This window comes from Cupressus sempervirens, chromosome 6, assembly GCF_028749045.1.
Source record: "Cupressus sempervirens isolate cs-2001-9-10 chromosome 6, ASM2874904v1, whole genome shotgun sequence".
Taxonomy (NCBI): Eukaryota; Viridiplantae; Streptophyta; class Pinopsida; order Cupressales; family Cupressaceae; genus Cupressus; species Cupressus sempervirens.
In genome coordinates this window covers 409211890-409356068 of record NC_143123.1, presented here as the reverse complement: position 1 = coordinate 409356068, position 144179 = coordinate 409211890, and the positions used below count along the sequence as shown (strand labels likewise).

Here is a 144179-nt window from a genome sequence, read left to right as displayed (position 1 = left end):
AAGGTATGAATACTATTTCTAAATCTGAAAGTGAGTGTCCATTTCAGAATTGTGTAAATTAGTTTGAGATTGAAAGTTATGAAGAAAATGTGTCTACACAATGTGAAGACAAAGAGGTTATCTATAAGGACATATTACCTAATTGTGTGGAAAAATGTCTTGAAGATGTGTATGCTAATGATCAGTGTATGAGTGATCCTAAGATTAATGCATTAGCACCTATTAGTCAGATAAATGATGATTTTCTTGCAGGATATTTGAATCACCTACATGAAGACAATGAAAGTAACTTTGATTTATATTCTGCATGCTTCTTTGATGTAGTTGATGGTGTGTCCTCTTGTGATGATTCTATTTTTTCTTTTTCATATGCTGAAAGTGTCCATGATAGTGATGTTAGAGATGGTTTTAAAGTTTTTACTAATCTGTTATATGGTGAGGAGTTTGACATTGATCAACACATCACTTGTCCTAATGTCTACAAAGGCACTTTGCATGGAGTTATTAATTCTCTTTTTGAAGAACACGTGGAAGTTTTAGATTTAGAAGAGAATAAGTGTAATGATGATACTTTGTCTTACTGCTATAAGAGGTTAGACTATTCTTCTTCCAAATATGACAATAAATATGATCATGATATTGCATCTGATTATGATAACAAGGTGTTTGATAAGATGGTTATTGAAAATCTGCCTATACCTTGCAATGATTTTTATGATGAATATTATAATGTGGTGACCAATCCACTTTCTGATTTCAGCGAATCATTTGAAGATGCTAGATTAGTTTTAGATGTTGATATTGATGATATGTGTGAGTACAAATCAGATTATTCATTTGATTCCTATCCAATTATACAAAAGGATACACATTTTGAAGGTATGAGTGGTCTTTTTCCCCAAGTTGAATATGAGGCCTTCATATTCGAGAATGATAGCATGCATGATCCATTAAATGAAGAGATTTTTTAGTTTTAGTCTAATATGTTTAAGCATGCTGATCAGTATTTTCATAATGAGCTAATGGTTGAAGATGAAGTAAGTTTTTATATGCATTATGAATGTAAGAGTGATGATTTTGTTTTGCCAAGTGATTTGTTATATGATGATAATGTGATTGGTGAAATTGATAGGAGAAGAAAATTCAGTTTACCTCATGAAAGTTCAAATGAGAATCATGTTTATGACAGAGGTAAACTATTTTGCTAAAGTTCGGTGCCCCGGGCCATCGTATGTACATAATCTTGGTAGCAGTAGTTGTTCCCTTGCTTTCAATAAGCTGTTCATGAAAAGTTTTGAAATTTTTGGAGTGGTCTGCTTCTCCCAGAGATCTGAAATCTTGTCATGCCCACAAGGGGCATGAATCCCTAGAAAGAGCCACTTTTGGGACGAAAAATTATTAGATTTTGATAAATCAAGCCCCATAAATGCTTGTGTAATCGACTATGCCTTTAAAACCCTTAAGGTGTTCAATGTTTCTGACACCTTTTATTCAGTCTTCCTAAACATTCCATGATGATAATTTGTCATTCTGAGTTATCTGACAAAGTATTATTTTGAACCAATCCTAAATCTGCTTTCTACCCCAATTAATATGCAGAATCTAGTCAAGAACCTATTACTTTATGCAAATTTACCACATCTTTTGAAATCCTTTAGCCCCTTTTCAAATTCTTTCTCAGGGCATGCCTTCCAAACCTTAGGCAAGTATGAAATAATGTTTTGATTAAATCTATTTTAAGTTTAAGGTAATCATGGTTTATGTGGTTTTAAGTCTAGAAGAGTTTCATTTCAAACTTACCATGCAAGTCTCAACAACCATTGATCTTGTTCAGATCAACGAACCCTGCATTATCGTATTTTCAAGATGTGAGGCCATTACAAAATGTAGGGAAGTGCGAAGAGGGCACATAGCATAGTGTGATTACGTGGGTCCAAAATAATTCAAAGGTTTACACACCGATGATCTTGGGTAGATCAATGGATGTCGCTTGCCTACAAGATGAAGATGAGCGTGGTTTAAAAAAAGTGGGCAAGCGCATAAGTGACATATGTCCCTTGTGAAGACATAAGGGGTATTTGCACGAGTGAAGAGGACAAGTCATGAACATCATTGATGTGTAAGAGATCGACGGATGAAGCATACCCACATTTTCAAGATGCACAACAGATAAATATTGTGGGAATGCCACTTTGCAACACGTGGCATAGTGGGACCAAGCGTGGAGGTGAAGATGTCATGGGCGCAGAAGTTTTGAATGCTGCAGTCAGGTTTGTCAGAGCACGTGCATCAAAAGGTGATTTCTAATTTGTCAAGATTATTTTAGTGGGCTGCCAAATTTTGAAATCTTAAATCACCATCGATTTAAGCTAGCATCAAGGGCTAGCGATTGCCTGCATTGTTTAATCTCAATATGTTTTTAATAATACAGGTAAACAAGTTGTGGACAAGTATTGTGATTGACCAAGTCACGCCATTTTGAAATGCCACGTGTTTTGTGATAAAGGAATAGTGTAATAGTTATTGAAGAGTTTTCCATCAGCCGTTGATCTTCTTTAGATTGACAAAGGGCGCTGGCCCACTTTATCAACATGCAGGGAGATTAAGGAAAGTGGGAATGTGTCATAAAGACATGTGTCCTGAGTGATATCAAGCCCTACCTTATGAGCTTACATAGATCTTTCCTGACCATTGATCTTAGTCAAATTAACGGCTGGCGCATTTTTTCTTTTTGAAGATGCTCGCAAGATAAGAAATGCAGTAATGCACAAGCCTGACATGTGGGGCGGACTTAGGTCATTGATTCAATTTAGATCTATGGCTCTTACACGTTTGCATTTCTTAGAAGTAAGAAGCATGAACTAAAAGAGGAATTTCACACATGGCTAATTATGATTGGGTTATTTTAGACCAGCTTGTCTAGTGGATTTTGAAGTCATCATGTTCATAGCTTTGACTTGTAAGATCTTCAAGATCGAGAGTGCATATTTTACTATTGAAGGCGCTATCATTTTGCATAATAATGAGATTTGAAAACCTTCATGTGTGAAAGTGAAGAATGGAGTGTAATAGGTAAGATTTTCCCAATTTCAACTTGTGTGAGTAGAAATTCATGAGTCACCTCTGAACAGAAACAATTACTACTGGGATTGAGATAAATTTGGCACAAGTGTCAAGTAGTTGGCTCAAGGATAAAGTGCAAAGTTACAAAGATAAAAAGAAAAGGCTTTAGGTAAGTTTTTATACCATAGTCTCTGCACTTTTCAATCTTGGTGATTTATTCAATAGATGATTCTAAAGATTTCACTAAGTCTGAGGGTATGGATAGTCGAAGGATTGCTTGTTAAGAGTAATTGGTTATGGGGCACCGATAGTTTGAAATATGATTTATTTATTTTCAAAGGATGGTTCGCACGAGGAAAATGGTTAGCTTCATATGCCTATGTATGGTTTTTTGATAGAGGAAAGCTAGTAATTAGGTGTCATAGTCAAGTCACCAAGGTGGTAAGAAGAACAAGGAATCGACTTGGTAAGCTAACAACCTTTTCACCAGTAACATCATATTTTAAACAAATTTTCAAAACATCTTAGTTTAATGCCAGGGTAGCAAAAATATTTGAGACCCTGTGCATAGTTTTGGAAGAGGATGAAGAAGATTTTATACCCTTGGGTATAGTATTTTTCATTTTTTGTGCGCTAACCCCATATTTGTGTCAGTGGATGAAAAATTTTGATAGGAAGTTGGTTAAGGAAGTAGATGTGGCTGGGGATTAGAGGATCCCTATTTTGTTGTTTTTAATAGCCACATTGTTTTTCAGCTTCTATACTGCATGCTAAGTAATGATTCTATTATTTTTGAAGCCTGGCATGATCAGTAAAGAGTGGGAAGTAAAGATGATTCTCATTCAATAGTTATCTTGACAAAACCCATGGGCCTAGGTTGGTGCATATTTTTTAGAGTTGATGTTGTCATTGATGGGGCAATCTTAGTAGTTGCACACACAACAAATTAGTGGTAGAGCCAAGTCAGCAAAAAGTTGTAACAGAAAGGATCCTACAGGAGAATATTTGATCTACATGATGTTATATTAATCATTCTTCTTCTTTTTCTATTATAAACTTGTGATATCTTTTGTAAGGGACACTTGTTAGTTATCTATGCCTAAAGCTTGTTGCATCTCACAATATTTAAGTGAGATCCTAGGGCTAGAGAAAGGGTGGTTGGTTGGTTTTCAATTTCTAGTTCTTGGAGCTCTACTCAGGTTGTGAAAGCCACACACCCATCATATCTTGTATGAACAACATATGGATTTCATAGATAGTTTTGATATAGTAGTGTGATCTTGTATCTTGATTTATGCATTCCTAATGTACCTTTTTCAAGGAGATAAATATAATGTGCAGAAGGTTTTTAATTTCAATATAATTCTGTCTCCTTTCTTATTGAATTTGTAATTTTATATGTTCAAGAACAAAGAGCTTGAACCTATTTGCAATTTCCCGATTGTATGTTTGAAGTTTTCTTGCCTTTGACTCAAGAAGTCATATAATTTCTTGTGGTTTTAGACAAGGTTATAGATTTATTAAGAATGATGTGTGAAAATATGGAATTATATTGGATATTGTTGTCTAATTCATAAAGTGAATAGACTGAACATGAATTTCTCAACATATGCCATATGTTGATTAATGTTCAAGGATGTGTAATTCTATAGTATAAGATTTCCCTAATGGATAAAGCACTGGTCATTTGTAGGATCATTAATTTTTTGCTGCATATTGGACATGTTGTCTTTTCTCAATATAAGTCAATCATTTTCCCTTCATGTTGAAGTGGACATAAAAGTTTAAACCCTCACTCAGTTTATGAATAATATAGGTTTGCACCTAGCTATTGTAGAATCTATGTTGTTTCATAAGCCATTAGGAGATATTAGGGGTTTTATTTGCTATCATAGATCCTGATTATGTTTATTACACTGGTTCCATATGTCAGATCTAAAGAAGTTCACCCTCCTAGGTTTTGCAGAGCCTGAAGTAGAAGAAGGGTCATGCCTTATAGTTGGCCCTGTGTCTGAAATGATATGTTGATAATGGGAGTTAGCTGCCCCTAGGTGTGTCATATTCTCATGGGGATAATTGAAAACCCTCTAGCATTTTTAAACACCAATAGAAAGATTCAGTGTTTACCAAGTGAAGCAAGGTAAACTCAGTATATAGTATCTACCGAGTGACACTACATCTACTGAGTCACCAATGGTTACCGAGTTTAGAACTACATCAAGTTATTAGTATGGAATGAGCCTTCACTTCTACCGAGTGCATGATGATGTCGAGTAATGCAGTGGATGCCGAGTATCAGAAAGTCATCGAGTTAGTTTAGTGAACTCGAGTTATTTACTATTGGGTTGACTATGTAATGTATTTGTTTACTTGTATTTTTGGTTGACCTTGTAATTTTGTATGTTTGAAAGGTATATATGTAAGATATATTGTATGATATCAATCAATCAAGAGTGAATTAATGTATGATGCATGGAATGAGAAGGAATTGTGAAGTAATGTGAAGTATATGTGAAAGATCATCAGCAGCAGTTCAAGGTACACAACAAGGTCAATTTAGAGATTGAAAAGTTATATGCATCACATGAGGTGATCAGTGCATAAGGGATCATATCAAAAATTAGTTGCAAGTAGATCCACTACTTCATCCTAACAATAACCTATAATATCCTGAATATTTCCAATAGAACAAACAAATTCAGTTAGTGAAATTTGAGAACTTGATGAGGCATTTTTAAAAAAGATTAGATATTTCAAAGGAAAATTTAGATGATGCTAAGATAGAAAAATCAAAGTCAATAATCAAGTTTGATTCAACCAAGTTGAAGTAAGTTTGTTCATAACACCAAAATTGGAAACTTCATCTAGAGATCGAGCTACTCATAGCAAGGTCAAGAGAAGATGTATCTTGATGAGTTTGGACTATAGTTAAGATCGCTTGCAATTTGGAGCCTATTGAAACAAGTTATGAAGGAAATAAGAGTTACTGTTACAATAAAGAAAGTTTACTCTATGACAAAAGATAAAATCTATGTTTCTAAAGAAAATTTTGAGAAGAAATTTTTTGTGGAGCATTTTCATAATGAAAGGAAGCTATGATGAACCTTAGATAGCATTCAAAGATCATACAATTGATCTTGAGTACATATTTGATTTCAGAGTGAAATAAAAAGCTTTTTTTTATTTAGTGAAGTATGCAATTAATGTGAGTTCCAGATTAAGAAAATGTCTACAACACAATGGTAACTTGTGAGCCTCTCATTTAGGAGGTCTTGGGTTCAAATCTACCTTCACTTAACATGTAATAATAATTAATTCAATAAGTAATAATAATTAATCTAGTCTTCAACCATTTATCGATAGAAAAAAATGTGAGTTCTAGTTAAATAAATTGAGTACAAACTTGATTATCTATACATCACGATCATCTCATAAGCTAAGAGCACCCTGAAGAAATTTGGCAAAAGTGATTTCGAGAAAAACCCTACTTTGAAAAAGGTATTTTCTCATTCTCTGCATAGAAATTCTTTAATAAATTTTTATTCAATGTAATCATGGATATGTCACTTGTTTTGAATGTTGAAAATGTTGAGAGACCCAAATTAAAGGTTGTTCCTATGAAACCCTCAGAGGAAAACCCTGATTCATCTTTGTCAATTACTTTGGAAAATGTAGTTTTCTTGGAAGATGTAGGAAGCTACCTATGTAGTAAGTTTGAAATCAGTGGAAGCAAGTTTATGAACAAAGATATGGAAATTATTTTCAATCATGACATGACTACTAAGCTTGGATATGAGCATCTGAAAGACTTAGACTTAGTCAGATATCATTTCTATTGCGAACTTGATACAAAAGAATGGACACAAATCATATTGAGTAGAATTCATAATGGAAAGATTTTGATGGGAGACAATGTAGTCATCATCTCTACCAACCTTATTCGTGAGGTCATTGGTCTTAGAAAACAAGGTAGTGTACCTATTGGTAAGAAACTAGTTAAGAAAAAGGCTAAAAGTTATACTAAGGTGGTTTATAATGGTAAAGCAATGGTGATTAGCACCATCTCACAACATGATGTAGGATTCTTAAGCATAATCATTGCATATTCTCTTTTGCAAGTTCTAATAATGAAGAGTTTTCAAGAGGCTTTATTTATATAGCTTATAAGATATGTGTTGAGAAAGAACAAGTGAATTTAAGTGAGATTCTGAGAGCACAACTTGTTGTGAATTTGGAGAAAATTAAGAGAACTAAGAATGGTGTATTTAGACTCCAGTCTTTGATTAATCATATTTTCTTTCATGTACTTAAAATATTTCCATTTTTATTAGTTATTGATATTATGATTAATGAAAGATGTACTATGGACAAGATAAAAAATGTGTGTGGAAGGCATCTAGTAGAGAAAATATTGGACAACAAAAATTTGATTGTGAGAACATTTCAAAATGAAATGAAATAGAGATTTAGAATTGCTCGTGCAATTTTTGATAGATTTAAGAATGATATATGTTTTATGGTGGATACTGACTTAACCTATATTGAAGTAGTAGAACCTCAAGAAATATTTCTTGAGACCTTAGATTATGAATTGAGCGATGATATAGTTATCATTTATATTGATTTAATGTTGAAATCCAATATAGATCAAGCATCATATAGATTTGGAATGTATAAGGAGATAACATAGTTATCTTACTAGGCATCATTAGAAAAGGCATCTCATAAGAATATTGTATATGTAATGAAGAAAGCTCTACTTAAGGTTGGCATGTTAGAAGAAGAGTCACAAGAAGTTAGAAAAACTATCTTCGAACTAACACAAGCTAGTGAACAACATGTAATGTGTGTGATGCCTCTATTAGTTGGGCAAGCATCTAATGTATCTATTTAAAAAAATCCTATAGAACAAAGCATTCCATATGTTATTTTATCAATCAAACAACTAGGTGGATCTAAACGATAGTCAAAAAGAGTTAAGCAACAAGATACTGGACTAGAGAAGAGAAAGAAGACATTGTTGACAATTGAAGACTTTGGCAATGAAGAAGAAGAAGAGGAATAAGAAGAAAAATAAATAAGAGAAATTCATTGTTTCTAAGAAGCCAACAGGTAAAACAAGACAAACCTAGAAACCTAAGATAGAGAAGATTAAGAAAGCCATTGTTAATGAAGGATACTTTGTACAGATGAACAAGTTTTATGATTTGTACAGTGATATGGAGAAAGAATAGATTGATATCTCTACTATGAGATATATGATTATAAAAAACCTAGAACTTAAGAATATTAAAGGATTTGTAAATTAAAAAGTCTATGATAGACTTATAGAAAAGAAGGCACCAGTTTGGAAAGAGGATATGGAACTTTAGAAATCAATGATAAGAACTATGTGCAAGACTAATGATGATGAAGAAATAAAGAAATTAATGATTAAACTAGAAACCTATCTATAGAACAAAATGAGTCCTATTCTATTTATGGGAGGTGATAAGAATACAATAAGAAGTAAAACTATTGCAACTATCAATAAAATGTTAATGGAGGCAGAGACAACTCCTACCACTATAGCGAAAACTTTGGAAGTATCAATAAGTCATAAAACTATGCAAATTGATCAAACAAGTATGACAATTAACATTGATGATAATCCTTTCATAAATATGATCAGCCTAAGCCCCATTTTGAATACATTTAGGATCACTTGAGACTAATAGAAGAAGAGAAAAAGTTGGAAGGAGAAAAGAAAGAAAAATGAAAGGAAGAAAGAGAAAAGAAAGAAAGAGAAGAGAAGGAAGAATAAGAGAGAAAATCAAATGAGGTCGTAGAGAGAAACAAGTGGAAGATAAGGTGAAAAAATCTAGCTCATCCTCTTTTATATCTCTTGCTAACCTTATAGGTGATGATGATGATCAATCTAATTTGATTTCATCCTTGAAAAAAATATTTGAGAAAAATAAGAAGGTCAAAAGTCTACAAAGAGCATTAATGGAGGTGACTGATAGATTTGCAATACCCTCATAGCCAAACACATTGAAGCACACCCCAAACAGAGAGCACAAATAGTTGTAAAATTGTTTGATGATGCTAATCTTCTTAGCACCATTTGTTAGAATATTTAGGATAATTTGTTGAGTCTTAATACTTATATCGAGGAACTTTGAAGATGTCAACAAGTTCACAAGGTACTACACATAAAATGTAATTCATCTCACAATTTGACCAATATTTGGATAGAAAGATTCAAGGGAAGTTGAGTGAACCAAAAGCTATAATTAGTCAGGTACAACAACCCTCTTACAGAGTAGATGAATTGGAAGGAAAAGTTATTAGTGTTCACATAGACATTAGGAAATTGGAACTTGAAAAATAACTAACTTTGAGAAGACTAGCAAAATTTGGAGAGACTATTGCTCTGAAGATATCAGCCGATGAAAGATAGTTGGAAGAGTGTGTCAAAGAAAAAGACACTTATGCAAACTTCACCTACTCCAACCTTAATGTAGTTGAGATTACATCATATGCATTATGTAAAATGCTCACTACTTTTGAAGAAACAAAGGAAGCATGGGAGAAATGTATGAATAGTTTGAAGGCAAATTTTGATGATTGTATGAAGATTTTAATAGCTTCAAATAGTAAAATAGTGTTTTGACAATAGACAAATAACTTTTTTGATAGTTTTTGGACATTCCAACCTTTGCCATTTATGTCAAAGGAGGAGATATTGTAGAAGAAAATTGTGTAATAAGTTATGTATGTAGAAATCATATTGAAAGGGGGAACAATTTATAAATTAAGAAATATATGTAATAGATGATAAGTATTTTAAGTTTTTGTTAAGGTTTTGTCATTTAGCCAATTTTCCTTACTTTGCTGCCACCACTACCAAATGGGGAGATTGTTGGCAATTTACTTTGTGTAGTGATGTAATTGTTATCATTAACAGAAACAAATGATATACTTGTAGAAAACTTCAGTAATAAAGATACTTAGCTTTTGGTACTCATAAAATTGTCTAAGTATGAATTTGGTTTACAACAATACTTTATTTTATATGTAAAATATTTTTGATATCATATTATGACTATTGAAGATAGATGGAGATAGTATACAAGTTGATGATGGTGTGTATAACCTTGGACATTAGTATAGGCAATATGGAAATGTGATATTTATGATTTAGCAGTGAAATAGAACAATAGAATTAAAGGGAAATGAATTATTTTGTTTACAAAATAATTACTCGACCAATTAGGGGTGACATCCTAGAAGCTTACTCTAAGTTGGAAAAGTATATTGTGGTCTTAGTTGACCTAAATTTTTTTTTGAAAAGGCATGGTATTTATACAAATACATTTACAAAGTCATAAGTGATGTAAAGTTATGTGTAACTGTAATATGAGAAGTGATATGTGAAATTTGTGAAGCAATATATACAAAAAAATTTGTGAACCTAATTTTACAATTTGAGATTGAGCTGAAGTTAGATCAGCCAAGAAAGAAGGCATAACATCTATATACTTGAGGACTAATTACTTTTTTGGGAAGTGATCTCTTCTTGCATCCACTATACTACAACTCCTAATAGGGTTGGAATTTCCTAATAGCAATCCAACTCTCCTAATAGGGACTCTCTATACTAAATTTTCTCATTGACTCCTAACAAGGTTCATCCTCTACGTTTGTCTTTTAAAACTACTAATCAACAAAATGCTTAATACCAAAATGACAATACTCACACAATCTAAAGACTAGAAAATTCTTATTAACAATTGTATGTGCAAACCATTTGGGCCCAACTTCAACAAAACCAAGGGTGGTTTTATACTCTTTAGGCTTTGCAAAACCAGGGTGGGTATACCCAGGAATGATTCAAGACTATGAAACATTGTATGAGCATTATTTTAGTTTCAGTATGATTCTCATCTCAAATCCTCAAATACATGCATAATTCATGAAAATTTGCTAAACACGTCCCATACAATAGATTTGGCCAAAATTCTTCTATAGGTTTGTAGATATCCTCAGCAATAATGGCTAACTGAAGCTAAAACATTCCGTGCAAACAAGTACAAACCAAATTTGAAAATCTTCAGGAAATAAAAGTAACATTGATTATAATTCTGCATTTGAGAACCATTTATGACAAAATCTCTCTTTTAGCTAAATCAATTTGACCAGTGCCTAATCCATTGGGCTTCAGAGTCTACAACAAATTCTTAGATCTAATTTGTTGCCTTACAACAAATTTTATCAGCAATTCTTATCAAAATTCATCATTCAAAAATCCTTTCCCCTACTAAAGCAATCTTATCAAATTCATCAAAGCTTTTACTTAATCCATTGAATTAATAGCAATGATAAATAGATTTACAACCTAACTGGATTGCATTCAATTGCACAAGCCTTTACTTACACAATATCAAGATAACAAAGTAATCAAAAGGAGACAAGATTCAGAAAGAACTGATATCAGGACAGTTCATAATTTTAATTCATTTTTTTTGAAAATTGTATGCATTTATAGTAAACTCAGAATGACCTTTGGAAGAAACACAGGGATCATTCTATTATTCATGTATTCTTAGGAACAAACAGAGAAAATACATTACAAACTTGCTCCAAGAAATGGACCAAAAATAGACTAAGTATATCACTTATAAAAAATAGAATTTGGACCCTCACATTGCCTTGAAAACTCACTTATATAGGTGTGAGTTGCAACAAGAAAAGGATAAATGTGACTGGCAGGTGTCTTTTACAAGGAATACTTACATACACCTATCACAAAAGACAAAAATGTTGGTAATAGGAGATGTCCAAGTCAAGATATTCTTTTTGGTGGGTCAGCTTTTGTCACATGCTCTAATGTTACTAAGTTGGTTGCTATTCTGATCCTTCTTCATATGCAACAACCAAATTAACCAATGATGAAGTTTTTTCTTATGATGGCACATCAATCTCCACCTATGGGTCTTCACTACCTTTACCCTGTATGGTAGGAACAACATCTAACTTTTCCCTTTCTTTAGTTGTATCAGCATCCTATGGTCTTGAGTCTACAACTGAAAGTGACAAATTATTCTTGTCTTCTTCTTCTAGTTGGGCCTGAGTAGTAATGTTATCAATGATTTGGATTTCCTCACCTTGCACCTCATCACTGTCATTTTCACCTTCATCAAACTATAGGAGCCATTTCTACCATCCACTTGTGAAATAATGTGTCATCTAGCCAATTGAATTGCAAAATATCCCTCTATCTTTCCAGCACATATTCAGCTTCATTATGAATGGCAACAAATTCTTGTTTTAAAGAATCAAAGAATATTTGGGCCTTCACCATTTCCTCTATTGTGGTAGCCCACCATGCATGCCCTATTTCATTAATGACTTTATTCATTCTTAAATAGAATAAATCATCAAGTTCTTTTGCCCATTCCTCTTTACTTTTCAAATTATTTCTTTTATCCAGGACATGAGGAAAGAAACTGAATTTTTGGCTCTTGTACTTGTTCAGGTAGCATACTGTTATTTTTTGTAAATGAATCCTTTTATTATCAAAATCAGCAAGATTAGAAACAATATCAAATGTTTTTTCAATTTGATCAAAAGAATCATCTATAATAGAGGAACACAAAAATGTTATTTCTTTCTCCTTTCTTACCCATTTATTCGTAGTAGGCATTAGAGCCTCATCATTGGCTTTCAAATCCACCCAGATACTGATCACCCTGGCCAACTGATCATAAATTAGCAGCCATTCAACTTTGTCCCCCAGATATGTGAGAGCTTTTCTTAGTTTATCTTCATATTTGGATTCCAATTCTACATGTAAGGCCAATAGTTTACCTTTTCTTCTTCAAAATCCTCAGTAGTGTAGTACTATGGCTTTTGGGGTGTATTAGGTATTTCAATGAGGGGGGTGGTTTTGAAGGGTTCAACTAGGGGGCGAGGGTATGTTATTCTTGGCCTAGTGGATCTTCCCAATAGCTTGTTCTCAAGCTCAATTCTCTTTTTCACCTCTTTATTGTAGGCATCCACCATTGTTTCATACTTTCCCCGTAGCTTAGTGATTTCATTTTCTTCCATTTCTCTAGTAGCCAAGGAAAATTGAGAATAATCCACATTCATGTGGGCTTCCTATACATGTGAGGTATCAACAACTCTCCTCACAATGATACTCCATGTTAGTCCTGAATCATCAGGCTATGATGGAGTAGCCCTAGATCCTCTTCTTAATGAACACATAACAAGAGTAGCTTTTTCATTACTGAATTTAGTTCCCAAGAACTCCTTTTTATCAAGATCTTGCAATCCCAAATTATTTGACACAAAATTAAAAATCAAGGCATCAACAATGTCCCAATTGGGCAATAATAAAATATTTGCAGCCTTTACCATCTATCTCCCCCCTTCTGGGGTTATATCATGGAACTCTTGTATCATTTGTTCCTTTATTTGATCCTAAATGGAGGCTTCATCCATTTCTGGATGTCTTGCTTTCATATTTTTACATCTTTCCTCAAAATTGTGCAATTTTGCCCTCCAAGCAAACTGATGGAAAGCCCTAGATTTTACAAAACTATCATCAAACAAAAATTGATAACCGGCTTGTTCTAGAATAGGGTCTAATTCACTTCCCCTAAAAATTTCTATAGTTAACTCAAAACTTGGCACAGGAGGCTCCTCAGGGTTACCTTCATCAATCTCTACCTGGGTAACAAAGACTCCCACTTGTGATCCAATTTGTTCAATTTACTCATCAGTGAGTTGCTCCTCCCCAATTCTCATAGGGGTTTGGGAAGGTGAACAAATTTCATCATGTGATTCCTCTTCCCTTATTATCCTTCTTCTCTTAGGATAAGGTTGAGGTGGCCTTTCTTCAAAAATAGCACTAATAGATTCAACTATTTGTTTTCCTTTATTCACAATGGGCCTTTGATCTTGAATGATAGTATATCCTATCTTCCTTTGCACAACCAGTGAGCCTACCCCTATATTGGGAGTGAAACCCAATCTTCCCATCATTTCCTTGGCTTTTTATTTAAAAGAATCAATGAAATGTTGCTTCTTCTCATTCATTACCTCCATTATTTTAGGGAATGTACTCATAAGCTTATTTATTCCATTTGCAGTAGTCACAACATTATTAAAAGGGCTATAACCTTTATCAAAACAATTAATAAAATCCAAAACTTTTGAATAGACTCTCCATTTTTCTTTCTTGGTTTCTTGCTCCCACAGAGAGTACTCATTCCTTATTACATCTTTAGGGAAATAAAATTCATCCTGAACTGGATGAAGCTTGATTCTATGCCTAGGAGTAGAATTAAAGAAATCTTCTGCATCACAAAAATGAGAGTGAGATATTTCTATTTTATACTAATCCAAAAATTTGTAGAGGAAGACCCATCCTTCCTTGGTTATTACAAACTAGTGGGCTACTATGCAAGTGGGAAAAATTTATCTTGTTCCCCTTTTGTGCAAAAGGCTTCTTCCACTCCTCCCAACTGCCAAAAAAATTTAGCCACTCCTACCTTTAAGGGTACTTGGTAAGGTAGTACATGGAGTGTCGCTTTGAATCCATAAACTCTGGTGATAGTTGAAACTAAATATGGGATGATATCTCCCCAATTATGTGAAACTTTTAGAATATGGGGTTTTTCTATGGGCATAACAAGGTGCATTAGTGCTTTAGGAATTCTAGGATTGTCACTCAATATGAGGCATCTTAGTTTGGAGGCAAAGTGCCTATCAAATCTAACAAAACTAGCATTTTTTGCCTCTCCAGTCATATCTGCATTCCATAATTCAACTGGTAGTGCTTCCCCCTCTTGTTCTTTGTTTAGAACCATTTATTTACAAAAGTATGTAGCCCCCTTAAACAAAAACATGTGCATCAATAGGGAATATTGGCCCCAAACCTTTTCAACCTTACCCTTTGCAATCCCCACCAATCCACTGTGAATCTCATCGGCTAGATAATAAGAAAAATCAAAAAAAATTTCCATAGAAAATGAGGAGATTTGAGTGATCATATACATAAAACTCAAAAGGATAAAGTCTTCTTCACCGTCTCCAAAAACTCTACACAGGGTCCTATATATCTCTACTGCCCTGGCATTGAAGCATGATTTCTTGAAAGGTTCTTTAGAGGATAATGTTACTATTGGTAGGGTTCCAATTCTGCTAATGTGGGCCTTTAGTGCACCTTGTCTAACTACATCCTTCTTTGGAGGCATCTTTGATTATGCTTTATAGAACTAAAACACCTACAAAGATTACAATAGATTTACTTACTTGAATTCCATCCTCATTTTCCTCTGTATTTCTACAAAAAAAATTTGTGAACAAACTACTTCACAAGCTTGCCAAACTCTAGCATGATTTTCTTCATTAATTGCTTCTACTTAGGAATAGCTAGAAATCTTTGCTCATTTAAGGTGAAACAGATGAAATCTTTTGTATTATACTCTATTTTTCCTCACATGCAAAGATTTCATGTCTAATTAATTTATAGAGTGGCACCATATTCTGCATTTAAATCTATGTCATCAATCTTTAAAAGTCCTATGATCATGGGATATGGAGAAAGACAACTAGGCATTACACTTGACAAGTTGGTCAATCGATCCAATGAAAATTGCCCATGTACATAGCTCTTTCCTTGATGACGCTTCTTTCTAGACCCACTGGTGATTGAGGACACTTTTTAGTAGGTCACTACTTCACTATACATAAAGAATGAGCACCTTTCCATAGCGAAGCAGCAATAACCATCGATCTAATCTTGATCTTGTAGATGATATGTTACTGTACTACTTAGAAAGATAGTGGTGGGCCCTCATTTGCTACCTCACTATATGTATCCCCCTAGCAACTCTTCATGGAAAGATAGTGATGGTCATTGATCTGAGATTAAATCAAAGGTGGAGAAACTGCATGAAATTTCTTGAAAGGTGGTAGGCCCCATACTCGTATGTCACATAGCTTAAACAAATTTCAACTTTCCAAAGTGAGATAGCGAGGACTATTGATTCCACTTTGATCTAACAATCAGGATCTCTTGTACACTTGATCAATGTGGCATGAGTCTCAATTATTGATGACATAGGAGATTCTGCACTGCTGGCACCCAACAAGACTTTATTTCAGTCCTAGTCATCATCCATGTTACTTGATTTTATGGCGCCTTGCTACTTTGGTAATGGTGATATGTTAGAATTTTTTGATAATGAGGTTGAAAGATTTGACAACTTTAATGAATCTTGGTGCCATGAAATACAAGGACACATCAAATCATTATTGCTCCTACCAACTACTTTTGACAATAGCAGTTATTACTAGTCATGCCACTTGGGAAAATCATGGTTACTAATAAATTTTGAGGCCACCATGTCTTGTATTTTATGATGCCTCACTTCTTTGCTAATGGCAGGATGTTAAAATTTTCCAATAGTGACATAGCAAAGCATCAGGAAGACCCTCATTTTGGCACTAACTTCTGACTATTTCTAACTAGGTCCCTTTTTTGGCTCTGATAGTACTTGCAAGGTGTATGTGACTGAGAAAATGGCCAGAAAACAAATCTCTGACTATCATGTATTCATTTTGTAGCCCCATCTTATAAAATTTCTTGCACTTGCTACCTCGCTATACATAAAGAGTGCCCATGTTTTCATAGCAAGGTAATGACAATGCTGGATCTAATTAGATCGGACGATTGGGGAGTCTGAGAGTAAAAGTAGCTCAGGGCATGGAAGATATAAAGTGAATAGAATATTCACCCAATTTAAAAATTCAAACATTTCCCACCCAAAAAATTATGAATGGAATGAAATGTAGGGTTTTCACAAAAAAAATGTAGAGGCTAACAAAAGGATGACTTAGCTAGAAACCATACTTACCACTTATGGACACAATTTGAAAATTCTATTCCTAGACAAAGGACTTCTATCATGCAAAAATTCAGACTAACAATGGCTTTGTCTGGGGACATTGAATTCTCTAGATTCAAATGAGTACTCAGAATTTTTGGGAGAAGTAGACCACATATAGACTCTCAACAGATCAAACAATTACTAAGAGAACAACACACAAGAAAACTATGCACAAGAAACTACACACAAACAAAAGGATTTACAAATATGTACAAGAAAACCCTAAACTACTGTTCATGGAGAAAATAAGTATTTTTAAAGAAAAATACCTCTTCAAGAACTGTCCATGAACTGGTAATTCAAGAATATTGTTTGATAGATCTTTGAGTACATAATAATCCTCACCCCAAGTAGTTTTAATGAAATAAGGGCCTAACTATATAGGATCAAATTTGCCATGTTTTTCTTTATCCTCAATTCTGGAATTCCACATTAAGACTAGATCTACATCTTCAAACTTTTTGCTTACCATTCTTCTATCATAGAGTGTCTTAACTTGCAATTGCAACTTTTGGTTCTTAAGAGATGCTTCTCTTCTAGTTTCTATTAGTCCTACTAGTTCATCCAACCTTTCTTGCATATCATCAATGATATCCTCATCATACATTTGAATGTAATTTTACAAACCCACCAAGTTGTTCTGAGGCATTCTTGCTTGGATTCCATACACCGTATCAAATGGAGCTATACCAATGGCTTTCTTCACAGTTACCTTGTTAGCCCAAATTGCTAGTTGTAACTTGGAATCCCATGCTTTCTTGTTATCATCCAAAGTCCTCTTAATAACCTTTAATAGGCTCTTATTTGTGGTTTCAGCTTGTCCATTTCCATGTGGATGATAAGGAGAAGATGATGACCTTGTTATTCTATATTTATCACAAAATTTAATGAATTCCTTAGACCTAAAGCACATTGCATTGTCTATTACAATTTTCTAAGGGAAACCAAATCTGGAGATAATATTATTCAGTAGGAAATGATTGACAACTTTACTTGTTGCATTCCTCATGGGAATAGCCTCTACCCACTTTGTAAAGTAGTCAATAGCCACTAGAATCCAAGAATAGCCAGTGGTGGACTTGGGGGAAATATCTCCTATGAAATTCATACCCCATTGTTGAAAGGGTGCTTGAAACTCTACTAGCTTCAATGGAGTATTACTTGAGAACTTTAGTTTTTTAGAAATCCTTTGACAAGGGTCACATTTCCTAATCATAATTTGGGCATCCTTGAAAAGCGAGGGCCACCGAAATCCATCCCTCATCACTTTATGTGTAGTGGTCTTGGCCATATAGTGTCCTCCACACAATCCGGCATGCATTTCATTCAAGACTTCTCTTGCCTTTCCTTGAGCAACACATTTCACCAATACCCCTTCAAAGTTTCTCCACCATAAAATGCCTTAGACAATTATGTATCTAATGGCTTGTAATTTAGTACTCGTCCTTTCATTTTTAGGCAAATGGGGAGGAGCTTCCATGTGTTGAAGGTAATATATAACATTGGTGTGCCAATCACAATGATCCATGTCACATACGTCAAGTCTGAGGTCATCAACTACCACATTTATCTGATTGGCATCTAAATTAGATTCAGCCATGAGTTTAGCCAAACCTTGACCTCTTACCAACTTAGTTATCTATATTTCAATATTGAATTCTTGGATCCTATTGATCCATCTACACCCTCTACCTAATACTTCCTGTTGAGAAAATATATCTTTCACAGCACCACTAGGCACAAAGGCAATGACAATAGCACCTACTAGGTAGCATCTAAAAGCCTTTAAAACCTTCACTAAAGCATATGCCTATTTTTCATTTATCTCATATTTCAATTCAGTAGGCTGTAGTGACTTACTGAAAAAGGAAATGGGCTATTCATATCCTTCTTCATTTTTCCACAACAAAACTACAGCTATAGTGTGAAAGGATGCAAAATAAAAAATATGTATAGGCTTTTAACAATCTAGAGTTCTTAGTACTGGAGCATTTTTTATTACAATTTTAATATCATAGAATGCTTGTGAAGTTTCACCATTTCAATCTATAGTAGCTCCCTTCTTGAGCATCTTTGAGATAGGCCTATTGATTTTAGCAAAATTGGTAACAAACCTTCTAAGAAAATTAAGTTGGCCAAAGAAGGATTGAATTCCTTTTACACTCTTTGGCTTGGGGACTTTATCAATAGCTGCTACTCTCTCAGGGTCTATTTTCACCCCATCCTTGGACACTATATGTCCTAGTAATTTACCTTTTGCCACCCCAAATGTGCATTTCTTTGGGTTCAAGGATACTCCATATTCCAGATCTTTGATAAAAATTTTCTCCAAATGCTTGCAATGATCCTCAGCCTTCTTAGAATATGTTGTAAGATCATCCTAGTACACAACCATAAATTTTTCAATATAATCATGAAATACCACATCCATGGCTCTTTGGAAACTAGCTCCTGCATTAATTAGGCCAAATGACATCCTTACATATACATATGTTCCCCATGGGGTTGTGAAGGCTATCTTGAATTGTTCACTTTCCTTCAAAACTTGATTGTATCTAGAGAAACAGTCCATCATTGACATTAGCTCAGAACTAGTCACTTGCTGCAACATGGCTTCCATATTGGGTAATCCATAATTGTCCTTCAAAGATGGAATGTTCAAATTCCTAAAATCCATGCATAATCTTATATCTCCATTTTTCTTTCTAAGAGGTACCAAATTTGAAACCCAGGTGGAATGCCTAATTGGTTTGATTATCCCCCCATCCCTTAATTTCATCAACTCTTCTTGCATTTTTGTAGCTAGGGTAGGGTTTACTGGTCTTTGTTTCTATCTGAAAGGTTTTATATTATCTTTTAATGGTATGACATGCTCGAAAAATTCTTCCCTATAGGCCTTAAGGTCATCATATGACCATGCAAAAAGATGTATATACTTCCTAAGCAAGTCAACCAATGTTTTTCTAATCTTAGCATGCAGATTTTGGTCAATATAAAACTTTTTGGGAGCTTCATCAGTACCCAGGTTTATCTCTTCTAATTCTTGAGGCTTAGGGTCATTAACTCCTAGTTTTACTCTATCCTAGTTATCAAAAGCACTTTCTAAAACCACTAACCCCTAAGGCACCTTATTGGTTTTCAATTGCATAATCTCCTAGCCAAAAATTGTTTCCTTACCATCTATGGTTTCAATTAAATCACTGCAATCCATTTTTTGACCATGGTACCTGTCTTCCTTTAACAAAAAAATTATAATGTCTTTGTCATCTTCAAAGAATTTCCAATTTTCAATGTTATCAGGTATGGAAGGTCTATTTTGTACCTCAATTTGAGATATTCTTGCAAATGATATCTCCTTAGGCTTGATTGCTACATTTTCTAACAAATCAGCCATCTTATTTTGTGTCCTATCTCTCCATGAGATACCAAATGCATCAAAAGATTCTATCTGATCCCAAATTGCATTTCTATACTACTCTAATCTCCTATTCTTGGATGCATAAGTTTCTTTTATCTGGGAGATAACTAATTCAGAATCCCCTATGACATGTAACTTCTTAATCCCATGATGTGTGGAAACTTTCAATCTTAGCAACAAGGCCTCATACTTTGCTACGTTATTTGTGCAAGAAAACTTCAAAGTAAATGAATATCTAAAAGTATTTTTCTCAGGGGAGACAAAAACTACCCATACCCCTGAACCATCTTTTGAACTTACCCCATCAAAGAACATTGTCCATAATGTTGGTGAGTTTGTGCAATATTCCACTTCATGTTCAATTATAATAGGCAAATTCTCAACTTCTCGAATGATCAATTATGCTCTAAAAGAATTAACACTAGTATCTAAGAAGCAAGTGGCATCTTTGTCAATTTCTTCCCCTAAAATGTGACTGGCCCTAGGCTCTCTATTTACCTTGGTAGCTTTATCCTCAATGTGGAAAGTAGCATAGGTCAATCACATTGCAAACTACCGCCCATAGCAGCACTCCATTTGCAAGAGAGAAACATTCCATAGTGTGGAGGTATATCCACTACAAGGATAGACATGGTTAACTCCACTTTACGATATGCAACTAATTTGAATGGTAAAGCATTTATGGTACCTATGATGGATATTTCCCTAGCATCCATTCCTTTGCATCTACCCTGCTTGGTGTCTACTTTCAACCCTAAGGCCTCCATTACTTTGAAAGGCATTATGGTGTTAGAAGCTCTTGAGTCTATCATACAATTTTTTAGGGTCTTCCCTTTTATGATCAGGATGAGGAAAAAAGGGTCAATATATTCTATAAATGCCACTGAGGAATCATCTAAAAACATTTGGGGATTCTGAGATATGATACCACTATCCTCTACTACTAATGGGGTTTGTTGGGAAACAATTTGATCTACAATAGTATTATTGTTTCCTATCCCTCCCAACCATGATAAATCCTTGCTCTTATGTTCTTAAATTCTAAGAAGTTTAGACAAAGTTACTTTTACAGTTATTTGGTACAACATAGATATCATGTCAATAGGTTCAACAATAGTATTCCTTTGCAGGGGATCTAGGGTACCCTTATCCTTCACATTTTGTGTCTAGTTGGGGACTAGCTTACCTAATTTTGCATTCTAGGTTGCCTATTGAAATTGCTATTATTCATAGGAGTTCTCTCAACAACATTTGGCTTATTGAAATTAGTGTGATTCATCTTGTTGAGCAATTCCAAAACCTGGCCTATAGTAGGTTCTTCTTGCTTCTTTCCTATAGGAGTTTTATCACCCTCTTTTTTGTTATTGTTCTTAGGATTAAAAAGCTTTGGATCATCCCTCCTACCTAGTTTTCCTGATGCCTTCCTATTATTCTCTATATTTACAACAACTTTATAAGCATCCCTTAGGGTTTTGGGATCCTTATCCCTTAATTGATAAGCCATTTTAGTATCAAAGGCATTGAAATATGTTGTGAGACAAACATCCTCATTCAAACTCATAACTTGAAACAATTTGTACATACCTTTCTAGAATCTTACATTGAAGTCAAATGCGGAATCATTTGGCTTTTTCTTGATATTATTAAATTCATTCAACATGAACCATGCATTAGTGTTGTCTCCATATTGATCCTTAAATAATTTCTCCAAGTCACTGTATGAGGTGATACTGTCATATGATAGCCTCTTGAACCAACCCTTGCATCATTAGTTAGTGAATGCACAAACAATTTCATTACCATATCTTCATGTTAAACTTCATAATGATTTAACATATTAATAAAAATTCTCAAATGTTCTTCACCAGTAACAACATTATTCCCAGAAAACTTAACCACTTTGTCTCTTAAATCAAACGATATGGGATGTGGAGCACCAAGAATACCAGCAAATGATATTTGTCTATGCTTTTCTAGGTATACAAGTTTCTTCTGGAAACCATGAACATTTGAGGTACTTGCTATGTTAGCTTGGTTTAGAGGAGTAGCTTGGGATTTTTGAGGTTGGACAAAGGGGATTTGGGTGCTAATAGTGGATGATGAAGCAAGGGTAGATTGGGATATTCCCTGAGTTGAAATTATTGGGCCACTAGCTGGTGTAGGAGTTGTAGATGATATAGACAAATTTTGCCATGAAGCCAATGCAGAGTTAGATTTTATAAATTGGATTTTTCTCCTAGTTTCTATGGCTTGAGCTTCATTCTCAACCTTCTCAAGTTCTTTTGCAAGATCTTCCTTCTCCTTTCTAGCCTTTTCCAAGTCTAGATCTAATTTTGACATGGAGGGTTGTATGGGTTTTCTTAGTAGAGCTTGAGGTTCACTTATTTGGATTCCTATAGCTTTTGTGGTGGGCACTATAGGATCCACTTGAATAGGTTTATAGGATTGGACTTGAGCAATAATTAGTTCTTGCCTTTGATTTTAGACATGTTTCTTGTTCTTTAACTTTAGCTCTCAGATTGTCTACATCTCCAAATACATCAGTATGGAGAGTTATGGTATTTTCTTCTAGCTTTTTATTCTACTCCTTCAAGGAAATCATCCTTCTCAGCAAAGCATCTCTTTCTATTATGGCATCCAAGGTGGCTTGCTCCTTCTCCTTTTCAAGATGAATGTGGTTAGCCTCTTCTTTAGCAATCCATTTATTTAGAACCCCTATCTTAGAATGCACTTCTTTAGGATCTGCAGAAGTAGCCTTTGAATCAGTAGGGTCATCTAGATCTATAAGATTGGGCTCTACGTATGGGGCTGCTCTTGGATTAAAAGGTTCATTAAATGAACTCCTAAATCCTAGCCTATGATTCATGTCTACCATGAAATCTGGTCTTGATGAAGCACTTCCTATCATAGACACATCTGTTGGAGTTGATGAAAGCCAACTCCCAAGATGCCCAAGATCACCTACATGCAAAAACCTGTCAAAGAGAAGCTAAGGAGAGGAAGAGAATGGAGCAAGGGAAAAACCCTAAATAGACATGAGAGACACAAGTATGCAAACACAAGAAAAATATGTATTTAAAATGAGAAGTGATGATGTGATAAAAATACAATGAGGGAGCTCGCTTATAAAGAGCTCTAGGAATCTTCTAGAACAAGATCAAAAATTCTAGGAGATAGGGATGACAACCTAGCACACATCCACAAAAGGTGGAACATGCTAGAAGGGAAAAAACTCCTATGTTGTCAACAACTAACCACTACATGCATTAAATACAAAATATTAAATAAATGTATTTACCTAAGTAAGCTTAAGTAATAGAATAAATAATTAATTATTTACTCTAACACCCCCCTTTAAGTGCAACTTGGAAATTCCTTAAGCTCACAAAACTAAGATGAAATGCAGGATGGATCTCGACAATGAAGCCATGTTAGGTACCCATGTACAATGCAAAAAAATGCAACCTCTATAAAATAGGGAAAGAGAGAAAACCATGTGGAAAAAACCCTTCCCCAAAAAGAGGTAACCTAGTGAAGAACTGAAGAAGCCTCCAACTAGGGAAATGTCCCTTAAAATAGGAACAAGGAGTGATCATGAAGAGCATCACTCAAGGATGAAGAAGCCATAAATATTTCAACAAGAAATAAAACTATTGATTTGAAGAACCTTCATGGAAGAAGAAGGCACAAAATGAGCATGTCTATATGGTAGATGATCCATCTCACCGAAATGCATAGGTAGCCAGCCACTGCAATTGCCTTGTATATAAGATCAACTACTGAATACATAGTTCACACTATCAAACCATTAAACCATGGATGCATTAGAAAAAAAACATAACCCCCCCTTAATGTAGACAAGGTGTGATGATAGGCAACTGAGAAGGTGGGCCAAAGTCTCCTGCAAATGAAACAAGAACGATGAGAGAAGGAAAGAGGTACACACACCCATAAAGATAGGTCAAACTGACTCTACATGGGGCTAATGTCATGGAAGGGACACTCACTTGAAAAATGGAGAATGCCTAAAATAGCAAACAACTATCCCCCCCCATGGTGCTTTATGAAAATAGTGCATGTACAAATGACTCAAAACAATGTTCATGACCCCTGGAATGCAAGAGTGGCACTTTATCTCAGTGCAATACATAAAAGTGCTTCAAAATGATAGCTAAAATTATCAAAACTAAAAACAAGCTACAAAAAAAGAAAGTACAGCTGAAAACAAGAGAATCCATGCTAGGAAAATGATCCTTGGGCCTAAAACACTCAAAATATCCACCATATAGAAAAAATACCAAAACTATGATAGAAAGAATAGGGGCCAAAAACTCAAGAAAAGGACCACATTTTTGGAAAGGTGACAAAACTAGCTTTCTAAAAATATAAAGTTTTCAAAAAATAGGCATGGGACGTAAAAGATATACTTGTCGGAGTCAAAAATAAGAATTTGGACTTTGACTAAAAAAATAGGCAATAAAAAGCATCAAAACCTAAAAATACCTCCACCAATATCTTCGTCTCAGAACTAGCTTTTTGGCGCTTCTTTCAGATCGAAAAAATACCTCTGTATGCTCAAGTTATGGCCAAAAAACCAACAAGTAGCTCCAAAATAGAACTTGAAGGAGAGGTGCAAGAAGGATGCTGATGTAGGATGATGTCATGCTGATGTCAACAAGTTAGGGCATTAAAATTGATATCTTCCAGCCTGTCATAGCAAAAAAGAGCCATGTGGTAATGCCACGTGGATGCCACATGGCAAAGTGCTGAGTCAGTAGGGTGACATGGTAGGGTGACATGGCAAAGTGTCACATGGCACCCATGCCATGTGTCACCCCCTGGTTGGTGTTGACTGGGCTTGTGGACCAGTGACTGCCAATAGTGTAGAGGTGGTAGCACATGGAGGCAAACCAATGGTGATGTAGGAGGAGCGGCGCTTGATGGAGGAGCACCAGCAGAATAGAGGGTTTGTTGCCGACAGAGGTGGCAGAAGTTTGAAGCATCGCTAATGGAAAGTTGTAGGCGGGTGACGGTAGCTGGGTAGCTAGCTGCGGTGGCCCACAGGCTGAGTGTTGGTTGTGTGGTGGTGGCCCAACGGTGGCAGTGCATCACAATTTTGTTTTTTTTTTTTTCGCTCAAAAATTATCTGTATAGGTTCGTACGACCTTGCAACCAAAAAAAATTTGCCTCCCGGAGCTCTATCTCCAAAAATGAAAAGCTTTATATGAATCTTGACGTCAAATGGCCTTCCAGATCCAATGTTATGTTCATTTGGCCCCAATGTGCTCCAAAAATTTGTTGATCCCCTGATTTGAAGAAAAAATGCACAAAAAAACTAGGGTTTGTGACTTCAAATCATGGCTTCAAAATTTTCAACGAAGCAATAGCAGGAAAGCTCTGATACCATGTTGGAGTTGATGAAAGCCAACTCTGGAGATGCCCAAGATCACCTACATGCGAAAACCTATCAAAGAGAAGACAAGGAGAGGAAGAGCATGGAGCAAGGGAAAAACCCTAAATGGACATGAGAGACCACAAGTATGCAAACACAAGAAGAATATGTATTTACAATGAGAAGTGATGATGTGATAAAAATACAATGAGGGAGCTCACTTATAAAGAGCTCCAAGAATCTTCTAGAACTAGCTAGAAGATGCTAGGAGATAAGGATGACAACCTAGCACACATCCACAAAAGGTGGAACATGCTAGAAGGGAACAATCTGTCATGTTGTCAACAGCTAATCACTACATGCATTAAATACAAAATATTAAATAAGTTCATTTACTTAAGTAAGCTTAAGTAATAGAATAAATAAATAATAAATAATTAATTATTTACTCTAGCAACATCTTTGTCCTAAAAAACTCTCTCATCTGGTAATGATGTACTAAAAATGCCTCCTAAGAGTCTAGTAGTTTCAGATTCAGAACTAAGTGAAGAAGACTCTCTTCCTAATACTAGTTGATACTGGGAATTGATAGATGCATTACCTCTGGGTTTCTAGGTGGGATTTGTATCTATTCTTTTCTTATTTTGGTTCTTCCTACCACCTTGAGGTAAATTAGTATACATTGGTACATTAGGATTGGCTCTCATATAAGCTCTTGTGTTCTTACTCTTGTTAGGCATATTCACCTTTTGTTAGCACTAGCTTCAAAACCTTGACTAAGTCGCCACCCCATTCTTGGGAAAATACACAATGACAATTATTTCTGACTCAAAGGAAACAACACACAAATAGAAATAGAAATATTTGACATGGATAGACCAATCACTAAGATCATAAGATTGCAACTCTTGCTTGTTAGATAAGACACTTGGATAGGCTAGACACATCAGTGTGTAGCTATAGTACTTGGGATATTCTCTCTTTAAATTCTTAAGGTTCATCACTAAAATATTCCCTTATAACCATGGGAAAAACTTAAATAACCTGACACACATGTATACAATAGAACCAAAGAAACTACAGTACTTTTCACAGATGTGTTGGACAAATCCCCAGTAGAGTTGCCATTTTGTTGGTGTTTTAAAATTACTAAGCAACAAAATGCATAATACCAAGATGACAATACTTACACAATCTAAAGACTAGCCAATTCTTATTAACAATTGTATGTGCAAACCATTTGGGCCCAACTTCAACAAAACCAAGGGTGGTTTTCTACTCTTTAGGCTCTACAAAACTAGGGTGGGTATACCCAAGGATGATTCAAGACTGGGAAGTAATATATGGGGATTATTTTAGTTTCATTCTGATTCTCATCTCAAATCCTCAAATACTTGCCTAATTCATGACAATTTACTAAACACATCCCATACAACAGATCTGGCCAAAATTCTTCTATAGGTCTACAGATGTTCTCAGCAATAGTGGCTAATTGAAGCTAAAACATTCCATGCAAACAAGTACAGGACAACTTTGAAAATCTTTAAGAAATAAAAGTAAGATTGATTATAATTCTACATTTGAAAAGAATTTATGATAAATCTCTCTTTTAGCTGAATCAATTTGACCAGTGCCTAATCTATTGGGCTTTAGACTCTACAATAAATTCTTAGATCTAATTTGTTGCCTTATGACAAATTTTATCAGCAATTCTTATTAGAATTCATCATTCAAAAATCCTTTTCCCTACTACAACAATCTTATCAAATTCATCAAAGCTTTTACTTAATGCATTGAATTAATAGCAGTAATAAACAGATGTAAAACCTAACTGGATTGCATTCAATTGCACAAGCCTTTACTTATATAATATCAAGATAACCAAGTATTTGAAAGGAGACAAGATTCAGAAAGAACTGATATGGGGACAATTCATAATTTGTATTCATTTTCTTTGAAAATTGTATACATTTATAGTAAACTTAGAATGACCTTTGGATGAAACATAGGGATCATTTTATTATTCATGTATTCTCATGAACTAACAGAGAAAATACATCACAAACTTGCTCCAAACAATGGACCAAAAATAGACTAAGTATATCACTTAGAAAAAAAAAAATTTGGACCCTCACATTGCCTTGAAAACTCACTTTTATAGGTGTGAGTAGCAACAAGCAAAGGGAAAATGTGACTGACATGTGTCTTTTACAAGGAATACTTACATACACCTATCATAAAAGACAAAAATGTTGGCAATAGAAGATGTCCAATTCAAGACATTCTTTTTGGTGGGTCAACTTCTGTCACATGCTCTAATGTTGCTGAGTTGGCTGCTATTCTAATCCTTCTTTGTATGCAATAGCCAAATTAACCAGTGATGAAGTTTGTTCTAATGATGGCACATCAATCTCCACCTATGGGTCATCACCACCGTTATCCTATATGGTAGGAACAACATCTACCTTTTCCCTTTCTTTAGTTGTATTAGCATCTTGTGCTCTTGGGTCTACAACTAAAAGTGACAGATTATTCTTGTCTTCTTCTTCTAGTTGGGCCTCAGTACTGATGTTATCAATGATTTGGATTCCCTCACCATGCACCTCATCACTGTCATTTTTACCTTCATCAAACTATTCACCAAGAGCCATTTCTGCCATCGACTTGTCAAATAATGTGTCATCTAGCCAAGTGAATTGCAAAATCTCCCTCTATCTTTCTAGCACATATTCAACTTCATTATTAATGGCAACGAATTCTTGTTTTAAAGAATCAAAGAATATTTGGGCCTTCACCATTTCTTCTATTGTGGTAGCCCACTATGCATGCCCTATTTCATTAATGACTCTATTCATTCTTAAATAGAATAAATCATCAAGTTCTTTTGCCCATTCCTCTTTGCTTTTCAAATTATTATTTTTATCCAGAGCATGAGGAAATAAACTAAATTTCTAGCTCTTGTACTTGTTCAAGTAGCCTAGTATTATTTTTTGTAAATGAATCCTTTTATTATCAAAATCAACAAGATCAGAAACAATATCAAATATTTTTTCAATTTGATCAAAAGAATCATCTATAAAAGAGAAACGCAAAAATGTTATTGCTTTCTCCCTTCTTACCCATTTATTCACAATAGGCATTAGAGCCTCATCATTGGCTTTCAAATCCTCCCAGATACTGATCACCCTGGCCAACTGATCATAAATTAGTGGCCATTCAACTTTGTTCCCCAAATATGTGGAAGCTTTTCTTAGTTTATCTTCATATTTGGATTCCAATTCTACATGTAAGGTCCACAGTTTACCTTTTTCTTCTTCAAAATCCTCAGTAGTGTAGTACTGTGGCTTTTCGGGTGTATCTGGTATTTCTATGAGGGGGGTGGATTTGAAGGGTTCAACTGGTGGGCGAGGGTATGTTATTCTTGGCCTAATGGATTTTCTCAATAGCTTGCTCTCAAGCTCAATTCTCTTTTTCTCCTCTTTATTGTAGGCATCCACAACTATTTCATACTTGCCTTGTAGCAAAATTATTTCCTTTTCTTCCCTTTCTATAGTAGCCAAGGAAAATTGAGAATAATCCACATTCATGTGGGCTACCTGTACATGTGAGGTATCAGAAACTCTCCTCACAATGATACTCCCTATTAGTCCTGAATCATCAGGCTATGATGGAGTAGCCCTGGATCCTCTTCTTAATGACCACATAACAAGAGCAACTTGGTCATTACTGAATGCAATTCCCAAGAACTCCTTTTTATCTTGATCTTGCAATTCCAAATTATTTGAGACAAAATTAAAAATCAAGGCATCAACAATGTCCCAATTGGGTAATAATAAATTATTTGTAGCCTTCACCATCCATCTCCCTACTTTTAGGGTTATATCCTAGAACTCTTGTATCATTTGTTCCTTTATTTGATCCTAAATGGAGGCTTCATCCATTTTTGGATGTCCTGCTTTCATATTTTTACATCTTTCCTCAAAATTGTGCATGTTTGACCTCCAAGAAAACTGATGGAAAGCCCTAGATTTTACAAAACTACCATCAGACAAAAATTGATGACTAGCTTGTTCTAGAATAGGGTCTAATTCCCTTCCCTTGAAATCTACTATAGTTAACTCAAAACTTGGCATAGGAGGGTCCTGGGGGTTCCATTCATCAATCTCTACCTAGGTAACAAAGACTCCCCCTTGTGATCCAATTTGTTCAATTTTCTCACCAGTGAGCTGGTCCTCCCCAATTCTCATAGGGGTTTAGGAAGGTGAACAACTTTCATCATGTGATTCCTCTTCCCTTATTATCCTTCTTCTCTTAGGAGAAGGTTGAGGTGGCCTTTCTTCAAAAATAGCACTAGTAGATTCAACTATCTATTTTCCTTTATTCACAATGGGCCTTTGATCCTAAATGATAGTATATCCTGACATCCTTTGCACAACCAGTGGGCCTGCCCCTATATTGGGAGTGAAACCCAATCTTCTCATCATTTCCCTGGCTCTTTCTAGAAAATAGTCAATGAAATGTTGCTTCTTCTAATTCATTACCTCCATTATTTTAGGGAATGTACTCATAAGCTTACATATTCTATCTGTAGTAGTCACAACATTACTAAGAAGGTTGTAACCTTTACCAAAACAATTAATAAAATCCAAAACTTTTGAATACACTCCATTTTTCTTTCTTGGTTTCTTGCTCCTGCAAAGAGTACTCATTCCTTATTACATCTTCAGGGAAATAAAATTCATGTTGAACTAGACAAAGCTTGATTCTATGCCTAAGAGCAGAATTAAAGAAATTTTTTGCATCACAAAAATGAGAGTGAGATACTACCATTTTATACTGATCCAAAAATTTGTAGAGGAAGACCCATCCTTCCTTGGTTATTACAAACTACTGGGCTACTATGCAAGTGGGAAAAATTGATCATGTTCCCCTTTTGTCCAAAAAGGCTTCTTCCACTCCTCCCAACTGCCACAAAAATTCAGCCACTCCTACCTTTAAGGGCACTTGGTAAGGTAGTACATGGAGTGTCCCTTTGAATCCATAAACTCTAATGATAGTTGAAACTAAATATGGGATGATATCTCCCCAATTATGTGAAACTTTCAAACTATGGGGTTTGTCCATAGGCCTAACAAGGTGCACTAGTGCCTTAGGAATTTTGGGATTGTCACTCAATATGAGGCATCCTAGTTTGGAGGCAAAGTGCCTGTCAAATCTAATAAAACTAGCATTTTCTACCTCTCCAGTCATATGTGCACTCCATAATTGAACTGGCAGTGCTTCCCCCTCTTGTTCTTCGTTTAGAACCATTTCTTTACCAAAGTATGTAGCCCCCTTAAATAGAAACATGTGCATCAATAAAGAATATTGGCCCCAAACCTTTTCAACCTTACCCTTTGCAATCCCCACCAATCCACTATGAATCTCATCAGCCAGATAAGAAGAAAAATCACAAATTATTTCCACACCAAATGAGGAGATTTGAGTGATCATATACATAAAACTCACGAGGATAAAGTCTTCTTCATCCTCTCCAAAAACTCTACATAGGGTCCTATATATATCTACTACCCTGGCATTGAAGCATGATTTCTTGAAAGGTTCTTTAGAGGATGATGTTATTGCTGGTAGGGTTCCAATTCTGTTGATGTGGGCCTTCAGTGCACCTTGTCTAACTACATCCTTCTTCGGAGACATATTTGATTATGCTTTATAGAATTGAAACACCTACAAAGATTACAATAGATTTACTTACTTGAATTTCATCCTCATTTTCCTCTATATTCTTGCAGATTTTTTTCATGAACAAACTACTTTACAAGATTGCCAAAATCCAGCACGATTTTCTTTAGTAATTGCTTCTGCTCAGGAATAGCTAGAAATCTTTGCTTGCATAAGGTGAAACTAATGAAATCTTCTATATTATACTCTATTTTTCCTCACATGCAAAGCTTTCATGTCTAATAAATACACAGAGTGGCACCATATTTTGCGTTAAAACCTGCACCATCGATCTTTAGAAATCCTATGATCATGGGATATGGAGAAAGACAACTAGGAATTACACTTGACAAGTTGGTCAATCGATCTAATGAAAATTGCCCACATACATAGCTCTTTCCTTGATGGTGCTTCTATCTGGACCCACTGGCAACTTAGGACATTTTTCAGCAATTCACTACTTCACTATACATAAAGAAGGAGGACCTTGCCATAGCAAAGTAGCGATAGCCATCAATTTGATCTTGATCTTGCAAATGATATGTAACTGTACTGCTTAGAAAGACAATGGTGGGCCCTCATTCACTACCTCACTATATGTATCCCCCTAGCAACTCTTCATGGTGAGACAAGGATGGTCATTGATTTGAGATAAAATCAAAGGTGGAGAAACTACATGAAGTTTCTTGAAAGGTGGTGGGCCCCATACTCACTATGTCGCATAGTTTAAACAAATTTCAGCTTTCCAAAGCAAGATAGTGAGGACTATTGATTCCACTTTGATCTGATGATCAGGATCTCTTGTACACTTGATCAATGGGGCATGGGTCCAGAGTATTGATGACGTAGGAGATTCTGCACTGCTAGCACCCAACAAGACTTTACTTCATTCCTAGTCATCATCCATGTTACTTGAGGTCCCACTGGTTGTTGATTTTATAGTGCCTCACTACTTCACTAATGATGAGATGTTAGAATTTTCTAATAGTGAGGTAGCAAGATCTAACAACTTTAATAAATCTTAGTGCCATGAAATACAATGACCCATCAAATCATTATTGCTTCTGACAACAATAGTTATTACTAGTCATGCCATTTGGACAAATCATGGTTACCAATAAATTTTTAGGCCACCATGTCTTGCATTTTATGGTACCTTGCTACTTTGCTAACAGTGAGATGTTAAAAATTTTTGATAGCGAGGTAGAAAAGCAATGGGAAGACCCTCATTTTGTCACTGACTTTTGACTATTTCTAACTAGGTCCCTTTTCTAGCTCTGACAGTACTTGCAAGGTGTACGTGACTGAGAAAATGGCAAAAAAACAAATCTCTGACTGTCATGTCTTCATTTTGGGGACCCATCTTATAAACTTTCTGGCACTTTCTACCTTGCTATACATAAAGAGTGCCCATGTTTTCATAGCGAGGTAACGATAATGGTGGATCTAATTAGATCGGACAGTTGGGGAGTCTAAAAGGAAAAGTAGCTTGGGGCGTGGAAGATATAAAGGGAACAAAATATTGACCCAATTTGAAAATTCATACATTTCACACTTGAAAAATTATGAATGGAACGAAACGTAGGGTTTTCACAAAAAAAAATTTAGAGGCTAACAAAAGGATGACTTAGCTAGAAACCCTACTCACCACTTATGGACACAATCTAAAAATTCTATTCTTGGACAAAGGAATTCTATCATGCGAAAATTTAGACCAACACTCTAAATAGGAAATTATATATCATTATATTATCTATTAGTATCATCCCCACTAGGGTTTCCCTTGGCCAAGGTTTCCCTAGTTAACAAGATATGGTGTTATGAGTTTCTCAATGTAGATTTCCTCTTCTAAGATTCCATTCAATAATGTTGATTTCACATCCATCTGATATACTCTGAATCCTTTGTATGCTACATATGAAAGGAGTGTTATAATACCTTCATGTCTAGCAATAAGAGAAATGTTTTCTCCATAATCAACACCTTCCTCTTGAGAATAACCTTTGAAAACTAGCTTTGCCTTGTTTCTTGAAACTTCTCCATTTCATTCAATTTATTTTTGAATAACCATTATATGCTAATTGCATTCTTATCCTTGGGTCTAGGAACAAGAAACCAAATTTTGTTCCTTTCTATTTGATCAATTTATTCATTCATTGCTTCTATTTATCTTTCATTCTCTAATGCATCTTTGAAAAATCTAGGTTCAAATTCAGTAAGCATACATGTACCTTTTAATTTTTTCCTTGTCATTGTACCAAGTGACTGATCTCCAATGATTTTATTGGGTGCATTATGCCTTTTGACATATCCAAAAAGTATGGGCTCCTTCTTTTTGAATTTAGTAAGTTCACCATGATCTTTTGAATCATGCTCGGGCCCCATTTTCTATGACTTAGGTCCATCATATGATTCAATTTGCACTTATTGAAACTCGGTTCCTACTAACTACAACTCAAGTCCTTCAGACTATGACTCAGGCTAGACTAGCTCTAACTAGGTATTATGGGGAATTGGGTGGTGAAGACTATTGACTCCCACTTATTTGATTTTTAGGTACGTTATCATTCTCATAGTAAACAAAGTGTATGTAGTCTTCAGGTTCCTTAATGCTTTATTCTTCACTCTTTTCTGCAAACTCATCAATCTTCACATTTACACTCTCTATAACTTTATGAGTAGATAGATTCAAACATTTGTATGCTTTACTCTTATTGGAATATCCCAAGAATGCATCTTATCACTTTTAATATCAATTTTTTATTTTATTGACTCCTTCAAAATATAACATTTTCTTCCAAATACTTTGAAATAACACACATTGGATTTATAGCAATACCATAATTCAAAAGGTGTTTGATTTGAATCCTTCTTCAACTGAACTTGGTTCAAGATATGAACTATAGTGTTGATTGCTTCTTTCTAGTCTTTGATAGTGACCATCTTCTCTATCATTAGGGTCCTTGCATAATCCATGATTTGTCTATTCATTCATTCAACAATACCATTCTATTGAGGTACACTAGGTGAAGATACCTCTCTTTTAGTTCCTCTTTCGTTATAGATTTCATTGAATTCATTATAAATGAATTCTCCTCCTCTGTCTAATCTTAAACATTTTAGCTTATTTATTGTTTATTTATCCACTCTAGCTAGATACCATTTGAACTTTTGGAAAGCTTCTAATTTATCCTTCAAATACATAATTTTCATCATCATAGAAATGATCAACAAAAAAAATAAATTACTTATCTCTAGTGTAGCTTTATATGCTAATGAGACCAGAAAGATCTATATGAACCAACTCCAAGACTTCTTCTAAATGATAGTTTTTGTATTTAAAACTTGTCTTTCCCATCTTTCCAATTTGACAGTTCTTGCACATGCCTTTATTAGGTTTCTTCGGGCTTGGAATGCCTCTAACCCTTTTTTCTTTCTTATTTTGACCAGGTTATCAAAGTTTACATGATAACCTTTTATGTCATAACAAGCTTTCTTCTACTTGAGCTATGAAACATGAATTGATAGTTAGATCTAGGTAGAATAGATTACCTATAGTTTTCTTTCTAGTCCCAACTAGATATCCTTTCCTATCTAGCAGATTGGCCTTTCCATTCATAAATTCTACCTTGAATGCAATGCTATTCAATTGAGCCACACTAAGTATCTTATGCTTCAATCCTTGAACCCAATAAGCATTATCACATTTGTGATCATTGGTTAGTGCAATACAAACTTTACCTTTCACATAACATGGTTCATCATTGCCAAATCTAACACTTCCACCATCATAGTTTACCAAGTTCTCAAATTTAGATTTATCACCATTCATATGGTGAGAAAACCCACTATCAATAATATATGTATCATTTTTACTAGCATGTGAGATAAGGGCCATCTTATCATTTGATTCATTTGATTCATCTTTAATAGCAATGTACAACATTTCATCTTGTTCACTACTATTAGAACTTTTAGCAATGTAACAAGATTTCTAACCTTTGTCTTTGTAGCTGTTGAAATCCTTCTTTCCTTTGTACTTTTCATTATTTTTTCTTCTTTTCCTTCTTTTTTTGGACACCTTCCAGCAATGTGACCAACTTCTTCACAAGAAAAGATGATCAAAGGAATTTTGACTTTGTACTTTCCTTTTCCCTTGGTAAATCATCTTGTAAGAAATGATTTAATGGATTCAAGATCACTATCAGAACCATCTTCATCTTCACTATCATACTTCCATCTTTTATACTATGCAACTTTCTTGTTTAGTGATAGCTTGGAGTAGAATGTAGCATCAAGGTTTCTAGAGCTAGGGACATAATTATCAAAATTATCTAACTCAATAGAAGTCAACCTTCCCATTAATTCATCCAAGGTTATATCATTCTTAGGATCATGTCTCATTTATTGAATAATAGACACTCTAATTGTGTATATTGGAAGAAGGGTTCTAAGTACTTTGCTTACCACTATTACATCATTAATTTTCCCAATTGAGACACTGATGGCACACACATTGGCTTTGATTCTTTCATTGTACTATTGAATTTTCTCATCTTCTTTCATCTTAATTTGATCAAAATGATCTTTGAGACTTTCTACATTAGCTCTCCTAACATTATTATCACCTCCATATATATATTTCAGTTTGATCGACATCTCATGAGTAGTAGCACAATCTTTTACTTCATCAAATTTAGCATAGTTGAGAGTTGAAGCAATATCAATCATCATAATGTTATGATTCTTCTTTTTTGTAATTTCTTCCATAGTCATAGTTCAACTACGTACAACATACTAGGTGTTCATATACTTTAGACATGAGTCTTCAACTATTGCCAAATGAAACTTCATAAGTTCCTTTCATGCCTGGAAGTTATCTTTGTTTAGCTTAGGGATCTCCCTTCTATAAGACATCTTGAACTTTTAGCTTAGGTCCCTGAAACCTTTTCTACAAGCACCAAAATCTTTGATATTAATTGTTTGAAATATAAGATGAGTAAATAAAAGGGGAGGGGTGAATTAGTTAGCACAAAAATAAATCCTAGATCCCTTAAGATTTCAATACAAATCAAAACCAAACTATGCGAAAAGTGGAATACTACTGTAACCCAGTTAGCACAGAAATCACTTAGTTAACACTAAGATTTATTGCCACTCAAAAAACACTAAAATAATCTTTTCTTAAGATGTTAAATGTGTTAAAATAAATAATTATTTATTCTTTTACTTAAGTTTACTTAGAAAAATGCATTTAGATATTAGTTGTCATCTAGGAGTTGTTGATGAGTTGTTGACAACACTGGACTTTGTTCCTACCTAACCATACTTATCTCCTAGCACTTTCTAGCTTGTTCTAGAAGCTTTCTCGAGGCCTTTATATTCATTCCCTCTTGTTGTAATTTAACAACACATTCACATAGCATTTTCATTTTCTCATTATCAAATACATTTTCTCACTTTGTTGAATTGCTCCAAGCACTTGTTCTCTTCCTCCTTTGGTTTCTCCTCAACGGGTTATTTTCATACAACTGATCTTGGTGCACTATGAAGTTGGCTTTAATCAACTTCTACATGATATCATAGCCTCCTTGCTACTTCTCAATTGAAGGATTTTTGAAGCCATGATTCAGAGACACAAACCCTAATTTGTTTGTGAATTTTTTCATCAATCAGGAGGAAAAGAAATTTTTTGGAGCACTTTGGGCCTAAATTGATGCTAATATTGAGTTTAGAAGACTTGTTATAGTCAGGATTCATATAAAATTTTCTATTTTTGGTGACTATAATGTCTGGCAAAAAAAATTTCCCTTCTGGAGGCCATACGGATGCATTTTTGCACATTAATTGTGATTTTTAAATTTTTTTTTTTTAAAAATAGTAGGCACCACCATTGTGCCACCTCAACTCCACTATCACACAACCAACATACCACTCTAATACCACCACTATCAGCTAAAACATTGCGATGCCACCCACCCATGGTCGCTGCTCCAATGCCTCCACCCAAGTGCTAGCTTAGCTAGTGGCACCATTTCCTGTAACTAATCTCTCATCTAACATCACTCTACGACATGCTTACATCACCATTTTGGAAAGACACATCACCTTTCTAGCCACTTACATCAACTTGACATCATCACCACTAGACCCTCTGTTGATGTCACTTTCTAGCTAGATGATGTCTTTTTTGGTTGCTAATGTCAACAATCCAGTACCTAGATTTTTTTTTGGCAACATCCAGTTAATGGCTGTATGACTGTCAATTTTTTTGTAGTGACTATATTTTTCCAGTGAGCTAGTCTTTTGGAGAAACAGTTAGTTTTTGGCCATAACTTGAGCATACAAAGGTCTTTCTCTAATCTGAAATAAGCACTAGAAAGATGACTCCTAGATGGAGATAGTGATGCTAGTTTTGTCACATTCTAAGTTCATTGGGCTCCCATTTTTGGCATTGAAGTAGAACCTTTTGTTTCCTCCTTCTCTGCATCTAGAATCCAAGTTCTTTTCTCATTTTTTTCTTTCTATAGTTGTTTTTTTGGTACTTGAGGAATATCATTACACATTGTGGGGGGTATTTCCTTTTCTATAATTTTCTTTAGAATAAGACCCTTCTTCTTCCATCTTTTCCTCTCAATGTCATATACATCTGTGACCTAACTCATGCCACACAACTATCACACTTGGAAGGCACAAATGACTAAGCTTCTCATGTCAAGAGGCTTATGGTCATGTCTAGATGTGGACCAATGTATTCTACAATGCCCTTTTGAGTTTCTTTAGTATAAGAATAAAATGGATGAGGCCATGGGATTGATTGCACTGAATATCTCAGATAGTCTATTATTTCACTTGGATGGTTTGACCAATCTATAGGCTATTTGGACCAAATTCTAGACTTTGTTTGGAACAGTGAATAAGTTTTGGGCAATTCAGCTTGATGTAGAGTTGACCTCTTTAACACCAACCAAATTTCCCACTATTGAAGACTTCTTGATGAAGTTCAAATCTTCGCATACAATTTTTTAGGGATGTGGGAAATTTTTTTGATACTCTCACTAGTAAATTTGACCCCATTTTTAGACCAAAAATTTTGACCATCTAATAAAATGGGGTCAAATTGGTCAAAATATGAAAAGCAACATATATATATTTTAAATGCAAGCCTGTGTTGGTCAAAATTTTGACCAACACGAGCTTACACTATGTCAAAATAAAAAAAGCTCTATTTTCCAACCTAATTTCATTGTTATGTGACTAGAAGACATCTTGTGTGCTTAATCATTTTGTACACTGCATTTTGTGGCCAGGAGTACATGCCAAAAGGGTTTTACAGCTTTAGCACCAATAGGGTTTGACAACTTGTGTTCTTTGGTGCTTGATTGTAGTAGAGGAGAGCTTGCAAATGCTTCAAAGTTGACATTGAAAGATATTTTAGAAGTGAAGGCTCTTCTAGAATCAAAGAGCCATAGTGAAGCTAAAAGAAGGTGGCGTGAAAGGATTAATTCACACCTAGCAACATTGAAGAGCCTCCTTCCCAGTGTTACAAAGGTGAGTTGAATTTTTTTTTTTTTTTTGCAAAAAGAGGGGTAAAAATTTATTAAGACAAAAAGGAATACAACAAGGAGAGCTCAACAAGGAGCTCGATCCTGAGCAACAAGATCATCAAATTCTTGCACCATCTCAAAGGACAATTGCCCCCTATCCCTAATATTCCAACCCAGATCATGACTAGAAGCCCATCTGGCTAAACAATCAGCAGTTCTATTCTATTCACGATGAATATACATGAACCTAATGAACTGAAAAGAGGAAGAGAAGAAAAGAATCTACTTAACAACAGTGACCAGCTGCCAACTAACATCCTCAAGCTCTTGCGAAGAAAGCATGGTCACCACCACCTGGGAATCAGACTCACAAATAATCTTACTCCATCCCCGCAAGCAACACTGTTCCACAACATATAAAATAGCCTGAGCTTCCATGAGATTGTTAGTATAATCACCCTTATGAACTGAGAAGAAAAATTTAACATCCCCAGAACTACAATGAGCCACTCCACCAATACCAGTCGGACCAAGATTCCCACAGGAAGAACCATCAGTATTAATTTTCAGAACTCCACAGGGAGGAGGAGTCCAGTGCCCATCCTGGTTAACCTGACCCTTCCTCTGATGGTGAAGCTACCTGGACATAGAAGGAAACCTATGAGCTACAACCCCATCCTGCAAATGAAAATTGAGGTGATTACAGATAGCAAGATCAACCGGATCCATACCCCCATCAAGCTCACACTTCACAAGAATAGTTTCCTAAAGAGAATGTGATATTTTCCACCAAAGATGCAAAACACCAAGCTGAACATCTTGAAATATGTGATGATTCCTCTCCAACTAGATATGCCAAAGCATGAAAGATGGGCCAGCAATCCAACCAACATGGAGAGAAGAAGACTTGGAGGGAGCACTACCCAAGCGGGCCCAGAACTTAGGCAAAGAGGAAGCATGCCGACAAGAGCATCCCCAAGCACTCGACAAAAGGTGCCATATCTGAGTAGAATATGAGCAATGGAAGAACAGATGGGAGACAGACTCCTCTCCATTACCACACAAAACACAATAAGAGGGGCGCTAAAATCCACATTTACAAAGATTATCCCAGGTAAGACAACGGTTGTGAGCCACTAGCCACATGAAAAAATTGCACTTGGACCAAGAAAATTTATTCCAAACTTGCTTCCACCAAGGGACCTCAGCATCCACAAATAATTGTCTAGTTATCTCCTGATACCCAATAGAGACATGATATTTACCAGATAAGGTACCGCCCCAAGCCAAAACATCTGGACCAAGCAAAGAAGAACACTCTCTAGAGGCCAAAATTTGAGAAAGCTCCTGACGATCCATGTCTGTACCTCTAGGAGGCCAATCAGAGGAATGCTTCCATCTGTAACCAACAATAGGTCCCAATTGATAAGGAGTCTTGTAATGAGCCACTTTATCCCATCCAACGGCAAGAAAAGAGTCACAAAGAGGCTGAAAATGAGGGTATATGGATAAAATGGAAGGGAATCCATCCCAAGCATCAGACCAAAACAAAGCCTGAGAACCTCCTTTACATATCCAGAACAGACCCCTCTTCACCAACATCGCACCTGTCTTCAAAGTATGCCAAACCATTGAGCCACGACCTTCAAGAGGAAGTGCAGAAACAGAGCAAGGATTAGCACCATGAAAATATTTATGAGTGATAATATGAGCCCAAAGTTGATGTTTCCTAGAGCACCATCGCCAATAAAGTTGAGCAGCCAAAGCTTGACTACTTAATAGAGAAGATTGAAGACCAAGACCACCCTCCTTTTTAGGCCTACAAACAGTTGCCCAATTAACCAAGCTCCATTTAGTACTATGAAAATTATCACTCCAAAGGAATTTTTGAGAAAGAGCTTCAAACTCCTTGAGAAAGTAAATAGGTGCAGCATGAACCATGCTTCTATAAGTAGGAAGAGCTTGGATAACAACTTGAAGAAGAGTAACCCGGGCAGCAGTAGAAAGCCATCTATGAGTCCAATGATTTACCTTATCCTGAAGCTTGGTAATCAAATTTTGTTAGAAGAGATGTGGCTGCTTGGAAACAGCAATAGGAATGCCAAGATAAGTCAAAGGAAGTGAACCTATCTAGAACCATAGGATACCAACAATCCTGTGCAGAATAGAATCAGGAGTGTTAAAAAAGTAAATGAAAGATTTGTGCTCATTAACTTTTTGGCCTGAAGCTGCCAAATAAATGTCCAAAGCATGTCAAAATGCTTCAGCTTCCTTGATCCTAGCAAGACCGACAAGAGCATAATCATCAACAAATTGAAGATGGGAAAGAGAAGGTAAGCCATTACCCCACCGCCAGCCTTGAATATAATTTTGGGACACCTGATGCTTAATGAATCTTCCCAAGCCTTCAGCCATGATGATGAATAGATATGGGGAGAGAGGGTCACCCTGGCAGAGGCCTCTAGAAGCACCAAATAGTTGTGAAGGTTAACCATTAATAAGAACAGAAAAAGAGGCAGAAGTAACACAACTCATAATCCAACTCACCCAGTCAGAGCTAAATCCAAAAGAAAGAAGAATACTCCTTAGGAAGCTCCATTTAACTCTATCATAGGCCTTAGCCATATCCAGCTTAACAAACATGGCTCTCTCCCTTGAAGTAGCCATAGAGTGAATAGCCTCAGTAGCAATAACCACCCCATCCAAAATTTGTCTGCCAGTAACAAAACCACCTTGTTCTTCTGAGATAATAATGGGAAGCCACCTTTTCAGTCTCTCAACAATCAGCTTAGTAATAACTTTGTAAACCACATTACATAAGGCAATTGGTTTAAAAAACTCCAATTGATTAACACCCTCTCTCTTAGGAATAAGAGTCAAGAATGTAGAGTTCAAAGCTCGAAGCATCTTCTTGCTAGCATAGGATTATTTAACCACCTCCAAAAAACTCATGATTAATGATGTCCCAAAATTCCTGAAAGAATTCAACTGGAAAGCCATCAGGACCAGGAGCCTTCCCCTTAGACATGCCAAAGACCACCTCCTCCAGCTCTTCCAAAGAGATATGACACATGAGATAATCATTCATTTCCTGAGTGATAAGGGAAGGAATACAGGACAAAATAATATTTTCTTCATTATCAGTAGGAGGAGAGTCCTCAGAGAAGAGGGTAGAGAAGTATGAAATAGCCTCCTGGAACAAAGCTGGCAAGGAATTCAGTTGGATACCTTGAGAATTAACCAAAGAAGAGATAGTGCTTTGATTCCAATGAGATTGCACTGTTTTATGGAAAAAGGCAGTGTTTCGATCACCTTCCTGGAGCCAATCAACTCGAGCCTTTTGCTTCCAAAAAATTTCCTCTCGAAGTTCCCATTCTTCTAGAGCTCTAGAAGCAAGGGATTCAGCCTGGCCAAGATCCTCTGAGAAACCTCGATCTCTAATCTCCCTTGTGATGACATCAATATTTTCTTGAGAAAGCCTCTTCATAAAGTGAAGATTCCAAAAGCATTCCCTATTCCATATCTTGAGCTGCCTTTTAACATATTGAAGCTTTTTAGAAAATGAGAACATTGCAGTACCATATGCAGGAGCACCATCTTTCCACCAACAAAAAACAAAATCATGAAGGGAGGAGTCATGAAGCCACATCAACTGGAACTTAAAAGGAGGATTCTTCATAACATAAACCCCTATAGCAAAAAAATTGATTGGCCAACTATCTGAACCCCTCCAATCAAGGATTTCTGAAGAGATAGTAAGGGTGCCACTAAGCCAAAAGCAAGAAAGAAGAAATCTATCCAGGCATTCTGAGATAGTAGCAACACTAGTCCTATGATTATTCCAGGTATAGAGGCCATTAGAAGGCTTAACATCAGAGAGATGCAAAAGAGATATGTGTTGCTAAAGAAGAGCAGAAGAAGGCCCCAATCTAGCCAAACCACCATGCTTCTCTTCCAGACTTAAAACTGAATTGAAGTCCCCTGCTAACACCCAAGGATGATAAGGATGACAATTTCTAACATATTGAATATGTTCCCAAAGTTCCTCCTTTCCCACAAGATCAATAGGTGCATACACATTAGTAACCATGATTACCTCTCCTGAGTCTAGAGCAGAAGCTACCGTAGAGAGAGTTGAGCGAGAAGACATCCAGCCAAGAGGAGAAATTTTTTGAGGATCCCAAAATATAGCTAAACCACCAGCACTGCCTGTTGCCCCAATACACTGGCATTGGCCATGAGACCAAATACTAGAGGCATGTTGGACCATAGACTCCACAGAGAGCTTAGTCTCTTGGATACAAAAAACATCAGGACTATGATCAACCACCAAGTTATGAATAGCCTTTTGTCTAGGGATGCTATTCAACCCCCTTACATTCCATGAGAGAATAATCATCATTGGGTAGAATTGGGAAAATGAGAATCCAAAGGTTTCATTGAACCAGACTCAATCAATATATCTCTTGTGAGTTTAATCTTTTCTTGGTCTGTTTTGCGCCCACTCCTTAGAGGGGGAGTAGAAGAAGCCCGCTTAAAGGGTCGAGGCAGAAACCCCAAGGGGAGAGGAGATCCCTTGCCCTTACCTGATGGTAGCACATCCTTAACCAAGTCAGCCAAAACAACATCATCATCTTCCAACACTGTAGGAGTCACCAGAGCTGCTGTCATAGGAGCTACAAGAACCTCATAGTTCTAATATACTACAACTTGAGATGCCCCACAAGCATCATTAGGAACAGATCTCTCATCTGGGCAAACTGGATCAGAAGAGATAGGAGGAGGAATACCCTCCTCTAGAACCATACTATCCAACACCTCAAAGCGGTTAAAACCTGAATCAGATAATCTTTCTTTCAAAGGCCTCTTTTGACCACGTCCCTTAGCCCAAGGGCGAACAGGGGTAAATCCATCCTTATCCTGCATTTGAGCCTTACCCTTACCTATAGCATCTTGTGGATTCATCCCCTTGGTAGTATTAACCATTTGAGATTGTCCTTTCCCTGTAGTATTTGCCAAATCACCAGCATTGCTAGCTCTAGAACGATCCACTCCTTTGAAACTTGAGTTACGGGGGCACTGCCGTAGTAAATGACCATACTCATGACAAATCTGGCAACGGAAAGGGAGGGATTCATAATCTAACTGCTGCACCCAAGAAGAATCCCGCAGACAAATTTCCAAAGAATCTAGTAATGGGTTATTCAAATTAATTTCAACACAAATTCTAGCATAAGAAATAACCTTTTTATCGAGGGATTGATGTGCGATTGCAGCTAGCTTCCCCAAGAAAGCAGCAATTTGTTGAAGGATGTCTTCACGCCAAAATTCCAAGGGAAGATGAGGCAAGCGAACCCAAACTAGAACTATTGAAGGGAGATCCTCAGCAGAATTAAAACCTGAATTTATAGATTTATAGATTTACATTTGATTAAAAAATCATGTTCTCACACTATATTCTATGTTCATTACCATTTATTTAAACATTTTTATTGGTTTATAAATTTTTCTAATGTTCAGCTATGCATTTTTTTGGTTTCCTTTCATTAGTAAACTTTGAAAAATATTTTTAGTTCCTTTTAGATCATAAAAGATAATCCTACTTTAGTTTTTTTTTTGGATTCACTAAAAGCCAATTTTTTGGACATGTTAGTTGAACCACACTAACACAAGCTATGTCATTTAGGGTAAGCTTTGGTCAATTCTTGCACATCTTCCTTTTAAATTAGTGTTCCTATTTGTTGTGTTTTCTACCACCAGGAACTAACTGTAAGCCTATTTTTTGGACATATTTTGATAGATACAACACATTTTATGTTTATCCCTAATTGATGGAGAGCAACCTCTGCTCTAGCTATACCAGAGAACATAGAGAGGAATATGATTCCACTGAGATAATATGGTTTCAGTGTAGAGAAATGGTATGCTACTATGTCAATTTGGAATGCATTTCCCAAACACTGAAGGTGCTCTATCATAGATGACACTCCCTGGATGTGATCTTTTTAAAATCCCAATACTAGCTCTATCTCGTGAGGCTCTAGAGGGGCCATCTAATCTGGCCCCACCCATATCAAGTTGTCCTTCTTGCATATGTGAAATATGTATGCCTTCTCACTCAAAGATGGTTTACCATTAGATCTTTTAACTATTGACCTGAGTTCCTGGCATTGTACATCACTGGCTCATGAGCCACATATGAAATTCAATTTTTCCCTATGATCTTAGGAAGGCCAATACTTCTTTGTTTGAGGAAATGCTTCATGAGTAGTCATAGGAGGTTGAGGCAATAGATGAAATCTACCTTCTATTGGAAGGTTGTGTATATAGCCTCTTGGTCTCTTTGAAGCTAAAAAGTACTTGGAGTCAACAAACTCCACCTCTATACCATCAAAATTCTAGGATATAGTCTTCCAAACATCCTTTGGTGCAATGCAAACATTTTTGAAATAAAAGAATGGAGGCCCTTGCATAAACTCCTTCAATTGCTTGGAATAGGCTTTTGCAAGATAGCTAGGAACCCCAAAGCCCATTAACCTCTTATGGACTAAAGGGGATTCAGTTTCCAAGCTTCTTATGATAATATCTTCCTTCTTTCTTTTATGAAATTTACTCCTACATGCCTCTCCATCTTGTTTCTTCTTTCCCTGGAGATGAACTCATTATTATATGCTTATAATTAAATTAACCAAAATGAAAAATAGCTGTAATAGTGTTGAAGAACATGTATGATCTTAGAGCATGGAGGATAAGTGGGGTTACTTGATTGCAATGGGGAACATGGATTCTAGCAAAACTAACAAAATTAATAGCATGGATAATTGTACACACATTTAAAAGTAGTTGTAAGAATGCATATGTTTACATTGTGATAATAACATTATAACATGTCATTTGTTCCACTTGTTTTGTGTATAGAAAAGAATGAAACTTGGTACCAATTGTATGTAGCAATGTGAGAGAACTAGAGCATTTATAGAATGAATAAGGGAAGCTTTGGATAACATAAGATGGGGAATCCACTTTTAGCAAAGACAAGGGCTTCATAGTGATCTATCACACAGTTGTCATTATTGTTGTTGCTCAAATATTATATGAGTTCAATGGCTGTTTGGTGTGGATGGACACAATTTTGGCCTTGTCGATACAATTTTCTTGTAGGACCAAACTTAGTACTTTGATGGCACTCAAATTTGAATACTTCTACTTATTCCTATTATTTTCAAAAAGTTATGCAATTCCAAAAAAGAGCACTTCATTTAAGTCTATATCTAAAAGTTTGGTTTATGGAAGATGGAGGAAATTACTAAAAGGACAATTTGTAAATATCAAGTGGTAATTTGAAATTATTGGATCCTATTAGGGTAGGTTATAATGGCCAAGAAAGTTTTGAAACCATCCAAATGATAATGAAGCTGTAGATTTTCATGAAGGGGGGTTCTATTGATGACAAATGAAATTTGATATCAATTGTTAGATGTTTGCTCTTCCAAATGTAGTTATAAATTCTTATGCATTGAGAGAATCTTCCAACATATATTTAAGGACACGAGCAAGTTGAATTGGATAATGTGAGGAATCAAAGACATCCCATAGTGAATTGGATCACAAGTAGATTGTATTACATGATTCAGGATAGCTACATACCAAATTACAAAGCATAGTATAGAGAAAGTGAGAGCATTACATAAAAACCATGCTAGGCAGACTATGATGACTACCCAACTAGTGTGGTAGAAGTATTCAAAACTCAAGAATAATTGAAAGATAGAAAACACATCGTTTAAATTTATTAGATGTGTAATTGTTTTAATTAATCTAAAGAAGCTTAAAAAAATGTGTGATTTCCTTTTCCAATTAGTTGTGCCAATCTTAAGGTTTATATAGTAAAATTTCTGCCTCTTTATAGCTTGATTGTTTCTTTTATCTTCCTATTTTGATTTCTGAATATAAAACTCAACAATCATTTGACTGGAAATTCAAATAGTATGGTTTGGATTAAAAATAGTTTGAGAGGTAATTAGCACAAGCATAGCATGTAGATGATAACCGATATTGATTTGAAAAATGTTTTGTATTTGAGTTGATTATTGAGGATGCTAACCTTATATTTATCGAGGATAACAATAGATGAGTTGACTCAAGCTAGTCATTAGGTAGTGATGGAGCGATTCGGGGAGAAGTGAGCTTGCACAACTAGAGAAAAACAAGTTATTGAAGATAATCTTGTTGCTACCTCTTTTATGAATAGGATGGTTGTAGCTACTTTTTTGACATATGTAGAACATGGCAGGTTCCAACATCTTTGAACCAATTTTGGGAGGATTAGTTCTTCTCAATTTTGTACCTTTCTTGTTGATTCTAGCGACATAGATTTCTAATTCCAATTTTGTATACAAGAAAACAATTTGATACATAACGAACTTTTCTTTTATATCAACTTTCAATATCTTATTTTAATTTTTATCTCTTCTTGTATGCATGTTTGTATGGTGGATGTAATTGATTAAATTTTGTGTTTATTTGAAATTTGATTTAATATGGAATGCATTATGAAAAGTACCTTTTTAGATTTTTTTACCCTAAGCTTCTCTATTTTTTAATGAATCAAAATTATGTTTTGTTTTGAATAGGATTTTACACAAAGCCTACCCTATGTCAATTAAATTTTTTTTCAAGTCTCAAAACTATTGATGATTTCCGTATTTCAGCAAAAGGTTTGTCTAAGATATTTAGATATAATAATGTACCTAAATTTTTTTAATACTTGATAAAACACAATAATGATGTCAATGTTTTGAATTATCTATAAATATCATTAGGGATCAATTTGAAATATAGATCTCCTCATCACCTTGAGAGCAATGGTCATATAGATAGAATTGATCAAGCTTTGGCATATTTATGATGTATTGCATGGATAAATATACAAGAGAGAAAAATACTTTCTCTTAGTAGAATAAGTTTCATTATCCTACCCTTGAGATGACACTTTTTGAGGCATTCTATGTTATAAAATATAATATTTTTTAATTCATGACATGACAAGAGATCATTGGGTAAATGTGATTAAAGTAATGGAGGGACTCAAACTATTAAGAAGAGTTTAGCAAAGAAAATATACAAGAGAAGAACTTTTAGATGTTTTGCAATTAGTTAACAACATTTTATCATGTATCTTCAAAAGTTCTATCATTTGTACCATTTTAAAATGGATGCCTATAGCAGTGTTGTCTAGTTTCTGGGAAAAATGGTCCAAAAAATTACTTAGCAACTCTATAAAACAAGAAAGAGCATCTGCTTCTACATGGACCTATGTAGCAGCCAAAGTGATTGTAATTAGGATACAATGAATTACAATCAAGATCTACATATCAAGTGATTTAAAGTTTTGAATGAAAGTCTAGTGCACATGCTTTGACTAAAATATACATTATAAGCAAGCAACATTGATGTAAACTAGTTTATAGCCTTAACTTGAAAAATCAATTTTTTTGTGCTTAAAAGTTCTATAGCCTACAAAGTTAGAAAGTATTCAATTGTGCAAGAAATCAACAAGAGGAAAAATAGTTAGTTGTGTATAAATAATCCTTTGAAGTAAATGGTCTAAATTGGCCTCCTAAAGTAGACATGTACATTCTCTTTTCAATAGATAAGCAACATGTACACATTCTTTCAATGCATTCTATTATCATCTACAACTAGCCATCTAAACACTACATGTTTGTCATTAATGATTTGAGGCATCTTTTTCCTGCCAGGTAGAGGAAATGGAAAACATCTTCTGCCTCAACCAGACTACTTATCTGATTCTATTAGTTGAATCTACTTCTTTCAGTTAGTTCTTCTGAATGGTAATGTTTCATGCATGTTTCATCTACATTTTTGTGTTTTTATTTATTGAAAATAAATTTCCACCTATTGACACAAAATAATTTCAAATCTAGAGGAATTGCAAATGTGTTTGGGCAAGTGTTTGAGTAGTTTACATCATATAGTATGACTAAACTGTCAATATATTTAACTCTCCCATAGTTGCATCTAGATACATTCCTGATCAACAAAACAATTGAGGGAAGATTATGTCTAAAAAAATGAAGGACTTTGCTTGAATACAAGCAATGAGAGTTTCTATATTTGTTTTCCCTTGTAATTTATTAATACGCAATGATTTGTATTTCATATTTTTCATATCTCACAAAAATTGGATGAGCATTTTACTTCTTATATAATGTCAACTATGCACAAAAATTTATGGTATACTAGTAATCTGAGGATGAGTTCCCACTATTATGGTTGGATCATCTTCCTTTCAAAAACTAACACTGATCACACAACAACTACAACATAATTTCTTAGTAGGAAAGGCCACTGATGTGGGACCAGTTATGTGCTAGTTTCTCAAGGACCTGCCACTACTTGTTTTCAATGCAAGATACATGCTAGAAGCAACAACTTCTCATTCAAATGAAATGAGACTACAAACTAACATCATTAGCTTCTTGCATATTTTTCTAGGGCATGTGTTAGAAGACATTCAACAATCATTTCCACAAACTTTCTTTTGATGGTAGATAAATGTAACATGGAAATAACATCTACTAGTGTATTTCTATCAAAGCAACCATTTCACTAACATAGGCTTGATGATAGAAAAAGGAGTGGCTTATTCTATGTGTCATCATATACAAGAGTCTAACGATTGTGTAGTGGTTGTGTCATTTAATTACATTTTAATATTCTAGACTTTGAAATTATATGTGGTAAACCAAGATCAATGAGGTCATTCCCAATGGATCAAGGGTTGACTTTTGGTCTAAATATTTGTTTAGAATAAATCCATCCTACTTAACTACCAATCATGGAAAGCCACACAAATGCATGATAGGTTTGTGAGTCAATATCCATGATTACAAGGCCAATTCTTCACCTATTCTAGCATAAGCCTTATTGTAAACAAAAGGAGGAAAAAAGAAACAAAGGAAATAATAGAAATGAAGAGTCTCATGCTCAACATATATCCTCTTGTAACTTAAATAGAGCTTTATAAATCATGGATCACTAGTCCACAAAAGTAACAATGATTAAACACATACGCATTAGACCTTCATAGACACAATTAAGAGTTGTACTTTTGAGAACAACCATCTAAAATGCAAGACACATACACTTAGGTTCCTTTGTTGATTAATAAGGAGTCAAAAAGTGTTATATATATGAGACTCAATAGCTCATTTACATGAAATGGATTCTCCATTACAAATGGGCACAATGATGTTCACTTTGGGTAGCATAGATCTCCTTTGCTAATTGTTGGAGCACCTATAGGATGGGTGAAAGGTAATTAACCTTGAACTTCAAATCTATTTTTCACATATGCAACTAATGGGGTTGCATTTCTTGAAAATGCTTAAAGCATGGCCACTGAGCTTTGAAATCTTTTCAAAAGCCGTCCATGATATTGTCAAGATTTGGATATGAAACAATTCAATTATTTTTTAATATGCATCTCTTGGATTATAACTCAAAAATTATACTTGGTATTTTTATTTATAAATATAACATAATAAAGAATTGTAAATTTTTCTATATTATTCAGTTTTCTCACTTACACACAATTCTGAAAATAGACTTATCATGATTTTCTACTATTATCGTCTTCTCTATTTCCAACTATTTTTACTTGAATGTTTGTCCTTGATGCCTATACAATTTATAGGTTTTTTTCCAATAATTTGATAGGAGGAAGGTTGTTCATCTTTAAGTCTCTAAATTTCCTTGGAGGGGTTTTGTTCACTTTGGCTTTAACAATTATGTGCAAAGTCACATAATATTCATTCCTAATAGATGCTCATTTTCTTAATGACTTGATTTCTCTTTTATACTATTTGGTGAAAGATTCACATCCATCCCCGCCCTTGGAAATTAAAATTTAATTATTTGGGTAGCACCACCTCCTGAATATTGTTAGTGCTAGTTTTATAATATTATTAACAACATTGGCTTTTATGATATGGGTGTTATTTAAACTTCAATCACACAGCAAATGGTTTTCATGTGTTGGAATGTATGGCATTTTGGTGGGGGCATGACAATAAATTGTTCCCCCATGATTGTGAACAAAAATTGTCAGAGAAAGTGCCTAATGTGAACATGCACACACAAACAAACAAACAAAAAGTGTAGTATAGGAAGAATTGAAAGATTATATCGATAGGTTCCATACATAGATGGTGATTTTAAATCCCAAAAGAGAAACAAATGCATTCTGAAATAGATGATGTTATATTAATGTTATGGACTTATAATTTTATTTTTGCTTCAATTTAATCTTATTATTAATTTTATATTTCTTCGTTATATTACACAATTATTAATTTAGTATCAAACCTTATTTTGATGGGGTCATTACAGTAACTGCCTCTTGAATTGTGCCTAACGTCAGCGAGCTAGTTAAATCTAATCCTTTTCTATTATACCTCTCTGGGGATCATTAAATGTGCACTTGTCTTTTTTTTAAATAGAAGCTATATTATGTAAATTAGCTTTTACTTTCCCAAGAGTTAATATTTATTACTGATAATGTTTGTTGAATGTGACTTTGTATTGATTTATGCTTGTATAGTGGCTTAGTATGGTTTAAATAGTATAACTCGCTATCAAACTTTAATAGTTTCAATGGTTCCTAAAATGTATGAGAGTGAAAGGAATTAATTACTATTTTTCTTTGAGGTTCATGGTTTCAATGGTTCCATAGCTGCATAGGCATAAGGTTCATTTAAAGTGATCCAATGTTTCACTCTATCTCCAAACTCTTGAAAGCATACTTCAGTGTAAGCTACAAAGTCCTTCCTGCATTGTTAGGAACATACTCTCTTTTATGCAAGTACAATGATCAAGAAAATAAATTAAAGTTTAATAATTTGCAAGTGTTTCTTACACAACAATTTGAAGCATTTTTTTTTAGGAGGGCTGTACATATTGTGTTTCAAAGAGGCCTCGATATTTTAGCTACGAGGAGCACATATGTTACCACTTGCATATGAATGATAATTAAAAGTAAATGTCCTCACAAGGCCTCTCCAAGGATGGCTACACAAAATTTTTCAAGGTTTTTTCATATTGACACAAGGGGTAGGTAGATTTCTCAACCCAAATTTAATTTTCTTCATACTAAAGCAATGCAATTGGGATTATTTTAGACTTTTCTTGCATACTGACATCTTGGGTCCTATATTTTTGTAGAGGGCATCTAGGTTCCCAAATAGAAGAGCATAATACTCACTTCAAGAACCTTATTTGAAGGTACAAATTTAACATCTTTGAATAATTTATTGCACTTAACTATTTAAAATATGTATTCTTGCATTAGCCATCTCCAATATTGAATCACTACACATAGGCTAGTAGGATGTTTTGTGCTTTGATACCACTATAGGATGCTACACTATTTCATATTAAAAATCTTGTAACCTGAAATCTAAGAAATTTTGTCAAATAGTTTGCTTTATTTTACCACTGTGAAAACCCAACTAATTTGTCCTTCAAATAACTCCATAGTTTGTAAATATCTAGGCCTTCTAGAAATTATAGAATCATTTTAGTTACATTTGAAAACATTAATAAAAAATTTCCATATGTGTAGATATAAAAATTAACTACAACATATCAAATTTATTTGAAGTTATATTTTCCTGTGAAGAAAGACCACACTTGACAATATGAACCTAGAACAAAATAATGAGAGAATGGCTACATTATGGTGTTAGTTCTGAAGAAAATCTAATAAATTTTATTGTCCTTGCAAAAAGTGTAAGGGCTTAAAGAATCAAAGAATTCTAATCATAAAAATCCAGAGTCATTATAGGAAACATGGTCACATTGAAGGGGGCTACAATTTTTGTCCATTTCTGAATGTGGATTTCCTACTAGAGGAACATGGAGGTGTGAATATCCAAGTTGAGGATAAAACTCCCATGGAAGAAGATGATAATGTGCTAGAGGGCATGATTGAAGAAGATGGTATTGGGGTAGGTAATGAAGAGGCTTACAATGATGGTACTAGCCAATCTTATAATGATGATGAAGATGGTCTTGATATATCTTTACTTGAGAAGGCACACGAGCCCTTATACGAAGGCTCCCAAAAAACTCTACTCTCGACTATAGTGTTGTTGGTGAACTTAAACGTTATGAATGGTATATCCAATATAGAAATGTCACATATGCTAAGGTATGCCATTTTTGTCATTTTTAATGTTAGCCTACAATTACTATTCATTATATTAACAATGCATATTTGTTGTTGTAGGTTGATTAGTGAGTTTTTCTTACCACCATCAAACATTTTTCCTCATTCGTACTAAGAATTATCTAACATTATGAATCATATTGGAATGAAGTATTAGACAATACATGCATGTCCCAATGATCACATTCTATATCATAAACAACATCAATTTTCAATAGAATGCCTTGATTGTCATATTAGTAGATATCGATCAGATCAAATAACAAAAAAAGTGCCTCACAAGGTTCTTCGGTACATTCTCATTATTCCACGTCTTCAAGAATTATTCAGGTGTGCTAGCTTGACACAATTTATGGATTACCATGCATTCAATAGAAGTCAGGATGACATTATGTGAATGCCTACTGATGGATCTACATTTAAAGAGATAGAAGAAACATGGTTACACTTTAAAGAAGAACCTCATAATCCAAAGCTTTCATTGGCAGCAGATGGTGTCAACCCATATGGAGATATGAGATCTATTTACTTAGTGTGGCCTATTTTTTTTTAATAAAAATTACATTCATCCTTAGATGTCCATAAAGAGGGAGCACATAATGTTGTCAATGATTGTGCCAGGTGTTTTTTCATTTTATAGTTATCTAAATTAATTTATAAATAGTGCATGAAAATGGTCATAATAATTATGTAATGTTTATGTTCATTCAATTACTAGGTAAATACCAAGTCAAAGATATGAACGTGTATATTGAGCCCCTAGTTAATGAGTTGTTGAAGTTATGGAATGGCATCACTATGTATGACATCTCTAGATTGATAGGACATCGACAATTTCAATTTCATGTAATGCTTGTATGGACAATACATGATGCCCCTGAGCTATCTCATTTTTTTGGTATGTTATATTGTTAAGATCACATATTTTTGGTCTGTTATAGTGCTTACACATTACTATCATATGCTTAAGTTATGCATGATAATTTTACATGATCTAATTATACATGATCTTTTAGGTCTTCAAGTAAAGGGAAAATGTGCATGTCTAGTTTGTGGTCTGTTGTGGTCTGGAGATGAAATCTTGTCATTCGAGAACTTTAGGAAAGTAGGTGTTTGATGAGTTTAGACACTTTCTCCATAATAATAATAGGTATCAAATTGCCAAAAAACATCTTTTTAATGGGAAATAAGAGACATCATCAAGGCCACAAAGAATGACACCTCATCTATGGAAGTTTGAATATGATCAACTAAATCATCAAGGTAATGTCCAATTTATCATCCAAAGTTTAAAATTTGTATTTTGATATTGTCTTATATTTACTAATGCTGTAATTGATACTTGTGAAGGTCATCAAGGTATCAATGACCAACTTTCTAGAGGAATGAAAAGTTATCCTACTCAATTTAGTAGGTTACCGTACTACAAGGATCTCCCAATCATGCATTTGTTTGATGCTATGCATATTGGAAAAAATGTAATAGAGACACTATGAAAAATGTTGGATGGAAGGCGTGATAGAGAATAAATTGTCAAAATTTGTACTGACATTCATGAATCCAATCATGCACTAAAAGCTTTCATTGAATCAAATAGCAATGGGCACTACATAAATACAAGTGCCCTTCCTTGGTTATTAATGGAGCAACAAAGTGATGCATTAAAAGAAGTCATAAAAAAGGAAACATTTTCAGTAGAATTTGCTACAAATATAAGCACTCTTCTATCAAAGAAAGGTGATTTTGGGCGAGGGTTGAAAACACATGATTGGCATACCTTCGTCAAGGTAAGTCATGCTTTCTATTTATAGTATATTTGTAAGATTGAATGTACTACATATTGCATTATTTAATAATATATTGAAATGATCCTTTTTTAATGTCTGTAGTTCATCCTACCTCTACCCCTTCCACAATAGTTTGACAATAGTATTAAACAAGTTATATATGATCTTGGAAAATAAACGAGGTTAGAAGTGTTTTTTCTTATATTTGTAGCTCTTTATCTAAAATCTATTGTATAATTTCATTTGAAATCTTGTTTATGTGTTTTTGCATGTTGAATCTCTTTTAGGTGGTTATCATCTAAAGAAATTGATAAAAAAGATATAAAATATTAGAAGAGAAAAATTCTACAGCTTATGTGTGAAATGAAAAAGTGTTTACCTCCAACCTTTTCCAATGCTCAAGAACACTACCTCATACATCAAGTTGAGGAGATTGAATTGTGTGGACCTATACAAGCTAGATCAATGTGGATGGTTGAGAGACACTTGAAATTTATGAAGCACCTAGTCTGACAAAGAGCACATCTTGAGGGTTCTATGATAGAGGGATATATGATATACTAGACCATGATGTACATTAGTGAATATCTTCCAAAGTTTGTAGCAAATATCCATGTAGATCGTGTTTGGGATCCCAACTCTAATGAAAAATTCAAAGGGGAGTACTTGACAAGAAAAGGTAGATTGAGGATGGTGAGAGGTAATTATAAGTTATTTTTCTTGTAGTTTATTAATTCTTATCCATCATCAATAATTATAATTTGTTTCTAACTGGTGCAATTGTCTTCTTTATAGTTGATCATGAGTGGGATGCACTACATCAAACAATCTTGATTTCATGATGGTATGGATTAAATAGTCTTGAGAAAATGGTTGCTCATTAACATGGGATGATGTTGCATCATTGGTTAAAGAAGCTCATCATAATGGAGATCCCAATGTTACACCATTGGTATTTGATCTAATATATGGCTTAAGAGATGTATGAATAAGATTACTAATCATGAGACATAAGTTTAATATCAACTCACAGATCAATGAAAATAATCTTGACATGTTTGAATAATTTTAGGTCAAACACCACAAAGAAATGTACTACCATGGCTATAAATTTTGCACAAAAAAGTTAGATGAAATGAAGAAAATGTGTGATTTTAGGATAAGTGTTGTCTTCACTATCACCAATATGTCATCTAGAACTGACATACAAACTCAACTATCTAAAAATTGATACTATGGCATTTTGGATGATAAATTTGAGTGTGACTTTAATTCATTCAAAATAGTTCTATTTGTTTTCAAATGGTTCAGGTTATGACTGAATTGAAATGATCCTAATAGGACTATTATTGAACATGATAGTGAATTTACTATGATTAATACTATGATTAATACAAGGTCATTTTAGCTAGTCAGAGATAAGACATATGTTCTTCCAAGCCAATGCAAGCAAGTGTTTTACTTTGGTGTTCCACACAAACTAGGTTGGTCATTTTTTGTTAGACATGACCCAAGAGGAAGGCCGGTAAAGTATAATGTGATCGAAGAAGAAGATATTGAAGAAGCACAAGAGGAAGTAAATGACTATTAGGAACAACAGTTACCTATTGATGAAGAAGAAGAAGATGGTGATGATTTTGATCATGCTGACGATAACGGTGATAATGATCATGATGATGTTGATGATGATCATGATCATGGTGATGAAGATGGTGATTATCATGGTGATGATGGTTATGATGATGATGGTGATGAAGATGATGATGATGGTAATGAAGATGGTGGTGGTGATGACAATGATCAAAGTGACAAGTACAATGATTGTGATGATGATGACATGGATGAAGATCATGATGATCAATAAAATGTCCAAGTAGGATCAATGTCAACTATGATGGGTTCATGTACGACCAAATTTTTCTTTCCAAACCATATGTGCACATATAAACATTAAGTAGAATATGTTAAATATTTTTTTAGATATACACATTAGTTACACTAAATTTTTAACTTAAGAAAAATGATTTACATATACAATCTACATTATTATTATTTTATTTTTCTGGTAAGTCTATTACTTTAATTTTGTTGTTGATTATTAAGACTTACTAATTTTTTTCAAAGGCTGATATGGATGCACCATCTCAGACACCTTCAATAGAGGTAGACATTAATTATTGTAAATTTTAATGTTAATATAGAAACAAATGTCGTATTATTATTTTCTTTTATTTATGGCTTTGGAGCTATTTTGATGAAATTTTACTATTATTTGATGTCACAAATGATAGGAAAAAGCTAGAATGATCACTGATTAAATGCGATCTAAAATATGGGCATCATATCTGCATGAAATCACCCTTATTACTGACCCTATGTTCATCACCTAGTAAATTAAGCAAAGATACACTGATGAACTTCTTAACATTGTCATCGAGGGTGATAGAAGTGAGGAGAAAGAGGCACTAAGAACAGAATTGGATTGTAGAATCCAATCTTTGAAGGTAAGCAGTCATTCGACTAAAGCAATAATAGAAGTTCAATAGATATTAATATTTTATAGTATCTTATGGATCATGATCTCTAATTTTATGTGTTCTTGTATAGACATATGTGCTAGTTGTGACATCACATGGTGAACATGGTGAGGGTTGTCACGCACAACCTTCATGTAAGTAACACTTTGCTTGTTTTCATCAACATTATAACACTTACCTTTTTTTTGTGGACATTTATAGCTAGTATCCCATTTGATCTTTATCCATTGCAAATTTCTTTGCTAACAATATTGTATTATTTGGCTCATTATGAAGTGTAGAATCCTCCTTCGACTGGAAATCCAGTATTGCCTCATGCATTGTCGACAACAAGGACCATGCAAACATCCTCGTCTATGCCCACTAGAACTGGTAAAACCTTGTTTTGCTAAATTTTGTAATGTGCTCTATTTTGTAATATATTTCTACAAGTTGATGAACAATGAAGTATCATACCAATACTTAAATGATGTCTACAGAAGCTTGCATACACACACCATGCATACATACATACATATACCCACACATAGAGAGACATGGAGATAGGCAGGGAGGTATCCTTTCAGTTTTGTCCTATATACCTTTTCCTTATGACTTCTCATTTGCACTTCCAACATTTTTGGGCTCATAACCCTTGACTATTTCTCCTTATAATATGTTGGTACAAGAGCACACTTATATTTACTCATCCCAAACAGATGGGCTACAATGCATATTACTACTCATGTGATGTAATTGTCTATTCCTATCTCTAGTTGTTGGTTTCACATGAAACATTTAATCTCTACATGACTTATCATTTTATAATTTTGTTTCTAACTTTGTGTTCAAATTACCAATAAGAATAAAGCCTTGTGTTGTGTCATCCACAAAGATAGCCAAGATAGATTTTTTTCAACCCATCTAATTATATGCATAATTCACAAAATTTTCACTTGTCCTTTTTCTTAACTTTTGTTTATTGCATGTATAACTACTCTTCTACATTCAAGATGCTAATCTTACATCAAATTGGTGAACAATCAGATCCAACTTAGAAGCTACTACTAACAATGTTCTAAATGATGCGAGGAAAAAACATTTTTGGCTAGTAAATTTCTTCAATTTGATTATATCCGTAAGTATGCATATGTATTTTCATTTGAAATCTATTCTGAGAAAATATACAAGAGTTTCTAAGCTTGATTATTCAAGAATGCGTTGTATCTTTAATCCAATAGTTGTTTGGCTATTATTGATTGCACCTTTCATAGTCTTTGGTATTGTCTTCTTCTCAACCATTAGGTAATAATCTATTAATCTTGATTAGGATTGGACCATATAAATGTAGAAGAAATGATAATAGACTAATTCATAGTCAAAAAAACTCATGCATACTTAAAATAATAATAGTAGTTTGTTTGTTGAATCTTTAACTTTTACATTCTTATTGTCATTAATGTGCTTTTCAGAATGCTACCATGTACCATTGACCAGGACCCTCTTGCTACTATTTGTTGAAGAGTATTAAGATTATATTCTATAATATTCTATCCTTTTCCTAAATTTTATTCATTTAAACTTATGATTAAGAGTATCGTAGTTTTAATTTATATCATGCTTAGTTTAAAATGACATTCATAAACTAATTATAGCTTAGCCAACCTAATTATAGATCACATCGCCAATGAAGCATGCTATGTTTCTTCATTGATTTAGATTCTTGTTGTGATAATATTTGTTTTTATTGTAAGAAAAAGAGGTGAAGGAAAGATGTTTGATATGTACTTGACACATGGATTCTATTGTTAGTAAATTAAAGTCTTTTATAAAGTTGATCATATTAGGTTAAGTTAGTCATGACCAATTTGAAACATTATTCTACTTGGTTCGCATTATAATTTACATTTTTTTCTAGGCAGCAAATTAATTGGTCATATTAACAAAGTGTGACTGGTGGCATCTCTCTATCATTCAATTCATTTGGTGTCTACTTTAATTATCATGATGTTTTAGTTGATAAACCAACAGAGAGCAATACTTTTGAAGCTGATCCATTTCCTGGAGTAGTCCATGTGATTATTACTAGTTCATATGAAGGGACATTATTGCTAAATAAGAAAACTATGGTTTTGTTAAAAGAACAAAAGCTTCTAGGTGCTTTAAAATTGTTATTATTTAAAGTGTAAATTGAGTTTACTTTTACATTACTCATTTTGGACTGATAATCCTTTATGTTTTTTTAGGTAATAATGTTTTCTTTGAACATCTATTTCATATGACATTGAGACTATTTGGACCCACCATACGTAAAAGGTATGTAGTTTGAAATCATTGCTACATTATTTTTCTTTCTTCCATTTATTGTAATATATTAAAGTTATTGATATAACAATCTATTTGTTTTTTAAAAAGTGGAATTTACAAGTTGTGGTATTAAAAATTAGTTAATTGCACCTTTTGTGGAGAAATTTGGAAAAAACATTTTTGACACTAGCCTACTTCTCAAAAGAGCATCAACGCATATAAAGATTGTGAGGGATCAATATAGAAGGGCTTTAAGGATAACCCAAAGTATGATTGTCCTCCTATGATTCCACCAATGTAGTGGAATGGAATAATAGAAGATGCAAAGGAGAAAAGGCTATGTGATAATAGAGTAAATGAAGCAGCATAGGGCAAGAAAAGGTATGTCATGATAGTATTAAGTACATTTTAATCATGCACTAATTATTGATATTTTTAAATATATAATCTAAGATGTTTGAAATTTTTCATAGTTTGCAAGACACATCTATGGCTACAAAAGTGAGACTAGAAAAGTTTGGCCAATACAAACTAGGCTTTGGTGGCTATGTGAATCTCTAGGCTTGACTTGTAAGTAGGAGCAATGAAATTTCACATTTTTTTAATATAATGTTGCAAAAAATTTTGTTTAATGAAACCATACATGGAAAACTAACCATATTAAGAAAAAAATACAAGGCACAAAATTCAATGTGGAGGTCACAGATGAAGATAGAAATATTGCCTTGAAGCAGGGCTATAAAGTCATGGTTGCATGCCTACGTGAAGAATATGTAAGCCTTGCCCAAGAATCTAGTGCACCAAATGATATCTCACAGGTAAATTGGTCAAATAAAAAGTAAATGAAATTGGATAGTTGAGAAGATTCTTTTTTGGTATTAGTTTTGAATGTAAATTAATTGCATAACAATGTGCATAAAATTTTACTGTAGCCTTCATATCCTACCATATAACCTTCTCATGACAAAGGCCATGATGTACATTATAGTGGTGGAGGTATTAATTTGCTATTGGAAATTAATTATGCAATTGTGAATACAATTTAACATCTTCAATTGCAATTTCACATGTATTCTTTTTTTGAATATTTTAGAGCATGTTGAACATCATGTTGAAGGAGTGGAGCATGTTCCAAGTGTTCAACATATTGATGTGGAGGTGGATCAAAATGTTAATGTACATGATATGGAATTCTCAGGTAAGAAAAATGCATGTTATGTTGTACTAGTACTTAATTACAGACTTGTGATAGTTTTAAAAAAAAAAAGTATGCCAATTTATCCCATTTACTTGTTCTTTCAATAGAGCTCCCTTTAGTGCAGCAACCTCCTACTCCTCCAAAGAGAAGGAGCCTGTAATTTGACATTACACTTGCTAGAAGAGGAGGAGAATGATGCAGATATGGATGCTCCTATGAGCACTTTTCTTAAGAGAGCTCAGAAAAACAAAAAGAAGAAATGTTGTTATAAAAACCGTCTTTGATAAAACTTGTTGGATAATGAAAGAAGTTTGTTTTAAGTAATTATGTATGAATGATGCATATTAATACTGATTTTTATTTTATGTTAATGAATATTGTCATGTGCTAATGAAGTCTTGATTAGTATTGTGTATTAATAAATTTTATATCATATTAATGAATGTTATATGATTGTATTGAATGAGTGTTATAGTTCATAAATGGATGAATGAATGAATGAAGTATGCAACTAGATGATAATGGGTACTTTAGGTTGATGTTAGGGGGAGGTGGGTGAGGCTAGATGAGCTTCCACCTTCACATGGTTGGCCTTGTTAAGTACATAGTATTATAGTATTCTTGAAACTAGGTGAAGCTCAAACTAACATAAAATGGACACTTTGCATGTGGTAGGTCTAAAATGATCTAGGACTACTACTACCCATAACATGAATTTGTGAAATACATTCTGATATCACCAATTTCAACACTCTATTTGAAGTATAGGATTGGCCTATAGTCTTGGCATGAATTTTGAGTAATGCCTTAGTCCCAATCCTTATTGAGAATCTTGTCTTCTAGCATATCTTTGACAAAACCTAGTGCAACTTTTGACTCATGAGAAAAGTTGACCTTTACTCTTATGTTGGAGACATGACCACACACTTTTAGTTTCTTTCCCTTTCTTGAACTATACACTTGCTCACCATCCCTCAGAAATGGGTTTAGCATCAATGTTCCTACCAATCCTCCTTAATTGATGTTTCAAACATGCCTCATGTGAAGTGTAAAATTTTTAGATATGCCTCATGGCAACAATTTTAGGTTCTTAAAAAATAGAATGACTTAACACATGCCTATCAACATGATCATATCTAACAAACTCATGGTGCCTGAAAACATAGGTGTCTTTAAAGATCAATACGAGAACTTTGAATTGACTGGAGCTTTTTATTGACTGTAGATGGTGTGTCTTTAAAGATCCATGCAAGTAGCAAGACCTTTGAACTAACTATAGAGGGCCATTATAGGTTCTTGAATGATTCCTTCATTAGCAAGATAATGTTCTACATGATCGGAGGTCACTTGCAATGTGAAAAGCTAATAGAATCAAATTTCTCCCTAACCCAAATGCTTATTCTACATATTTATTGAGCATTTAATTCAGACTATTCCATTTATAAATTTCATTATCAACACCATAGTCACCTTCAACTATTGGAATTTTCTAGTTTTGAGATTATGTCAAATCCCGCTAGCAATGCTTCCTATTTCACTTCATTGTTTGTACTTATACCAAAGAATAACAACCTTCCATAAATATCCTTCAATTAGAGCAATTTTCTAAAGTTGGAAAAATGTTCATTTTTTAGTGTTTTCATTATGGGGAGGGGTGAAGTGAGTTTAACATAGAATGAAAATGTGATATGGGATTTATGTATGGCTACCTACAATGTTTGATATTTTATCATTTTGTTCCCTTTATATATTTACATTATTAGGGTAGATTTGGAAAAGTCATTGTGGTCTAGCAATTTAGACTTTTGAGTCCTAGTAAACTTGTTATTGTTGAATATGACAAATAGGTGATAGCTACCCTGAGAGAATTTTGGTTTGAGTCATCAAACTTGATTCCTTGAATTGACTTCACCAAGAAAAATGAGTGGATTGGTATCAAAATCCTCTCACATAGAAAGTTTCAAATTTTTTTAGATTAACTAAATTGGGCATTGAAAATCAATAGGTTTATTTTTTTGATAAATGCAGGGAAGCACTCTTTTAATAGGTGAAGTTTGCATGAGATTGGGAACATACCAAACCCATATAAGAAAGTGATTTCAATCATTGGTTGAACTTTGTCTCCATTTGACAAAGATAATATGATCCCCTATTTTAGCTTCGGTGATGGTTTGTACTTATAATTTTTTTTACATTAAATAAAATAGCTTTATGAAAATGCATTACACATAGATATAGGCTATCATGTGATGCACATGGCTGCCATTATCTTCTTTGGAATTATAGATGTTATCAAATTTTGGTCTTTCTGTAACAGTTCAAGGAGTTGTGGATAGAAACTTTTTTCAAGTTTTGGGAACCTTGGGATATGTAACTCCAGAATACCTTGTAGATGGTATGCCTCAAATACTAGGTTGAGCTTTCCAATTATGTTTATGGCATATTCGCTTCCCCAAAAAGTCATATCCTAGGAAAATAGATATAATTAATATTAATTTTCTATGCTACGAATGCCCCCATGACATTGATTCACCTCTACTTAGATAATTTTCTTTGTACAACCAATGACAGAATTATCTTTGTGTAACCAATGATAGGGAAATTGATGGGAAAAAGTGATGTCTATGGATTTGCAGTAGTTCTATTAGAACTGATTACTGGAAGAAAGCCTATAGACAAATCTATGCCAGAAGGAGGCCAATCTCTCATTATGTGGCTATGGTTTATCTTATTGCTTACTAATTACATATATTTTATCAATAAAAGGTTGAAGTCAAGATCATTATTATTATGTGTTGTGATCAATTATCATATAAGATACTCAAAATTTACCATTATGTTGTAGGCTCTTTCCTTATACAATGTATTGTTATTTATTGGGCATTTATAACAATATAAATATCCTTAACTTTTTAAATTCAATTTGAGATTAAAATACAACATTCTTTACCATGGTTTCTCATTATTTCTTTAAATTTTCATTCTTGTAGTTATATACTATGAATAATTCATTCATTTGTGGATAAACCTATTTAAGATCCATACACATGCTATGTTGTTTGAAACTTGATTCCAAGCTTCATGAAGAAATCATCTATAATAGACAGTTTAGTTTGTTCAGTTGGGTGTTGCACTCCCCTGAAAATCACAAAAACAAACATAGTCAAAACCAAAAGGATAGAACAAAATAATAATTTAGGTTGCTTAAGGGGGAAAAAAAGAGAAGCAACAAATCTTACAGAAAAATGCTTCTCACACTATGAAATAACAACAAAGAGAAACCAACTTATTACTTAGAAATCCTATAAAAAGTCATGAACACATGAACTGCAAATATGACAAGATAAAATAGAAATGATCATAAATGCAATATAAGTAGATATATTCTTAGAAACACATTAGAAAATCATGCAATGGGAGACTGTCAGATTATGCTTGGTGACTTGGCATTGGCAAGCTTGGATGGCATTGTCTTCAAAGTTTAAATATATTGATCTTCATGAGATAGGCATCCTCCTTTACATTAAAGAACTTAACGTAATCAAATAATTTTGCAATTTTTGAGCACTAGGCTAAAAAGGAATATTTATACTATATGACCATTTTGTTCAATGGCATACTATCTATGTCACATGGGCATAGTTATGAGAAGGGTATTGAACATAGATAGAACAATCTTTTATAAGACCCCAGATACAATACAACTAAGATACAACATATGCCAAAAAATAGACAACTGTAGACCATTTGATTAATTCAAATATAACCACTTCCTCCCCACCCTGCAACACACCAAATCCACACACAAGCATATCAGATATGGATTCATATATGAATTAGCGCAGCTATCTATTTGTCGGACAATGAGCTCTCATATGGACCATATCACAAGCTATCCATGTGTCAAACAAATAAAACATTAAAAGAAAGAAAATTTTTTGCAAAAAAAATACATATAAAGCCAAAAAACCAAACAAATAAACAATAAATTGTTATATAATATAAGTCTCACTGACAAAAAGCCTCACTAGCAATACAAGAGTCTTACTAACTACAATTAGGCTACCAAGCCCTGCCTACTACTCAAAGAAGAATGATTAAAACATAGAGGGATACTCTATTTCATTTCAAAACAATAAACTTATTGTCTCATATTTGTAACAATATGCATAATCTTCTTATATGTATTCAAAGATTGCGAAGAATGAAACTCTATAATTCACCAATATTACACAAAAGCCAACAAAGTCTCTCAATGCAAAATTTATTGTAACCTTCACAAACTTCTTTCTCCTAAAACATCAAACTCATTGCATCATATATGCAAAGATAAACATTTTAAATTTAACCAACAACTGAGTTTTCAAATTCTGCTAACAACAGTTGACCATTGGAATTTGAAAAGAATGAACAAATATCCATTCAACTTCTATCAATAAAAATTAATAGAGCTTCTATTGAAACCTTACATGACCATGAGACTCTTCAACTACTAATTTTTGGAATTTGAAAATAATCAATGGCTATCCATTCATCTTTTGTTGAGAACTATTGGTTTTGACTTCAATGGAAAATGCATCATGTGGTAAACACATTGTGTTTTCAACACCATTGACAACCATCCAATGATCCTATCTTTCCATCACCATGTCACCATATTGCCATGAACAATATTGAAATATACTTTTCACATTGTCTTCATAGTGTCATGAACAGATTTGAAACACATAAACACTACCCAATAGTTATCATCCTGATAAGGTGGTATAGCTAGTGAAGGCATTCTAAACATCTCACAAACAAAACTTTGAGATAGCACCTTTTAGCATCAATGAAAAACATGCCTAATCTAAAAACATCAACATTATATCCACCATTGTTATTTGTTTTGATAAATTGAAAGCCATTGATGCTGCCAAGCACAACCATATTGTGCCAAGTGCCTTTTTATCAAGGACCCTTCATCTATCATATTTTTCATCTTTTTTTATTGTCCACCAAATGATAAAAAAGGATCATTCTAATATAGATACTCTTCAATTTGAATCTTTCATAGCTAATAATTTTTTGCCATTAGAATGCAAAAAGACAAATTGTGCAAGGTGATGCCCTAACCCTCATAGGATGGTCTCAAACTAACATGTATCATACTATCCTAACCACTAGAATGCAAAAAGACAAAATTTGCAAGGTGATCAATGTACTTGTTATGATTGAAGGAACACTAATTATGAGGTTTGGTTACAGCAGTGAAAAATCTGCCTGAACAACATTATGTTTTTATGATTGGGATAAGTTTATTATGTTAATCTAATGCTGAAACATCTTTCATTTAGTTGAAACTTTGTTGGAGAGTCATATAATGAGAAAGCCCTAGTTAGATGAGGGTTTTTAAGAGCAATTTGGGGCTTTCATAGTTATAGGGTATATGAGACCAAATTGGTTGTAATTTCTTTTGATTGGGGTTAAACAACAACACTGTTAAAAGCTTGAGGGCTAGAAGCCACATATGTAACACACTTGTTTTGTAAAAGTGGGGTCAAATAGGCCAAAAACTAGTGACAATCATCTATTGGGGATAGTTGGTCCAAAACACCAATATCTAATTTTTAGATATGTTGAAATATAGCCAAATGGGTATCAAAATATGTGATTATGAGAGTATTTTGGGACATTTGGGAAGGAAAAAAAATGCTCACTAGAGACTTAATTGCAAATTAGGCCGAGTAGGACAACAAGTTTAGTTACCAATGAAATGAACATCTAGAACTTTGAAAATAGAACTTCACTTGAACCACAATGAGTGACAATTCCACTTCCACTAGCCATGTGTTGTACAACTATCTCATGTAAAGAGATTTCTAGCAAATTGTGCAACAATAATATCTATGTCAATACACTCAAAGGTCATATCCCAATTCTTTGTTGCCTCTTCATTATAATCAAGTTTCATATATGACAAGAGATCCTGAAAGTAATAGAGATCTTGAATATTCAATTGAATTTATCTTTCCTCTAAATATAGATGTATAAACTATCAATGTTGGAGCTCTATTTCTCATCATAGATTTTGAGTTTTTGATCACTTCATGTATAAATCTTTTAGGCTCTAAAGAAATTTTTGGATGGAGATGCCATGTATTAACATTAGATCCAAAAATAAATAGAAACCATGCTGCAAACTTGGTGATAGAGAAAGTGCTATTAAGGAGTGTTTAAAAGGATTGGTAGTGATTTGGTTTTGATCAATCAAGTATGCTTCATGTGTCTAGACTTTGTCTACTCAGAATTTAGCTCTTGTTTATGGAATATTATTATTATGAGCTTTATAAGTTTATGTAGTTCATTTCTCTATTAAAAATTACTATTACATTTTGGTTTTCTTTGTGTTGTACATAATCCAAATTAAACCCATTTATTTTTTACCACAGGGCTGCATCAGCCTTATGCTCAAAAAAAGAAGAGGAAACCTTATGTTATAAGATTAGAACCACAAGAGCCATAGGAGAATATTGAAGATAGTCATGATGTGCCTATTAGCATCGTGACTATCTTTGGCATTCTCCTATGGCTCTTGTGGAATATTTTTTTTTTATTGCAGGTTATAGTAGTGAGCTTTTAATATGCTTCATAGATGAGATTGCATTATATGAGATTCATTACTACACTCAAGAATGGGCTCATCTTCAATCTTTATAAGATTGAAGATGAGCCCATTCCTGACTGTAGTAATGAATCTTAAAGCTCCTTCAGCCCAACCATATCATGTCCTTCGGATGATCTTTTTGAAACTACATCAACATTGTATCCTTTAGGTGTTTGATTCTTCATCTTTCTTCTTTATTATTCTACAAAACAATTCTTATGGTTTAAGTTTTTCAGCATCAATTTGTAATTTTATTCAAAAATTTGTATATATCTTTTCTTGCCAAACAGGGTTGCTTAGATTTTATGTAAATGTCTTTTCTTTTGCAACTTGGACTTGAATTCACCACCAATGCTCTTTATACTACAGTGGGGGTGGCCATATTGGCCTTTTTTGTTCAGCTTCTAGGCTCTTCTATTCAGAAGGGGATCTTTGCTGGAGGTTTTGAAATAGTATTGTTGACTCTAGTTGGTCATGAGGTAATTAATATTACTTTATTCTACCATCAAAAGGGGCTCTACCTCAGCTATGGTGTATTGTTAATAGTTTGTTCAAGTGTTTGATGTTGTAATGTGTGCTTTGAGTTTTATACTTTAGTTTATACCTACCAACAACAAGACTACTTCATTAGAATCATGAATAAGGAATGCAGAGGTAACCTTTTATGGGTTTTCGCTGAGAAAATGTTGATATTAAAGTAGTGGGTCTTCTTGGCATTTTATGCAAATTTTTTTGGTGTAATTTAAGATTTGAAGAAAACTATTGAAATGTTTCCTATCCTTCCTATTTTTTGCAAATTAAATATGAGATTCATTGTTACTTGACTCCTCTATAGTTTTCAATAACCACTAGGATACTAAGAGAATATCTTCTTTGAATGTTGGTATCATGATGCAAACTTGCTATTATAGGTAATGTGCTTTACATGTTTTCATCAAATAAAATATCACAATAAACAGTAAATGGTCTCCATCTAGGTTGACGTCTGGTAAAAATCATAACATTGAGATTGTTATTTTGCATTTGAGGAAACTCAACATTGGTCCACTTATGTGTGTCATGAATGATATTTGCAAGGTCTCTTCTTTATTCTAAAGTCCCCCAGGTGGTTATTGAATAGCCTTTTTTCCTAATAATTTCCTCATGGTCAGTGATTTATGTGAAATGTTAGTACTTTTAGAATCAGATTTTTTTTATATAGCTTATGCCTGGTGGAAGAAACTAGATTTTGGATATGATACATGCTTATTAGCTAGGAACACCATACTAGATTTATGTAGGTAGTTAATAGAGTGAGTGAAGCTATGAGAAACTCAATCCATGATTCCAAAGCACAATTCTACTTATTGGTTTTAGTTTAGAGAATCCATTTTACAATCCAAATTGATTATATAATTCACTTGCAGGCAAAGGTTGGACAAGAGAAAGAGTTTAGAGCAACTTTGAAAACCCTTTGAGGAAAATATTTTGATGTTTTTTTCCAAGGCAACTGAAATCAAGGTCTTTGCTAATTTTTGTATAATATATATGTAATTCTAAGTTAGTTATGCTACACAGATAGTTTAAATTTTAAGCTTTGTGTTAATTATCTCATCTATTAGAAAATAGATATCAGCTTTGTCAATAAAAAGCCTATCCACTATTTTAAATTGAATGGTTTGTAGAAAGAAGTTGTTTGAATTGGATACCTACTGAAGGTCCCTGATCTGAGACCACTTCATCTATAGATATTGAATCAAAGCATATTGTCAAAGATGCTCTTGATAAAGTTTCTTAAGACATATCTATTTTTCTTGCATATCATCTTTGTATTATGAAAGTTGTAGACAATTGGCTAAGCTCCACCTCCCAGTAGCTACATAGGTATTAAGATTCATATTTCATTATAGTTGGAGAGATTTTTATTCTCAGAAATAAATAAATTTTCATGTGTCAATATAGATTAAAAAAACAACACAATAACTGATTTTAAATTTCTTCTTTTCATTTTCATTTCTAGATTTTTTAGGGAGTATTTTAGATCACTATGAATGTACCTATTATAGAAAAGAAGACAAAATAAGGCAATTAATTTTATATGATAGAAGAAAAATAGACGTATTATGATCATAAAGTAAAATAAAAGTCTCTATCTTGTTATAGAGGGCCAAAATAAGAGTTCTAACCAAATTCACATTTTCTTTTATGGATTGTATAATATGTGCTACAGCTTATGTTCATTGCCTAGTTTGTGCATATCTAGCAACCATGGCTTTTGATGACCACATTACGTTCAGGCATCTTGTCAAATAGTTCACATGACTTATCTATGTTTCCATTTTGCAAGCATGTCTAATTTAAGCAATCGATAAACTACAAATAATAAACTATGCAACAGAATGGGAAAGAATAATATGTTCTATTGACATACCTAGGAACTGACACTATGTCATGGGACTCAGCCAACAATATATTTGTACCAAGTTTAGTGCACTATAATGGTATTGTTCATACAATGTTGATATTTACTCAAGAAGACTATTTTTATTTAGTTTTTTATTTTCCAAGTTTCCTTTTTAGTTTGATTTTGAGCTAGTGATGCTTGAGACTCAAATGCCTACAAATGCTTCATGTAGTGTCCAATCTCAAGCCCTAAACACTAGGCAAGCTCCTACCTCTTATTATAGTTTTCTTACTACAATGTCACATCTAGTTTGCATGTGATTCTACTAACCTAAAGGATCCTTAACCACAAATAATAGTCATCTCATTTTCCCAAGATAATACAAGTTTTTTTGGATTTAAATAAGAAAATTGTAGCAACATTATTAGTGAGGATTTGTGTTTGCTCAAAAACTTCTTATCTAAGAAAACCTTCCTGAGGGTTGTGAGATTGTCTATTTCTCCTTTATGTCAAAGGTTCAATGTGATCATGTTGCTAAGAGCCTGCCCAAGGTTATAAATGCAAAGTGAACTAGTTTTTTATTACCTCTTTTATTAGAGTAGATTTACCTGTGGAGTGTAGAGCACATGGAGAGCTTGCCCATTTATTTAGAGTTTTGTTTCTCATCATTTTCCTGAATATCATATCACATAAAATACAAAGAGCTTGCACAAGTTTGTAAGATTCTCTTTCTAATTTTGGTAGATAGAAAACTATTATAGCTTGAGACTATGTTCAACATAATTTACAACCTCAACAAGAGTTGGAATCCCGATTTTATACATAGGTGTCATTGGTTGCAATAACAAGAATGTCACTACATTATCTGGATATATTCAACAAATCAATATGCATATCTTGCAATATGGGCTTGCCACTAGATGACATTTCATAGAGGCAATCAATAAAATAGTTCAAATGCTTTACCTATGATTCCACATTTTGCATGCATGTCTACCAAGGTAGTTGCAACTTAAACAAACATATTCTCTCAATATATCTATTTTATGCATATCTAGCAACCATGGCTTTTGATGACCACATTATGTTCAGGCATCCTATCAAATAGTTCACATGACTTATCTATGCTTCCATTTTGCAAGCATGTCTCCCAAGGAAAATGCTACTACTTCATCTACACTATCTAACAAAATCCTTTATACTTTGATGGATGCCTATAGCTTATCCCAAAGCTCTCATTCAATAGTTATGAGATGAAAAATCAAGAGAAAATAATTAAGAGCTTAGATTGACACAATTTTTAGATGATCATATGAAATGAAATGGGCATTCAGGTAAAAAGAAACTAGAAAGACATTGTGTATAGATGAAGGCATGAAATGGATGGTTTTTGAGCACTCAACATAGACACTCAACACTCAGTACATATCATCATTCAAGATCAAATGGGTGTGTGGGATTATATGGATAGTGAATAATAAATGAGGGAATTGAACCCTCCCTAAGGCTCACACTTGTTGAGGTCCACTTTAGAAATGGCCCTTCCTATGAAATTGTTGTCTAAAACCTTTCTAATGAGACAATGTGTTATGAGCTCTTTATCAATGGGATGGAACGTGAATCTAGGAGGCAGTTGTGCATTACCCATATCATGATTGTAACTAAAGTTAAGAGGCTCTATTATTGAATTCTCTTCCCTATCACCCATATTCATTTCCTTTGCTATTCATGCTTCACATGGGAGTCTTTTTATATGATTATTTATTGTCAATCATGTCCATTCACTACCAAATGATTCATATTCTACAAATTTGAGATGCTAGAACTTTTGTGAATGTGCAGGCCATCAGAACATACTATAGGGAGGATGATGAACTTATTCTCAACTGTCAGACTCAAGAAAGTGATACAAATTGTAGAATCTTAACATATGGTTTTTCAAATTATGTATCTCCTAAATGATTTCATTTTAGTGTATAACTTGTTGTGCATAGTTGCTAAGTTTTCTTATTGTATCGGGCATATTAATGAAGAAGCATATTAGTTACTATCAGTGTTTATGACAGTATGATTAGTTATTTCCAATGTTTTCCAGGCATTCTATAAAACAATTCACATGACTTGTGTATGATATGACATTTTGCATGCATCCTACACTCTCTCATCTGGTTGATGATGGATTATGAAGAGTGATCTAAAATGATGATGCTAGAAAACACACACACAATCAAATCCAAAATGAACTTTCATTATAAATGGATTGTGAAAATTGGATATTGTTAATTTTGCATGTATGTCCACTAGGACAATCACAACTTAAACATATATTGGGTGTTTTGTACCTTCATTGGTCAAAATTTATACCTTCATTGGTCAAAATTTTCTACCTTCATTGGTTGAAATTTTGACCACTTCCTAGTAGAACTTGCACCATAGCTCTAGAAGGTTTTCAACTAATAGGTTGGTCAAAATTTCAACCAAAATTTTTTGGACCAATGGGTTGGTAAAATTTGGTCAAAATTTGGGTCAAAATTTGCTTGAAATTTGGGTCAAATTTTTTACCAATAAAGGTTGAAAAATGAGCCCAAATGTACTAGTGTCTCAATGTTGCGAGGACAATATTAGATCTTCTCTTCCACTTTCTACTCCACTATGGATGCCTTAGGTGACAGACATAGGATGCCTTCATTTGAGATATCTTGTGATTGGTTGACATAGGAATAGGAAAAGATCCAACAGGTGGATGCTTTTGGCTCTTCTAGCCATGTATTGGTTGCTCAAAATTCTAAGGGGAAATCAAAGAAGGAAGAAAAATCAAAGCAAGATACACCCAAAAATGATACTAAACCTCTAGCTAACCCTCTTAAGGGTAAAGATTCTTCAAAGTCTACTGAGTCTACCTCCATGACCAAGAAGAAATCAAGTGAGGCCTGTAGTTTTTGTGGCAAGGATAGACATCCCATTTCTAGGTGTTGGAAGAATTTCGAGGCTTTAGAGGAAGCCATGCAAGGGCATCATATTTCAACTCCTAAGTCTTCATCCCCCCTATAGGGAAAGGTCATGCTCTTTCTGCTAGAGCTACGACTTCAGGGCCCACCTAGATTCTTGATTTTGGCACCTCTCACCATATGGAAAACACTTTGCAGTTGGTCACCTCCCTTGCTCCTTGTTCTACCTCATAGATTGCTATTGGGAACTCATCACAACTTTCATTTATGGGTTCTGGTTCTATTGCACTAGCTGGGGGCCCTCTTCAAGATGTTCTTTATGTCCCTAACATTTCGATGAACCTATTGTCCATCTATCAAACTTTCCACTCTAGATTTAGTAAGATAGTTGAGTTTTCACCATATGATGTGGTTACCTAGGACTTGCATGATTCTGAGATGGTTGTAGCTACTGGAAGTATTGACTATGCATCTCACCTCTACAGATTTGATGGATTTAATTCTTCTGATGACATAAGTTCATGTATTTTTGCACATGGAGATTCAGTAAGAAGACTTTAGCATGAGCATTTAGGTCATGTTAATTACATATAACTTCAACAAATGAGTACACAGGCATTTGTTCTTGGGCTTCCCCAGGTTTCTTGTACAGATGGTGTTTGTTTGGTTGTGCACTTGGCAAGCAACATAGGGATTCTTTTCCACATGGATGATCCACTTGAGCTTTGACACATTTAGATTTGATTCATAGTGACCTCATGTCATTTCCTACTCCTTCTTTTTCTAGTGCTAGATATATGCTTACATTTATTGATGATTTCTCCAAATGCACATGGGTGTACTTTCTCAAGTACAAGTCTGATGTCTTAAATTCATTTCAAGTTTTGAAGATATTTGTTGAGAAGAAGTATAGTCTTTTTATTTGGTAGATACACATGAATAATGGGGGGAGTATGTAAACCAAGCTTTTAAGGATTTTTTCTATAAACATGATCTTCAACATTAGTTTTTAGTGCCCTACACCCCTTAGTAGAATGGCATGGCCAAGAGAAAGAAAAGAACACTTTGAGAGATGGCTAATTGTATGATTTAGTCTAGGTCCATGGATTCATCTTTTTTGGTACAGGCAGTCAATTGTGCCAATTATATTTAGAATCAAATGCCTCAAAAGGAAATTCAACATATGACTCCTAAGGAGGTTTTGTCTCATGTCAAACCTGATGTGTCGTCATTCTGAGTTTTTGGGAGTACAACTTGGGCTTTATACCTGATGCTCAGAGGAAAGAAAAAGAAAAGAAGAGCCAACCACTCATTTTTGTTGGTTACTATGAGGATGTTAAGGCTTACTGGTTGTTTGATCCTGATTCTAGAGAGGTCCTATTTCAATGGGATGCCCAGTTTGATGAGAGCCTTCCTATAGTTCATACCCCACATCTAGCACCTACTTCACTTCCCACTACTCCCTCCTCTCTTCTAGTTTGTTTTAAAGATGATGAGGATGATGATCTTGGTGATCCCCATTTACCTCCACCACAAGATCCTCCATAGATGCCTAAATGGGCTCGGGCTATAGTTGAGTCTGTAGGATCTTTAGCTGATGACCCTTCCACTTCCTGTCACACCCATTCTCATATAGTAGGTTCTAGTCTTATTAGTCATGCTATTTGTGATGATCCTCAGGCATTTGAAGCAGCAACATGACATTCAGAGTGGGATAGTGCCATGGAGGAGGATTATTCTTCTTTGATGAAGAATCACACTTGGGATCTTTGTACTCTTCCTAAGGGAAGAAAACTAGTGCAATGAAAATGGATTTATCATACTAAGTTTGTTGCTAATGGTTCAATTGATAAGCACAAGGCTCATCTTGTTGTGAAGGTTTTTTCATAGGTTGAGGGTATTGACTACACTAAGACATTTTCCCCTATCACCAAGATGAATTCTATCTACCTTGTCTTATCCCTCGTAGCTTCATAGGGATTGCCTATTTTTTAGATAGATGTGAAGAGTTTCTTCTTGCATAGTGATCTCATTGAGGAAATTTACTTGGATCAGCCTCAAGGTTTTGTCTAGAACTCTTCCTTGGCCTGCAGACTTTGATACTCATTGTATGGTCTCAAACAGGCCCCTCAAACTTGGTATGAGAAGATGGACTCTTTTTTGCTTTCTACAGGCTTCACCCACTACCATTCTCATCCTACAATGTACATTTAGCATCTTGGAGATGAGATTTTGATTCTTGTCCTCTATGTTGATGAACTTATCCTCATAGGTAGCTCATCCTCTATGCTTAAGGATGTTCAAGATACATTTATGGACTAGTTTGAGATGACTGACCTTGGTATGCTACACTATTTTCTTGGTCTTCAGATTGTTTAGTCCTCTAAAGGGATTTTTGTTTATCAGCAAAAGTATGCTCCTAACATTCTTGGTCACTTTGACATGCTTGATTGAAATCCTACTCTGACACCTTTTTAGTTAGGTGTCACTTTATCTACCTCCTACTCTTTAGCTTCCATGAATGCTACTTAGTACCAATAGTTGGTTGGTATCTTGTTGTACCTAACACACACTTTTCCCGATCTCTCCTTTGTAGTAGGTCTTGTCTCTCAGTTCTCTTAGGATCCTCATGAGAGTCATTGGCAGGTTTCCAGGCACATTTTGAGATACATTCAGGGCACCCTTTTGTATGGCATTCATTACACCTTGGGGACTCCTCACATTGTTGGCTATACTAACTCTGATTGGGCTGGTGATGTTGATGGAGGTCTACTTCTAGCTTTGTATTTTTTCTTGGCTCTAGTCCTATCACTAGTATTCTGCTAAGTTACACTTAAGGGGGGGTGTTAGGGTAAATAATTATTTATTATTTTACTTAAGTTTACTTAGATAAATGCATTTAGATATTAGTTGTCATCTAGGAGTTGTTGATGAGTTGTTGACAACACGAGAGTTTGCTCCTACCTAACCATACTTATCTTCTCACCTACTTGGAGGGTAATCCACCTTTTGCGGATGCATGCTTAGTTGTCACACTTATCTCCTAGTGCTTTCTAGCTTGTTCTAGAAGCTTTCTTGAGTTCTTTATATGCTGGCTCTCTCATTGTAATTTAACAACACATTCACATAGCATTTTCATTTTCGCAATGTGAAATATATTTTCTCACTTTGTTGAATTGCTCCAAGCTCTTGTTCTCTTCCTCCTTTGGTTTCTCTTTGATAGGTTATTTTCAAGCAAGTGATCTTGGTGCACTATAAAGTTGGATTTCATCAAATTCTACAAAATGTCATTAAACTTAATAAACTTAGTTGTAGAATCATACAGAAAATAACATAAACACAAGAGACACTAGGATTTAACATGGAAACCCAATTTGGGAAAAACCACCAATTGCAACCTTGTTTCTTGTACAAAACAAATAGCTCTTTCTTGATACCCTCTTAAGCACATAAATATTTAAAGATATTTGAGGTATACTCACCTTGATTACCAAACCTCCCTATCTTGAACTCTATTCCCATCTAGTTCTCCACAATAGCCTTAAACTCTTTGAACCTACTAATGACCTCATCTGTGTTTTTCATAAAATATATCCACATCTTCCTAGATAAATCATCAATAAAAGAAACATAAAATACTCATACTCATTCAAATATCATGTTGGCATAGGCCCACATATGTCTGAGTTTACAAGATCCAAAATCCCTTTAGATCTACTATCACTACTTGGAAAATTAATCTTGACATATTTGAACTTGGAACACAACCCTTGCACACCTACTTTTTAGTCTTCATCTCTAGTAGCCTAATCATTATTTCCTTGAGCACATTAATTGCATCATGGTGATGATGAGCCATCTTCTTATGTCACACTTCTCCTTGCCCTCTAAAACTTCTTATCAATGCTTGTGCTATCTCTTAATATAACCAAAATAAGTTGTATCTAACTCCAATCACATTTTCACTTTGGAATCCTTAGAAAAAATAATTTTTTTCCTTTTCAAAGGTTGCAATGTAACCCTTGTCTTCCAAAGTAGAAACTGAGACTAAATTATTTGTCATACCAAGGACATATAACACAATCTCCACCAACAATAGTTTTCCAATCCTCTAAAACTTTACAATGCCAACACGAATTACATGGTACTTGGAATTTTCATTGAGCTCAATATAGAAATCCAACTTCTTCTCCTCCAACTTGGTGAATTGACCTCTATATCTCATCATGTGGCAAGATACCCCACTATTAATATACCAAACCTCTATCTCCCGTTATGTGTAAAGAAGCCTTGGTGTTTATACAACATAGATTATTGGGAAGTAAACTTGAGAAATGGGCAATGAGTGAAAACACATTCTCAAAGTGTGACAAAAACCAATCTGCTTCAATTATAGCAACAACTTACTCTTTTTTACTAACCTTATTTGGACATTGACTTGCATAGTGACCCATGTAATGGTAGCTATAATATTTTATCTTTTCTTAGATCTTTCTTTTGTCTACTCTTGGAAGAACCTTTTGTTTCCCTTTATTAGATTTCATATTATTGGTTGCAAGAGAAAGATTTTTGTGACCCTCCTTGTCTAGTCTCCTCACTGAGCACCTTCAAAAATTTTCACTTGGACAAAATCAGCCCAAAGTGTTATCCAATCAATGAATCAATCTTTTCCAACAACACACTAACCTTCCAATACAAGAAATCAAATGCTCCCCAAGTTAGACCTTGCCTCGAACACTAGTTGTCATAACAACAAAATAGATTCTAGAACAAATATGATTTTTCCCTATACTCTAATACCATGATAATTTTTCATAATCCAACAATAGATAATTATACAATAATTTAACAAAATAAAAAATCTATATATTTCATAGTTGAATCCAAAAAGGAATTAATTATCAATATGAATTGTTGAAATATGATAAACCTGATCCATTTATATCCCAATTTATTTTTATCAAGCATTAGGCTCTTTACAATTTGCAACAATAATTTAGCTGATAGGCTATTTGTGGGAGCTTTGTTCACAAAATTTAAATACTTGACAAAAAAAATTTTGATTAAGAAAATAAGTTTTGAAGGGGCCTTGGAACCTGAATACAAAAAGTTGTAAAGATAAACATGTATGGTCCAAATAGAAAAGATAAGAATTATGGACTAAAAAGTGGTACAAAGAAAACACAAAGAAAAATGTAGATAGGTGGGGAGAGAGCCAACTCACAAACCCAATAGAACAAGCTGGTGGTCCAAGAAAGGATAATCACTTAGTAATCAAACCACCTATCAAGACAACAAATTTTAAGATTTCCCCTTAATGCCCAAGTTGTGGAGATTAGAAGAAGAATGAAGGGGGAATTATTCTAAATTTTTTTCATTTAATCATGATCCATGCCTCTTCAATCTTAGCATCCATAGAATGAGAAGCCAAAAAATCAAAAAAACTAGCATCAAATTTGATAGGATCAATAGAAGCAAACTCCAGTAGCACAATCATCACCCATCACAGAGTCACTATGAACAGGGCCTACAACAACACACTTGTCCACTAAAGCCACTATACAACCACTACCAACCAAATAAACTTATTGGGCTAAGACAACCAAATTATTTGTATTCCAATTAGTAGGAATAGAAGCATCAGAAGTTGCAATGATAGAATAAACCACAATATCATCCTTATGGCCAACCTCAACAACTCGTATAGTAGAAAGGACAACATTAGTGACCTGGCATTGAAAAGTATCATCTTGAGAACCAACCACTACAAATTCAAGGGCTTTCACCATCATATATTGTTGTCATTGAATCCCCAATCACGAAGTGGGCTTCTTGGATTTGATCTTTCCAACCACACAATTTGTAGCAATATACTCATTATCAAAGCATTTCCTACATCTAAATAGGAGGCCCTCATAATTAGATGATTGATCTAAGAGCCAATAGGGCTATAGAGTTTAACCCCTAACAAAAGGCCCTTAGAAGCATGTATATTAAAAAATATCCTCGTATAGGTAGAGTGTAATATATTGAAGGATTTAGAATCTACCATTAAGAAATCACCTAAAGCCTCAACAACTTCCTCAAACACATAATCCTGCCAAAGATAAAGAGGAAGATTAGAAAGATGAACATAGAAGGGCATTTTGCAAAAAGATGTAGTGGCAAGATTGAAGTTCTTGTGCCAAGGTTTAACCATCAATGGGAAGTTTTTAGCTCAAGTGAAAAAAATATCACATAGAATTTCTCTCCTATCATTCACCTTATCAAATATAAAAATAAACAAACCTCTTACTAGAGGAAAGATCTAGACAGAATTAGTAAGGTATAGATCCTAGTTCTTTGAGATCCAAGTATGAAACTCCTTGAGAGAGAGGAAAAATACCCTAAATCAAAAAATGAACAAATCCACCTCAAGAGCCTCAATGCATTTCTCAATCTCTAAAATCGTATCTTTATTCAAAATGACAAAATAAGGGTTGCAAGTAGGAAAAGGTTTTGAGACTATAACCTTAGTGACGGCCCCCAAGCCACTACCATTACATAGAGAATGGGTGAAAGAGGGCCAAGAAAAAATCCCTATAACTACCTTCCAAGCCCTAGCCTCTTGTAACATAGCCATGTTTGTAGAAGAATGAGACCCCAATGCTAAAACTTGACAACAAGGTTGCCTAGATAACAATCGGACCCATCATGCTTAACCAATTTGTCAATAGACCATGCATGTAAGCCAACTGAATTGTGGGTCATAAACCCTACAATCACACCAAGATTGCCACTGTTGGATCAATGCAATCCACACATATATCATTAGGAATGGAGATGGGATTTCATAGACAAAGGACCCCCAACCCACAAGGTCATTGGCAATCAAAACCCACAGGCTTTCCTGTCGATGCCATACTTCACAAGAATGCATAATATTAATATTTGTTGGAAAATATGTATGTGTAAAATCAAATTTAGTATCCAATTATGAATAACCAAACATTTTTATAAGGATGTAAACAATGGCCTAGATAGGTCAATGAATTTGTGAAGGTGTCAATAGTCATGAAGGAAGAGGATGCCTTTGCGAACACGGTGGAAAAATTTGTGGCTAAACTTGTTATATTAATCGATTCAAAAAAAGACAAATGAAGTTAAGGGAGAGTTAGGGGAGAAAAAGTTAGGATGATAAGTATTGAAAGTAATCATAAATTACCAACGACAATGATAAAGTATTGTCCAATGTAAGACTCAAAATTCAAGGATAGTATGAAGTCAATGTAATGATGGTATTGGTTTTGGAGAGGAAGTGGCTTCCAAGGAAAATGTGACATTTTTTAATTTTGCAATAATCACTTAAAATTTGACCTATTCTTAGGTATTCCTAAGACTTTTCTCAATAATGAGATTTTCCTTTATTAATACTATGATATTATCATTCTTAGTTGTATAGGCACTTCTAGTTTTATAGTATTTATATTTGTAGTATTGTCCAGTGTAAGACTCAAAATTCAAGGGAAAGTTAGGGGAGACAAAGCTAGGATGATAAATATTGAAAGCAATCATAAATTACCAATGGCAATGGTAAAGTATTGTCCTGTGTAAGACTCAAAATTCACGGATAATATGAAGTCAACATAATGACGGTATTGGTTTTGGAGAGGAAGTGGCTTCCAAGGAAAATGTGACATTTTTTAATTTTGCAATAATCACTTAAAATTTGACCTATTCTTAGGTATTCCTAAGACTTTTCTCAACAATGATATTTTCCTTTATTAATATTATGATATTATCATTCTTAGTTTTATAAGCACTTTTTGCTTTACAACATTTATATTTTTAGTATTATAAATTCTATATCAGGTTCTTACAACACATGTAGAATTCCTCAAATCTTTAGTGAACTTTGTCAATACTAACAAACACCTACCATCAATTTAGAGGGAAAAGAGCCTTTATAAAAACTAGTTGTCTTCCATTTTCATACTTGTAATTTTTGGCTTCTTATGATTCAATCAGCTTGTAGTACCCTTTCATTTTCTAACTAGGTATATGTTTTATCAGATATCTAGTAGTCATAAAATACTTTTGTTTTCTTTGTGATGGATTGTTCATGCCTTATCAATCAATTCAAGCTTGTTGTATGGGTTTCTCCTTTATGAAAAATTCTAATTTTTTTTTTTAATGTATTAAACATGATACAACTTTGAAATTTAAGAATAATTTACAAAGTGGCAACAAATGAATGGATTTCTAAGTTTTTTATTACAAGTTTACAAAGATATGGGCTATTGTTCACTTTATTTTCTTGCCTCTGACCATCATTGTAAATTTTATCTATGGTTTTGGTGTGATCAATATTTTGATTCACTAATTAGCATGTACTCCTCAATTGTAGTTTTATTTTATCCACTCGTCAATTTCTCAACCTTCTCTCTTAAATTATATTGTACCAAAAAAATTGTGGAAACCTAATTAAGTTTCTCTATGTGAATAGATCTTTTTCCATCCAACAAAAAAAATATAAAGAGAAACCCCTTTCAGTTAATCAGTAATCATTGCATGCAACTATTGATTTGCCACAATAATGGTATATGTATTACAAATGAAATAATTTTGGAAAAGGGCTACTTAAGCATCTATCATTATAGATTTTGTCATCTACTAGCTACTCAAAATATGTCTACAAATTTAAGTTACTCTTCTAAGATAAGAATTTCTAATTTACCATTGTGGCATATCCTAGGCTGCATAGAATAACCACTTCTAAAATATGCTACCCTTTTTCCTTGCAATTCATCAAATAGAAAGAGAAGCAATACTATCTTGTCCCAATGAAACATGGGAATTGTCAATTTTCCAGTCATCTTGATGAAGAGGGATTTCCATTCTACATTGGCCCATCCACCAAGGAACTCAAGGCTCTTCTCTAGGCTCTTGCCAATACTAACAAACACCTACCATCAATTTAGAGGCAAAGATGCCTTTATACAAACCAGTTGTCTTCCATTTCCATACTTGTATTTTTTGGCTTCTTATGATTCAATTATCTTTTAGTGCCCTTTCTTTTTCTAACTAGGTATATGTTTTATCTGATATCTAGCAATCATAAAATACTTTTTTTTCTTTGTGATAGATTGTTCATGCCTTATTAGTCAAGTCAAGCTTGTTGTATGGGTTTCTCTTTTATGAAAAATTCTATTTTTTAAAAAAAATGTATTACACATGATACAACTTTGAAATTCAAGAAATAAGTTACAAAGTGCCAACAAATGAATGCATTTCTAATCTTTTTATTACAAGTTTACAAATATATGGGTTGTTGTTCACATTGTTTTCTTGCCTCTAACCATCATTATAAATTTTATGTATGGTTTTGGTGTGATCAATATTTTGATTCATAATCAGCATGTACTCCTCAACTATAGTTTTATTTTATCCACTCATCAATTTTTCAACCTTCTCTCTTAAATTATATTGTACTAAGAAAAGTGTGGAAACCTAATTAAGTTGCTCTATGTGAATAGATCTTTTTCTGTCCAACAAAAACAATATAAAGAGAAAGCCCTTTCAACTAATCGCTAATTGTTGCACGCAACTATTGATTTTCCCCAATAAAGGTAAATGTATTAAAAATGAAATAATTTTGGCAAAGGGGTACTTAAGCATCTAACATTATAGATTTTTTCATCTACTAGCTACTCAAAATATGTCCACAAATTTAAGTTACTCTTCAAGGATAAGAATTTCTAATTTTCTATTGTACCATATCCTAGTATGCATCAAATAACCACTTCTAAAATATGCTACCCTTTTCCTTTGCAATTCCTCAAATAGAAAGCAAAACAATACTATCTTGTCCCAACGACAAATGTGAAGTGTCAATTTCCTAGTCATCTTGATGAAGAGGGATTGCCATTCCACCTTGGCCTATCCACCAAGGCACTCAAGGCTCTTCTCTAGCCTTCTTAGGTTCTTATTTTCACCCTAACACTAGGGAAATACTTACTCTATTCCCCTTACTCCAGCAACCCACTCCCATAAATTTGAAATGCTTCACAAAATCCAAGGCTTAACTCCATCCATTGTCTTGAATCCCACCAAGACTCACACTAGGCTTCCATTCCATCAAATTCCATGATATTTAAGGTGCTTTAAGGTATTTGAGTCATTAGTTTGCATATGATCCCAAGATTTCCTTTTTAGGAGGGCTAGTAGCAAGTAGGCCTCCTAATTGATCTTTTTGTTTCTAGTTCCAAAACTTTCCAAAGGACTTGTCAAACAAACTCCAAATTAAGATACCATTTTCAAAGTCTCAAAGATTCACCAAGTTTTAGGTCACCAAGGTGTTTTTACAACCCCTTTATGATTTACCCTTATTTTTTAGGGTTTCAAGGATTCCAATCAGCAATTCACTAGGGTTTTTTAAAACCCTCCAAGATGGCTTCCCCAAGACTTTGGTTTGGTGTACCTTCATTCATCAATCTTCCTATCCAAATAATTGGATTGGTTATTTCAATCCATCTTTCATGCCTATGACCTCTATCTTGTTGAACTTATGACCTCTCTCTTGTTGAATCTCACCTAGCTAGGTAGCCTCCTACTCACTTAGGTCCTTGCTTTAAAAATAGCAACCCACCTTCCAAGCACTCCAAAATGGAAATATATACACTATATACATTGATTCTAAGTTATAGAGTTACAAGTTGATTTTCTAACCCTACTTAAACAAAACTTCAAGAAACCAAATCAAACTATTGAAAACTACATTCAATTGTCTAACTAGAAATGCAAAGCAATAAGCCCAATAAATCTATTCACATTTAGATTTTGAGCATGCAAGTTGACTATAATAGGAAATATGAACACCAACACTTCTCCTAGGTGTGTGATGGTGTTTTATACCACTTTTGCACTTGTGGAAACTTCCTGTATAGATCCATAACTAAGAAGTTACAAGTTGCTCAGTTTTGGAAAGTTATTGTCATTGTTGTCAAGTGCAACTTTTGTTAAAATGAAAAATTTCTTGAGAAACTATTTAAAACTATGCATTTTGACCATGAATAGATCTCAAGACATCTTGGATGGGTCTAGTAAGGTCTAAAATCAACTTCTAACATGATTCCTCAACTCAGGGGTTTTTGGTTAAAGCTTGGTCAACTCTTGACCCATTCAAGAAATTACAAGCAATTTAAACATTTGAAGAATTGTAAAGTTTAATAGACTGTGTTTGGCATAGACTTATCAAAGTGTTTGATATGTGATATATAATAGACTAGCATGACTTCTTGTTTATAAACTTAATGTACTTGCTATAAAATATGATTTCCTTGTCTATGATTAGTATTGCTAATTTTATTGATATGATATACAGTTGTAAATGATATACATTATATATGTGTTGAGACATGACTACGTAGGGGCATGACCCTATGTAGTCATGTCTTAACACATATTCATTATGTTTCAAGAATAAACCGATTGGAGACTATCAATGATTAACATAACAAAGTTAATGATTGACATAACCATAATGCCTAAACATGAGAAGTAGTCAATCATATATTATAAGAAATGACCGATCATATATTCTAAGTAATGCCTGATCATATATTTTATCACAAATACAATTGGTAATAATTACAAATAGAACTGATATAGATTAAATCTAATCAATATCATTATAGGATGCTCATAAATTAGTTTATATATTAATTATAGTTTAAGGAAGATGTTGCAATACTTAACTGTTAACTTTCTTAACACTCCCTCTTTAGCAATGAGGTATTGAAACTTCTATATACAATTGTGTAGCCTTGATTATATCTAATGAAATATGGTGTCCAACAAAGATTCGGTCTAAATAACCGTAATAATTGATTTTCATGATGTGTGGACAAAATCTAGCCTATAACCATGATGGATATCAATGTGTCTGGCAAGATCTAGCATATAACAATGACACCAATAATTTTCATGACGTCTAGACAAGATCTAGCCTATAATCATGATGGATATCAATGTGTCTGATAGAATCTACATATAACAATGACACAAATAATTTTCATGATGTTCGGATAAGATCTGACCTATAATCATGATGGATATCAATGTGTTTGATAGAATCCACCATATAGAAATGACACTAATAACTTTCAATACTTTTGGTATTTAAAGGTTGGTCATCTATTGATAAGATTGTCACCTTATAATAGAGATCTTTAATAAAGAATTCCAAAGATCATCACTTTTCATTTAACAAGTTTGCAAATAGTAATTTAATATAATATTCATGAATAAATCTACAAAAATGTAATTGCATATTTGTCGTACCAAGTTTAGATCTAAAATACTCTATTTTCAATCTTGCAAGAGGTTTAGTGAAAATGTTATCATTTTGATCATTTGTGTTAATACAAATCAGCTTGATCACATTCCTATCAACCATGTCCCTGATGTAATGGTAAGGAGTCTCAATGTGCTTTGACTGATTGTGGAACACTGGATTTTTTGAAAGTATGATGCAACTCTAATTGTCACAATGGATCAAAGTGGAATCTAACTCCTTCCCAAATAATCCAATAATATCTTCCTTAACCAAACTGCTTCACGTGCTCCTATGGATGCTACCATATATTTTTCTTTAGTAGAACTCAAGGCAACTATAGGTTATTTTCTACTGAACCAAAAAACCATTTTTGATCTGAGACTAAATCAACATCTTGTGGTACTCTTTCAATTTAAGGAACAACCAACCCAATCTGAATCTATGTAGCCTTCAAATTTGATTTCAACATTTTTGTACTTTAGTCCAAGACCAATAGTGCCACATAGTTATCACAAAACATGTTTAGCTACCATTAGGTGTATTTTCTTAGGTTCACACATAAAGTGACTTAGTACATTTGTAGCGTGGTAGATGTCAAGTATAGTATTTTCCAAAAACATGAGAGATCCAATAATGTGTCTATAGAGGGTAGGACCAATAGATTTCAAATGTTTTGCTTCCTCTTTTAGCTTATGTAGATTAGCTTCCATAGGAATTGCAAGTGGATTGCTACCTATCATCCCAAATCTATTCAAAATATCCTGAGTATATTTTCCTTGATTTAAGAATTTGTAATCTTCCTTTTGAGATACTTCTAGGCCCAAAAAATAATGTAGCAAGCCTAGGTCTTTCATGTCAAATTCAATAGCAAGGTCTTGTTTGCATGTAGTGATCAAATGATCTTCACCTATTATTAAGAGATCATCAACATAAAGAACCAATATAATCATATCTCCATTAGATATCTTGAAATAGATTTTAGGATCAACTTCATGTTTAAAGTATCCTAATTTGATGAGATAACTATCAATTCTTTCATACCAAGCCCGAGGGGCTAGTTGCAAGCCATACAGTGCTTTATTTAGTTTACATACATAAAGATTTTCATTTTTAATCACAAAACCTTCAAGTTGTTCAATATAAACTTCTTCATTTATGATTCTATTTTTGAATGCAGTTTTTACATCCATTTGATGCACCTTCCATCCTTTTGTTGCTACTAAGGCAAGAATTTTTTCGATTGAAGTAAAACGAGCAACTAGGGAAAAAGTTTCTTCATAATCAATACTTGCATTTTGTGAAAAACCTCGGGCAACAAACATCACTTTATGTTTCTCAGTGCTCCCATCTGCTACATATTTGATTTTATATAACCATTTAGAAGAAACAATATATTTGACTTTAGGTCTAGGTACAATGTCCCAAACATCATTTTGAAGTATTGATTGATATTCTTTAACCATAGCATCTTTCCATGCTTGGAAAGTTAGAGCTTCTTCAATAGATGTAGGTTTAGATTTAGGGAGCTTAGTTACTAGTGTAGTATAGCATGATTTATTTTTGGTTTTCTTGACTTCCTTAGTAATTTCATCTAGTTCAATATTATTTTCATCAATCATTTTTCTTGCTCCCAATGGTCTCTTTTTGGTATTTGAGATTTTTTTATTTTCTATATCTAGTATTGAACTCATTTCTTCTGATATATTCTCCCTCTAAATTTTAGATTGTGGAATTTCATCTAAGCCTATTGAAGGCTCATCATTTGTGCTTATGGATAGTTTTAGAGAAATTTTTTCCTCAAATATGACATCTCTACTTAGTTCTATTGATCTTTGTCTGGGAACATAGATTATGTATCCTTTTGAATACTCAATATACCCAACAAATATTCCTTTCTTTCCCAAAGGTTCTAAATTTTTTCTTCTTTCTTTAGGTATATGTATATACATAGGACAACCAAAGATCCTAAGATGACTTAAGTTAGGTTTATTCAATGACTCTTTTAGTGGCAAATCTTTGCCAATTGGCTATTCTGTCTCTTTGAGAAATTGTAATTTGGAAAATAAAACCTACATATGGGGTCAACCACATCACCAAGATATTAAATAATTTGGGTTTGAATCCCAAGCTAATTGCTCATTAGTTTACACATAATTGGTCCCAAATCTCAATCCAATCAACAATTTAATCTAAATTTAGAATAAAATTGTTTTAAAAATTTTACCATCTTTTCCCTAATGTTTTCTTATTGGACAATATTATTTCACCCTTAAAATAAAATAATATTTTCCCTCAGGTTGAGTATCACCTACCATTTTACCAACGTGTGTCTCCAACTACCCTCGTATTACAAAAATGTTTATGACCAACAAAAAAATCGCCTAAATTTATTTGCATACCAAAAATAATAATACTAATTTTCCATAGTTATTATTATATTTTGATATGGAAAGGAAAATTTTGCCAATAGAAAATAATTTTCTTCCTTGCCTCAAATAAAAAATTGCCCTTGATTAGAAATTTTTCCTACATATTTAATGTTGAATTCACCAGCTTTATACATATTTTTCTTGTGAGGACTTTCTTAAAGTTATTTATGTTCTTTAGGTGTTATATTTTCTAGGATAGAGTGTGGACATCTCTTTTGAATGTATATAGCAGTATTAGTGGCTTCTGTCTAGAATGAAAAGTGTAGATTTTGATCATGAAGCATAGCTTTAGTTGCCTCAACAATAGTTCTTTTTTTTTTTTTTTTTTTGATACACCATTCTATTGAGGATTATAAGGTACTATATCCTGCCTCTTGATCCCAATAGATTTATAAAAAGCTTTGAAATTATTAGAACTATATTCTCCCCCATTGTCAGATCTTAGAGTCTCAATTTTCTTTTACACATGATTTTCTACCAATTCTTTGAATTCTTTGAATTTTTATAACACTTCATTTGATTCCTTAACTTTTAGAAATAAAATCCAAGTCTTCCTATTATAACCATCAATGAAGATTATGTAGTAGGAGTAACCTCCTAGGGAGAGAGTTGATATGGGCCCACATAGATTAGAGTGAATTAGTTTCAAAATTTATTTAGACTTGTGTTCACTAGTAGGGAAAGGTTTTTTAATGTTCTTTCCCAGAGCACAACCTTTATATATACTTGTATGGGTAGAATTTAAGTTTGGAATTCCATAGGTGATTTTGCCTATCTTTGGTAGTGAACTGAAACCAATATGTCCAAGTCTCCTATTCCATATTTCATTAGAATTTTTTATTTCATGATTAAGAGCCTTGTTTTGAATATTACATAGTTTATATAAGGTCCCATCTCTAGTCCCGATAGTGATAGCATTTTTAAGACTTGTGTTTTTAGGCCAATACAAGACTTTTTCTTTGTTGAAAGAAACTTGAAAATCTTCATCCATTAATCCAAAAATTTAGATTAGGTTTCTTTTTATTCTAGATACAAATAGAACAACTTTCAACTCTAATGCTAGTCTAGTCATTAATTGAATAGAGGAGGTCCCAATGACTCTTACTAGATGAGTGGAGTTGTCTCCTATAGTAACTATTTTAGATCTATAGTTTTCAAGTGTTTCAAATTTGTCTCTGGATCTTGTTATATGCTAGGCAGTGCCACTATCTATTATCCACACACTTTCATTAGAGTTTATCTCACTTGATAAAGTAGAGTAGAAAACTAGATTTTCATATTTCTTACTTTCGGCTAATGAGGCTAAGATTCTTTCCCTTTCAGGACATTTGCTGAAGATATGTCTGAATTTCTCTCATTTAAAGCATTTAAATTTAGGGATATTAGTATTGTTGACCTTATTATGCTTTTTCTTATAGTCATCTTTCTTTCCTTTAAATTTCTTTTTTTTCCTTGATGATTTGGAGCTGAGAAAAGGGCTTGATTTTCTCCCTCTTGATTTGATACAATACCTTTGGAAATTAATCTTGACTCTTCTGATGTACAATCAATTTTTAGTTGATCAAAAGAAGGGATTGAAAGTCTACAGATAACTTGAATGAATGTTTCCCATGATAGTGGTAATCCTCTAAGTGCTAATATAGAGAGTTCATGATTTTCTACTTTGTTTCCAATGGAACTTAAGTGATTCTTAATTTCAGATATCCTTCCAAAATAAGACGAGATTGATTCTCCCTTATTCATTTTAATATTCATCAATTGATTCTTTAGAGTGATCAATCTACTTGAATTGTTTATTTGAAATGCATTTTTTATTGTTGTGAATACTTCAAAGGCTTTCTTCAAATTTGAAATGGAAGGAACAATGTGATCCTTTATGGAGCCTATTATGATTTTCTTAGCTTTATTGTTTTACCTTCTCCAAGTGATTTTTTTAGTTTCATTTTTAGGAATTGGATTATCAAATTCAATGAATGACTCTAGTTCTAGTTCTTCAAGAATTGTGGTAATCCTAATTTTCCATGAAAAGAAATTTATAACACCTTTGAATCTATCTTCTACTCTCACATTATTTGACATATTTTTTGTACTTTTGATAGTCTCTCTACAAAGTAGGCTGTGATACCATGTAAAGTTTAATAGACTATGTTTGGATTAGACTTATCAAAGTGTTTAATATGTATTTTGATACATAACAAACTGGTGACTTCTTATTGATAAACTTAATGTAATTTCTGTAAAATATGATTTCCTTGTCTGAGATCAGTATTGATGATTTTATTGATACGATCTATAGTTTTAAATGATGTACATTATATATTTATTGGGACATGAATATGTAGGGGCATGACCCTTGTAGTCATGCCTTAACACATATTCATTATATTTCAAGAATACACCGATTGGAGACTATTGGTGATTAACATAACAAAGTTAATGACCAGCATAACTAGAATGCCTGATCATAAATTCTAAGTAATGCCCAATCATATATTGCATCACAAATACAATATGATGCTTAGAAATTAGTTTATATATTAATTATAGTTCAAGGCAGACATTACAATACTCAACTTCTAACTTTCTTAACAAGAACACTACCTAACTTCCCACTTTCTCACACTCACCTAGCTATTTACATGACTCTCTAATCACACCCTTGGGGCTTCACAAGCCAAAATTTCTAGCTATTTACATGACTCTAATCACCCCCTTGGGGCTTCACAAGCCAAAATTTCTAAGACCTTTTACTATGATCCGTAGTCTTCTTGCATGACACCTGGTGCTAGATAATATTGCCACATAATGCCCTTCCACCTGTCTTCAAACATAAGCTATAGAAAAATTCCTTGATAAAAAGAAGAAATGTATCATTCTTGTTAAACAGTCAGCATTCTTTCATAACAAGGAAATTTGATGGAAGAATCTACAACATTCATCAAGGTGCATTAAAATTAAAATAATAATGCAACTCTATTTTAACACAACATGGGTACTTACAACCTGTGACAAAAGGAGGGCCTTCATCTACTAAGAAAATGCAAAACATTTGCAATTGTTTACCCACCACATCTCTAACACAATGAAACGTTGTTCCACTGACCCAAAAAATGTATTCTCGAGTAATTTTTAGTACTGATTATTAAAATAATTATAGTTTTCTCTAACCTTCACAAGATTTGACCGAGCATCCTATAAAGCACTACACAATTCCAAGCTAGATTAACAAAAACATTACTAGCTATCTTGACCCACATCTCAAAATTTTGCTAGCCTTCAGAGGGCTCTGCTTGGATACTACACTAACATTATTAGAACAAGTAGCATTATGATGAGGATGAAATGAGAATAAAAAATAATAACAACCATACTTATGAGATGGAAGGAAGAAGCTAGAGAATTCTACAATAAAGTCATAAGAAAAATGGCAAAAACTTCAATATGAACAACACCTTATAGTTTGCATCCATTCATTCATGGCAAGCACATAAAGATGCTACCTCATCACATGCATGATCCCTCAACTCTTAGCCTATTCCTGCAAATGGCCATGAAATAAATACTATACATTACTCCTACCCATTTTCTGTCATGTTAAGGCCACATTACATGGTGTTCATGTAAGCAAGAGGTATTTCTATTCAGATTGACTTTCAAAACCTTTGTGAGTCTTTTTCCTATAAAAATGACTTCTACACACAGTATAAATACCACTACTATTTTATTTAGAAGAAAGAAATAGAGATGATGTGCATCAATTTGCAATGTTAAAATATTGAGGCATGTTGGAAATAATAGAGCATAAAACTAAGTAATAGGAAACCACCAAAATATTTTATTTCATCTATTTAGGGCACAACAAAAATAATTTCCCAATCTTCTCAACGTTCTTAGCCTTCTTCTTAGGAAAAGAAAAAAAATCCTCTCCTCCCAAAAGATTTCAAAGAGATTTTATAAACAAAGCCAAACAGTTAAAAATTGGTTTTGGCAACCACCAAACCTATAAAGGTTTTGTTTAAACCTTTACTAAAGTTATAACACAATATTAAAAATATGACCTAAAATTAAAACTCCACCCCAAATCCAATGCAAACCCTAAAATTTAATAATAACAAAATATTTAAAAACCACCACAAATGCAATCCAAAAATGTATTCCTATGCCTAGAACTTGCTCCTTTAGCACATTACTACCATATAAGAAACAAATAAGGAAAGAAAAACATCAACCAGCATGGTTTTTTCTTATCTCCACATCCAACAAAATAGCAATATATGATCCACCAGATTACATTAAGCAAGATCACACATCTTTAAAAAAAAAAATCTGCCTATTTATTGCATATTGATTGAGGCTCAACAAAATGTGAACCTGGAAAATAGTTCATGTGGTCTTGTCCAACATATACAGAACATAATAGATTTTCTTTAGATGTGAAGTGTCATTTTACATTCTATTTCAATACAATTTCATGACTCTCTTATACCTGAGATAAACTTGAAACTACTTAAACTTGTATGAAAGGTGTAATATTACTTCAAACATTTATGATCTAGTGTATTTCAATATTTTAGTCTTAACTTAGTGAATAGGATGCAATATTGTAAAATCTCTACAACGTTAATATTTCTTTAGCCAATAAATAAAAATTACAAGAAAAGCTTGATATTAAAGAATTGTTGAATGCTAACAGAATGCAGTTTTAAATTTTCAATAATAACACTCCACCCTAACTTTTATTAAATAATTTGTTTCTGAGAGTTGCCTCTAAAAACCCTTCAAATTTTGACCCAAAAACCAAAAATTGCAATTTTTTGAATGAGATTTTGAAAATAATAGGGGCTCAGTGACTTAGATCCAACTCACTCAATATAGACATCAAAACCCCCATGTATATATTATCCATGATAGCCATGTCCTTGTATGTTATAATTTCCTACAGGCTCATAAAATGTGAAATAAAGTTTCCACAGTTGTTGTTACATAACTTGTTCTATATACCATAGGTCTTTCAATTCTTGGTATGTTGAGGAGCTCATGTAAATCAACAGTGCAAGTGGTCCAACAAGAGGACTGAATGCAACACACATTGCTTTCCTAAAAGGTAGTTGTTGTCATAGAGGTTTGCACCCTTGTCCAAAGTTTTACCTAAGGAAAACCTTGTGAAACATCGAAACAACCTCCAAGCTATGGGAGTTGAACTGTGAGGTTGAATCTCTAGAGAAGGATGGCTTCCTCTTACTATCAGGGTGCACCTAAATATTCTTGGAGAGGAAAAGGGAGAAGGGATGCATGAAAAGAAAATCTACCTATTCTAACCTAAGGGGGTGATGCACCAAAATAGAGTGTTCAAACCAATCTCTACCCTTACATGCACTATTGAAGCATCATGACACCAAAAGATATACACATTCAGACTTGTTTCAATCTAACAACCACATGCAGATCAGAAAACTAGAATGAATGACATAAGGAAAGAGAGATTCACTCATATATCATTCATAGCTCAAAGAGATACAGTCATGCAAATCATAGATCTCTACAAAACATCAATGAGAGGTAAAGGATTCTTGCACTTTCACACTAATGGCTAAAGGAGATAAGTAGGATGTCATTTAGTTCAGAGGCAAAGGGAATTTTACACTAAAGATTTGCAGAACAATATCAAAGAAATCAAAGAAGGTTCGACCTTGACAAAATTTACAAAATCTACCTTTATAGTTCAGGAATAACTAAGATGCCTTCTTACTAAAGTTACTCCACAACCACTGCCATTAAGTCCTACAAAGAATAATCATAGAGAAAATCTGATCTGAGTATAGATCCAGATGCAATGATATCCGATCTTGTTGGAATAGGGTCCTAAGAAGATATAAATAGTTCCATTAAATCATTTGACCAAGTAGTTGGATCAGATTAGAGGTGGTGGAGTGTTCTCCTGGGGGTAGCATTTATTCAAGTGTGGTTAGAATTCATCGTAGGGATCAGACCTCGTAGGAAAACTTGATTTCCCCTATTTCTAGCCTATGAATCAACATGATCAGTAGGTCAACTAAACTCTGTTACCAGGATGAGCCATGTGGGCCAATAGTCTCTTTTCATTTTTCCACCCTACAAATTCTTCCCAAGTTTGACCATGTCTTCTTTACTAACTGTGCCACTTCCTAACTGTGACTACCTCAGGAAACTACGATTGCCAACCTTAACCGCGATGCCTTCACTATTGATACCCTAGCCAGGCTTGCAAAGACATGTGTCACTTAGGCACTTCCCTACAAATTTTAACTTCCTTGCACCTTCATATTGCAAGGAAGCGCTGATCGTTGATCTCCACAAGATCAACGACTATGAAGATTCTCCATATACTATTCCTGTCCTTCAAAATTTTGGGGCCCATGAAACACTTAGCATACACCTAGCATCCAACTCAGCAACCACCCTAGCAACACCTTGGTGACCCACACAAGAAATAGGTCCCACAGAGACACGTGGCAGCGAGGCACCTTCCTGCATTATTTAACTTCCTTGCACCTTCATATTGTGAGAAAGAACCAATTGTTGATATGTTTGCATCGAACGATGATCAAAACCCTACAAAACTACATACCTAGTCAGCTGGATGGGCCAATGAGATCCACTATCATACTATGACTCACCTGAAAATTGCCACAAAATATGGGCCATCATTACCTCCTATGAAAAGTGGGCCCATGATGTTGCACTGTGTCATGCATCACAAGGGTGCATACTCACAGTGTTTAATTACCTCACATCTCCATATTGAGGGCATGTGCCAACCATTGATTTGATTTGAATCTACAGTGCTCAAAAATTGCAAAACTACTAAGAAAGTGGGTATGTGATGTCATCTAGGATAGGTGGCAATAAGGCACTTTCCCGCATTGTTTAATCTTCCTGCAACTTCATCTTGTAGGGAAGCACCAACCCTCGATTAGCTTGCATCGAACAATGCACATAACTTGTACCTTTTGAACCTATGTGAATATCCTCTATGATGTCACATGGATGCATGTCACTAGGGTGCTTACCTGCATTGTCAAAAAGTTCGATGAAGCTCAAAATGTGGGAAAGTAGGTGCCAATAGAATCGCCAGCACACCCTACCACCTCCCATATTACCTTTGGAGAATGCGGGAATGCGCCCATCATAGATCTGGCTTGATCTAACAATGTAGAAAGTTCTAGGCCAATGGAACAAAATGTAAGGTTTTATCATTTTATTTTTAAATATTTCTATGGCATTTAAATAATATTAAATCTAGGAAATAGCCATTGGGTAGGCTAGATATTTGAATTCAAGTCTTTGGCAGGGAAAAATAGGTAACATTCTGGTGACTCAGAGGAGATGCAAGCCTCCTACGCATAAAACCAGTGAATTGGAACATCCATTGGGCTATAGGGTCATGAAAGATGTGGTTAAATGCATTTAGAAAGCCCTAACCCTACCTATGTAATAGCCAAATACTAGAAATCTCTATCTTTGCAACCGAAACCTAAAGCAAAACTTTTTGCAACCTTCAAAACTTGGAAACTGGCTATTTCACAAAGAGAAACCTATGCTCGTGCACTTTAGTGAAAGAAAGAAACTACAAAAATAGAACTACACTAATATATACATGAGACCTTCCTCCTTTAGAAACATAATTTGAGATAGATCCGATTGACTGGGATGGGCAGAATTTCACCACTAGGCTTGCTCAATTGAAAAGCATTGGCCTGCTTGCAACTTACAATCACATAGGGACCACTCCATAGTGCATCAAATTTTGAATGTCTTCCTGGTTTTGCCTTGTTTGCATCCCACTTCAAGACCAAGTCACCCTCCCTGAAGGTTCTGACCATAGCCTTCTTGTCAAAGCTCTTTTTCACCTGCTGTTGTTGTGTCTCTAGGGTCTACATGGCCTAATTTCTTCTTTCTTCCAACTCCATCAACTCTGCCATTTTCACTGTCATGGCATCATTTTCAATTAGCTCCAGTTGATAAGCTAGTTCCGAGGATGGGAATTCCAATGAAATTGCAAGCCTTGCTTCTCTACCATATACTAACATGAATGGTGAATTTCCTAATGACCTCTTAGGTGTTATCATGTCAGCCCATAGAGCTATTCTCAAATTTTTATGCCAACACCTCTAGTTATCTTCTATTTTCCTCTTTATGATTCTAATTAAATTCTTGTTGGATGACTTAGCCAATCCATTACCCTAAGGGTAGTAGTTTGAAGATGTGCTCAAATAGATATTATGGTCAACTGCCCATGCACAAATATGAGCTCCTACAAAATACCTTGCATTATCTGAAATTATGGTTGAAGGAGCACCAAACCTAGTCACAATTCCATAAAGGAACCCAATAACTAAAGATTCTATGGCATCCTTCAATACAACTACCTCTGTCCATCTAGCGAAGTAATCTGTAGTAGTTAAGATTGACTTGTGACTAGAACTAGAAGGAGGATTAATAGGACCTATGAAATCCAATCCCCATTGAGCAAAGGGCTAGTCCACCTAGATGGGATGAAGAGGAAGAGCTGCAAGCTTTTGCTTACCAGAGAAGAAGGCACATTTCTCACATGTCCTCACATATTTATGATAATCATGAAATAGGGATGGCCAATAATAACCAGCTCTCATGATCTTCATTGCAGTTGTTCTAGCTGAGAAGTGACCACCATCAGGACCATCATGAAGTTCTTTGATCATCCTTTTGGTTTGGTCTATGTCAATGCATCTTAATATGGCTCCATTAAAATCTCTCCTGAAAAGAATACCATCAACTATAACATAAGGGATTGACTGCAATCTATATTGTCTCCTTTTAGTTCTATCTAACCCTTGAGGATATCCATTGCCTAATAAGAAACTCTTCATATCATCCATCTAGTCCCTTGGGTCATCATTTATTGCCTCTTGTTCCTCTATTAAAACCATGGCAACTTCCTCATTTGACTCCTGAGATGATATCATTTCTTTGCACAATCCCTTCCCTCTCACCAACTTTGTAATCTAGATGTCAACATCATATCCCATCACTTTTGTAATCCAACTAGCCCTTTTCTCACTAATATCTTTGCTCAAAAGGAAATCTTTCACATTGGCATGGGATACTAACAGATGAATCTTATTCTGGGATAGGAGGTGTCTAAATTTCTTCAAAGCTCTGATGACTGCAAGGGCTTGCTTCTCTTCAAAGTTGTACTTGTCTTAATACTCTTTAAGCCCTTCACTAAAGAAGGCTATGGGCTGCTCCGCATTTTTATCATTTGTTTGAGTCAAGACAATAGAAATACTTGACTCACCACCTAGGGTATAGAGAATGAAATCCTTCTCAAAGTTTGCATTAATGAGAGTAGGGGCTGAGGCTATGGATGCATTGATCTCTTCAAAAATTTCTTTCCCTTCCTTGGTCCATGCAAAGACCATACTTTTCTTAAGCATAGCTATAAGGGGTTTGACCATGGTAGCAAAATTGGGGATAAATCTTCTCACAAAATTTATCCTACCAAGGAAACTTTGCAACCCTTTCTTGTGTTTAGGAAGAGGAAGATCAAGTATTGCTTTTGTCCTCTCTAGATCAATGGTTAAGCCATCTTTAGATACAATGTGTCCTAATAATTTTTCTTAATTGGTAGCAAAGAAACACTTGCTTGGGTTAAGAGATACCCCAAACTCTCTACACCTTAAGAATACCTTCCTGAGATGATCAAAATGATCTTCTACATTCTTTGAATATACTATGATATCATCAAGGTAAACTAACAAAAACCTTTCAATCATATTCTTGAAAGCCATTTCCATTGCCTTTTGGAATGTAGCACCTGCATTAGTTAGTCCAAATGGAATTTTACAATAAGCATAGGTACCCCACTTGGTAGTGAATGCAGTCTTGTATCTATTAGACTCTTTGACTAGTACTTGATTATAAATAGAGAACCTATCAAGAAATGAAAATCTCTTTGAACCACTGACCTTGGAAAAAATCTGCTTCATGGAAGGAAGAGGATGCTAAAGTCCATGCATAATCTAATTTCTCCATTCTTCTTCCTAACGGGGACAAGGTTTGCTACCCATGATGAGTGCTTGATGGGGAAAATTGTATTGGCCTCAATTAATTTGGATAGCTCTTTTCTCATTAATGGCTCAATCTTGGGATTCACTGGCCTCTATTTTTGTCTTATTGGTCAGACATTATCAATTAAATCTATGATATATTGAAACAACCTTGGGTCAAAACCCTTCAAATCATCATATGTCCAGGCAAATATATCATTAAATTCTTGACATAGATGAATAAAACATTTTTGTTCAATCTCAAAACATACCTTCCCCATGTTTAAGGACTTCCCATCAGCAATCATGACTAGGGTTTGATCATCTTCATTAGTAGCTAGGTTCATGACTCTACCTCTTGCTTGGTCATCAGGATTAAAAAAATTCTCTAAGGTGATGAGACCCTTAGGCAACTTGTTGGAACTAATATTAATGATTTGATCACCATACTGATCCTGCAGTCTTAACTGATTTCTCTCTGAAACCTCTGCTTCATTCTGCAAGAAGCTCACAATTAACTGATTTCTCTCTGAAACCTCTGCTTCATTTTGCAAGAAGCTCACCATTTTTTCATTAGATTCAAACACTTGCCAATGTATGTTATTCTAAAGGATGGTAGGCCTGACTACCATTTTGATTTGTTGCTTCTTCTCCTCCCCAAGATACTTTGGCACATCATGAGATGCACCTATTGCTGGAAGTCTATCAACATGCCTATTTTCTTTCTAAGGATGCTCTAAATATTAACTGCATTGAAATCCTCAAGCAGATCCCATACCCTATGTTTATAAGACTTGAGAAAACTATTTTTGGTAATATTCTGATTTCTCACTTGATTAACAACTAACTCACTATCTCCATACACATTTAAGGCTTGAATTTGTATTTTTTGAGCAAGTAGGAGGCCCTAAATCAAGGATTCATACTCAGCCACATTGTTAGTGCAACTAAATTGGATCTTGAATGAGAAGTAATACCTTACTTGTGTAGGAGAAATCAACATCACACCAGCCCCTTATCCATTCTTATTTCTTGAGCCATCAAAGTACATACTTCATATCCCACTCATATCTTCTTTAGTCCCCATAGATCAAGAACTAGAGCATCTTTCTCTAATATACAATATGTACTAAGGCCTATTTCAAGGGTTTCTAGTATAGGATCAAATTGATAAGCATTAGCCCATTCATCTAAGAGAAAATTAGGTATCTCTACTAGGGAAGTAGTAGGCTCATTCCCTATGTCATTCTCATCGACTTCTAGGATAGTGCAATTCACGTTGATGAGATCAAGGGTGTAAGGTTCAGTATGGTGGAGGGCTAGAGGCTCTACTCTAATTGGTGCTTTGGCTCTAGATCTTGTTCTTAAAAAAATATATGACCAATTAGAAGATATGTAACCACCTATTTGGGCAGTGAAGTCTCTTGACAAACAAATGGCAAAATTTGGCTTGACCTTAGCTACTAATATATCTTGAGTTACAGTACAACTAGGGCATGCATGTAGGGCCATCTCTACATTCCTAAGGATCCCTATAGTCTTGATAGTATTACCATCTAACTATAATACATCCTTAACAATGGGCTCATATTTCATCTCCAACGCATCAGCAACACACCTAGGCATCACTGAACTACTAGCCCCTAAATCAATCAATTATTAATTGTGGACTATTTTATCCCCTATAATTAGAGAAACATAGAATGGAAGAGGTCTAACCTTTTTACTTTTTTCTTCCTCCCTTGATTGTTGTACTAGGCTTGTGGCACTTTCCATGCTAAGTGGTTGATCCTTTGGTTCAATACCCTCTAACTCTTGTTGTAGCAACAACATCCCACATGGAAATATTTGCATTTGTCTTCTTCATCTATTCTACCACACTAAATGGAGTAGAAGGCACTTTGGTAGAAGCCTTGGGGGTTGTCCTTGCAGGAGGTTGAGATGGAACAACCAAAGGGTCACTCGCATCCTTTCTAACATTAGTTTGCCTTTGCTGCTGAAAAACATTTGATTGACCATCTACTACCAATTGCTCATGAGGTGTTACATTTGAAATTAAGGCCTGATTAGGAGGTGGAGGGGTAGCATCTTCAATAACTCTTATTTTGCTCCTAGTATTGTGAGCAATGGAATCCTGGTTTACATTACAATGTTCCTTCACATGATGATTCATAAGGGAGCAATCACCTTGACCTTGCACATAGGAGGCATCCTTAAACTAGTCATCCTTGTATGATTGTCCTGTTGTAGGCTCTTGGATGGTCAATGTCAAATAAGATTCAGCCTTTTGACACATGCAATGAGCATAAGAATAGTTACAAGAGGGAAAAAAGTCCTAATCTTGGGCCATGTTTTTTTGAGGGACTATGGCCCTACTTTGATTTAAATTTGAGGTTGAAGCATGGCTATTCTGTCTATTCTAATCAAAATAATTGTTCCCATAATTTTGATTTGGAGGCCTACCACTATTCATAGTTTGGTGCTGCAATTGATGAGCTTTACTACCTTGAGCCTGCTATCTTTCTAAAGTCACCACCTTGTTGCTCATTTTTTTCATCACAGAGAAACTATCTTCCAGTTTCTTTTCTTGGCCCTGTAATCTCTTATCTATGTTCAGAATCATAGATTGCATCATCTCCTTAATTTCATCCATTCTATTTGAAGATGTGGAAGGTTGAGGGATTAGAGCAAGGGATTGTGACGTAGAAGTTGTGGGAAGAGGAGCCATTTCTGGTTGATGGTTTGGGATATCAAGGAAGAAGGGCATAGGAGGCCTTGGAGTTAACTTCCCTCCTTGTATCAATATGTTTTATGTCATTATTGCTATGTCATAAGAATTAGGTAAGGTATCCCCTCCTATGGTTTGGATTGTAGTGGCAATGTCACTATTAAAGGCTATAAGGTAATGCAAGAAGGCATTACTAGGGGTAGACTTCACTGAAATAGGTATTTTATCCCTTTTTTTAAAAATCTATAGTTGAAATCAGTCATACATTCATGGGGGACCCTTTTTATGGTAGTCATTTTCTCTAAAAGTGATAGGTAATCACTTTTGTCCTCAAAGTGTTTGCATAGTCCTGCTCCTAACCCATCCCAATCTGTTATAGAACTATGAGCCAAACCTCTATACCACTATAGTGCTTTTCCTTTTAGAGATGAGGCTAGAAGCCTAACTTCAACATCATCCTCTATAATACCATGGATATCACAGACATTTGAAACCTCTTGAGTGTGTTCTAAGGGAGAGATAGAAATTTCACCAGTAAACTCTGGTATACTTTTAAGTGCAGCTATTGGTATGTCATGTCTTTGTGTCAATAGAAGAGGACTACCACTATTAAAGGTGGCAAAAGCATGAGCTCTGGGTTGTGCCATATAGACAAGTGATCTATTGATATATGTTGATGGCAATCTAGGCTGAAATCTAATAGTAGGAGGAGTAGAGATAGATCTTGCAGGGGTATTTGTTACTATTGCACTCCTAACTAGTGATAAAGATACTCTAGCCCGCTTTCTTCTAGGATTTGAAAATGAAATCTCTTGGTACTAAAATCTACCTCTAGAAGATGCCCTTGTTTTAGCTTTGGGCATGAATTACTACAACTTTCATCTGGAACAAGATGTGTTTGAAGCTCAGAGTCACCAAGTTCCTTGAAGAATGAACCCTTTGAAGGCCTGAATACTGAAGCCAAAACTATCTCCTCAGTAATAATCTTGAAATCTTCCTTCTTGACATTAGTAGACTTGAAATCTTTTGATATATGTCCCACCCAGTGTGCCAAAAACTATTGTCACAGATGTTTGCACCCTTGTCCAAAGTCTTACCTAAGGATAACCTTGCAAAACATGGAAACAACCTCCAAGCTATGGGACTTGAACTGTGAGGTTAAATCTCCAAAGAAGGCTAGCTTCCTCTTACTATTAGGGTGCACCTAACTATTCTTGGAGAGGAAAAGGGAGAAGGGATGCATGAAAAGAAAATCTACCTATTCTAACCTAAGGGGGTGATGTACCAAAATAGAGTGTTCAAACCAATCTTTGCCCATACATGTACTATTGAAGCATCATGACACCAAAAGATATACACATTCAAAATTGTTTCAATCTAATTACCACATGTAGATTAGAAAACTAGAATGAATGACACAAGGAAAGAGAGATTCACTTATATATCATTCATAGGTCAAAGAGATACAGTCATGCAAATCATAGATCTCTACAAAACATCAATGAGAGGTAAAGGATTCTTGCACTTTCACACCAATGGCTGAAGGAGATAAGTAGGATGTCATTCAGTTCAGAGGCAAAGGGAATTTTACACTAAATATTTGCAGAGCAATATCAGAGAAATCAAAGAAGTTTCAACCTTGAAAAAATTTACAAAATCTGCCTTTATAGTTTAGGCATAACTGAGATGTCTTCTTACTAAAGTTACTCCACAACCACTACCATTAAGTCTTGCAGAGAATAATCATAGAGAAATTTGATCTAAGTATAGATCTAGATGCAATGATATCTGATCTTGTTGGAATAGAGTTCTGAGAAGATAGAAATGACACCATTAAATCGTCTGACCAAGTAGATGAATCGGATTAGAGGTGGTGGAGTGTTCTCCTGGGGGTAGCATTCATTCGAGGGTGGTTGGAATTCATCATAGGGATCAAACCACACAAGAAAACTTGATTTACCCTATTTATAGCCCATGAATTATCATGGTTAGTAGGTCAATTTAACTCTATTATCAAGATGAGCCATGTGGGCCAATAGTCTCTATTCATTTTTCCACCCTACAAAGTCTTCCTGAGTTTGACCATGTCTTCTTTACTAACTGCACCACCTCCTAACCTTGACTACCTGAGGAAACCATGAATGCTAGCCTTAACCATGATGCCTTCACTATCGATACCCTAGTCAAGCCCACAAAGACATGTATCACTTAGGTGCTGCCCCACAAAGTTTAACTTCCTTGGACCTTCATATTATGGGGAAGCATCGATCGTTGATCTCTGAAAGATTAATGACTATGAAGATTCTCCATATACTGTACCTTTCCTTCAAAATTTTAGGGCCCATGAAATAGTCAACATACACCTAGCATCCAACTCAGTGACCACCCTGGCAACACCTTGGCAAGCCACACAAGAAATAAGTCCCACAAAGACACATGGAAGCAAGGTGCCTTCTCACATTATTTAACTTCCTTGCACCTTCATATTGTGTTAAAGTGTTGATCGTTGATCCATTTGCATTAAAAAGTGATCAAAATCCTACAGAACTACATACTTGGTTAGCTGGATGGGCCAATGAGATCTTCCATCATACTATGACTCACCTGACAATTGTTAGGGAAGATAGGTCATCGTTACATCCTGAGAAAAGTGGGCCCATGATGTCACACCGTGCCATACATCACAAGGGTACATACCTACAATGTTTAATTACCTCACATCTCCATATTGTAGGCATTTACCAACTATTGATCTCATTTGAATCTATGGTGCTCAAAAATTGCATAAATACTTAGAAAAGTAGGCTCATGATGTCATCTAGGACAGGTTGCAACAAGGAAATTTCTCGCATTATTTAATCTTCTTGCAACTTCATCTTATGGGGAAGCGCCAACCCTCGATTAGCTTGCATCGGACGGTACACATAACTCATACTTTTTGAACCTATGTGAATGTCCTTCATGATGTCACATGGATGTGTGTCAACAAGGCACTTACCTGCATTGTCAAAAAGTTTGACGAAGCTCAGAATGTGAGAAAGTGGGTGCCAATAGAATCACCAGCTCAGCCTGCCACCTCCCATCCTGTAGCCCACAAGAAGAACATGGACCCACCAATCCACATCTCACAAAGGGGCTTCCCCACATTACATAAAGGTCATGCATTTGGAGAATGTGGGAATGTGCCCACCATAGATCTGGCTTGATCTAATGACGCAAAAATTTGCAGGCCAACGGAAAAAAATGTAAGTTTTTATCATTTTATTTTTTAATATTTCTATGGAATTTAAATAATATTAAATTTGGGAACTAGCCGTTCGGCAGGCCAGATATTTGAATTCAAGTCTTTGGCGGGGCAAAAATAGGTAACAGTAGTCTGAAAGACTCCAAAGACAACCTCCACCTTGCTTTCCATCGCTTGAACTACTTCTATTGGACCTACCTCCACCCTTGGAAGTAATAGAGCCTTGTCCTCGATAGGGTGCCCTTACACCATTCCTAGGCTATTGCCTGATCCCCAATATAGAAAATAAAATTTCATGAGAACTGTATGGTAAACAACAAGTAAGATTACAAATAGTATATATGAACATACAACACATATCCAACATGGCCATCTGGCAGTATCATCGGTACTCATCCTTGTAGGTGTTGGGCCTTTGCCATAAATGATTGGCTATAAAGTGATTTCAAAACATTTCATCATATATTAATATCAATCAAAAAGGGGATTGCACTCTTAAAATAAAAATATATATTAACAAGAGTTGAAAAGTAAACTTCAATTTTTTATTTTTTTTCCAAATGTTCTAATTTTCAAATATCAATCTGGAAACAACTCTGCTACATTAATTTTTAGCCACTAAATAGTGAATAAAATTGTATATTAAAAATATAATGTTCCCCTTATGGTATAGTTTTAGTTTACCTGATTGTAGCCTGCTGAACCAAATCCAACACCAAAACATCCATAAACATTTGCATCGCGACCATATCCACCTTGAAGCTGATGATTTGGAATGAGAGACCTTTGAAAAGGATACATAATAGAACTTTGAGGCTTCTTGTTGTGAAATTTACAACTTTAGATGCATAGAACATCAGAGAAAAAAACAATATCTTTGTATGAATAGAGCCACTAAAAAAAATAAAGAAGTTGAAGAAAAATCAATAGAGCAGCAGATTAAAAGAATTCTATAGTTTATTGATGGCAATAAATGCTTTAAAAGTAAAGATTACAATTATTGGAAGTGCTGGAGTAAACTCGAGTTCAACCAACACATTAGCTAGTTAACTAAGGCTGGGAATGGTGAAACTAGACATGTGGACTACCTTGGTTTAAGGATAAAATTTGGAATTTAACACACACAATTTGGAGCAATAAAATAGAGCACATAAATTTCCAAGTAGTGATCCATGGTGATTAACAGCATGAAAAATACATGGAAGAACATGCAGTTTGCATTAACTACTAACACCCCCCCAATTCTAGCTACCTAGCTTGAGAAGAGACTAAGGAAAGAGGGAAAACTCAGTGGGAAGAAACCATCCCTCAAAATGAATACTTACAAGAGAAGAGAACAACAACATTATTGTCTTTTTCACCCCAAGTAGATTTTGGAGAAGCTGAAACTTTTGCTCAGTGAATGACTTCATGAAGATGTCAACAATCTGATGAGAAGTAGGACAATACCATAAATCAATGATGCCTTCATGAATGAGATCTCAGATGAAGTGCATATGGATCTCGATGTGCTTTTTCCATTGTTGCTATATTGGATTTTGGAAAATTTTCAATGTACTTTGATTGTCACACCAAATGATGGTCAATTGATGAAATGAGATACCCAACTCAGTGAGAAAATTTTGCAACCAAATAGTCTATGTGGTAGCATTGACCACACCTCTATATTCAAGCTCTATTGAAGAGAGAGCAATGAAAGATTTCTTTTTTCTTGACCAACAGATGGGACTAGAACCCAAATTGAGAACATAGCCTGAAGTGGACTTGTAATCAACGCTATCTCTAGCCCAATTAGAGTCAGTGTAGCCAGTGTGATCCAAAGTGCATCTAGTTGAATAATGAATCCTATAGCTAATAGTTCCTTGAACATAACAAAGGATACAATTGGAAACTTTCCAATGTAGTTCATGAGGCTCCTACATGTATTTGAAAATAATGCCACTACATATGATAGATATAAATGAGAATGAGTGAGATAAAGAAGACTTCCCACAAGCTAACGATAGAGTGTACATTTAGCTAATGGTGTATTTTTTCCATCTTCCATCTTTAACCTGGATAGAAAAAGTGTGGGTGTTGGTTTACAATCACTCATGTGAAATTAAACCAAGAGATCTCTTGCATCCATGGATCGAGTAACTATGACACCTGATTCATTTTGACTGATTTCAAGACCAAGAAAGAAATTGAGAAGGCCCATATCTATCATAGCAAAGGTATCATGCAAAGTTGCCTTGGTTGCCACAATTGTTGAGCATGAATCAATTGTGATTAGTAGGTCATCTACATAGAGTACTATGAGCAACAAAGAGTCAAATTTTCTCAACATATAAACATTTGCATCAGATTTACATCTCATAAAATTTTGAGATAGAAGATAAGAATCCATTTTAGCATACCAAGTGCAAGGTGCCTGTTTGATGCCATAAAGTGATTTCTTGAGCTTGCATACTAGTGAGGAATTATGTACATACCCTTGTGGCTGCTCCATGTAGATCTTCTCCTCAAAATCACCATGAAGAAAAGCATTTTTCACATCCATGTTATAAATCTCCCACCTTTTTGCTACTGTAATGGCTAGAGCCAATCAAATGGAATCCATTTTTTCCACAAGAGAAAAAGTCTCATCATAATCAATGCCTTGAACTTGTTGGAAACTTTTGGCTCCTAACCTTCCTTTGTATCTACTCACTTGACCATTTTCTAATTTCTTTGTTCAATAGATCCACTTGCACCTAACAAGCCTGTGATTGAATGGAAATGGAACCAGCTCCCAAGTTTGGTTTGCACTAAGAGAATTGTACTCCTCATCCATGGCAGCATCCCAATGAGGATTCCCTGTAGCTTATGCATGAGTTTGAGGATCTGATGCTTGAAGTAGATAAACATGCCTTGGAATAATAGAATTGGTAGTTGAAAATGCATGAGTAGCATGATATATATCAACCAAGCTTCATATTGTTTGTCTTCTCATAGGAGATGTTAAATCATCTCTAGAATACCAATTGAGACATGCATGTTCATGTTGATGTTCATATTCATGTTCATTAGATTCAAATGAATCTAAAATCAAATTTTTAGTATCTTCATCATCCTCAAGATCTATGAGATGAGGAAACATAGAAGTGGTAGCTTGTTGCATTTGAGTTGCTAGCATGGGACTTTCATCAAAATATACACTCCTCTCAATGAATATTTGTTATGTAGAAAGATCTAGTAATCTATAACCCTTTACACCATCTAGATAACCAAAAAAGATACATTCCTTTCTTTGAGGCTCCAAAGCCTTCATTTTATCAATATGAATGCTAGCCCATGCATGAGATCCAAAAATTAAAAAATGAGTTGTATACCTCTCCATGCTTCAAAAGGATTTTTTCCTTTAACAAATTTTTGAAACTATCTATTTTGGATATATGAAGCACATTTGGTTGCTTTAGCCCATAGTTTTGAGGGAAGTGACCTAGCATGCAACATGCAACTAGCCATCTCCTTTAAAGATCATTTTTTCCTCTTAGCTACCCCATTCTATTGTGGAGTATATGGAATTATATTCTACAACTACATTCCTACTCCATCACAAAGATTTTGGATATCATTGTTGATGTACTCCCCAACATTGTTTGTGTAGATGATCTTAACCAATTTTCTTGATTGTTTTTCTACATGAGCTTTGAAAATCTTGAGATTCTCAAACACTTCAAACTTGTATTTAAGAAATTATACCCATGTGTACCTTGAGTAATCATCAATGAATTCAAGGAAATATCTAGCTTTGCTCATGAAAGGCTCAAGAAAAGGACCCATTAAATCACTATGAACAAGCTTTAGAGGAGAGGAGGCTCTCCGTGAGATTCCCTTGGGAAATTTTTCTTGTAGATGTTTTCCAAGAGCACAACCTTCAAAAAATCCATTAGAGAATTCCATGGTAGGCAAGCCTTTTACGATCCCTTGATTGCTAAGCTACTACATGTATCTAAAATTTAGATGTCCAAATCTTTCGTGCAAAATTCTACTTTCATCATTTGCATGTGTTAGAAGTAAAGTAGAATCTGATTTTGCAACAAAATTATAGAAAGTTTAAAATGAGATTGATGATTCACCTTATCAATAGCAATTTTGGATTTTTCTTGCATGTGATATATCATGACTAAATCTAGTGTTCATTAAACACTCCTTCCAGTTCCATTATGTGTCATTTTATACATAGAAAGTAAATTTACAAAAAGTTTTGGGATATGCAAGACATTCTCAAAACTTCCAATTCTAACCTCTATGTTCCCAATTCCAGTTGCTTCTATAGGAGATCCATCTCCCATGAGAATAGGAGAACTAGAATATGGTTTCAAAGATGAAATAACATCTTTTGTGCCTTCCATGTGGTGTGAAGCTCTAGAGTCTATGATCCATGCATAAGAGGAAGAATGAATAGCTATCAATGCATGAGTATTGTCTTTGGTTTTTGGTGCATTTTCTTTTTGCTTCTTGGCACTATGAGGAATAAGACCACCAAGATTATGTGTTGAAGTGTCTATGCCATGAGATCAATTATTTTCTTCATGCATGATGATTCTAGATGATACCCGCAGTTGCAATAGGTGCACTTTGATTTACCCTTTGTGTCCTTTTCTTTTGAGCCTATAAACCCATCTAAAGGATTTGGATTACCTTCCTTTCTTGGATTTGAATCCTTCTTCCATTTTCCTTTGGACTACTGATTGGATTTAGAGTTATTCTTCCTGGTTGTATGCACAATGAGTGCATGAGCTTTGGAATTCTTCAAGGTACCCATCTTAATAAGCTTATATTGCTCATGTATTAGAGACTCAATGAAGGCATTGAGTGTGGGAATCTTCCAATTTTCTCCTATTGTGAGTTTGATTGTGTGGAAAGAAGAAACAAATACTGCATATTCTAGACCCAACTTTGATATAATGGTAAGAATTAACTTATATTCTTCATTGGACTTATTAATACCACATCCTTTCAGCTGAAGCAACAAAGCTTTGAACTTTGTGAAGTAATCTTGGATATTGTCAAAATTCCTTGGATCTAATGAGATGAGCTCATTTTCAAGGATATGACCCCACATTTTGTCTTTGTTTCCAAATAGGTTCTCCAAGGTATCCCAAACTTGGCTTGGAGGTGTGCATGCCTCAACATGGAAAAATAGTTCTTGAGATATAGACAAGCATAACAGACCAAATACTTCATCTATATGGTTGAAGTATTTAGATTTCTCTATTGCCAAATTGGGATCAACCTCTATATTCTTAACTGTTTGATAGAGACCTTTACTTCGGAGCTGAAGTAAAATTTTAGGCTTCCAATCAAAGTAGTTGCATGGTGTGAGAATAATAGAGGCTAGAGATTCCATTTTAAATTCTAATTTTCTATACATGCAATAGAGAAAATTTTAGTTTTCCTTTCCCACAACTAAGCTATGATACCATGTGAAATTTGCATCTTTAGCTACACAAAACATCAAAGGGGAAATAAAAAAATATCTCTGTATGAATAGGGTAACTAAAAGAAATGAGAGCAACTAAAGAAAAAACAACAAAGCAATAGATTAAAAACATTCTATAGTTTATTGATGACAAAAAATACTTTAAAAGTAAAGATTACAATTATTGGAAGTACTAGAGTAAACTCGACTTCAACCACCACATCAACAAGTTAACTAAGGCTAGGAATGGTGAAATTGGACATGTGGACTACCTTGGTTTAAGCATAAACTTTGGAAAAATAATTTCATAGTTTGGAGTAGTAAATTGGAGCACATACATTTCCAATTAATCATCCATGGTGATTAACGACATGAGACATACATAGAAGAACATGTAGTTTGCATTAACCACTAACATTTGTCACGCAATGATCTTTCTAAAGAAACTATCAACTCCCACCCTATGTCAAAACATTTTGAATCATTAGAACAAAAAAGTTAGTTAAAACCAAGAAGTTAATAGTATATACAAAACAAGGATTCTCTATTGTAAACAAATAAATTCACTTTCAAGCTCACATTTATTTATTTTATTCATACCTTTAAGAGTCGTATCGTGGTCATTAAAATGTGCAAAGCTAAAATCCTACTTTGTCTACCCTAGCCTCTATTCTAAAAGAACAACTTTTGTAACCTCCTCACATCTCCTAAAATGATCCTTGAATTGTTCCTATGTCACATCATTTAGCAAATTGCAGACATATACAAACTTGACCTAGTATATGAATAAACATCAAAAGTGATATAGAATAGTAAATAAATATTCATTTGTTGTTCAAAATTTACAACCACAAAAGAAAACCCAACAAACAAGAATTACAATTTTAATAAATTTTGAAATTGTACCAAATTAAAATGGCGTGCAGAGAAAAATGTGAAAAAGTGAAATACACAAAGGCATTACACACAAAATCAGATTCAAAATGAAATAGCCAACATCGGTACCCTAAAAACCTAGGGTTTTTGGCAACAAATTTAGAATGTCCATCAACTAGATTATCTAACAAAACCATTCATAGGAGCAGATCTGAATTGAGACTTCCCTCTGAAAAGATTCAAACAAATCTTAATTTTGTAGTCAATACCTTGAATTCATTTGTTACTCTAGATGGCTTGCAAGATCTAAATGTACTTGATATTCAAGATCAAATCTCCAAAATGGGGATCAATGTGGAAACAAATTAGACCAGAAACGTGGGGAGATTTAGGTTTTCACCTCCAAAGGACACCTACAATGGCTGGTTTAATCATCATCCTTATCAATATTCAGACATATTTTGATCTTTTATCTATTCCACTTTTAGTTTAGATTAGAAAATCTATTTCTTTAAGCTAACCAAATATACAGGATCCAACCTAAACCTCGTATATGCCCAACAAATAAGTTTTTCTTTTAAACCATATGTAGCACCTTCAAATCCTAATAAGAAGCTATTTGGGAATGAGGTTAATTTTGTTTCTACTCTAGCTCCACCCACCCCTAAATCTTATATTCCTCCCCACTATATGTCACCCACCCCTAACCCTCTTCTTCATTTTGTTTTATTTTCCCCTCCACTCCCCAGTTGTTCTTCAACTGAGTATGAAGATAAGGTCATCATCATCAGTGACCAAGACTATGCAAATTGTTGTCAGGAATGCCTAAAGGTTGGACTATTTTCTTTCTAGAATGGGCCAATAGAAAAATTGCATAACCTTAATAATTAGTTTGAGGATTACTACCACAATCAATTAAGTATTTCTCACCATACTGATAGATTTGATTGATTAATTTATATTCATTATAGTGATGATTCTGTGAAGAAAGAAATTTTGTATGCTTCTTATTATTTTTTAAATGTCATGTAGTTAATTTTTTTGAATGGTTACCAGATTACAAGGAAGAAAACTTAAATTTCTTAATCCCAACCTAGTTTTCCATTAACGTTATTCCTCTAGAGTTAAAATAGATAGATATCATTAAGAAAATAGGTCATTCAATGGGACATCTAATGGTATTAGATGCCTCCTTTGAAAGTTGCAATAACATAAAACTCATAATTAAATGTAAGGCTAATAATAAGAATCTCAAACCAATCAAAATTATTACAAATGGATCTATCTACAAACTAAACTTTTAGAGGGGTGAAGGAAAAATTTCAGAAATAATCAGGCTAGATGATGAGAGGAAAATTACCTTCAAAATTTTGCAAACTTCATTAGATCTCGATGCTTCCTTCCCCATGATTAGAATAAGGAATCAAAGAATGAATTAAAAGGAGTGTATACCTAAGAAAAAATACATGATGGTCACCAAGAATAACTCAAGGGAAGAAGTGCTACAAAATGGTATGGTAGAAAAGGCAAGAAAGAAAAATTCAAAGAGTGATAATAGCCTACCTTTCCTAGACAAGGAATATCAAAAGGAAGAAATTAAGTCAGCACAAGGGAATAAAAAAAGAAGTCTTCAAATCATGAATGTGGATAAGTCCCCAAGAACAGATAAGAATAAAGTCATATTGAATTTTCTAGACATGGTGGAACTTGAAGGCATCAACCTCAGCTCAGAGATTCATTCTAAGCTAAAATAAGTAGATCTACAAAATCCCTAACAAAGCAATAAATGAACATATCCAAGATGGGACTAACATTAGAAGGTAGAGAATAATAGTTTGCAACAAAAAACCCAAAAGGAAAGAAAAGATAGCTAAGAAGGGTAAGAACCCAAAAGAATTAAATGAAGTACAGATTACAATGGAGTCTAAATCTAGAATTTAGGATACTAAGAGTTTTGTTAAACCACTCAGTAATATAGAATAAATGGAAAACTTACTCTTATTCTATGATGAAGATCCAAACTATGGAAAGATTAATTAGATAGAAGATAAATTGAAGGTCTCAAAGTAGTAGATGGAAGAATCTACAAAGGATACTAGAATATTTGACATTAAGACCACAAATTAGCTCACCAAGTTTTGATAGACTCCCCTTATAAGGAAAGATTCTCCTTAACACAAATCCAATGTGAGCAATATAGAGGGAAATAGGATAAAAGACATCCCAGTACAAGATTTTTAGATTTTTTAAAATAAGGATCTGGAGGAGGATGAAGACACAAAAGCAATGGTATTAAATGAGGATGAAAACAAAAATTTAGAATTGCTTCCAGAGGAACTAATCTGAGTATTTGATTTTGAGAATTTAAGCAAGAGCAAAAATTCAAAGAAAGAAAAAATTATGTGGCAAGTATTATAGTTAGGTGGAGACACTTACACTTATGTAGATCTTAAAAGAGATCTTTTATCTTTTGAAGTTGGAAATAAGGAAAGTGAAATACCCCAAAGAATAGCTAATAAAGCTTTAATAGTCCAGTTTGATAATCTAGATGAAGATAACTTCAGCAAGAAGTATCCCCCAAAGGATCTACCTTCCACAATAGAGCAGCTCATAAAAGAACTAGTCAATGAACATAAAGACAAAGTAGAAGGCAATCAGCCCAATATTGCATTGAATATGCTTGAAAATACAAATCAATTGGGTATCCAGAAGAATCAAGAAGGGCTAACATCACCAAACTATGGTAAAGTTAAAGCTAAAAGGTGAAGGAAATTCATTTAGGAACTTAGAGAACTAGATGGGAAGGAAAAAAAGAAGAAGCAAAAGATCAACTACCTAGTTAATGTAGGGAAGGGGAAGATCAGTGCCAAGGCAACATGAAGATTACAACTTGGAATTCTAGATGCTTAAATGACCCTAGTAAGAAATGGATATTAAAACCAAATTTAAAACAATTTGAATCATAAATTATCATGCTACAAGAAACAAAGTTAAACATAGAAGAAGGATCTAAATTAGAAAAGAAACTAGGTACTTGGAATAGTTATTTTTATGAATCTAGAGGAGCCTTAGGAGGTTTAGGTATGATTTGGAATCCTAAGAAAGTCCAATAAAATATTTTAAGTTTGAATAGCTCATGGTTGAGCAGCAGAGTTAGTAGCATTCAAACTAATTTACACTTTATTCTAATTAATATCTATGGCCCCACCTCTAATTATGTTAAAAAAAAATTATGGGATGAAATTAGTATCTTCATTAACAATCACAATAATGAACTTATTCTTCTTGGTGGTAATTTAACACTATTTTAAATTTAGATGAAAATATGGAGGTATTCAACATACTTCCCAAGCTACTAAGGAGTTTAAGATTTGGACAGATCTAAACAATCTAATAGATATATTCTTTAACAATGGGAAGTATACATGGAACAAAAAAAGGAAAGACTTCACTTATATAGTAGATAAAATTGATAGGCTTTTCATTAAAGGTGATCTCAGTGAACTTAAAACTCAGAGCCAAGTTTTAGTTCTTCCTATAATAGGATCTGATCATTTTCCTATTCGGTTTACATTTTTTGAACCTTCTAAACTAGCTAGAAACCTATATAAGTGTGAAAAATGTGGTTTTTAGACAAAGATTTCATAGAACTCATTAGAGATTGGTGGAAGCAAGGAAATTTCAAAGGTTCCAAAATGCTCATTTTTTTATCTGAACTAAAAATGATCAAAGAAAAGATTCTTAAGTGGAATAATGGTCACTTCAATAACATATTTAAAAAGAAACTAGAAATAGAAGGGAAACTAAAAGAATTAAATACAAAAGTAATAAAAAGGGGAATGAATAATGATAGCTATAACTTAGAAAAAGAACTACTGGCCAAGCAAGAAGTCATCTTGGCCAAAGAAGAAGTCTTTTGGAGACAAAAGTCAAGAGAAAAATGGCTAGAAGAAGGCGACAAAAACACAAAATACTTTCACAACAACACCCTTCTGAATAGAATTCAAAGAAAGATAACTAAAATCAAGGACTCTTTGGGTTCAACCATAGACAAGCTGGATAAAATAGAAGAGGTCTTTGTTAGCCATTTTCAAAAATTACTAAATAATTATGAACATTCAAATTTAATAGCTCAATCAGAGATCTTGAAGGCTATTCAAGAGTAGTGTCCCATGAAGATAATAAATGATGGGGACACAACCCAAGAACAGAATGGAACCAACAGAAAGGGAAAATATATTAACTGAGAAAATAAGCTAGTACAAATAGTACAGAGAAAATAAACTTCAGAACATGCCCTAAGGGCTTACAATAGCATAAATCTGGAGAATATTTCTCCTTTTAGCACCTCCTCTCAAACTCCACTCCGAACTGCCTTTTACAATGCCAAAAATCTCCTTAAATAGACCCCGATGGGTTAAGGACTAGGAGTAAATTCTAGAAAGTGCTAGTAGGCATCCACCAACAAAATAGAAGGTTCCAAAAGCTGCGTTAGAAGTCAATGCAAATCTAGAAGAATCCAGAAACGGTAGCCGAACTTCCAGGAGGCATAACTTTTGAACTGTAGCTCCGATTAACGAATCGTTTACATTTTTGAAAAGCTCTCAAAGCCCTCTATAGCCCTATGGACCAGCTTCACTCGTCCCCCATTTTTTGACCCTTTTTGAGGTCATTTAAAGCCCCAAACCTGACTTTGAAGCATTCTTAGGAGGTCTCCAAAACTCAAAAAACTGCAATAACTTTCAAACCGTGAGGTCTACTGACTTGATTCTTTTTCTGGAATGCTCTAAATCATGATTACATTCATTTGGCCAATTCACACCTTCTAGTTTACCGAAATGATGGCCCAAATACATGCTCCTATTTTTTCAGGATTTTGAAATGCATTGATAGTCAAACTATGAGAGTTGGAACCTTTATTTGAGCCAAATGGGTATCCAAAAATGTAAAGACATGAAACAGAAACTAAGTCTAAGTACATTTTTTGGGTGACACAGGATTGCCCTTATACCTCTGGATGCTCCTACATCAGACACCCAGGGTAGATTGAAAAGTGACCCGGTCACTTTATGGATGGTAGAGGAAATCCCAAATGGGAAACCTCAGCTGCTGAAATCCAAGTTGAGTCCTCAATTGTTTGTCCTTTCCATTTGACCAAATACTCTTCATACTGCCTGTTTCTGGTACTCCTACCCACACGATGATCTAGAATGTCTTCTATCTCCTCCTTCTTAGAAGTAGGAATTGGACATGGCTCTAAAACCAGCTCCTCATCTTCACCATCATCATGATACTCTGTTAAATCTACAATGTTGAAAATGGGAGAAATGTGAATACCATCTGGAAGCTCCACCTCATATGCATTTCCTGAGTTATGTTTCTTCAAAACTTTGCAGGGACCAAATTTCTTCATTTTCAGCTTGTTGTAAGTACCAATTGGAAATCTTTCTTTTCATAAGTGCACCATGACTAGATCCCCTACTTGGAATTCCTTATGTCTTCTCCTTTGATCAGCCCTAGCTTTATACTCTTGATTCATCTTGATAATGTGTACTTGAACCTCCTCATGTAGATGCTTGATGTGTTCAGCAAATTCCTCAGCTTCAGCACTTGTCCTCTCCCCTTGTTCTATCTTCCCCAATTCTGGTGCAGTCCTTGGGCTATTCCCATATACAATTTGAAATGGCAATTTTCCAGTACTCCTATTTACAGAGTTTTTATAAGAAAAATCTGCCTGTGGTAGAATCAAATCCCATCCCTTGGGCTTATCTCCAACTAAACATCTCAGCAAATTGCCTAGACTTCTATTTACCACTTCTATTTGGCCATCAATCTGTGGGTGATGCATGGAACTGAATTTCAAGTCTCTTCTCACCTTCTTCCACAATGTCCTCTAGAAATACCCCACAAATTTAGTATCTTGGTCAGAAACTATACTCCTTGGAAGACCATGTAGTCTTACCACCTCTTTGAAAAACAAGTCTGCAATATGGATAGCATCATGAGTTTTGTGGCATGGAATGAAATGTGCCATTTTGGAGAACCTATCAACCACCATGAATACTGAGTCATTACCCCTTTGTGTCCTTGGCAATCCAAGAACAAAATCCATACTTATGTCCTCCCATGGCCTTGATGGAACAGGAAATGGTTGATATAGGCCAGTATTTTGACTAAACCCCTTAGCAACTTGACAAACCTGGCAACTTTGTACAAACTTCTTCACATCCTATGTAATTTGAGGCCAAAAATAATTTTCTCTAAGAATGGAAATGGTCTTATCCCGACCAAAATGTCCTGCCATCCCTCCACTGTGTTTCTCCTTAATCAGATTTTCCCTCATGGAACTCCTTGGAATGCACAATTGACTACCTTTGAACAACATGCCATCCTGAATCAAATAATCTAACCACTTTGTTCTATCTACAGCAATAGGCTCTTTACAAGCTTTCCATGCTTCAGCAAAATTAGGATCCTTGGGGTACAAATTCTTGAGTTCATCAAACCCAACTACTTCAACCTGCATTACTGTAAGCAGTGACTGTCTCCTACTTAGTGCATCTGCAACCCTATTAGATTTTCCACTTCTATGCTTCAACACAAATGTATAACTCTGCAAGAATTCTACCCATTTCATATGCCTCTGATTCAATTTACCTTGGCTATTTAGGTACTGTAATGCCTGATGATCAGTATACAAAACAAATTCCTTTGGCAATAAATAATGCCTCCATTTCTTTAAGGCCTGAACTATTGCATAGAACTCTTGATCATAAACAGAATACTTCTTCTTTGCATCATTCAATTTTTCACTAAAATATGCAATAGGCTTACCTTCTTGGCTTAATACAGCCCCAATAGGACTACGACTAGCATCACAATCCACCTGGAATACTTTTCTAAAATCTGGAAGTGCCAAAACAGGCTGTTTAGTCACCTTCTTCTTCAGCAATTCAAAACTTCTCGCAGCTACTGCAGTCCATTTGAACTCTTTTCTATCCCCTCTTATTGTATCAGTTAGAGGTGCACATATGCCACTGAAGTTCTTAATAAACTTCCTGTAAAAACTAACCAGACCATGTAATGATCTTACCTTAGTAGCAGACCTTGGAGTAGGCCATTCCAAGATGGCTTTTACCTTCTCTGGATCCATTTTGAGACCTTCAGGTGATATAACAAATCCCAAATAGACTAACTCCCTTTTTGCAAAGACACACTTCTTTAGATTAATTAATAGTTTCTCTTCCCTTAGCCTTTCAAGGACACTACGAATATGCAGTAAATGTTCTTCCAAAGTCTTGCTGAAAATTAAAATATCATCCAAATAGACAATAACAAATTTTCCCAAGAACTTCTTAAGTACCTCATTCATGAGCCGCATGAAGGTGCTTGGGGCGTTCGTCAATCCAAAGGGCATGACTAACCACTCATAAAGACCCTCCTTGGTCTTGAAGGCTATTTTCCACTTGTCTCCTTCTCGAATCCTTATCTGATGATAGCCACTCTTTAGATCTATCTTTGTGAAGTACTGAGCTCCACTCAAGCAGTCCATAAGATCATCCATCCTTGGTAAAGGAAACTGGTACTTGATGGTTATCCTATTTATAGCTCGAGAATCTATACACATCCTCCACTCTCCATCCTTCTTTGGTGCAAGTACTATAGGTACTGCACATGGACTCAAGCTCTCTCAAATCAAGCCCTTCGTCAACAGCTCCTGAACTTGCCTATTTAGCTCCTCTGTTTCAGTAGGAGTCATCCTGTGAGCAGCCTTGTTAGGCAAACTAGCTCTTGGAATCAGATCTATCTGATGACTGATTTGCCTTACTAGTGGCAATCCATCTGGAACATTATCAGAGATAATATCTCCAAATTCCCCTATTAAATCTAAAACTTCAAATGGTATTTCACTACTACCTTCTTTATCTTTCCTAGGAATCAAAGCATAGCACATACGCTAATGTTTCATGCCATCTAAAAACTTCCTTCCATCAACAAGACAAATCCTAGCATTGCTAGATACCTTTTCACCTTCCTTTTTCATGGGCTTCAATTTGTGGAAAACTCCATCCTTTGTCAGAGTGTATGTGTTTGCATGTCCATCATGTATTGCATGTCTATCAAACTACCATGGTCTACCCAACAATAGATGGCAAACATCCATCGAAATAACATCACAGAGAACTTCATCATGGTAACTCCCAATTTTGAATTTTACTAAACATTGTTCACTTACCAGGACCTTATTATCATCTTTTACCCAAGAAATTTGATAGGGCTGGGGATGTTTCTCCCTCTTGAGCTTCAGCTTAAAGACCATCTCTTTTGATACCAGGTTATCAGTGCTACCACCATCAATGATCACATCACAACATTTATCCTCACACTTGCATTTGGTATGAAACAAACTCCTTCGTTGTCCTAGTTCATTCTCACCACTTAGTAGGACTCTTTCATTTACCAAGGTCTCTCCTCTTTCTGCATCCTCTGAATGTGATGATTATGCATCCTCATCCACATGAGCAACCCTAGCTTGGCCCTCAGCTCTCCTATCTGTCCTTCCCTGTCATTGAGGGCATTCAAAGGCACGATGACCTTCTTCATTGCAATGGAAATAGGTTCCATGGAAGCCTCCTCTACCTTGTCCACGTCCTCTACCTCTTCCTCTTTGATTTCCAAAGTCTTGATCATGGGAGCGGATGAAACCCTCATTCCTCTGGTTTTTGCTAGTACCCACATCTTCATTTTTCTTTTGGGTTTCATTGTGGCCTCCAGATGATCTACCGCTTCCCCTTCCTCCTTGACTATGCCCTCTTTGTCTTCCTTCAAACCTTTTATTCAGCTTCTCTTCAACTCGTAGGGCAAACTGGTATGCCTCTTCAATGCTGGTCATTCTTACCAGACTTAATTCCTCCTGGATGCTAGGTCGCAACCCACTGATATAACGAGCAACCTTCTCCTTATTTTCTTTTGCATGCCCCACTCTAATCAAGAGTCGGTAAAACTCCTCTGTATATTCTTTGACTGATCTTCCTGCTTGCTTTAACCCATGCATCTTCTTAAATAGATCAAGCTCGTAGTCCACAGGAATGAACTGCTTCTTCAATTTGTGCACCATGCGCTCCCATCTTGTGATCTTCTCCTTTCCTCTTCTAAGTCTTTCCATTTGAACCTCTTGCCACCAAATTTTGGCATGGCCTTTCAGTTTGGCCTTTGCAAACTTAACCCTATCTGGGTCCCTTATATCCTCATACTCAAAGTATTCTTCCAATTCATTGATCCAATCGATCAACTCATCTGGTTTCAGATTTCCTGAAAATATACCCACTTCAATTGTAGGTCTTTTCCCAAACTTATTAATGGCCCTAAAAAGCCTTTCCTCTATAGGATTCAGAACTTCCCCATCTTCTTCCTCTTCTAGTCCCATTACTTCCTCTTCATTGTCATCCTCACTGTTGTCACCTGCGACAACATTTTCTCCTCTACGAAGCTCCTCTTGCAATGCTTGTACTTGCCTCTGGAGGGCTCTAACCTCCTCAAGATCAATAGCTCTGGCCCTTCTGCCACACTCTCTTCATGGAGGCATCTTCTAACTCGATCCCACAACCACACAGTCCTAGTGCAAACTGCCTCACAGTCGGCGCTCTGTCTACACACTCAGGAAAACCCGCTCTGATACCACTTGATGGGGACACAACCCAAGAACAGAATGGAACCAAAAGAAAGGGAAAATATATTAACTAAGAAAATAAGCTAGTACAAATAGTACAGAGAAAATAAACTTTAGAACATTCCCTAAGGGCTTACAATAGCATAAATCTGGAGAATATTTCTCCTTTTAGCACCTCCTCTCAAACTCCACTCCGAACTGCCTTTTACAATGCCAGAAATCTCCTTAAATAGAGCCCAGAGGGTTAAGAACTAGGAGTACATTCTAGAAAGTGCTAGTAGGCATCCACCGACAAAATAGAAGGTTCTAGAAGCTACGTTAGAAGTCAGTGCAAATCTAGAAGAATCCAAAAATGGTAGCCGAACTTCCAAGAGGCATAACTTTTGAACCATAGCTCCGATTGATGAACCTTTTACATTTTCAGAAAGCTCTTGAAGTTCTCTATAGCCCTATGGACCAGCTTCGCTCATCCCCCATTTTTTGACCCTTTTTGAGGTCATTTAAAGCCCCAAACCTGACTTTGAAGCATTCTTAGGAGGTCTCCAAAACTCAAAAAACTACAATAACTTTCAAACCGTGGGGCCTACTGACTTGATTCTTTTTTTGGAATGCTCTAAATCATGATTACATTCATCTAGCCAATTCACACCTTCTAGTTTACTGAAATGATGGCCCAAATACATGCTCCTATTTTTTCAAGATTTTCAAATGCACTGATAGTTGAACTATGAGAGTTGGAACCTTTATTTGAGCCAAATGGGTATCCAAAAATGTAAAGACATGAAACAGAAACTAAGTCTAAGTATATTTTTTGGGTGACACGGGATTGCCCTTATACCGTTGGATGCTCCTGCATCAATAAATTATTAAATAAACCAATAACCTTGGAAGAAGTCATATACATGGTGTTTGACATGAATCGTGACAAATCCCCAAGCCCAAATGACTTCCAAGAATTTTTCTTTCAAAAGTGATGGGATATCATTGGATTTGATTTGTGGAAAGCCATTGAAGCTTCAAAAAATGGGTGTTTGATACTATAAAATATTAATAACACTTTTCTCACTCTGATTCCTAAAAAAAGGGATCCTAAAAATCCATGTGAATTTAGGCCGATAGCCCTTTGTAAATCCATCTATAAAATCTTCTCTAAAATTCTTGCTAATCATCTTAAACCTATTCTTCCCAAAATTATATCAGAAGAAAAAACCTAGTTTGTCCTGGGTAGATCCATCTTAGATGGTCTACTAATTATCCAAGAAAATCTGCATGTAGCTAATAGAAAAAAATTGGCTAGCATGTTTTTGAAACTAGATATCCAAAAAGCATATGACATGGTTGACTGGAGTCTTTTATGCAAACTCCTATAAGCTTTTGGATTCTCTCATCAATGGATAAACTAAATTTATCAATGCTTCTCCACAACCAAAATATCAGTTCTCATTAATGGAACCCCTAAAGGTTTCTTTAAGACCTCAAGAGGCATTAGGTAGGGTGATCCACTATCCCCCTCATTATACATTACCATGGCAGAAGCCTTTGAAAGGGCATTAACCAAAGCTCACTTAGAAGGGAAAATTAATGGTATCAAGGTCACAGAAAATGTTCCTAATATCACTCATCAATATTATGTATATGATACCATTCTACCTTATGAAAGTTCAACAACGGAGGCCCTAAACATTAAATTTATCATCTAGCAATATATGGTAGATTCAAGCCAAAAAGTGAATGCTTCAAAATCTAAATTTGTTTTCATCAATATGAGGCCTCATAAGGAATCCCAGATTTGTAACATCATGGGTTATAAAAAAAGGATATTTTCCATGCAAATATTTAGGAGTAGAGTTAGAAAAAGGAAGTAGATCAAATAAGACACGGCTTAGTGTTCTAAATAAATTAGACTCTCAGATGGGAGGTTGGAAAGATAAATGGCTCACTAAAGCAGTTAAACTACTAAGATTAGGGTTGTCCTATCTTCCCTACCAACTTATCCTCTTTCCTACCTTCCTTTAGCTAAAAATATGTATAAGAAATTTGAGGAAAATTTTAGAAACTTTTTTTGGAATGATTTTGTAGATTTGAATAAGTTGGCTCTTATTAAATGGGACAGCATATGTAAACCAGAGGATTTAGAAGGCTTAGGCATTAAAAACTTATGTTGGTAGAATGAAGTTCTAGGGGCTAAACTTTCTTGGTGTCTCTTCGCTGAAAGAGAACAAAAATGGGCCAAAGTTTTGTACAAAAAATATCTTAATGTAGTTGATCCCTATTCTATTTTTAGAATGAAGTCTCTCCCCAAAGGCTCTAAGAGCTATAACTTCATTGCTAAAATTTGAGACCTTATTTATAGATACCTTACCTAGGATGTAGGGATGGGGGATGAAGCCTTCTTTTGGGAAGACTTGTGGGATGGGTATCCCCCAGTATATAGTTTGGGGATCCCAGAAAGCTTCAATCATTATTTAACTAATTTTTGGCAACATAAGGTTAGCGACTACAAAACTAAATCTTGTTCTGATGGAGTCCTCAGTTGGGAATGAATGTCAATAGATAACCTAGATTTAGACCCAACTGCAACAAATGTGTTCAAGGAACTCCTCTAGAATAGGAAAATCAAGCAACTAGAATGAAAGAACAATCTCATATGGGCTACCTCTAAAGATGGGAGATATAGTGTCAAGAATTATTACAAAGTCATCATTAACTACTTTGATTGGGAAGAAGTAGACATCTTGTTGAATCTATGTTGGGATGTATCTTGTCTGCCCAAGGCTAGCTTCTTTCTCTGGCTAGCTTCTGAAAGAAAAATTCTTACAACTGATCATTTAAAAAAGATAGGTGTTAAGGGTCCATCAAGATGTGACTTATGTAGACAAGAGAGTGAAGACACTAACCACATTCTATATAAATTTTCATATTCCCAACTTTGTTGGGATTGGCTTCGATGGAGGTTAGGTTGGATAACTCCTTTGGCTAATTCCCTCTCCAAAGTCCTTAAGGGATGGCCTACTAGGCCTTGCAATAAAGTTTATAGTAAAATTTGGAATATTAGTCCTTTTATTCTGATGTGGGAACTCCAAAAATAAAGGAATTGTCAAATTCTCCATAACATGGATATACAGTCAAAGGAGATCCTCCAAACAATCAAAGTTCACATAGTCAAAACCTTAAATTCCTATCTCAAGAAAAGTCAGATTGAGGAAGGCTCATTTTCAAATTGGGATGGATTTATAAAAAAGAATTGGAGGAATCTTATTAACCCCCCTCTTACCTATAAAAAAAAAAGAACAAAGAAGCAAGGGAACTCTGCAAATGGATTTTGCCTCTGATGGGGTGGATCAAGTTAAACTTTGATGGGGCCTCTAGAGATAATCTTGATATCATTAGTGTTAGGTGTATTTTCAATAATGCATCTAGTAGATGGATCACTAAAAGAGATAAAACTTTAGACCTTACTACTAATAATCTTGTAGAATTAGAAGCTTTGTAAGCAGGTCTACAAATATTTCTAGATTTAGGATATACAAATATCATCATGAAAGGCAACTCCCAGATTGTTCTTAATGCTATTAAGAAGAACTCGACACAAAATTGGGTCCTCAACTCCAAATTAGAAGAAGTTCTCAATATTATGGATGTCTTCCTAGACATACAAATACAACATATTTTTAGGGAAGGTAACTGGTGTAGAGCACAAAGCTTGGTATTGGAGGAATGGATAAAACTCCATCTTGTCTTCATTCTTCATCTTGTCAAGGGCCATGATGGTTACAATGATAGTTTCAGTTGATTGTGCTTCATTTTGGTTGTTCTTGGTATTACTTGTTATGGTTCCACATGGCCTAACTTGGCATGTAATAGCATGTAATGGAAATACTCATTGGTTTTATATGGGAGATCCTTCCTCATACCTCTTTGGATGTAATTAGAGGTTTCATGAAGTTTTATGAAAGGTTTGAATAAGTATGAGCCCATTTGTGTAGGCACTTCATCCTATTTGGTGACCCTATAAACCAAGGATGTAAGTAGCCTATAGGGTATATATGTTTTAGGTGTTTAGGAGGGTGTCATATGGCCTAAATAGCCATGATGCTCAATAATATCAAGTTTAGAATGTGTTTTGAAGTCTTCAAATGAAAAGTTGCTCATATCGGCAGTTTTGCAAAAAGTTGCTGACAACTTTTGCAAAAAACTGTGCAACTTTTGCAAATTAGTTGCATTCAACCTCTAACTGCCTTGGAGGTCAGTTTTTAGGTGTCATTAGGCTATAAATACATTGATCCTCTTCCAAAAAGAATAGAGGAACTTCATTGTACGGATTTTTCATTGAATGAATACAGAACTCCCTATTTTTCTGTTTAATTCGCTGCTTTCAGAGGTTGCACGTGTGGTACGGACGTGAGACTAGAAGTTTAATGGTGGATTTGCAGAGTTTCATGTCCCACTGACTCATTGCATTTTATTTGGAGTGATTTGAAGGAGTTTGGACAAAGTTAGAGCAAATTGGGTGAAACCAGTCCCAAACCCTCCTTAAAATCAGGGTTTTGTGCAAATGAGCCATTAGAGTGCACCTAATTGGCCTCAGGGGTACAAAACCCAATAATCTGAGAGAAGACATGTACCATTTGTTGATTCTAGGAGTAGGAGTAGTTTCTATGGTGGGAGTCCAAGTTTCAATGATGCCCTAGTTCAAGTTAGGCATAGAATTTGAACTAGGAATTCAGATTTGGAAGTAGAATTGTAAAGTTTGGTTGATTGGAGTGCAACCAAGGGTTGAATTGGAAGTCTTAGACCTTCCCTAACACCATCCAAGTCAGTATCTTATTCTGTGTACCCATTTCCTTGCACTTGCTTAACAAACCAAGCCTAATTAGCCTATTAGGTCTGCGTGTTTTGCATAGGTTGGGATATGCTGGAGTGGAGTGAGATTTTAAGATTTGGAGGTCTTTAAGGAGAGTCAAAAAGGTATCTGAAACTCTAGTTTATTTTCCAAGTCGTTTGGGGAAATCAAAAGATATTGCTGAATTTCAGGTTTTGCTGACCTACTAGGATTCACTAGGTAGGTATTGGTTGGGTGTATTATAGAAGTGTGGGAATCTGAAAAGTTGTTGATTCAAAGTACATTGGGATATGTGAAGGTGTGTTGATCATCAGATCAAGTGGTTGAGAGGCCTAAGGCATAGATCCTTGTTTTGGCCTAGTTGAGGGATACTATTCCTAAAGACAAATTGGGAGCAGACTTTGCTTACCTGTTCCTTGCATTGAGAAGGTTGTCAAACCTTGTGAGAAGGTTATTTGCCAAGAGTGGAAGGTCCTTTAAGGATTCCCTAAGTCTAGAAGCAAGTTTGGCTTGTTTGAAGGGTCTAAGTGCAATCTAGACCAAGAGTACACTTCCGGTGTGTAACTCTGCATCAAGGTGGTATCAGAGCAGGCGAAGACCTGTTTTCATCATGTCTGAAGGAGAAGATGGACCAGAGATGGTTCTCCCTCTGAGGGTCACAAATGCAGAACTAGCCAAGATAGTACAAGAACAAATGGCTGAAAGTAGGACCTTTAGAGAAGAGAACAGAGCAATCAAGAGAGAGTTGGAGAGACTCAAGGGCAAGTTGAAGAGAGGAGAAAACTATGAATTAGAAAATGAAGAGGTGGAGCAAGATGACAATGCAGCAGTAGTACCACCTGATCAAAGGCCTCTCTTGCAAGCACTAGAAAGGATGGGAGTCAAGGGTGGAGAGATCCCTACATTTCAAGGAAAACTCAATCCTGATGAATGCATATATTGGCTTGAAGCCATGGACAATCACTTTGAATGTGAACACATTCCACCAAGCCAAAAAGTGAAGATTGCCAAGACTAAGTTGAAGGGTGCAGCACTAAGCTAGTGGAATTTTGTTCAGAATTAGAGGGCTAAGGATGGCAAGGAGCCCATAACTACTTGGAAAAGAATGAGAGCAGAGATCAAGAGGCAGTTTGTGCCCGAGGATTATGAAATCCTTGTGAACCAAAGGTTGCATAACCTTAAACAAAGGGATCTTGATGTGAGCACATACACACAAGAGTTCCATAACTTGACATTGAGAGCCAAGGTCAATGAGACAAATAAACAAAAACTAGCCAGATATGTAAGTGGCTTGAAGTATTCTATTCAAGATGAATTGACATTGGTGAATTTGGAGTCTGTACACCAGTGTTTTAATCTTGCATTGAAGATTGAAGAGAAGCATAAGAGGAGAGGTGATTCAAACACCAACAGAAGAGGAGGTAGCAATAATTTCAGAGGAAGAGGGGGCAGATTTCAAGGCAGAGGCTCTGGTTTCAGAGATGAAAATCAGAATCAGAATATTGATACCAGTCAAAGAGGATCTTTTAGAGGCAGAGGCAATAATGGCAATAGAGGAAGGAATGGCAATAGGAGCAGAGGAGGCCAGGTCTTCACTGGCAGGTGTTTTATTTGCAATCAGACAGGGCATCAATCCTTTAGATGTCCCCAAAAAGGAGGAGACAGCAGCAGACCCGGAGATAGGAGAATTAATCTATTGCAAGAAGAAGAAGAGGATGGGCAAAGCATCTCATCCTATCACACCACAACCTCCAGACTTGCTGATCCTGAAACTGGAGAGTGCCTCATGATGCAAAGGACACTTTTGAAGGTACCACAACCTGCAGAACCACCTCAGAGAAAAACATTGTTCAGGACACATTGCAAGGTGAAAGGAAAGGTATGTAAGTTAATTGTGGATTTAGGATCAACTAACAATATAGCATCTAAAGAAATGGTGGATAAATTAAAGTTGCCTAGGATACCACACCCATACCCTTATAAAGCTTCTTGGTTAACAAAAGACAAACAAACATTGGTAAATGAACAAGTTTGGGTGGAGTTCACATTAGGAGAGTATTCTGATAAAGTTTTGTGTGATGTCACTGAGATGGATGCATGTCACCTCTTATTAGGGAGGCCATGGAAGTTTGATGTAAAATCAAGGCATGATGGAGAAACCAACATTTATACAATAACTAAGGGAGGTGTTAAGTATACAATGAGGCCATTGCCTGATGATAGCAAATCAGACCATATAGTTAGTAGTGTGGCTTTAGTAGGGGAGAAGGAATTCCTCAAAACTATAAAAGAAAAGGACACACCCTGCTTTGCAATAGTGGTAAGACCAAAACAAGAATCAAGGAACCTAGTCAAGCCTAGAGCAGATTTGAAAAAAGATGATGTAGGACCCAAGGAGGTTAGGGATTTGCTAAACAAGTATCATGGGATTGTGGCAGGGAGTGTACCATCTACTTTACCACCAGAGAGAGAGGTGAGTCATTGTATAGACCTCATACCAGGGGCCACTTTACCAAATAAGGCTGCATACAAGTTGACTCCAGAACAGAATGAGGAGATAGCAAAACAAATAGAAGAGTTGTTGTCTAAGGGTCTGATTAGGAAGAGTGTGAGTCCATGTGCAGTACCTGCAGTACTTGCACCTAAAAAGGAAGGAACATGGAGGCTATGTACGGACTCAAGGGCTATAAACAAGATAACCATCCGGTATAGGTTTCCCATGCCAAGAATGGAAGATTTGTTGGATTGTTTAGGAGGGGCTAAAATTTACTCCAAGGTAGACTTAAAAAGTGGATACCATCAGATAAGGATCAGAAAAGGGGATGAGTGGAAAATAGCATTTAAAACAACTGAGGGTCTTTATGAGTGGCTTGTGATGCCATTTGGGCTATAAAATGCCCCAAGTACCTTCATGAGATTGATGAATGAGGTACTTAAGCATTTCCTTAACAAGTTTGTTGTGGTATACCTAGATGACATACTAGTGTTTAGCAAGGATGAAGAGGAACACTTCAAACATCTAGATTTGGTCCTAAAAAGATTGCATGAGGAAGATCTCAAGATCAATTTGGAAAAGTGTATATTTGTGAAGGATGAACTGATATTTCTTGGTTTCGTTATTTCTAAGGACTCTTTGAAAATGGATCCATCCAAAGTAGAAGCTATAATAAATTGGCCATCTCCTACCACTGCTAGTGAGGTTAAAAGTTTCCATGGTTTATGTAATTTTTATAGAAAATTCATAAGGAATTTTAGTGGGATATCTGCTCCAATGGTGGATACCATTAAGGGGGGCAAGAAATGTCATTTTGTATGGACTAATGCTGCAGAAGAATCTTTCCAAATGCTGAAGCAGAAGATAGCACAAGAACCAGTCCTAAAGTTCCCTGATTTCAACAAAGTATTTGTCATAGAATGTGATGCAAGCACTAAAGCTATTGGTGGTGTATTGAGTCAAGAGGGCAGACCAATAGCCTTCTTTAGTGAGAAGTTAAATGAAGCAAAGCAGAAATATTCAGTATATGATCTAGAGTTGTATGCTATGGTCCAATCCTTAAAAAGATGGAGGCATTATTTACTTCCCAAGGAGTTTATTGTTTTTACTGATAATCAGGCTTTGAGCTTTCTTAACAGGTAGGAAAAATTGAATCAAAGGCACATGAAGTGGATGGAGTTCATCCAAGCATATACTTTCTCAATCAAGCACAAGAAAGGGATCACAAACAAAGTTGCTGATTCCCTAAGCAGAAGAAACCTCCTAGTTCAATCAATTGAACTTGAAACCGTTGGCATAGAAGGTATGAAGGATCTATACAGCCAAGATAAGGATTTCAAAGAGATTTATAAAGTTTGCCAAAGCATGGAAGGTAGGTATCACACAGAGTTCTCTGATTTTTTAATTCAAGATGGTTTATTGTTTAAGGGGGGACAATTATGTGTTCCTAGGGGATCATATAGAGAGAATATAATCAAAGAAAAACATAGTGGGGGCATGTCTGGTCATTTTGGATTAGACAAAACACTTGAGCAAGTTAGGAGATTCTACCATTGGCCAAAAATGCAGACCGATGTAAGAAAGTTTGTGGAATCTTGTATAATTTGTCAAAAGGCTAAAGGGAACTCATCAAATGCAGGGCTTTATACTCCTCTACCTATCCCTGACAAACCATGGGATTCAATAAGCATGGATTTTGTATTGGGATTACCAAAAACTAAGGCAGGAAATGATAGTGTGTTTGTGGTTGTTGATAGATTTTCCAAAATGTCTCACTTTATCCCTTGCAAAACTACACATGATGCTTCAAACATTGCAGGTCTATTCTTCAAAGAAGTGGTAAGACTCCATGGTTTACCAAGGTCTATTGTTTCAGACAGAGACTCCAAGTTCCTAGGACATTTTTGGAGAACTCTTTGGAAAAGACTTGGAACAAACCTTAATTTTTCTTCTGCCTATCACCCTCAATCAGATGGGCAAACTGAGGTAACAAATAGGTCACTAGGGAACCTACTAAGATGCTTGGCACAACAATATGGTGGATCATGGGATAACATATTACCACAAGCTGAATATGCATACAATGATTTAGTAAACAGAAGTACTAGTTTGACACCATTCCAAATTGTTTATGGTGAACACCCAAGGGGAGTACTAGAGTTAAGGGATGTCAGTCAGATGGAGAGGAGAAGTGCCCAAGCTCAAGACTTTGCACAAGTGATGAAGGAGGTACAACACCAAGTGAAAGACAGACTGTCTAAATCTGCAGACAAGTACAGAGAACATGCCAACAAGAAAAGAAGGGATTTGCAGTTCAAGGTTGGAGACCTTGTCATGGTCCATTTGAAGAAGGAGAGGATGCCAAAGGGACAGCATACCAAGTTGATGGCAAAGAAAATTGGTCCATTTAAGATCCTACAAAAATGTGGGAACAATGCATACAAAATTGAATTGCCACCAGATGTTGGATTGTCACCAATCTTTAATATCTCTGATTTGTTTGCTTTCAAAGAACCTACTAATATTGTGGATGCAGGTACAGGTCTGGAAGAGCAGGTTACTGATGTTGCATTGCCAAAGACACATAAACTCCAAATTGAGTGCATATTGGACAAGAGATTTTCTATGAAGACACGAAGAGGCACATAATATACCTACCTGGTCAAATGGGTTGGGTTACCTGAGGAGGATGCAACATGGATGACTCAAGCAGAGATAGAGAAAACAGGCTATCAATTTAACACCATTCCCAACTCAAGGGACTTGAGTTCTTTTGGAGAGGGGTAGTATGGTGCAGAGCACAAAGCTTGGTATTGGAGGAATGGATAAAACTCCATCTTGTCTTCATTCTTCATCTTGTCAAGGGACATGATGGTTACAATGATAGTTTCAGTTGATTGTGCTTCATTTTGGTTGTTCTTGGTATTACTTGTTATGGTTCCACATGGCCTAACTTGGCATGTAATAGCATGTAATGGAAATACTCATTGGTTTTATATGGGAGATCCTTCCTCATACCTCTTTGGATGTAATTAGAGGTTTCATGAAGTTTTATGAAAGGTTTGAATAAGTATGAGCCCATTTGTGTAGGCACTTCATCCTATTTGGTGACCCTATAAACCAAGGATGTAAGTAGCCTATAGGGTATATATGTTTTAGGTGTTTAGGAGGGTGTCATATGGCCTAAATAGCCATGATGCTCAATAATATCAAGTTTAGAATGTGTTTTGAAGTCTTCAAATGAAAAGTTGCTCATATCGGCAGTTTTGCAAAAAGTTGCTGACAACTTTTGGAAAAAACTGTGCAACTTTTGCAAATTAGTTGCATTCGACCTCTAACTACCTTGGAGGTTGGTTTTTAGGTGTCATTAGGCTAAAAATACATTGATCCTCTTCCAAAAAGAACAGAGGAACTTCATTGTACGGATTTTTCATTGAATGAATAAAGAACTCCCTATTTTTCTGTTTAATTCGCTGCTTTCAGAGGTTGCACGTGTGGTACGGACGTGAGACTAGAAGTTTAATGGTGGATTTGCAGAGTTTCATGTCCCACTGACTCATTTCATTTTATTTGGAGTGATTTGAAGGAGTTTGGACAAAGTTAGAGCAAATTGGGTGAAACCAGTCCCAAACCCTCCTTAAAATCAGGGTTTTGTGCAAATGAGCCATTAGAGTGCACCTAATTGGCCTCAGGGGTACAAAACCCAATAATCTGAGAGAAGACATGTACCATTTGTTGATTCTAGGAGTAGGAGTAGTTTCTATGGTGGGAGTCCAAGTTTCAATGATGCCCTAGTTCAAGTTAGGCATAGAATTTGAACTAGGAATTCAGATTTGGAAGTAGAATTGTGAAGTTTGGTTGATTGGAGTGCAACCAAGGGTTGAATTGGAAGTCTTAGACCTTCCCTAACACCATCCAAGTCAGTATCTTATTCTGTGTACCCATTTCCTTGCACTTTCTTAACAAACCAAGCCTAATTAGGCCTATTAGGTCTGCGTGTTTTGCATAGGTTGGGATATGCTGGAGTGGAGTGAGATTTTAAGATTTGGAGGTCTTTAAGGAGAGTCAAAAGGGTATCTGAAACTCTAGTTTATTTGCCAAGTCGTTTGGGGAAATCAAAAGATATTGCTGAATTTCAGGTTTTGCTGACCTACTAGGATTCACTAGGTAGGTATTGGTTGGGTGTATTACAGAAGTGTGGGAATCTGAAAAGTTATTGATTCAGAGTACATTGGGATATGTGAAGGTGTGTTGATCATTAGATCAAGTGGTTGAGAGGCCTAAGGCATAGATCCTTGTTTTGGCCTAGTTGAGGGATACTATTCCTAAAGACAAATTGGGAGCAGACTTTGCTTACCTGTTCCTTACATTGAGAAGGTTGTCAAACCTTGTGAGAAGGTTATTTTCCAAGAGTGGAAGGTCCTTTAAGGATTCCCTAAGGCTAGAAGCAAGTTTGGCTTGTTTGAAGGGTCTAAGTGCAATCTAGACCAAGAGTACACTTCCGGTGTGTAACTCTGCATCAGTAACAAAAAGGTAGAGCAATTGGCTAATAAAGGCATTGATGGAGAAGACTCTCTAATTTTTTATAATATATAGTCCTAAGTGGTTGATTGGATATTTTAGGTTTTTTCTTCCTTTTCCCTCTCTTGTATTTATTTTAAGTCTAATTTTATATGATATGTCCACATAATTAGCCCGACAAATCAACTCAAGTTACATTTAGTTTTTCTTTTTTGTACCCCCTTGATTGGTTGAAATATTATTTTCCTTATAGATTTAGGCTTATCAATTTCATAAGGGAGCTCATTATTTTAGTAAGGATCCTCTTTGGATGTATTTATTTATTATTTTAATAGCTTTTTCCTTTCCACTTTCCTCCCTTGTTTCCTATTATTTTCCTTCTTTGTTCATTTTTGGGTATTCTCAATGGTCCTTCTTTGTACTTGTGTCTAGCTTGTTGAGTTTTTATCATGATTTTTGTTTTTTTTCCCATCGGTTTTCATCATTAGTTTTTCATTTGTTTCCCTCATGCCTCTACCCAAGCTAGTGTCATCCTTAGATCATGTCATGGCATCTAGGTGTTTTTAGGTTCTTCCTTCTATCCATTTCTATTTATTCATTTGCTATGACTTTCTTTTCTATCCTTAGGCTCAATCTTAACTTTTAGATGGATTAAAACATTAGTCTCTTTCACATTTTGTAAGTAAGAACCATGGTTTTTCGAGGCAATGCTAAGCCAAAGAGATGGAGTAGAATTCTAAAGCCAGTCAATGATATGACAAGGATAGTAGTCAGCAAGGCCATCATTGAAGGTGATTTCAACTAAAAATATACTTGGTAGACCAATAACAACATCACTGGGACATTTATTGATTGTTTGGCTAGAGCCAAGGTGGAGCCGTTGGCCATGATCAGGCTTTGTTGTAACATTTTTTACCCAATCTGGCAAAAGTGGCTATAAGAAGTAGTTAAAGGAATTGATGAAAAGCTTCAAATTCCCCTCCTAGAAAAGTGCATGGCTCTCACTCTAAGAAACCTTGACTTAGATGTAGTTTTTCATCATCTCTTTAGTTATTTGTGAGAATTTGGCTTTCTACCAGGAATGGCCAAGGATGGAGGCAAGTTTACAATTCCTCCTTTGTTGGAGAGGGATTTTAGAGGATGAAAGCAAGGAATGGATTCTTCATTACCTCAATGTGTTTAAGGCTTGCATCCATCCTGGGGTGGTTACATTGAGGCTCTACACTTTTGCACCCCAAACAAAAAAAAGTCTAGTAGGGAGAAGTTCGACTTTGAATTCCTGCCCAATTTTCAACTGGAGAAACCCAACAACATATCAAAAGTCATCATGGTCTACTAGAAGTAGGTAGGCTCTTAGGTGTTTTACTGGCGTCTTTTCCTCATTTTGTTTCCTATTTGATTGGTCATGAGTGTCCCCTATTTGTGTCCTTTGATCTTAGCTTGGTGGTATGTTAGTTATCTGTTATATCCTAGTCTGGTTGATTGCTTTTCCTTTTCCTAATTTTTCTGTCGCCTTAGTCTAGTTTTTTCTTTTCCTCCTTCCATTTTTTACTCATTATATATAGTATTAAATGTTTATAGTGTGGATTTATAGTAGTCTGACTGGCTCCTATCTCTACTCTAGGTTGTAATTAGGGTTTTCTTCTTATATTTGTCATTTATACTTGAATCTATCCTACTTAATAAATAAAGAAGGTTGTTATATTCATGAATCATTTTTTCAATTTATGTTCTCTTGTATCTTGGATGATTGGAAGGTTCATTTCTTTCATTGATTTAAATATATGAGGAATTTTTTTCTAGCAGTACAGAGTCTATGAGTTTAGTTTATAGTAATGTTTTGTTGAATTGTATGACTTGTAATTGTTTTTCCTCTTTCTCAATTGGGTTAAATAAAGTAGACTAGTGAGCTAGAAAGTACTAGCAATGATTATTATAATATGGGAAGACCACAACTAGAGTCAGTAATCCGATCCTCATCTTTTATAAGATTCATAACAATTTTGGATTAAGTTTTCATTACCAAAAACTAGAAATTAAATAAACTCAAAATTTTCATTAAAGTTATCCTATCAGTTTGTCAATTTCATATACTTAGATCAAGTTTTTTGGACCTTGGCTTAGGCTCTCTGCTTGGTTGCTTTTTTGTGATATTGTTCAATATTGATAGTCTATGGTTTTTAGAATGATAAATTAACTCTAGTCTTTAGGTATTTCATTTAGATTGGATCATATCAAAAGAACATCAGTATCATATTGTCAGGACTAAGAGTATTTCTAATCTAATCTAGATAGGTACAAATTTCTCTATTTAGTAGGGTTATAAAACATGACAATATCTAATCAGATGTCCAATTGAAACTGTCTTTTTAAGTACTCACTTCTGAGAAGTCTATTGGCTTAATAGATCAGTTAGATTTGTGAGATATAGGAAAATCAGCAAAGAAGAGATGCTTAGAAAAATCATCTCTTTGGATAGAAGGAATTTCTTGATATAGGAGTATAATTGGCTTGAATGATTCAAAACAGTCTTCTACAGCTTAGGTCTTATATCCAATTTATTGTATTTATTATCAAGAATATAAACTGGGGTAAGCCCCTTTTATCTTTGTAATAATAAAGGACCCAGGTCCCAGGCTAGACTAGAGGTTTTTTTTCTTTTTTCTTTCCCACTAGTGCCCATTTGAATGGAGGTATTCTATTGTAATTATTTTATTAAAATTATATATTCAAAGCCTTCAATTGTTTGCCAATTTTTTATTTTTATTTTTTAAAGATTAGGATTTAACATTTTTTATTAAAATTATGCCATTTAGAATTAAGGTTACAATTTATTGCATTAAAATTTTTCCATTTGTCATTCATTGGGCCAAGGACATGTAGCATGAGAGAAGCAAGGTAGAGCTTGATGGAATTGATTGAAAGCTCACAACTCTTTTTGAATTAGGAATAATGCATGTAGTTTTTCACTATGAAATTTGATTAAAGCAATAAGCTTTTAATAATCGTTATAATAGTTATATCAAATTTATAAAAATTTCTATTCAATATATATATATATATGAGAACTATATAAATCTAAATATTTATTCCAAGGAAGAGTGGAAATGATTTCAATTTTAGAATCATGGAAAAGGGTCAACATTTTGAATAGAGAAATATTTATAGTAATATAATTTATTTTTTATTAACTATAATTATGTGTGGATAAAGTTTATGTTGAAGGTATTTTATTAATAGAGATGAATAATTATTTATTTGAGAGACATATTTATAATTCCAATCAATATTTTATAATTTCAATTGTATTGAATTTATTTTTTATTAATTAATATTTATATGAAATATATTGAATTTTAAATTTTAATTAATTTATATTTATGATAAAGGTTTTAAATTTTGACATTTATTAGTAGATAATTATTTTTAAAAATATATTTAAGTTTGAATTTTAATTAATTATATTTAAAATTATATTTATTGCAATATCACTTCTTCTTTTTTTAAAAAATCAAAAAGTGACATAGCACTTCTATAATATATTTATTAATGAACTAGTTCAAGGGCTCATCAGAGAAAGAAATATTAAATCTATATTTAATTTTAGATAGTAATAATATATTTTTAAAATTGTATTTGTTGTTTAATTATATTTCTATTGTAATACATTGATTTGGAAGGGAAACATGATTTATTGGAAATCAAAAATAGATTTTAAGAGAGTCTAGGTTTATGTCATAATTAGGGCTAAGGTTGTGTTAAGGATTTGGTTACGATTGTTTAGGATTAGGGTTTTAGTTAATGTTAGGATTATTAGAGTTGGGCTTAGGGTTAGAGTTACATTAATCTAGGGTTTAGAGTTAAAATGATGGTTTTAAGGGAAGGGAGCACATTATACTTAGTTTTATGTTTAGGGTTTAGATTTTTACTACAATTATGGATAGCTTGAGGTTAGACTTAGGAATATAGTTAGTTTAATGGTTGAAGTTACAATGTTAATAGAGTTAGGCTTAGGATAATGGTTTAGGTCTATGTCATGATTAGTATTAAGATTGTGTACCTTTTTTACCATTATGATTTAATATTTTTTAAAGGGTTTTATAAGGTTAAGGTTTATATTAATAGAGTATGATTAGAGCTTCTTAATTTTAGAGGTTTTTTATCTATTAGTTGTACAAGTGTACGCAATAGAATACACCAATATTTTTTTTTCTAATTGACCTTCACTAGTATTTTTTTCCAATTAACCTACAATATATTTTTGGCATACCTATTGCATCCTAAGGTACAATTTCTAGTCTTATCCCCAATTAAATTAATTATACCTTTAAGTAAAAATTTCATGTTAGATATTTAGTATATATTTAAGCTAAAAAGAAAATTTACATTGTTATGTTACACATAAAATATAGACAATAAAATCAACTTGTGACATTAGCAAAACCAAAAAAAATGTAAAGGTTCATGGATCTATATTGTCTTACCAAGTCCTAGGGGCCTATTCAAGGTGATAGAGGAAATTTTCAAGTTTAATATATTGAATATGAACCAAGTTGTTATTGTGATATACATATATACATGTACATAGCTCTAGATCATTTGATATAAAGGCAAATTAATTTTATCTAGATTATTTGATATATCATTTAGAATTTATTTTAATACATAAAGATTGATTATTTATTATTTAAAATTAAAATAAATGCTAACTTGATTTTTCCATATAATTTCTTTAGGCACTTCAATCTAGAAATGTCATCTTTTTAGAGGATTTGAGAAATAGTTGTTAAGCTAACTCTATTAAGAGAGTTTATACATTGCTACAATTATTAGAGAGTAACAATGATATGACCTGATTGTTGATACAAATTGTACTTGATAATTTTAGATCTCAATTCTAGCTTGAATACTTGATCCTCCTTCGATAATTATATGTTTTACTTTGTCAATTTGTCTTGGATACAATTTCAAATAAATGAAATTCATCTCATGAGATGGCTAGAATTAACCAAAAAAATTGATACAAGAAAATCCTTTGTTTGCTGACCCAACTCATTCAATACTAACACATAAATAATTTTATTTTAGATTTCATTTGGTAACTGAATGAGATCGGTTAACACTCATTCCTTGCAAACTTTCCTTCGATTCCTAACTAAGCTTGGTTGCACTTGATATGGAGTTGGTTAACATTGGGACTTCAGGTTTGACTCTCAAGTGACCTTAGCATACACTAATTTTCTTGGTATATACTTGACATTTGTTTAACATCAAAGACAACATACAATTAAATGATTGTATCCTACAGACTCCCTCTTTTGCATTAATGACAACACAACATGTCCTGATACATAGAAATTTTAGAGAAAAATAGAAGGATAATATCCTTAGTTTCATTATGATTCTCATCCATGAGAACTCCCTCTATTAGCATGAACTCCCTCTATCATTAATCTCTAATTTTAATGGCTATAATATAAAATTCTTTTTCTTTGATATTAACCAAATTCATTCTCCCTCTTTGACATATCTGATAAATGATAGTGAACTCTCCATATCAAACATAATATTTATTTGTTCATGTATGACAAAAAACTCTCCCTCTTTGAAATCTCATGCCAAAGATAATAATCAATGTAGTTTCCATGTACCTTAATGTACAAATTCATATGCAATTTTCTATGACAATACTACATCGACTTGTTTGATCTTTGACATGCTTGGTTAATGCATCACTAAAACCTGATTAATGAGTTTTAGATAGGGGAATAACCCATATCTTACCTCTTAGATACAAAAATGAATCCTTAGGTAATGGCTTGGTGAATATGTCTACAATCTATTCTTCTATATTCTCATATTCCAATCTTACTTACTTGTCTTGCACCAATTCTATCAAGATGTGATAATTGATTGCAATGTGCTTGGTTTTGGTGTATATCACATGATTCTTGGAAATATTAACTACACTAGTGCTATCATAGAAAATAAAAATTAGGACCTTGGTCTCCTACTTTATCCCTAACAAAAGTTGCTCGAACCACACAATGTTGGAACAATTGACTACCGCAACAACATATTTTTCTTTTCTTGTACACTAAAAGATATAATTTTGTTTCTTGCTTGTCAAAGATACTAACAATATTCTAAGAAAAATTTCCCCTCCACTAATGCTCTTTCTGTCATTAATACTTCCTATCCAATCTACATTAGTGAATTCTTTTAAATTATTGTTTCCTCCTTTCTTATACCAAAAACCATACTCTTCAATACCTTTTAGATACTTCATGATTATTTTGATTTCCATCATATGATTTTCTTTAGAATTAGTAGAGAATATAGCCACCACACCAACTACTAGTGCTATATTAAGTCTTGTGTGTACCACATACTAAAGTTTTCCAATCATTGATCTGTAAGTAGTTTGATGTACCTCTCTAGAATCATCATCTTTGGAAAGATTATGTCCAATAGATATAGGTGTTCCAACTAGTCTAGAGTCCTCCATTCCAAACTTCTTCACTATCTTCTTGATGTATTTTTACTAAGTAATATAGATACCATCCTTCACCTATTGAATTTGTAAGATAAAAAAGAATTTAATCTCTCTAAACATTGACATTTCAAATTCCTTACCCATTTCATCAAAAAAAGATTTACACAAGTCACCATTTCAATAAATAATGTATCATCCACAAATATTTTTTCCAGCACAATCTTCTTATTTGATCCTTCTTTGATGTATATTTTGTTTGAAGCATGAATGTTGATGATAGTTCTATGGGGAAATACTATAGAAATATGATTAGATCATTATCATGAAGATATGTTACATTCATGACTATGTTTGTCATTGATGTCAACACAACAGTTTTCTATGGTATCTAACAAAAAAAAATGGTAAAGATCAAATTGCTATGGATAGATCATTGAGTATTTTCCCTAATAAAGGTTAAAGGAAGATACTTATAAGTTTCTAGTATATGTAGCTAACCTCAGAAGCATAAGATATTGAGTAAGGAAGAAGTTATGCAAGTTTTGGTGAAGAATGTTCTAAGATAGAGTTTATAGAAGCATGTACTAGTAAACTTTTTATATATCTTAGTAGAGTTGTTATTCTCAAAAGCAAGGTTTTAGGCATGTAGAAGACATGTTGGAGATGACATGGATAAGCTCAATCATCATAATATTACATGAACAAAAATTTATTCACGTTACAAGGAAATTGATTGATGTTATCACTATGTATAACATGTTCTTAATGAGGTCCTATATTAATTAATTGAGAGGGTGTAATAGCCAACTCAAGGAATTTTTTTATGGATCTAGTATAAAGGAAATATATTTTTCTTTCTTATCTATGGATGGATGAAGGATTGCAAGAAGGAAAAGGAGAAAAATAGAAGAGAAACAAAGTTGATATGCGAGGATAAGCAAAGTAAAGAAAAGTTGGAGAGAACTTTGTTGCCAAGGTTTTATCTTGAGATCCAAGGTTTGATATTTGGATCCAAGGTTTGTGACCTAGTCTACAAGGTCTAATAGTGATTGGTCTAGTTGATAGGATAGAGGAAAGAGGTTGAAGCATAGTACAAACAAGTATTCTATAAGGAATGGTTAAGATACTGGTTGGATAGTGAAGTTTCATAGTCTTTCCCTAGGAGTTTTTTTGGACAATAGGTCCTTTTGCCTTCTACAACTCCTAATAGGGTTGTAATATCCAAACAAGGATTCAAAGTCTCTTAATAGGGACTCTTATCAAGGTCCATCCTTATTAAGGAAAATATAAATTGGTATATTTTTGTGGGCATCACTCCCACCAGGGTTTTCCCTCTGATCAACGGTTTCCCTAGTTAACAAATCTGGTGTAATTATGTATGTGCATCTTGTTATGGTTGTTGTTTACTTTAATTGGATGGTTAAGATTAATTAGGTTTGATAAATGTTTTAATTGAATAACTAATTCAACCCTTCTCTGAGTTATCTTGGTGGACTATTATTTCTAACAATTGGTATCAAAGCATCAGGTCCTTGAAGATAAAGTTTAACAATTTTGGGAGATCCATGGTGAACATATTCAGAAAGGATAGTTTGAAGTTTGATGGAACATATTATGAAAACTACAAGGGAAAGATGAAGACATATCTACTATGTATGGGTACATGATATTGGATCTTGACAAAATCAAAAAAGACAATTATTGTTGAAAGTGCATTAGAAACTTGTACTGATGATGAGATAAAAATTTTCATGTGTGACATGAGAGCTAGAGAAGCACTATTGTTTGCACTTCCTAAAATTGAGTACTATAAGTTAAAAACACTTGATACTTTTCATAAGATTTTGAAAGCTTTGGAAAATAGTTTTGAAGGTGATGAACTTTATAAGAAATTGAGGCTACAAAGCTGGATTAGAGCATTTCAAGATGCTAAAATGATGGAAGATGAATCTATAAGAAAATATGTAGGTATAATATTAGAAATTATTGTAGGTATCAGATCTCAATGAGGAACCAAGGAAGATGATGAGGTGATCTAAAAGATATTGAAGAACTTAACGCCACCATTTAAGCAAGTAGTTCAAATTATACTTTAGTTAATCTCTTGTACCAAATATTTCACCAAGGAAACATTAATTATGGGACTTGAAGCAGTTGAGAATGAGCTTAGACAATCTGGATAATTTTCTAGAATAGAGATAGATTTTAGTGCCCTAAACATTTGACCTAATCTATCAAGGAGCATAAGTGCTAGAGGAGATATTTCTAACAGTAGCAGATATGATGTGGATATAAAGATAGAAGGAGTAGCCCTTCTAGTAAGAAGAGATAAATATAGTAAGAAAATCTTTAAATGTTGGACTTGTACTGAGTTTGGTCATTATGCATCTAAGTGCCATAAAAGAGAGAGAAAATATAAAGAAAAGTTCAAACCTAGAAGAGATAGAGATTTTTTGTATGCCAATGAAGAAGATGATTCTTATGAACAAGTAGTGAGTGCTAGTGATGATGAAATAGGATTTCTCTCTATTAAATAAGAAAGTCTAGAGAAAATGGCTTTGGTGTCATAGGTTGAAAAGAAATATGATTGTATAATTGATAGTTGTTGTTCACATCATATGACTAGTGATATGAATAAGTTTTTTGACTTCAAAAGTTATGATGGAGTCATTGTTAGAATTGGAAACAATGTACCTTGCCATGTTAAAAGTATTGGTCTATAACTCTTTATGGTAAGACTAACACTGATGATGTATATTTTGTTGATGGTTTGAAACACAATATTTTGAGTGTTGGAAAACTAGTGGATAAAGGTTATCAGTTATAGTTCATAGTGAAGACATGCACGATTAGAGACAAACATGGAAAGGTAATTGGAACAAAAACCAAATCTAGAGGTTATGTAGTTCAGCTGAATCCCACTAAAATGACATGTTTGGTTGCAAAGGTAGATGAAATTTGGTTATGGAATAAGATATTTGGTCATATAAAATTTGATAGCATTGTGAAAACTAGCAGTATGTTTGTAATTAGAGATTTTCCTAAGATTGTAAAGCCTACTTACATCATTTTAAAAGAGTGTGTATTGGCAAAGCATACCAGAACTTCTTTTCCTAGAAAGAAGTTCACTACTACAGAAAAGTTGGAGATTGTACACAAAAATCTTAGTGGTCCTACAAAGACTAAAGGATTCTACATCAAAAAAGTACTTCATGATTATTGTTCATGAATTTCCTAGAATGATGTGGGTTACGTTTCTTAAAGAAAAATCTAAGGCATTTGACAAGTTCAAGATAGTCAAGAATAGAGTTGAAAATGAATTAGGTATGAAGATTACATATTTAAGATTAGATAGATAAGGAGAGTTTACTACATATGAGTTTAATATCTTTTGTGAAGCTAATGGAATCAAAAGAAAATTTTCAACTCCTAGAACCCTTGAACAAAATGGTATTGCAAAAAGAAGAAACAGGTCAATAATAGAAGCAATGAGAGCTATGTTAGCTGAGAATGATGTATCCAAGATGTTTTGGAGAGAATTTGTGAATACAATAGTCTAAACTATGAATAGAGTGCAATTGAGGAAAGACACAAACAAGACCCCTTATGAACTGTGGTTTGGTTAATCATCTATAGTTAAGTATCTCTAAATTTTTAGCAGCAAATGTTATTTCAAAAGAGATGATGATGTTGGTAAATTTGATTCTAGAAGTGATGAAGGTATGTTCCTTGGTTATTCATTGAAAAGAAGAGCTTATAGATTTTATAACCTAAGAACTAATGCTATTGTTGAAAGTGCAAATGTAAGAGTTGATGAGAAATTTGGATACAAGAAAGAATAGTTGACTACAATTCCAATGATGAAAATATTGTTTCTAAACCAAGGAATGATCAAGTATTCTTTGAGACTAACAATAATTTGCAGAATGATGGAGAGCTAAGGAAAGAACAAAGTTCAAAACCTAAAACAAAGCTAAGAGTTGAGATAACAACTCCTACTTCTAGTAAGAATATGCAAATAGTCATCCACCAAGAAGATCATTGGCAGAAAAGATAAAGGTGTAATGACAAGAAGCAGAGTCAATGAAGAACTATGTTTGATATCTCAAGTAGAACTAAAGAATATAGATGAGGAATGTAAAGATGATATTGGAAGAAAACTATGAAAGAAGAATTGGATCAGATAGTGAAGAATGAGACATGGGAATTGGTCCCTAGACCAATAGACAAGAATGTGATAGGAACAAAATAGGTATTCAGAAACAAGATGAATGAACAAGGTGAAGTTGTAAGGAAAAAAGAAAGATTAGTATGTAAAGGTTACTCACAACAAGAAGGAATAGACTATAATGAAACCTATGCTCTTGTGGCAAGAATTGAAGTAGTAAGGTTATTCTTAGTCTATACAACACATAAGAAATTCAAAGTGTATCAGATATATGTCATGTCAACAATTTTGAATGGAGAACTTGAAGAAGAAGTATAAATAGAATAGCCTAAAGTTTTTCCTTTAAAAAATAATAATGATATGGTATATATATTAAAGAAAGAATTCTATAGCTTAAAAAAACACCCATAACTTGGTATGCAAGGTTGGACAAACATTTGACAAAACTTGGAGTTAGCAAAGGTATGGCAGATAGTAATCTATACTAGAAAGAAATAGATGATGGATTGATTATTTTAGTAATATTTGTTGATCATATCATATTTTTAGGAGATGATGATGAAAGTGACAAGTTTGTAGAAGAAATGAAGAAAGAAATTGAAATGAGTATGATAGGAGAGATAAAATACTTCCTAGGATTATAGATTTTGTAGAATAAAGAAGGAATCTTTATTTCTTGGACTAAGTATTTGGAAGATCTATTGAAAGTTTTAGTTTGGAAACATGTAAACTAGTTGGAACACCTATGATAAATGGATTCAATTTATCTACAAAGGATGAGACACTTGCTATTGAGTAGAAGAAGTACATATCAATGATTGGTGGATTATAATATCTAACTAACATGAGGATAGATATAGAAAATGTAGTTGGAATTATTAAAAGATTTCATATTGATCATAGAGAAGCACATTATGCAGCAATTAAAATGATATTTAGATAGCTGAAGAGAACATGAGAGTTCAGATTGTGGTATGATAGATATAATGATTTTTCTTTATATCCTTATACTGATGTTGATTGGATAGGCAATATGGATGACAAAAAGAGCACCAGTGGTGGAGATTTCTTTCTTGGAGGAATATTTATTTTTTGGTTAATAAAGAAGTAGGACTATATCTCATAGAGTATAGTAGAGGCAGAATATGTTGCAAAAATAAAAAAAATTGTAATCAAGTTGTCTAGATGAAGCCAATGTTGAGCGATATAAGAATAGAAATTATTGAATATGTTGTCATACATTGTGATAACACAAGCACAATGAATATATCTAAGAATCTAGTGTTTCATTCTAAGACAAAGCACATCCCTATCAACTATTATTTGTTGAGAGATAAAATTATAGAAAAGGAAATTAGATCGAAGTATGTAAGCACCAAAGGGTAGATTGTAGATATTTTCACCAAGCCTCTTCCCAAAGAGACTTTTGAGTGTTTGTGAGATATGCTAGGGGTTATGCCCATACCTACATCAAAGTAGATGATGCAAGAGTGCATCAGTCCAATGTTATAGAGAACTATTGTTTTTCTAGACTAAATTCTTGTGCTTCTTGTACATAGGAGTATCTATGATAGACCAAGTCATCTAGGACTCTTGATATTTTTTTTTTTGAACAGTGTCTTTGGACACTTGAGCAAGTTAGTGACAATTATTATAGAGATAGATAGTTTTTAGAACCTTTGACATTGATGTCAATGGGGGAAATATTATGGCATGAAAAATAGTTTGATATAGAGTACATTAAAGTTCTGAGATAGA

At 34.5% G+C, this 144179-nt stretch overlaps 1 pseudogene; it reads right to left on the bottom strand.

The window, feature by feature from the left end:
• Positions 1–44762: 44762 nt before the first annotated feature.
• LOC149552798 (DNA (cytosine-5)-methyltransferase DRM2 pseudogene) lies at positions 44763–104705 on the bottom strand (annotated as a pseudogene).
• Between the last annotated feature and the right edge of the window lie 39474 nt (positions 104706–144179).